The sequence below is a fragment of the Salvelinus alpinus genome, chromosome 5 (assembly GCF_045679555.1).
Source record: "Salvelinus alpinus chromosome 5, SLU_Salpinus.1, whole genome shotgun sequence".
Classification (NCBI taxonomy): Eukaryota; Metazoa; Chordata; class Actinopteri; order Salmoniformes; family Salmonidae; genus Salvelinus; species Salvelinus alpinus.
The window spans coordinates 94,689,405-94,833,583 of NC_092090.1; the positions used below are offsets into that span (position 1 = coordinate 94,689,405).

At 43.1% G+C, this 144,179-nt stretch overlaps 4 protein-coding genes across 6 annotated transcripts in view; 3 read left to right on the forward strand and 1 right to left on the reverse strand.

The window, feature by feature from the left end:
* Positions 1-17,069, reverse strand: part of lifra (LIF receptor subunit alpha a) — a 26,759-nt gene extending 9,690 nt beyond the window's left edge. Inside the window, exons 1-13 of one of the 2 annotated variants that reach the window (XM_071404258.1) lie at positions 16,905-17,069; positions 9,037-9,189; positions 8,694-8,830; positions 8,309-8,462; positions 4,455-4,730; positions 4,113-4,242; positions 3,413-3,543; positions 3,115-3,260; positions 2,343-2,496; positions 1,668-1,732; positions 1,218-1,440; positions 761-946; positions 524-625 (exon numbers count right to left, since the gene is read on the reverse strand). In XM_071404258.1, coding sequence (XP_071260359.1) covers positions 524-625; positions 761-946; positions 1,218-1,440; positions 1,668-1,732; positions 2,343-2,496; positions 3,115-3,260; positions 3,413-3,543; positions 4,113-4,242; positions 4,455-4,730; positions 8,309-8,462; positions 8,694-8,830; positions 9,037-9,100 — 1,768 coding nt within the window. In that variant the 5' untranslated portion in view covers positions 9,101-9,189; positions 16,905-17,069. Of the gene's footprint in view, positions 1-523; positions 626-760; positions 947-1,172; positions 1,441-1,667; positions 1,733-2,342; positions 2,497-3,114; positions 3,261-3,412; positions 3,544-4,112; positions 4,243-4,454; positions 4,731-8,308; positions 8,463-8,693; positions 8,831-9,036; positions 9,190-16,904 lie in introns of both variants that reach the window. The other variant, XM_071404257.1, reaches the window with a different exon arrangement.
* A 10,878-nt stretch (positions 17,070-27,947) lies between these two features.
* Positions 27,948-30,686, forward strand: LOC139577264 (zinc finger protein 501-like). 2 transcript variants are annotated; one of them, XM_071404260.1, is made up of 2 exons: positions 27,948-28,059; positions 29,313-30,686. In XM_071404260.1, the coding sequence occupies exons 1-2, from the start codon at positions 28,044-28,046 to the stop codon at positions 30,620-30,622; spliced, it is 1,326 nt and encodes a 441-aa protein (XP_071260361.1). In that variant the 5' UTR covers positions 27,948-28,043; the 3' UTR covers positions 30,623-30,686. The 2 variants fall into 2 exon arrangements, with proteins under 2 accessions (XP_071260361.1, XP_071260360.1); XM_071404259.1 differs by lacking the exon at positions 27,948-28,059 and adding an exon at positions 28,202-29,039.
* Positions 30,687-42,730: 12,044 nt separating this feature from the next.
* On the forward strand, positions 42,731-54,050 carry bri3bp (bri3 binding protein). Its single transcript, XM_071404261.1, has 3 exons — positions 42,731-43,097; positions 50,208-50,310; positions 50,452-54,050. Exons 1-3 carry the CDS (start codon positions 42,918-42,920, stop codon positions 50,871-50,873), a joined length of 705 nt encoding a protein of 234 aa, XP_071260362.1. The 5' UTR covers positions 42,731-42,917; the 3' UTR covers positions 50,874-54,050.
* Positions 54,051-57,553: 3,503 nt separating this feature from the next.
* aacs (acetoacetyl-CoA synthetase) lies at positions 57,554-114,262 on the forward strand. The gene is made up of 18 exons (XM_071404262.1): positions 57,554-57,864; positions 59,086-59,189; positions 59,706-59,826; positions 61,744-61,857; positions 74,554-74,651; positions 77,608-77,722; positions 77,812-77,893; positions 78,303-78,453; positions 83,170-83,250; positions 83,864-83,988; positions 95,077-95,141; positions 96,467-96,589; positions 109,097-109,210; positions 109,612-109,737; positions 110,659-110,728; positions 110,999-111,057; positions 111,469-111,671; positions 112,125-114,262. The coding sequence occupies exons 1-18, from the start codon at positions 57,732-57,734 to the stop codon at positions 112,260-112,262; spliced, it is 2,022 nt and encodes a 673-aa protein (XP_071260363.1). The 5' UTR covers positions 57,554-57,731; the 3' UTR covers positions 112,263-114,262.
* The last annotated feature ends 29,917 nt before the right edge of the window (positions 114,263-144,179 follow it).

Consider the following 144,179-nt stretch of genomic DNA (forward strand, 5'->3'; position numbering starts at 1 on the left):
TGGGATATAAAAGAAGGACTTTATCGAACAAAAGGACCATTTGTTATGTAACAGGGACCCTTGTGAATGCAACCAGATGAAGATCTTTAAAGGTAAGGGATTTATTTTATCGCTATTTCTGACTTTCGCGATGCATCTGCTTGGTTGGAAAATGTTTTTAATGCTTTTGTATGCGGGGCGCTGTTCTCAGATAATCGCATGGTGTGCTTTCGCCGTAAAGCCTTTTTGAAATCTGACAATGCGGCTGGGTTAACAAGAAGTGTATCTTTTAAATGATGTATGACACTTGTATTTTCATGAAAGTTTAATATTACGATTTCTGTCATTTGAATTTGGAGCTCTGCAATTTCACCGGATGTTGTCGAGGTGGGTCGCTTGAGACACGCCTAGCCCAAAGAGGTTTTAAGACAAGCGTAGTGTATTAACGAACAAAATACTCAAATGTGTTTTTTGGAGTAAAATATCCCAGAAAAGACGAATACAATATGCTCAATTGCAGTCCTTCAATTGTCAGCCAACCTACCCAGTTCCTGCATGTACCCATGCCACCTCTCTAGCAACACAGTGGACTCCGATGAACAGGCATACAAAGAGAACGTGTATCTCACTCCTGCAAAAAAGTTACCTGCGAAGGAGAAAAAAGCATTTATTGAGACACACTCCGTGATACACTGGCTTTCTGACAAATGCAGATGGGCCAGTCACACACTAAATCGATTATGTAAACTTGAAAAAAAAAAAGTTCTCATCCCAGACTTACCGGATTGAACCATGGTGTTGGTGTTGTCCGCTGCCACCCTGGTCCACTCCACATTGCAGTCCTGTGTGCAGCTAGTGTTGTACCAGTCCACCACGTAGCCATAGCTAGCGTTAGCATGGGCCACCCAGGACAGGGGAAACCCACTGCCATTGAATGCGACCTTGGAGATGGTGGTGTCCTCTGCATCTAAAAGATAGTCAGAGTTCAGTCTCAGTCCAAGAGCCCTATTTTTCCCAACATGCATCACTTTTAAAGTTACATGTGTAAAGGAGAGAGTGCCATGGCAAGTATTCATAAAGCGGCTCAGAGCAGGAGTGCCCTATCATTGATGATTTCAAAAGCCAAACTGATCTTAGATCCGGAGTCCTATTCTGAGATGCTGAATTCGGACCCCTTTCCCCCCCATTCTTACCTGGCAAGTGTCTGGGGATGACGACCCTTATCCCCCCATTCTTACCTGGCAAGTGTCTGGGGATGACAACGTTCGCAGGGAGGGAGACTCCTGCAGGATTCCGAGCGGTGACCATGACCGTGACTTTACTCCCGCGGTCAGTCACGTTGATGGGGAGACTATACACGCTCTGGTGGAGGGTGAGAGTCTGTTGGCTGTTCTCCTCTGGGCTCCACAGGATCACCTCATAACCGCTGATCTGGCCGTGGCTCTCGCTCTTTGTTAGAGGCTTGAGGAGAAATGGATAGCCGGTGAGGAGTACATTTAGGAACAGTTTGGCAGACACAGATTAAGGCTCGTGCTGGACAAAAGAAAATATGCTTAATGGAGTATTTCTATTGAAAGTGCTTTTAAATCCAGGACTAGTCTGGAAAAGGCCCTTAGTATTGTAGCTACTTTCTCACATGACCACTCACACACTCAGAATATTATGATAAGCAGCTAGGTAGTACTCACTTTCCACAAAACACGGCCTAGGTTGTCGCTGTCCATCCACAGCCATATGTCAGGAGCAACAGGGCCTGGCACAGGCACAGGAGAAAAAACAGAGCTTTAAAGCTGGGAATCCTTAATGGTGAAACTGCCACGGCCGTTGGTGACATTACAACAAAGAAGTTACTGCAAACAATGAACACTGTTTTCCCCCCTGACACGTGTGACAGAACAGCAGCATATGTACTGCAACATGTTTTACCATGATGCACCATGCTCCCCAGCTCTGCTTCCTCAACAAAACAAAAACAATAACAACGGCAGTGGAGCCGCTAGTGGCGCCGTTTCCCCTACTGCAGAATTCCATCTTTTAAAATAGTGTTTAGTTCTGCATTTCAGTGTTTTCCTTATTGTCTAATGAAAGCAGTATGTGTGGAAACAGCAATGCCATGTAACCAAACATATCAATGCGTCATGACCAGGGCAAAGGCAGCTCCTAGTCAATGGAATGTCAAGTCTCATTTCAGAGTTAAATGTTACTGTGATTGTTTTCATTTCTTTTAGATGTTTTGTATGATATATATATATAATCTCTGTCAGTGTATACCTCTGTATAGCATTTCATCTCAATACCACTATTTATATTTAAATAAAATAATGTTCACAAAAATATCTCCAATGACAGGGGTGTGTGCTTACGGTCCATTTTGGTTTGGAAACTCAGCGGCAAACTCCACTCTCCCCATTTCCAGAAGTTCTTCTGGGATCCACAGCGAACCTTAACGCTGTACTTTTCATCGGGCTGCAGGTCCTTCAGTACCACTGTGTTCAGTCCGTAACCAGTGTAGGTTTGCTAGATTCGTTTATTTTTTAAAGACAACACAAAGCCATAAGCATACAATATATTATTTCAATGTCATATACCTATTCACATGATCCTTTCCTACATGTTTTCATGGTCACCGCCTCGTTGAAATAGAATTGAATAAAGGTGGTAGTGGTCGAATGTTTTGAGATGTTCCAATTTCCCCCTTAAATATCTAACTCCTTACTTCCTTACTCCCTTATAATTTAAATAACATTCCAAAAATGTATCACAAAACATTTGTGAGGACGTTTGGTAACATCAGGGATATTGGATTACATCCATTTTTGAGGATGATGCTATATCATGTTAGCTACTGCCTGTAGCAAAGGTAAACAACATGTTATTGTGGATGCTGTCACTACTGGCTTACTCAAGGTAAGATTAAAATGACCCGTTTGCTTTTTTTCAACCAAATCTCCATTTGATGTAAATGGCATGTTATAAAAGTGTCCAGACGGACACCTGTTTTGCGATTTCACTTAACTGATAGGGTAAGTTTCTCAAAACCAAGTGAAAATCGCAAAAAAAGAAACAAACAAACTTGTCCTTTAATGTAACCCAAACATGTATATTGGATAAATAATCCCCTTTAAGTCCACTCACCGTGCTGCTGTTCAAGTGGCTGGTCCGTTGCACCTGGCAGATAAGGGACAGCCTCTCGTAACCATTATACTTCCAGAGCCAACCCACACTGGCATTCCAGCTATAGACCTCTGGGGTGGTCAAATTCACAGGGGCCACTGGGCGGACTGGCAAAAACATTACATTCAAAAGAGTGTTTAAAGACTTTGCTCTGCAGCACTGCTGATGCTGTGGACTTGTTGTATTGAGGTTTACATACAGTCCTCTAATATTAATAATATTTAATAATAATGAGACTGTATCGAACAGCAGCACTTACCTCTGTGACCCAGCTCGGCTGCGTCTGTTAGCCTGAACTCGCCCAGCAGGTTGCGTGCGATTAGGGTCCAGTTCCCATCCCACTGCTCCAAACCACAACGCATGTTGCTGTTCCTGGCTTTGGGGCAGTTCCTGAACATTCCAAATGGCAAAGAAAATGGATGAAAGTATACATTATTGGAAGCTTTTTTCCCCCTCCAATAGCCAAGTTATGCAATAGGGACGAGTCCTAAATTACATCCTATTTCCTATACAGTGCACTACTTTTGACAAGAGGCCATTTGCAACACAGACATATCTAAAGCTGCAATATGTTACTTTTTTGGGCGACCCAACCAAATTCACATAGAAATGTGAGTTATAGATCTGTCATTCACATTGAAAACAAGTCTAAGAAGCGGTAGATCTATGTGCACTATTTCTCTGCTTCCCATGCTTAAGTTTAGTTTTTGCTCATTTACTTTCAGTTTTGTACACCAGTTTCAAACAGCTGAAAATAAAATATTTTGGTAATTGAAAATTTATTTCACAGCGGTTTAGATGGTAAAATGATTCTCTACACTCCAAGTGCTTGTTTTCTCACAAACTGAAATTAGGAGAATTATTCAAATTTTATCAACCAGGAAATGGCAGAGTGATTTCTGCATATTGCACCTTCAGGAAACATAAAGGATGAAATGTGAATGTTTGTAAGACTGTACCTTCCATTCAGGGTGTAGTACGTCTGACGGGTCATTCCAAACAGGTAGGTATCTCGGCCCTTTGACCACTGACAGTCCACAGAGATCAGGTCATGGGTTTCACACACCAAGTCCCTGGGCAGAGGGGGGTCTAGAGATGGTGGGGGGGGGGGGGGGATATGGTCAAGGAAAATCTCAACATGTTTAGCCAGTAGACATTCACATACAATAGATAAGACATACAATGCAGCTTAGCCGCGATTGATTCACTACTAGTGAAAGTTTGAGGGTTTGCATGTAGGGAATTCTGCATTGAACACGACAGTACGAGAGAGTAGAAGCAACACTACAAAGTGGACTTACACCCCACAAACACAACAGCGCCGGCGATAATCATTTTCTTCTCGTTGCTGCAGACCACATTGGTCCCGGAGGGGTTGGACGGGCCCTGATTGGTCATTGTGGTAGCGTAGGTCCGCCTACTCAGCATGTTCTCTTTCACAAGTGTGTCTTTGTACCACAGGCTTCCAAACTGTTGACCCTCTTCCACGATGCAGCAGAACGTCATGTTGCTGCCCACGGGAACCGTTTTCCCCTCTGGGTACATTTGTGAGTCTGTGTTGTCCGGGAGGTCCAACCCTGGGAGAAAAAAAAATGGAGATCAAAATGGAGTGGTGGGCATCACCAATGGTACGGTCGCTGACTGAACACTGAAGAGGCCCTCTTATTTAGCTGTTTTAATGCACATTTCCTGCAATTCTACACATTTTGCCTTGTGGCGGAAATAAAATATACCTGTTTTAAAGCTAATTAGGCCTACCTGCAATTCTACACCTTTTGCCATGGTATCTAAATGACTTGAACATAACAAAATCAATATGGGCACCATGCCATGACAAAATAATACTCCTGCCTGTCGAGCTTTTATCTTTTCCACACTCACACACACACACACTCACACTCACACTCACACTCACACTCACACACGCACACACTCACACTCACACACACAGTTATATATATACTTAGGTTGAAGTCATGAAAACTAACAAACTATAGTTTTGGCAAGTCGGTTAGGACATCTACTTGGTGCATGACAAGTCATTTCAACAATTGTTTACAGACAGATTATTTCACTTCTAATTCACTGTATCACAATTCCAGTGGGTCAGAAGTTTACATACACTAAGTTGACTGTGCCATTAAACAGCGTGGAAAATTCCAGAAAATGATGTCATGGCTTTAGAAGCTTCTGATAGGCTAATTGACATCATTGGAGTCATTTGGAGGTTTGCCTGTGGATGTATTTCAAGGCCTACCTTCAAACTCAGTGCCTCTTTGCTTGACATCATGGGAAAATCAAAATAAATCAGCCAAGACCTCAGAAAAAAAAATGGAGACCTCCACAAGTCTGGTTCATCCTTGGGAGAAATTTCCAAATGCCTGAAGGTACCACGTTCATCTGTATAAACACCATGGGACCACACAGCCATCATTCTGTCTCCTAGAGATTAACATACTTTGGTGCGAAAAGTGCAAATCAATCCAAGAACAGCGGCAAAGGACCTTGTGAAGACACTGGAGGAAACAGGTACAAAAGTATCTATATCCACAGTGAAATGAGTCATATATCGACATAACCTGAAAGGCCGCTCAGCAAGGAAGAAGCCACTGCTCCAAAACCGCCAAAAAAAGTGAGACTACTGTTTGCAACTGCACATGGGGACAAAATATCATATTTTTTGGGAGAAATGTCCTCTGGTCTGATGAAACAAAAATAGAACTGTTTGGCCATAATGACCATCGTTATGTTTGGAGAAAAAAGGGGGATGCTTGCAAGCCGAAGAGCACCATCCCAACCGTGAAGCACAGGGGTGGCAGCATCATGTTGTGGGGGTGCTTTGCTGCAGGAGGGACTGGTGCACTTCACAAAATAGATGGCATCATGAGGATGGAAAATGATGTGAATATATTGAAGCAACATCTCAAGTCATCAGTCAGGAAGTTAAAGCTTGGTCGCCAATGGGTCTACGAATTGGACAATGACCCCAAGCATACTTCCAAAGTTGTGACAAAATGGCTTAAGGACAACAAAGTCAAGGTATTGGAGTGGCCATCAGAAAGCCCTGACCTCAATCCCATTGTCATGAGCAGCCAGAGCCGTCAGCCAGCCATGAGCAGCCAGAGCCGTCAGCCAGCCATGAGCAGCCAGAGCCGTCAGCCAGCCATGAGCAGCCAGAGCCGTCAGCCAGCCATGAGCAGCCAGAGCCGTCAGCCAGCCATCAGCAGCCAGAGCCGTCAGCCAGTCCGGAGCTGCCCCTCCGTCCGGAGCTGCCCCTCCGTCCGGAACTGCCCCTTAATCCAGTGGGGTTAATATGGAGGGCGGCCGTTAGGAGGAGGCCACGGAAGCGGGGATTGACTATGGTGGGGTGGGGACCACGTCCTGAGCCAGAGCCGCCACCGTGGACAGATGCCCACCCAGACCCTCCCCTAGATTTTAGGTGGTGCGCCCGGAGTTCGTACCTTGAGGGGGGGGGTTCTGTCACGTTCCTGACCTGTTTTCCTTGTTTTTGTATTTGTTTAGTATGGTCAGGGCGTGAGTTGGGGTGGGCATTCTATGCTATGTGTTTCTATGTTTAGGTTCATTGTCAATTAGCCTGATATGGTTCTCAATCAGGGGCAGGTGTTTTACGTTTCCTCTGATTGAGAACCATATTACGGTAGGTTGTTCACACTGTTTGTTTGTGGGTGATTGTTGCTGTGTCTGTGTATGTCGCACCACACGGTACTGTTTCGTTTCGTTCTTTCATTTATTTTCGTGTGTTCCTTCCTGTTCGTGCGTTCATGTTATATGTTCTCTAGTTCAGGTTTGGTCACGTCGTTTATTGTTTTGTAGTTATCAAGTGTTCTTCGTGTTCGTCTTCGTCTTGATTTAATAAATTCATTATGTATTCAACCAACGCTGCATATTGGTCCGATCCTTCTCGCCTCTCCTCGTCCGATGAGGAGGACGACATAGACGAGCGTTACACCCATAGAAAATTTGTGGGCAGAACTGAAAAAGCTTGTGCGAGCAAGGAGGCCTACAAACCCGACTCAGTTACACCAGCTCTATCAGGAGGAATGGGCCAAAATTCACCCAACTTATTGTGGGAAGCTTGTGGAAGGCTATCTGAAACGTTTGACCCAAGTTAAACAATTGAAAGGTAATGCTACCAAATACTAATTGAGTGCATGTAAACTTCTGACCCACTGGGAATGTGATGAAAGAAATAAAAGCTGAAATAAATCATTCTAAACTTCCGACTTCAACTGTACATACACATTATATATATATATATATACACATACACACACACATTCAACTGTACATACATACATACATGTAACAATATAGCTTCCGTCCCTCTCCTCACCCCTACCTGGGCTCGAACCAGGGACCCTCTGCACACATCAACAACTGACACCCACGAAGCATCATTACCCATCGCTCCACAAAAGCCACTGCCCTTGCAGAGCAAGGGGAACAACTACTTCAAGGTCTCAGAGCGAGTGACATCACCGATTGAAACGCTATTAGCGTGAACCCCACTAACTAGCTAGCCATTTCACATCGGTTACATACACACATACCTGTGTATATACATACATAAACACATATATACACACACGGTATTATTACTTTAAGTTTACACTGAATGTTTATTTTTTTTACTGTTTGGACATAGCCGGCCACAAAAAAACACTTAGGCGACCCGCTCAATACTTTTCTATGCAGAAGAAACGCTGATTATGGCGGCATAGGCCTGCCCCACTGTAAAAACACTTAATTTATTCCAGATGAGCAATTAGTTTGAGTAGGTCTGCAACAACCACGACACCATACCACACCCATCCACTCACATCGTCATCAAATCCTCCTAAACCACCAGATATTACTGGCATCAAAACAATTCTGTCCATAAAAAGGACATGTACAGCTCACCACACCTATTGTTTTCTGAGTACATAATGCTATTGGTGAAAATGTGATATTCCTGTTTTTTTTGCAAAATTCCAGGAACTTTCCCCAAAATCCCCAGTTTTTCCAGAAATTCTGTTTGGAGGATTCCGGATATGTGCTCATTCCCATCTGATGGCGTGAATCTTACCCTCCTCTAGGAAAAACAACATATAGGGAGTGTTGCAAGCCCCCCCGTGTGCAGAGAGAGACCAACCTGGAAGTATCTGTTGAGAACTCCATTCGCTGACATCTTGGCCGTCTCTGGAGCGCACTTTGACCGACAGAGAGGTACACTCCAGGGGTACTGGAGAGGTCCAGTTCCATTGGTGCTTCCCTGTGCTCTGGTCTTCTGTTACACCCACTGTCTCCTACCAAAAACAAATAGTCGAATTGTTAAGACGTTGGTTTCCTGAGCGGGAGACCAGGGTTCAGATCCCACCCGTGACAATAGCACGTGCTCCAGTCAAGAGACACGACTGAAGAGCAAGACACTACAAGTGAACATGTAGCCTACCGACGCTAAGAAAGCGTAAGGATCTGTTACAATATACTTTTTAAATTTAAAACACAGTCTTGATCAAACATAATACTTCACTTACATTCAACACAATCTCCATGAGTTCAGTGCGAAGAATCTCCACGTCAAAGGTAGAGGCGTGGCTGTCCTCCCATGTGACCGACAGCTTTTGTGTTTCCTTGTCTGCATCCAGCCTCACTTGCTGTGGAGGTGCGAGTCCTGCAGACCCATCGAACAGTTTGAAAACCCAAATACAGAACGCTTCAGTTAGTGACTCTATCAAGTCCTGAGCATCAATATTATCTGATAATAAAACGTTATGATGCTTTATTACTTGTTATGAGCATGTAACCTTTCTAAAGTCGTATTAGAAGGCTTATATAATATGCTATAAACACTAATTCCATCTCACTGGATAGACTTACCACTGGCCTGGCTCTCTGTGACCCTCAGGCCCAGGAGCAGAATGCAGAAGAACAGACTTGGCATGGTGGTTAGTTAGATCCTTCCAGGTGATGTAGTCTGTGGTTCACTGCAACGGCAGTTGAGACATGGCAACGGGAGACAACAGCACTTCCCTGTCGACACACACAATAAGATAATATTAGACTAAATTAAAATATGAATAAAAGAGCCTTAGTCTCTCCATCACGTAATTTATCATGTGATTTACCTGAAACCCCAAAATTACAATGCCAGTTACAGACACCCTATAATGACGTGGCACAAGTCGGCGTGGTTGTTCCGACTTGAATTCAGCAGAGCCACTTCAATTTCGAGAAAGAGTAGCAACAAATACTAGACTACTACGTACAAGAGAAAGTCATGTTTTCTTTAAAGTCTACAAAAAAAATGCTGTGACCGGCATAAATATACAACTAGCAGGTGCACTAGTAAAAAAATGTCACGGACAAATTGTTCCCATTTCCCCTACAGTAGATTTGCCTGCAGTAGCCTAGCTCTGGCACAAGGTCTTAGTGCACATCCCTTTACAAAGAGAGCAGAGGGAACTCGTAAGCGCTTGCTATAGCCTAATAATTAACAAGATACAAGCTGTTATGACTAGCCTAGCCCTACATGGAGCCACAACATTTTGGATGACTTGACTTGCCTCTGCTTAAAATGTCATTATATTGCTAGATTTGTTTTGAGAAACGTAGGACTGTAAATACATGCATGTGAATAAGTTGAAGTGAGCTTTTAGTAGACAGTGATAGGCCTATGAAGATCAAATTCTTCATTATTCCATTACACATGAACATAGCCAGATGTGTTTACTGCAGTGGTACATATGTAGGATCTTAACATGATCAGACTTGTGTTGCTGAGAATGTTCCTACACAACAGGAAATGCAAACTTGTAGTGTATTCGAGGGTTAAAACAACTTTAAAAACGCTTCTAAAGTTTGCAATTTCAACTTTAAAATGTCAAGACTTGATTTGCCCTAAGGATTGTTCCATGTCACATCAGCAATCTCATATTGTTCTGAAATCGTTTCTGTAGTTAGAAACAGAAAAGATTAGTATTCCTGCAACATGTTGTAATCTCTGAGAAAGCAATCAATTATGCTAATTGTTGCACCCAAAATTGGCCATTTTAATTTATAGGATTCATGTAATATTCAATAAATAGAGTACCTAATATCTGACACGGGGAAAACAAAAATGGTCAAAAGCCAATGAGTATATAGTATCAGTTCTCTATGTCTGACATGTAATATGGTTTCTTCATACTATTATTCGGTTCTAAATAAACAGAGAAAAAACCTCACGGACGATTAATCATGCTCAAACCATGTTCATTTACCCACTGGGTCATACAGCTGCATAAGACAAAGACCAAATTCACACAAGCACTGATATTTAACAATTTCTCCTATGCTGAGCCCCTCCTTACACATCTGAACAGCCAATACACCTCTGTTGCTATCTAGAAGATTAGTGATACATGTTCTTCCTCACTTCATCTAACCTGACCTCTGCCCAAATGCCTCACTCCTCCCCAACTCACAGCTGTGGTGACTTGTACCAGACTGTTTTCTCTCCTCCCAGAGGATCCCTGATGGGTAACAATAACATATCCTGACATAATGTAAACATTATACATTCCCCTTTCTCCCTCAGTGACATGAATAACTATATTTCATGATTTCAAAAGTTAAGAAAACAGAACCCATCACTATGTAATGTATTCTCAGGGAATGTTATGTTTTTGTCCTCTCCCCTTTTTAGGGAAATTAGTCATTTAATAGGGGGCAGTATCCTGAATTTCCGCCTGACTGACGTGCCCAAAGTAAACTGCGTGTTACTCAGGCCCAGAAGCCTCACACCAACATCTAGTTGTCAGAACCTGGTATTATCAGGATGTTGAATGGGACATACAGTGTCTTCAAAGTGTGTGCCTGAGCACCACTCTCCATATTTTCAAGCATAGAGGTGTTCCCACCACTATTCTTGAAAATAGGGAGAATGGTACTCAGTAATGTGTCGTATTAGATTTGCCCCAAACATAACACTTTGTATTCAGGACATAAAGTTAATTGCTTTGTCACATTTTTTTGTTGTATTACTTTAGTGCCTTGTTGCAAACAGGATGCATGTTTTGGGATATTTTTTATTCTGTACAAGTTTCCTTCTTTTCACTCCCAATTAGGTTAGTATTGTGGAGTAACTACAACGTTGTTGATCCATCCTCAGTTCTCCTATCACAGCCATTAAACTATGTACCGTAATTTCCGGACTATAAGCCGCTACTTTTTTCCCACGCTATGAACCTCGCGGTTTATACAATGACGCGGCTAATTTATGTTTTTTTATTTTTTTCCACAAGATTCATGCCGCCAAAAAACTGAGCACCGTGTGACGTAAATCGAGCGCGCTCAAACTTCCCATCATTCTGATTACGGTAGTCATTTTGTCACCCTCATCATGGCAAAGACACGGAGAAATGCATATGATGCAGCTTTCAAGTTGAAGGCGACGGATCTGGCTGTTGGAAAAGGAAATAGAGCTGCTGCACGGGAGCTTGGCCTTAATGAGTCGATGATAAGACTTTGGAACTGTGCAGATCCGACTGAAAGCCAAAACAATCGCCACCGCAATGAAGTTTGACTTTCTTGGTAGGCTACTGTTTACTGCTATTTATTTTTTATTTTTGTTACAAGCCGTGTTTCGTTTAAAGGCTGTGTAAAGTTCATTTGTTTCAATGTACCGGTAGGCACTTGCGGCTTATAGACATGTGCGGTTTATTTATGTACAAAATATATATTTGTAAAAAATTCGGTGGGTACGGCTTATATTCAGGTGCGCTTAATAGTCCAGCAATTACGGTAACTGTTTTAAAGTCACCATTGGCCTCATGGTGAAATCCCCGAGCGGTTTCTTTCCTCTCCGGCAACGGAGTTAGGAAGGACGCCTGTATCTTTGTAGTGACTGGGTGTATTGATACACCATCCAAAGTGTAATTAATAACTTCACCATGCTCAAAGTAATAACCAATGTCTGCTTTAAAAAATATATACAGTGGGGAGAACAAGTATTTGATACACTGCCGATTTTGCAGGTTTTCCTACTTACAAAGCATGTAGAGGTCTGTAGTTTTTATCATAGGTACACTTCAACTGTGAGAGACGGAATCTAAAACAAACATCCAGAAAATCACATTGTATGATTTTTAAGTAATTAATTTGCATTTTATTGCATGACGTAAGTATTTGATCACCTACCAACCAGTAAGAATTCCGGCTCTCACAGACCTGTTAGTTTTTCTTTAAGAAGCCCTCCTGTTCTCCACTCATTACCTGTATTAACTGCACCTGTTTGAACTCGTTACCTGTATAAAAGACACCTGTCCACACACTCAATCAAACAGACTCCAACCTCTCCACAATGGCCAAGACCAGAGAGCTGTGTAAGGACATCAGGGATAAAATGGTAGACCTGCACAAGGCTGGGATGGGCTACAGGACAATAGGCAAGCAGCTTGGTGAGAAGGCAACAACTGTTGGCGCAATTATTAGAAAATGGAAGAAGTTCAAGATGACGGTCAATCACCCTCGGTCTGGGGCTCCATGCAAGATCTCACCTCGTGGGGCATCAATGATCATGAGGAAGGTGAGGGATCAGCCCAGAACTACACGGCAGGACCTGGTCAATGACCTGAAGAGAGCTGGGACCACAGTCTCAAAGAAAACCATTAGTAACACACTACGCCGTCATGGATTAAAATCCTGCAGCGCACGCAAGGTCCCCCCTGCTCAAGCTAGCGCATGTCCAGGCCCGTCTGAAGTTTGCCAATGACCATCTGGATGATCCAGAGGAGGAATGGGAGAAGGTCATGTGGTCTGATGAGACAAAAATAGAGCTTTTTGGTCTAAACTCCACTCGCCGTGTTTGGAGGAAGAAGAAGGATGAGTACAACCCCAAGAATACCATCCCAACCGTGAAGCATGGAGGTGGAAACATCATTCTTTGGGGATGCTTTTCTGCAAAGGGGACAGGACGACTGCACCGTATTGAGGGGAGGATGGATGGGGCCATGTATCGCGAGATCTTGGCCAACAACCTCCTTCCCTCAGTAAGAGCATTGAAGATGGGTCGTGGCTGGGTCTTCCAGCATGACAACGACCCGAAACACACAGCCAGGGCAACTAAGGAGTGGCTCCGTAAGAAGCATCTCAAGGTCCTGGAGTGGCCTAGCCAGTCTCCAGACCTGAACCCAATAGAAAATCTTTGGAGGGAGCTGAAAGTCCGTATTGCCCAGCGACAGCCCCGAAACCTGAAGGATCTGGAGAAGGTCTGTATGGAGGATTGGGCCAAAATCCCTGCTGCAGTGTGTGCAAACCTGGTCAAGAACTACAGGAAACGTATGATCTCTTTAATTGCAAACAAAGGTTTCTGTAGCAAATATTAAGTTCTGGTTTTCTGATGTATCAAATACTTATGTCATGCAATAAAATGCTAATTAATTACTTAAAAATCATACAATGTGATTTTCTGGATTTTTGTTTTAGATTCCGTCTCTCACAGTTGAAGTGTACCTATGATAAAAATTACAGACCTCTACATGCTTTGTAAGTAGGAAAACCTGCAAAATCGGCAGTGTATCAAATACTTGTTCTCCCCACTGTATACCCATCTACCAATAGGTGCACTTCCCTTTATGGTTGAATCTGTGTTTGAAATTCATTGCTCAACTGAGGGGCCTTACAATTATCTGTATGTATGTGTGGGGTACTGAGATGAGGTAGTCATTCAAAAAAATCACATTAAAGACTATTATTGGACACAGAGAGTCCATGCAACTTATTATGTGACTTGTTAAACACATTTTTACTCCTGAATTTATGTAGCCTTGTCGTAACAAAGGGATTGAATAGGGATCAAGACCTTTCAGCCTTTCGTTTTTAATTAATTTGTAGAAATTTCTAAAAACATAATTCCACTTAGACATTATGGGGTATTTTGTTTAGGCCAGTGACATCACAATCTAAATGTAATACATATTAAATTCAAGGTGTAACACAACAAAATGTATCAGAAGTAAACGGGTATGAATACTTTCTGAAAGCATTGTAAACCCACCAGTTTTTTGGATTCCTCATGTCGAACTCATTGTTATAAAAAGGTTTGGTCCAAATCGGATGTTAGGTACTTTATTTATTGAATATTATATGAATCCTATAAATAAAAAAAAAGGCCAATTTGGGTGCAATCAATTAGCTTAATTTCTCAGAGATCAAATTATATTTCCACAAATAATGCTGCAGGAATGCTAAATCTTATCTGTTTCTAAGAAGAGAAACAATTTCAGAACAATCTCAGATGGCGGGTGTCAGAATCATCGTTCTTGTACTTTTTGAGGTGGAATGACCCCAAATAAATAAAACAAATGTATCAACCCCTCCAAAACAAATGGCCATTAATTATAATCCACATATTAATTCACATTTCTTGTTGCTCCAGGATTATTTTCATGCTGTAGCAAACTGGCTCAAATTAAGATCCGACAGCTGTTAAATGTAGCCTGGTCCCAGATCTGTTGGTCCCATCATGTCAATTCACTGTCATACCAAACATACAAGGAGTTGACATGATAGCAGAAACAGTTCTGGAAGCAGGCTATAAAATGCCCTTAGGTGCGACGCATCTATGTGCTCGAGACAGAGATTTGGGGTTAAATCAAATTAGATGTAACATTGTGTTGTGATGTTGTCATGACTCCACTCCAGTTGGTCCAGTTCCCTGGGACAAGCTTGAGCAGGCCTATCATCCTGCATTACAAAGATAACACAACCGTAACTTAAAGGAGTGTCCATCTCTACCAAACCCATTAAAGGAACATTGTAGGCAGTTAACTGGGTTTGCTATTATTAGAAAATAAGACTCTACAGGTGAGGAAAAGTAGAGCCCAGCCCTAAAGCAGATCTCCCTTCAGAACAATGAAAAAGACATGGGGCAGCAGGTAGCCTAGTGGTTAGAGTGTTGGACTAGTAACCAAAAGGTTTCAAAATCAAATCCCCGAGCTGATAAGGTAAAAATCTGTTGTTCTGCCCCTGAACAAGGCAGTTAACATTGACAATAAGAATCTGTTCTTAACTGACTTGCCTAGTTAAATAAAAGGTCAAAAAAGACAGTTTTGCATTGCATGGTTTGGCTCCACACACCCCCCCAGATGTGGATAATAAAGTGACCCTTCACATCCAAACAACCTCAGAATTCTGTGGAAAATGACACGCTGAAGACAGAAGTGATAAAACACACAAGTGCAAAGTCCCATTAGGAGAAGGAAGTACAAATGCAGAGTAGAGGAACCAACGTTGGCTGCTATGTCTACTCCTCTTACAGCATCAAATGCCTAGAGACCACAAACACCACAACTGATTGCTTTTGATGAGAACCATGTTCAGTAATGCATTTCTGTAGAGCCATGGAACCAAGGATGTGAAACAGTATGCTTCTGTCCTTGGCAGTCTTAGGAACATGACCAACTAATTAGAGTTCCCTTCCTTCCTTCCTTCCTTCCTTCCTTCCTTCCTTCCAGTGAAAGATGAGCACTGTCTTTCTATCTGCTCTCTTTCTGGGGAAAATACAACTCACTACAATGAGAGACAGACAGAATAATAAGGCTAGCACGTATCCTAAATGAAAAGGGGTATAACTTCAAAAGCTTGCAGCAGCACCTCACTTGAACACAGCACCAATTCTTCCACTTGTGTAAATAATCAGCCGAGTGAGAAAAGGAACATGGTCATTGCATTTTTAAATACACAAGTCGAACAATTCACACCGCATCCTTTTTATGCATTTTAAGTCATGTTGAGTCAGAGCTGGGATGCTAGAGGAAAACCTTACGGTCACAGTTTAAGCTCTGTTCTGAAAGTACTCCATCTTGAAAACAGTGCTAAAATGCTAAATTGGCCATTGAACAAGATACCAAAAGATTGTTTTTGAGTAAAGTGATCCGTTCCTCCCATTCTAGATCCACTTAATAATATTATCTAGCCTACATGCACTAGCTTGTTAGTTGACACTATTCAGTGATAAATAACTATTGTAAATCAACACATTGAGGTAGCTAGCATGTGTTCAAGTACAGAGAGGTAGTAACGGGCCATTCCATTTAGCAATCCAAAACACCAGTGAGTACTGTTAACAATGTATTTCGTAACTTAGTTTAGTTTAAATAAATGTAATTTCTGGAGATTTATAAAATGTAAATAATGGTTGAATATTAGGTATTAAGGACATTAATGCAATTGTAGGGGGGGAGGCGGCTACCTAGCCATCTAACGTTACCTGCCTATATAAAATAGCTAAATCTGTTTTTGATACCTGGTTTACTAAACTAACGTTAGTTAACGTTAACTATGTTCATATTCAAATAGCTAACCATAAATTAATAGAAGTAAATGGTTATCAAACTCATGATAGCCAGTAAGGTTAGTTATGATTATAATAACACATTGTATTTCAAAACATGCCATGGCCTTTACTTTAGCTAACGTTAACGTTTTATAATTTGGCTAATTTTAGATAAGTAGCTGACGTTAGGCCTTGATGCTACCTACACACCAATGATTCTGTACAAAATGTATCTAGACCAATACCATAATAATAACAACCTCACTATAACGTTAGCTAACTAGTTTAGAGTTTAACCAAATTCTACTAGGCTACTTGCCAGCAAGCTATATTTGGCTTTCTAGCTAACTCCGTTACACGCAGACATGATGTTGTTTCATATTATGGAGAGCGCGTCAGTTAACCCAATAATAAAAATATCCGAAATTACCTTACGCCGACCTGGGATCACGTAGTAGATCCTATTTTATAACAATTCGCCTTTTAATTATCAACAACCGGTGGATATAAGATATAAAACAAATCTAAAGAGAGTTGAAATGTGAGTTTCAACAAGCTAGCTGTCTGGTCAAGCTTCGCCGTGAGTATAGAGAATTCAGAATTCCAGAATGTCGGATTTACTGGAAAAGGCGTACGATACACGTCCGATTCCATTTCGGTAACGAGCCTCCCTTCCCTACTGCTTTATTCCTTAGCTGTTTGCAAACCTGAAGTTACTTGAAAGGTAAGATCAAAATTGTGATTGATACATACATTATCATGATAGGCCATCGAATTAATGTGATATATTAAGAGCTTTCAAGTCCAGTGCATCAAAGGGATTGAAGAATAAGAGACTAGAGACTGAAATGGAACTGGGCCTGAAAACGTCAAATTGGCGACAACTGGACAGCATTTCCGGTCTCGCCTATATTGAATAATTTTTTTGACCATCCACTTTGTTGACTGACGTTAGATCATTTTCCTTTGCCGTAGTATTTCACAGTGGCCAATAAATATATTTGCAAATAAGTACAAATATATATTTATATGTTTGAAAGAATTCAGAGAGCTTTATGTAAGGTAGTGTAAAAAGAAACACAGCTCCCTCTCAAGAACCCCTGCTGTGCCATGCAGGTCAAGGAAAGCACGAGTCGCACGGGATTGGTTATTACTGGGGGATATAGGTTACGAGCACAAATCAACACATCTGTAATTTAAATTTCGTCCTAATCTGTAATTCGGTCATTTTTTACATAGCAGGAGAGAAATAATTGCAGCCGGAAAAAACAACAGTTTATCGACTAACTCCACCGAGGTCCTCTGATAATACTAGTCCCGTGCAAATCGACATCCATGTGCTTTGAGAGAAATGTCTGAGCTTTACATTTCTCTCAAGTGTTTCTCGCGGTTTCAGCAAGAAAACAGTAACTGATTCGATCATTTGATGCTTAAAACGAAGTGCTGCGCATAGCCAATATATGAAAAGCCTATGTATCAACTTTCAGTGAATGCTTATAGGTGTGCCAATGAATTGGACATCGCGAAATGCGTCAGTTGTAAAAAACATTGCGCCTATGTAATGCAACCCTTGCTGTTAATACATCGCAAATCAGCATTACAACTGAGCTAAACGTTTGGAAATGACAAGTGCACTTTCTCATTCATAGACTAAAAATGCATCTCAAGTGCGCCGTTCAGCTCACATCTGCAGGATGGGGCCATTTAAGGACGTCTTCTACTGCGGATCGCGAAACTATCCTAATGATTATAATTACACTTCCTCAATCCAGATATTATGGCGACACTATACCGAGGATGCTTTGGTGTGGTTTAGAAACTTTGGAGCCAAACTGGAGTTATCAGTGTTTCCTGTTATCACCTAGACATGTTGAAATATCTTCACTCCTAGATAAAAAAAAAAACGTCCAGGCTTCAGTCATAACTATACTTACAAGCCCATAATAAATAAGTAATTTATTTTTAAAAATGACTTATTACAGGAGGCGGTTAGATTTTTTAAAAACGAATCGTCGACTGGAATAATGGGCATTCTGTGGTAATAATTACATAACCAACGTTCTCTAGTAATACTAGTCCTGCGCGAATAGGGTTTTCACTGCTTTATCAGACCAAATTTCATAGATCATTTTCGTTAAGTGAATACAGTGCAAGTGATTTTTTACACAGGCAGTCCAATGCCATGTTTACTTGCTATCGGAACCTCGGAACCTCCGAGTAAAAATGAACATAAGTTATTTGCTTAGAGCTTCATACTGGTTGATTCTGATACTTTCCAAGTGATAAACTCGGGATCATCTTTATAAAACGAGTTAGCAAGTCGAAATGTCAGAGTTTCATAGTTCCCGACTAGCATTTGAACGCGGCACAATTCTGTTTATTTGCTACTAATTGGTCTTTTGACTATAATTGGGCAAAATATCAGAATTACGCTTCCTGTGTACACAAACTAAACGCCTCACTTGCTTGTCAGAGCGTTCTATTTCCTAGTTGTGATGTCGGAAATACAACTTTTTTTCATTTGTTGGGCCCCCGAGTGGTGCAGTGGTCTAAGGCTCTGCATCTCAGTGCAAGAGGCATCACTGCAGTCCTTGGTTCAAATCCAGACTGCATCACATCCGGTCGTGATTGGGAGTTGCATAGGGCGGAGCACAATTGGCCCAGCGTCATCCGGGTTTGGCCAGGGTAAGCCGTCATGGTAAATAAGAATTTGTTCTTAACTGACTTGCCTGGTTAAATGTTATTTTTGGGCAGAACTATTGTTCAACCAATAAGATTTTAGCTAGCTTGATAAGCTAACATTTTTTTAATTTAATAACAAACAAACAAAAAATACCTTTATTTAAACTAGGCAAGTCAGTTGAGAAATCATGTGACTAAACTGAATAAAATGAAGAAGAAACTACAGTACACTATGAAACAAAGATAAATGACATAAAGAATGATAGTAAAAAGCTTTGGAGCACCTTAAATTAAATTGTGAAAAAAGGCAAACTCAGCTCCATCTTTCATTGAATCAGTTGGCTCATTCATCACAAAACCGACTGATATTGCCAACTACTTTAATGATTTTTTCATTGCCAAGATTAGCAAATTTAGGCATGACATGCCAGCAAATAATGCTGACACTACACATCCAAGTAAATCTGACCAAATTATGAAAGACAAGCATTGTAATTTTGAATTCTGTAAAGTGAGTATGGAAGAGGTGAAAAAAGTATTGTTGTATATCAACAATGACAGGCCACCGGGGTCTGACAAATTGGATGGAAAGTTACTGAGGATAATATCGGATGATATTGACACTCCTATTTGCCATATTTTCAAATTAAGCCTACTAGAAAGTGTGTGGCCCCAGGCCTGGAGGGAAGCAAAAGTGATTCCGCTACCAAAGAATAGTAAAGCCCCCTTTACTGGCTCAAATAGCCGACCAACCAGCCTGTTACCAACCCTAACATTTTATTTTACCAGATACAATGCTATTTTACAGTAAACAAAAAAGCTTACAATATATTCTATCATTTCTACCGTTCTGTGAGCCAGCTATGATTTTCCCTGTTGCCTTGGCAGCAGCTAATGGGGATCTCTAATAAATAAATACAAATATAAATGTGGTACAAATATTGCACTACAGGAAAATATATTGATTGTGGGTCTATAAATCCAAGGTTCAGTCTACTCCTTAGAGTCCACAGTATCCAGTTTTGAACAAATATTTAGGTCCCTCAAATTCAACTCTGCATCTCGAAGACAGTTCCACTGCATTTTTTCATTGTTCCCCTCTAATTTAGACCTGGGACACCAGGTGAGTGCAATAAATTACCGGTTAGAACAGAAAATCAGCATGCTCTGGACCTCGTACGGTAAAAGTTGAATACCCCCTGATCTAGATCATAGACCCCGGTACACACAAAAAAAAACATGGGACAGGACTCTTATTCTGAAGGATTCCAAATATCTGTGACTCGGAAGTCTCTAATTATTTTGATGGCTTTGCAGCAATAGTGCCAATCTGACCTCCATTATGCCAGCAAGACCGAGCAAGAATAGAGCTCGCCAGTTTCTAAAACCTGGAAATGAGTTACCTATGGTTCGTTCAGCCATTCCTATGTGGAAAATTCATGGGGAACGAATAGGGTTTTGGGATAAACGCCAAAAATAAGGTCTGAAGTTAACACAGGCTTAGGAGATCTGATACATTCTACTCAGGAGCACCTCTAACTTCCAAATCCATGGATAGAGTATAACATTTAAAGCAACGTGTATTTTATCTTCACAATGTGCTTATAATATTTACAAAAAGATAAAACTACCTGTTGTGATATCACGATAACAATGACATTGACAATTAAGCTTCCACCCATTCTGAAGCTGCAGTGACAGCATATATTCCATGAATGAATTGTAGGCATACTGTATCCCATATGAACATATGGTAGAGCACATTGAGAAATGGTTGGAGCTTAAGTAAATGAATGTAAAGAACATCATATTCAACAGACCCTATTGATCTAGCACTAGAATATATATATGGTGTTATATCATGGGGAACTGTGGTCTAAATACCCAGCAACCCTTTCTACTCCACCCATTCCATTGGTCCCAATGGAACACCACTGTATTGTAGGCATTACACCACTGTAATGTCATATTGGTTTATAGAGAAAAACATATATTCTATGTGCCGATGTAACAGTGGGGAGTTACTCAGTAGGGTCTGTAGAATCTATATATCTAATCACATTCTATTTGTCACATGCGCCGAATACAATAGGTGTAGGACCTTACCGTGAAACGCTTACTTACAAGCCCTTAACCAACAATGCAGTTCAAGAAATAGAGTTAAGAATGTGGGTCAATATGCGGGGTCAATAGAGTCAATATGTGGGGGTACAGGTTCGTCGAGGTAATTTGTACATGTAGGTAGGGGTAAAATGACTAGGCATAGATAATAAACAGCGAGTAGCAGCAGTTTAAAAACAAAAAAACGTGTGTGTGTGTGGGTGGGGGAGGGGGTCAATGTAAATAGTCCGGTGGCCATTTGATTAATTGTTCAGCAGTCTTATAGCTTGGGGGTAGAAGTACACTTCCTCATCCACCCACTCCATTCACTGCAATGCAATACACCGTAGGCCTATGAATTACATATTGGCTTGCTCACACGCTCTATATAGGTCATGTATATTATAATTATGTATTCATACTATGATTCTCCCATTCCATGGAATGTTCACCGTCCTCATATGACGACATGTCTGCTAAAATGTTTTATCTGGTTCTTCAATGATTGACAAAACAGACAAGGTTGACTTTGATTCTATACAAGTAAAGACCAACAAAATCACTTCAAGAGAAGTGTTCAAGAAACTTCTCTTCAACCCCACCAATGACGTTCTGGGCCATAACAGACAAAAGGAAAGCTTTATAGCCTCCCAGACTTGGAATTGTATCGACTCGCCACCCAAGGCTTTTACTTGAGACATATTGTTTAATGCACTAAAGAGGAACAATGGGTAATTATTGAAGATGTACATGCTCACCCCCAAAAATCTTTTCACATGTTTATTTGAAAGGATAAAGCTAAGAACATAGTTAAGAACACTATAACAATATGGAATAAAATGAAACGGATTCTACAAGAACCAATATCACTCCCTAAAACACAACCCTATGGAACAATCCTTTGAATGCACTTCAGAATGCACCAATAAATTCGCCCACATGGAAAACTAAAGGCATAGAAACCGTAAATGAATTGTTAATAGGAAATAGATTAATTTTGACAGAATGACAGAATTAAAAAGCAATTTTTGACAAACCAATGCAGGTATTTTCAAATACATGCAACTAAAAATGTTCATATCACGATTTAAAATATAAAAAAATATTAAAAATATTGATTTAAAATATTTTGGACACCAGAGCAATCTTGAGGGAATCCTATTTGAGTCATAAAAGGAAATTCATATGATTGTTAAGATACACAAAACCTTGCCTATCCAACTGACAATCTCTTAGAAAAAATATAAACTATTGGAACCAAGACTTAAAAATGACTGATATTCGCACACAGGGTCGCAACTTTCACTGGGTGCGGGCGGGACATGACTCCCTCACATTCTGAAATTGTATTTTTGTCCCCCTCAATTTTATAATTGCACTGTGATACAAAACGCTATGTGCTATAGGACCATGTGGACGCCTCAGAGCAGTTGGGTAGGCTGTTTTCCAGTTTCAGCTGGCTGGATTAAGGACTGCAACTACACGGACACCACAGAGCATGCAGACAGGCTGTGGGAAGGCAAAGCTTCTGAAAGGCTGGAGTTTAGGACCAGCACAGCAGAGGTTAACAGAGGCAGCTGCTGTCTGTGTTGCGCATTTACTCTGAGTTGTAAAAGCAAGCAGAGCAGAAACTGGCTACTCTTTAGTTGACTGATCTAGCTGGCAAGGTAACTGCTGTTTGACAGAAGAAGAAAAAAATACTCACAGTGCTGAGCTAGTAGTGTAACTGACATGTTACGTTAGTTAATGTTTCATCCCCTCTCAACTGAAGTGAATTAACTAGTAGCAGCTAGTTAGCTAGCTAGTAGCTACCACACCCAGTTCAGCTCTAGCTAGCTATCTGTCAGGTAGTAGTATAAAACAGATTTTGTGTATATGAAAATGTTTTGTAGCCTTTGTTTTGTCCCATTTCAACAGAAGTACATTTGATGATGTACCACTGTACCATTGTCACGTTCTGACCTTAGTTCCTTTTTTATGTCTTTGTGTTAGGTTGGTCAGGGCGTGAATTGGGGTGGGTAGCCTATGTTCTTTTTTCTATGTTGTTATATTTCTGTGTTTGGCCTGGTATGGTTCTCAATCAGAGGCAGCTGTCGATCGTTTGTCTCTGATTGAGAATCATACTTAGGTAGCCTGTTTTCCCCATTTTGGTTGTGGGTGTTTATTTTCTGTGTAGTGTCTGTACACCTTGCAGAACTGTTTTGTTTTCTCCTCGTTGTTATTTTGTGTAGTGTTCAGTTTTCATTTAAATTATGACGAACACTTACCACGCTGCATTTTGGTCCTCTTCTCCTTCACCAGACGAGAATCGTTACAACCATTAGCAAGAGCTAGTCAAAAGTTGGTTTAAGTTAGCTATCTAGCTAGCGCACCAACGTTTGCAACTATTTTAAGGCAGTCTGACAAACCTCCAAAGTTGATTTCCAAACTGTATCAAACCAATATCTGAAGAAGACCTGGGAGATGATGAAGAATGGATACAGATATGTTAGAATGTCCAGTCATGTTCAAATAATCTCACACATAAATTACTGCAGTTTAAGACCACCCATAGAATGTACTATATGCCAGTTAAACTGAATATCATGTAATTCTGCTGCTGGAGGTGTAAAACACAAAAGGGGACATATTGCCTACAGTATGTTATGATCTTGTGAAGTTCTGGCTGAATTCTGGCAAAGAGTATGTTCTTTTATCTCAGCATGTCCACAGATTCTCCCTGTTTTTGTTTGCTTGGAAATGTTGATACTGGAGACTGTTATGAAGTTAAAAGAGCTTTACAGTACTATTAGGCTTATGCTATTAAATACAGTGTGTTCGGAAAGTATTCACACCCCTTCACTTTTTTCATGTTTCCATGTACTTTGTTGAAGCACCTTTAGCAGCGATTACAGCCTCGAGTCTTCTTGGGTATGACGCTACAAGCTTGGCACACCTGCATCTGGGGAGTTTCTCCCATTCTTCTCTGCAGATCCTCTCAAGCTCTATCAGTTTGGATGGGGGGCGTGGCTGCACAGCTATTTTCAGGTCTTTCCAGAGATGTTTGATCAGGTTCAAGTCCGGCCTTTGGCTGGGCCACTCAAGGACATTTAGAGACTTGTTTCCGAAGCCACTCCTGCCTTGTCTTAGCTGTGTGCTTAGGGTTATTGTCCTGTTGGAAGGTAAACCATTGCCCCAATCTGAGGTCCTGAGCGCTCTGGAGCAGGTTTTCATCAAGGATCTCTATGTACTTTGCTCCGTTTATCTTTCTCTCAATCCTGACTAGTCTCCCAGTCCCTGCCGCTGAAAAACATCCTCACAGCATGATGCTGCCACCACCGTGCTTCACCGTAGGGATGGTATTGGCCAGGCAATGAGCGGTGACTGGTTTCCTCCAGACGTGACGCTTGGCATTCAGGCCAAGTTCAATGAATCCAAGTTCAATCTTGGATTCATTAGACCAGATAATCTTGTTTCTCATGGTCTGAGAGTCCTTTCCGTGCCTTTTGGCAAACCCCAAGCGGGCTGTCATGTAACTTTTACTGAGGAGTGGCTTCCATCTCGCCACTCTACCATAAAGGCCTGATTGGTGGAGTGCTGCAGAGATGGTTGCCCTTCTGGAAGATTCTCCCATCTTCACAGAGGAACTCTGGAGCTCTGTCAAAGTGACCATCAGGTCCTTGGTCACCTCCCTCACCAAGGCCCTTCTCGACCGATTGCTCAGTTTGGCCAGGATTATTGAATTATCAATCACTTAAACATATTTAATAATGATCTCTTACCTAGTTTGCTGACTGTGGGCCTTTTTTCTTACTTTTTTCTTGTTCTAAATAGAGACTGCTAAATGGGTCATATTAGAAATAATATATTAGTATTACATATATATTACATATATATTATTATTATATATATTATTATTATTAGTGTAGAAATGCAGGATATTAGCTTTAGATGCCCCCCCCCCCAAAATTGGAGGACCCACTGTAAAGTTATGCCCCACCACTGTAAAGTTATGCCCCACCACTGTAAAGTTATGCCCCACCACTGTAAAGTTATGCCCCACCACTGTAAAGTTATGCCCCACCACTGTAAAGTTATGCCCCACCACTGTAAAGTTATGCCCCACCACACTTCTAAAACCAAAGTTTTAGAACCCTGTTGCAGTGGCCATTTTAGCATGTAAATCTTTGTGGGGCAAAACGTTTATGTTTGTTTTAGATGCATGCCAGCAAACCCACTACACAACACTAAACAATACATTAATTGCACTATAACAGTGACAAACGGTGACCACACAGTAGGGCCTACATAAAGCTGTCCCAACAGCAGTCCCAACATCTTACCACTGGTACACCTGGCTGTCAGCGGAGCCTTATCTGGCAGCGAAACAGTTCATTCAGCCTCATTTACTGCCTTTAAAAAAAACAAAGCTAATATGGCTGACTTGCTTAAACAAATGTTATTTCTACTGACAATTGAGATGTACAAACTATGGCATTCGAGGACGATGAGCGGATAAGAGGCAATCTGTAATTTCAATTAAGACATTAATGAGCGAGCTAGGATAGAAGTAGTCAGTCAATATAACAATTTGTTCAGGACTTTTGAAATGTTTTGATTTTTTATTTAACCTTTATTTAACTAGGCAAGTCAGTTAAGAACAAATTCTTATTTACAATGACGGCCTACCCCGGCCAAACCCCGGACGACGATGGGCCAATTGTGCGCCGCCCTATGGGACTCCCAATCACGGCCGGTTGTGATACAGCCTGGAATCGAACCAGGGTCTGTAGTGACACCTGTAGCACTGAGATGCAGTGCCTTAGGCCACTGTGCCACTCGGGAGCCCCTGAAATGTACAGCGACAGAATTCAAAAGATTCTTACAGTATTCTCCCTGTACACCAAGTCAGAACCGTAGGATAAATAAAGGGGGCATTTAAGCAGACAATGAAAGCTCTTACAATATTAAATTGTTACATTTCTCTAAAACAGGCTAAAGGCTACATGTGCACCACCAAGCCAGAACTGTAGGCAACATTAGGAGGGGAAACGGGACCAAACTATTATGGTGAGGCACATGGGTTACGTACAGCTTACTGCACAACACAACACTTTGTATTACTTTCTTAGCTACAGTATAAATATCTCCCTGGCATATTATATTATTCATGAAGCAGCATACAATACATTTTTGGACTCACCTTGTTGTGCTATGATCACTTGAACAAGAAGGTGGCGCGGTGGTCCTTCGTGATCAAATTTTGTCATCAAACTTTGTCATCAAAGTCTGGCATTCTCTGGATTGATGATGCTTCAAGACAACTGGGAACCCGGAAAAAAAAGGTAGAATCATGATGATGTCAGTAATCTTCAGGTCAGAGCTCTAGAAAGAGGCCCGAGTTCCCGACTTGCAATTCCGAGTTGGATGACCGTTCAAAACGTATTTTCCCAGTCGAAGCAATTTTTTTTCAGAGTTCCCAGTTGTCTTGAACTCACTGAAATCAGATTTCCTAGTTCTGAGTTTCCAGTTGTTTTGAGCGTGGCAGAAGTCGTGCTGGATTGACACCATAGCCAATGTTGAATGTTTATTATTTTAAGCTTGGAAAAGAGACCCTTAAACCCAGACGTGGGACCAAACACCCACTTCACTGAACACCAATTCCTTCCAAACCACTCATTGTTGAATTTGCGATTTCCAACTTGTTATGTAATGTTTATGTCCAATGGCCGATGAGCACCGATACGTTTTATTTGGTACGGCAACTGCACCGCCCTCAACCTCAACCGCAAGGCTCTCCAGAGGGTGGTGCGGTCTGCACAACCCATCACCGGGGGCAAACTACCTGCCCTCCATGACACCTACAGCACTTGATGTCACAGAAAGCCAAAAAGATCAAGGGCAACCACCCGAGCCACTGCCTTTTCACACCGCTATCTACCAGAAGGCGAGGTCAGTACAGGTGCATCAAAGCTGAGACCGAGAGATTGAAAAACAGCTTCCATCTCAAGGCCATCAGACTGCTAAACAGCAATCACTAACCCAGAGTGGCTGCTGTCTACATTGAGACCCAATCACTGGACACTTTAATAAATGGATCACTAGTCACTTTAAACAATGCCACTTTCAATAATTCCACTTTAATGTTTACATATTTTACATTACTCATATCACATGTATATACCGTATTTTATACCATCTACTGCACCTTGTCTACGCCGCTCGGCGATCGCTCATCCATGTACATATATGTACATATTCTCATTCACCGCTTTAGATTTGTGTGTATTAGGTAGTTGTTGAGGAATTGTTAGATTACTTGTTAGATATTACTGCACTGTTGGAACTAGAAGCACAAGCATTTCGCTACACTCGCATTAACATCTGCTAACCATGTGTATGTGACTAATAAAATTTTATTTTATTTTCAAGCTCTAACCTTAGATTTGGTGGTGACGTAGTGTCCCCACGCAACTAGAGAACATGACCAACCCTTACACTCCGTATTTCCACTGGCTGCCCCACCACCACAGAAAGCACTGAGCTAGGCTGAAACACCTGCATTTTGGAGCTGCCTTACTCAAGAAAGCAAAAACAGAGACCTTCGTTTGTATGCGGCTTTATCAACTAAATTGTTGTATATATATTTTTTTACATTCTTTGCAAACTGATATGTGACACGTATTAATGCCAAAATAACATGCAAAACAGGCATGTTTTTGTTTTTATAGCTAGCTAGAAGGCTGCTCTGATTGGTCGCCACTGCCCTGTTGGCACAAGTTGGAGGGAGTTGGAATTTAACTAACAAATGAGTTTACGAAAAGGTACGCTTAATCCATTATAAACCGATCTATATAATTTATTATACAAGAGACAAAATTCAAAAAATCTACAGCACAACGACAGAGTCATGTCTTCAGTACACTGGAAATGAATATGAATACGACCTTTAGATCGCGAAAACGTCTATCAAACATGTCAGATTTCAATACTGGTCGATGTCATAACGCGGGAGGTTGTCTTCTCTCGAATGAGACATCGGTCATATTTTTGCGATATTCCTACCTCTAGAAGTGTGTAATTTAACAGAGGGTCTAACACATATATTTGTGCATTGCATAGTGCCGTCGCGAATGTCAGACTCCACTCTTAGAGCCACATCGACCTGCAAATTGAACGTGATGAGATTGTAGACTCCTAAAAAGCTAGCCAACCAGCCCATAGAGAGAACATTGCATTATGGGTTTTGTTGTCGTCTTCAGCTGCAATATATTTCAGCAACGATTTTCACATGTTGCTACCAACCTTACTATAACGACAAAAATAAACAATTGTTCACAAAAAATATTGTTCTCACATATTAGTGTTATGTAACACTGTAAAGTATATGAATGAGTGGATTTTTCCTTTAATGTTTAGACAATTATTGTTCATATCATGAATAAATACAGGTTATTGATACTTCTCTACTATTCGAAATTCCGTTACCCGGAAGTGCTTTTTATGTGTTACTGAGGAGACGCTGATCCAATCTGGATTCATCAGTCTTCAAAACGGTATCGCCAGTATTTATAACTTCTTCCACCTTCAATCCATTTCACCCTCAAAATGTCTAAACTACAGCTGCTTAATGTGCTTCTCAAAGAAAAATTAACCTCAGTTCCGTTGGAGATATCCGTGGCAGTCCAAAAAACGATGGCAGAGTACCTAGAAGAAATCTCCCGTTTGAAACGGGCGAATGCACGTCTAAGAAAATTGCTGGATTTGGTTTTTAAACCAGAGATAAAGTTGCATAGATTAGCAGGTTTGTGTCTATTTGTCATTCATTATACATTGAAGCCTACTTGTCGTCATTTACATTTTAGATATATATCTTAAATGACCGCGTTATTCGCGTTATTCATGAATTTCATGAAGCAAAACATTTTGAAGCAAAACAGTGTGGTACTGGATACCGGAAGTAAAGCAGAAATGGAAGTCACTGTCCCTATTTTTAGTGGAAGTCACTAGACCTATTTCTTGTCTCTTTTCAGTGTTTACGGTTTAATCAAACTTCATCCTTTCTCGTTCCCTCCAGTCCTCCAGCAGCTCAGTCTCACCGAAGAGGAGATTAACCCAGAGCAGCAGGAATGGAGCCCTGGTCTGGGTCCAGTGGAGTCTGATGCAGAAGAGTCTATATGGGACTCTTTCAACATCATAACTGAAGAGAACCAAACAGAATCTGATGGCGAGAGCTACGGTGAGTCCGAATCAACCAGTGATTATGAGCCCCCCTCTGAAGTAAATGCAGACAGTGACAACAGTAGAAGTCATAAAGGAAAAATGGATGGAGTGGAGAAGAGAATATCACTGTCAGGGTTAAAGCCTCTTAAATCAAAGCGAGGAAGAGGACGGCCAAGAAAAGAAACCAGTGAGTTGCCTGATCTGATATGTGACGTGTGCGGGAAATGCTTGGCGAATGAACGTAGTCTGAAAAGGCATCGGCAAAGCCGGCACAATAAAGACAGACCCTACATGTGCGACACATGTGGACACTGTTTTGCCATGAACTGCTCCCTGAGGAGGCACATGAAGATTCACATGGAGGAGAGACAACATGGCTGCAACGAATGTGGCAAGCGTTTTTTTCACAAGAAAAGCCTGAAAAATCACATGGATACTCATAAAGGGCTAGTTTTCAAATGTGATTTTTGTGGAAAATGTGTGACGACAAAAGCAAGTCTGAAACTACATCGGCGAATTCACACTGGGGAGAAATCGCATCCGTGCAAAGAATGTGACAAAGCCTTCTACCGTGAGTCAGACTTGATAAAGCACACGAGAACTCACACTGGGGAGAAACCATTTCGGTGCAAAGAATGTGGCAGATGCTTCGTTGAGAAGGGAACCCTGACAAAGCATATGATGACTCACACAGAGGAGAAACCCCATCGCTGCAATAAATGTGGCAGATGCTTCGGTCTGAAGGGAAACCTGACCGTGCATATGAGGACTCACACAGGGGAGGGAGTTCAATGTCATCTGTGTGGAACTCACTTGAAATTAGCATCAAGTCTGAAAAGACATCTACAAACTCACAGAAGGAATATTCACAATAACGCACACTCCCCTGGTTCCCACTCGAAGCGTACATCCTCTTCAAGACCCTGGTGCTTGCCTACGGAGCAGCAAGGGGAACTGCCCCTCCCTACCTTCAGGCTCTGCTCAAACCCCACACCCCAATCCGAGCACTCCATTCTGCCACCTCTGGTCTCTTGGCCCCCCCATCCCTATGAGGGGCTGGCTCCCGCTCATACCAGTCAAAGCTCTTCTCTTCCCTGGCACCCAAATGGTGGAACAAGCTACCCCCAAATGAAAATGACTGAAAACCAGGAGCCCCCTCACTAAGTATCTTAATTAATCTTGATTCCCACAGCCCCCCCCTCAAAAAATAAAAACAATAACAAACAAACATTTGCACGTGTCTTTTCTAGCACTGACCTTGCTGACTACTTTGAGGTCAAATGTACTTTACTAAGACTGATATGTGGTTGTCTCACCGAGCTGTCTTAAAGCTTTAATCAGTAGTCAAATCAATAACAAAGCGTCACCCTACCACTGTTTTGGTAAACAACTGAGGGAAGGGCCTGGAGAAATGTAACCAGTCAGATTCATAGACCGAGCTATGGATGCAAGTTTTAACCATGTTTTGAGTCTATGCAGTGTTCATGTTTAAGTTGTTTACAAACATTTGAGTAAAACAAGCTTATATTTTGGGTTCTGAAGTGGTACGACAGTTGAACTAAGCTAATTTTTTATAATTTTTAATTTAACCTTTAGAACTAGGCAAGTCAGTTAAGAAAAATTATTATTTTACAATGACGGCCAAACCCTCTATTAACCCGGACGATGCTGGGCCAATTGTGCGCCACCCTATGGGACTCCCGATCACGTCCGGTTGTGATACAGGCCGGGATCGAACCAGGGTCTGTACTGACGCCTCTAGCACTGAGATGCAGTGCCTTAGACCGCTGTGATGCCTCTAGCACTGAGATGCAGTGCCTTAGACCGCTGCGCCACTCGGGAGCCTTATAATGAGGCATTTATAGTTATATTCTTCAAGAATCAATGGGTATTTCTAAATAATTTATAAATCCAAAAATGGATGTAGCAACTAAGGACTTTAGCTTTAAGTCGAATGCATTAACTGTAAGTCACTCTGGATAAGACCGTCTGCTAATGTTAATGTCTGAGAACACGTAACAATGCCCTTTGTGTAAAATGTGTTTGTTCGAAGAAGAGACAACTATCAAGAGGACATACCCATCAGGTCGGTCACTGCTCTTGGTTAAAAGAACAGCCTGCAATCTTGGAATCTGTTCAATGGTAATTTGAATTAATACAGCCTACCCATTGATTTCTGACAAATATATAACTTTAATGCACAACTGAAACTCAGAATATAATATTATATTACTGTGTTGTTTACTAACAACAATAATGTAAACAAACAATATCTTCAAAATGTTAAACTATCATGTGGATGTTAGGGCTGTCAGTCTTTGTATCTAGAGTGCTGTCTATGAAATGTAAGAGGGTTACATTTCCCTATCCCCATTTTCGTTGGAAAAATAATTGGTGGGGGCAATTATAGCCTTGCAGACCTTTGGCATTCTAGTTGTCAATTTGTTGAGGTAATCTGAAGAGATTTCACCCCATGCTTCCTGAAGCACCTCACACAAGTTGGATTGGCTTGATGGGCACTTCTTACGTACCATATGGTCAAGCTGCTCCAACAACAGCTCAATCGGGTTGAGATCCGGTGACTGTGCTGGCCACTCCATTATAGATAGAATACCAGCTGACTGCTTCTTCCTTAAATAGTTAATGCCTAGTTTGGAGCTGTGCTTTGGATCATTGTCCTGTTGTAGGAGGACATTGGCTCCAATTAAGCACCGTCCACAGGGTATGGCATGGCGTTGCAAAATGGAGTGATAGCCTTCCTTCTTCAAGATCCCTTTTACCCTACACAAATCTCCCACTTTACCAGCACCAAAGCACCCCAGACCATCACATTGCCTCCACCATGTTTGACAGTTGGCATCAAGCACTCCTCCAGCATCTTTTCATTTTTTCTGCATCTCACGAATGTTCTTTGTGATCCAAACACCTCAAACTTAGATTCGTCTGCCCATAACACTTTTTTCCAATCTTCCTCTGTTCAGTGTCTGTGTTCTTTTGCCCATCTTAATCTTTTATTTTTATTGGCCAGTATGAGATATGGCTTTTTCTTTGCAACTCTGCCTAGAAGTCCAGCTACCTTTTGCCTCTTCACTGTTGACGTTGAGACTGGTGTTTTGCGGGTACAATTTAATGAAGCTGCCAGTTGAGGACTGGCAGCTTTTCTCAAAGCGTTTCTCAAACTAGATTCTAATGTACTTGTACTCTTGCTCAGTTGTGCACCAAGGCCTCCTACTCCTCTTTCTATTCTGGTTAGAGGCAGTTTGCGCTGTTCTGTGAAGGGAGTAGTACACAGCGTTGTACAAGATCTTCAGTTTCTTGGCAATTTCTCGCATGGAATAGCCTTCATTTCTCAGAACAAGAATAGACTTGACGAGTTTCAGAAGAAAGGTCTTTGTTTCTGGCCATTTTGAGCCTATAATGGAACCATTAAATGCTGATGCTCCAGATACTCAACTAGTCTAAAGAAGGCCAGTTTTATTGCTTCTCTAATCAGAATAACAGTTTTTAGCTGTGCTAACATAATTGCAAAAGGGTTTTCCAATGATCAATTAGCCTTTTAAAATGATAAACTTGGATTAGCTAACACAACGTGACATTGGAACACAGGAGTGATGGTTGCTGAAAATGGGCCTCTGTACGCCTATGTAGATATTCCATTAAAAATCACCCGTTTCCAGCTACAATAGGCATTTACAACATTAACAATGTCTACGCTGTATTTCTGATCAATTTGTTATTTTAATGGACAAAAAATTAGATTTTCTTTCAAAAACAAGGACATTTCTAAGTGACCCCAAACTTTTGAACGGTAGTGTATATTCATAAACATGCTGAACATTGTAAAGCTTTTTTATTTGAAAGAATCTAGTGGGTAAAAGGGATGTTACACTTGCAAGTCAAAGTTTGTTAGACATTTTGAAAAAAAAATGGTGTGTGTACTCCTGTCATCTATTGGACTGTACATTATGTCACAGTAAAAGGGGGTTCAATCTACTTTGAAGCACCTCTAGTATCCGCATCCAGAGTTCACACACCCAGGGTCGTCATCGCTATTATTGTGGCCCTTTATCTGTGGACAGTCAGCTTATATTTAGGTTTTGCATTTTGAACATACATACAGTGGGGAGAACAAGTATTTGATACACTGCCGATTTTGCAGGTTTTCCTACTTACAAAGTATGTAGAGGTCTGTAATTTTTATCATAGGTACACTTCAACTATGAGAGACGGAATCTAAAACAAAAATCCAGAAAATCACATTGTATGATTTTTAAGTAATTAATTTGCATTTTATTGCATGACATAAGTATTTGATACATCAGAAAAGCAGAACTTAATATTTGGTACAGAAACCTTTGTTTGCAATTACAGAGATCATACGTTTCCTGTAGTTCTTGACTAGGTTTGCACACACTGCAGCAGGGATTTTGGCCCACTCCTCCCTACAGATCTTCTCCAGATCCTTCAGGTTTCGGGGCTGTCGCTGGGCAATACGGACTTTCGGCCCCCTCCAATGATTTTCTATTGGGTTCAGGTCTGGAGACTGGCTAGGCCACTCCAGGACCTTGAGATGCTTCTTACGGAGCCACTCCTTAGTTGCCCTGGCTGTGTGTTTCGGGTCGTTGTCATGCTGGAAGACCCAGCCACGACCCATCTTCAATGCTCTTACTGAGGGAAGGAGGTTGTTGGTCAAGATCTCGCGATACATGGCCCCATCCATCCTCCCTTCAATACGGTGCAGTCGTCCTGTCCCCTTTGCAGAAAAGCATCCCCAAAGAATGATGTTTCCACCTCCATGCTTCACGGTTGGGATGGTGTTCTTGGGGTTGTACTCATCCTTCTATTCCTCCAAACACGGCGAGTGGAGTTTAGAGCAAAAAGCTCTATTTTTGTCTCATCAGACCACATGACCTTCTCCCATTCCTCCTCTGGATCATCCAGATGGTCATTGGCAAACTTCAGACGGGCCTGGACATGCGCTGGCTTGAGCAGGGGGACCTTGCGTGCGCTGCAGGATTTTAATCCATGACGGCGTAGTGTGTTACTAATGGTTTTCTTTGAGACTGTGGTCCCAGCTCTCTTCAGGTCATTGACCAGGTCCTGCCGTGTAGTTCTGGGCTGATCCCTCACCTTCCTCATGATCATTGATGCCCCACGAGGTGAAATCTTGCATGGAGCCCCAGACCGAGGGTGATTGACCGTCATCTTGAACTTCTTCCATTTTCTAATAATTGCGCCAACAGTTGTTTCCTTCTCACCAAGCTGCTTGCCTATTGTCCTGTAGCCCATCCCAGCCTTGTGCAGGTCTACAATTTTATCCCTGATGTCCTTACACAGCTCTCTGGTCTTGGCCATTGTGGAGAGGTTGGAATCTGTTTGATTGAGTGTGTGGACAGGTGTCTTTTATACAGGTAACGAGTTCAAACAGGTGCAGTTAATACAGGTAATGAGTGGAGAACAGGAGGGCTTCTTAAAGAAAAACTAACAGGTCTGTGAGAGCCGGAATTCTTACTGGTTGGTAGGTGATCAAATACTTATGTCATGCAATAAAATGCAAATTAATTATTTAAAAATCATACAATGTGATTTTCTGGATTTTTGTTTTAGATTCCGTCTCTCACAGTTGAAGTGTACCTATGATAAAAATTACAGACCTCTACATGCTTTGTAAGTAGGAAAGCCTGCAAAATCGGCAGTGTATCAAATACTTGTTCTCCCCACTGTACATATTACACTGTGCATTGTTTCAGTAAAAAGGGGGTTCGTTCCACTCAAATAAATCGCATAATATATTTTAGTAATATTTTTTTAAATAATTTGTTTGATAACTAGTTTAAAATATCAATAATTTAAAAAAAATATAGATATATTCTATGAGGTTGGCATCCAATACATGTTGCATTACCCCCACCTACTAGACTGGAATATAACTCCCTTATACTTTGCTTGAACCAAAATGTATAAATAGATAAATACCCTAGCATCTAACACTACACTCACTAAATAAAAAATCTAAAACACCACCCTACCCCACTATTTAAATCTATTTAGTCCTACTTCAGGCCAAGAACCTGAAAGGATGGAACACCACCACTTAACACACCCAGTAACTATTATTCCGACGTCAAGTCTCACACACACATACCTCTGCATCTGCCACTACAACCTCAGTTTTCTGCCACTTACGTTCCATCCTTGCAGTACAGTTGATAATCAAATGCTAAAAATTATATCTTACTGAAACATATCACTTGTTGGTTTATCCAAATGTACTGGTACAGATCTACTACTCACACCACTCCTCTCAGGATCACTCCCCTTGACCCATCTTCCTCTACTTTCTTCACTGCCTCAGCATATGACAACTTCTGCACTACTCTAACACCGGAAACCTCAACCTGACTCTTTTACATATGACATTTTTGATTCCCAGCCACATGGGCACCCCTACAATTAACACATACCACTACTTACCCCAGTGCTACACATTCCTTTGTCTCATACCTTTCTGCACACTTCTCACACCTAGGAACCTCCCTCCTACACACTGCTGCCACATGCTCATAAGCTTGACACCTGTAACAGCTAGGGATGCACGATATATTGGTGAGCATATCAGAATCGACCGATTTTAGCTAAAAATGCCAACATCGGCATCAGCCCAATGTCTAGTTTAACGCCGATGTGTAAAGCTGATGTCAAAGCTGACGTGCATATATAACGTAGGTAAATGGCGTAATGCCACGGCAAATACAGCGCTACACAAAACAAAAGCAGAAAAATACTAAGCGCACACTTCTAACTAAACAAGTTCAAGTCCAGCAGTCATTTGAAAGAGTAAGAACATTTCAGTGAGATAACTCAAAAGGTGAAATCCATTAACACCAAGATAATGGAATTCATTGCCCTTGACAATGAACCATTCTCTGTCGTGGATGATGTTGGCTTTCGCCGACTGTTTGAGCACCTCGAGCCCTGGCACACAATACCAAGTAGGCGCTATTTTTCAGATGTTGCCCTACCGGAGTTACACAGTACTGTTGAAACGTACATCTTTGAGCTACTTGCTATGGGCGTCACTGCTATTAGCTTCACGACTGACATTTGGACCAGCGATGTCAGCCCCATGAGCATGCTGAGTCTGACAGCACAGTGGGTTGACAAGGATTTCGTACTGAGGAAAGCCGTATTGCATGCTCAAGAATGTGCTGGTTGTCATACCGCTGCAGCCATTTCAATGGCATTTGAGAACATGTTTGAAATTTGGAAAGATGAACACACTCCTAGCTCCATTCGAACAACTGACTGGAGAAATAAGCTCATCAACTGCGTCTGCAGCAGACGTGATACCCTCTGTCATGGCATTGAAACGCCTGCTCAACAAAACTGCTGACACAGACCGTGGGGTTAAAACTTGCAAAAGTACTTGAGGCTGTGAACAAGCGATTCGGTGGCATTCTCTCTGAGCCTCTACTGTGTCGCCACCATGCTCGATGCTAGGTACAAGGACCGCTACTTCGATGCAGACAAGAAAACAGGGTTTACGTAAAATGTTAGACACAGTTGGACAACATGGAAATGGACACAGTGACAGTGCGCACAGAGGAAGAGAGGCCACGAACAGATAGAGCTGAAACTTCACTGCTTGACATGCATGATGAAATTCTGGTTGAGACTGAACAAATGAACAATGAAACAGCAGAGGAAGTAGGTGAAAGAAATGGGTTTTGATTATGTTTTACTGGTAATGGGGACATACGTAAATGCCAACAAAATTTCCTTGAGAGCAAAACAATTCACATCTCTTGCCCCAATTCGTTTAACGCGGAGCCTCTGCTCCTTCTGACCAGCAGAAACACAAACAATTATAACAGGACCACTTCTGGTTCCCTTCCGATTCCACAGCACCAGTGGTGAATTTAGCATGTAAATCTTGGTGGTGCAAAAGAAGCGTGGGATGCATGCCAGCAAAGCCACTACACAACACAACACTAAACAATACATGAATTGCACTATAACGGTGCAAAACTGTGCCCACAAACTGTTAGGGCCTACATAAAGCTGTCCCAACAGCAGAGTCCCAACATCTTACCGCTGCTACACCTGGCTATCAGCAGAGCCTTGTCTGGCAGCGAAACAGTTCATTCAGCCTCATTTACTGCCTTTAAAAAAACATAGCTGATTTGACTGACTTGCTTAAACAAATGTGGTTTCTAATGACAATTGAGATGTACAAACTATGGCATAAGGGGACGACAAGCGGATAAGAGGCAATCCGTAATTTCGATTAAGAAATGAATGAGCGAGCTAGGACGGACGTAGACATAGCTATTTGTTTAGCACTTTTGAAATATACAGCGACAGAATTCAGAACATGGGTCGTTCTTACAGTGTTCTAACCCTGTACACCAAGTCAGAACAGTAGGACAAATAAAGGGGGCATATAAGCAGACAATGAAAGCTCTTACAATATTTGATGATTACATTTCTCTAAAACAGGCTATAGTCTACATGTGCACCACCAAGTCAGAACAGCAGGTGAAATTAAGAGGGTTAAATAGACAAAATTATTAGGGTGAGGCACATGGGCTACTAACAGCTTACTACACACCCCTTAGTATTACTTTCTTAGCTACAGTATACATTTCTCCCTGGCAAATTACATAATTTATGCAGCAGCATACAATACATTTTTGATGTTACCTTGTCGTGCTGTGCTCACTTGAACAGGAAGGTGGCGAGGCGGTTCTTCGTGGGCAAATTTTGTCACTAAAGTCTGGCATTCTCTGGATTTAAGGTGCTTTCAAAACAACTGGGAACTCTGAGAAAAAGGTTGAATCGTGATGACGTCATTGCTTTTCAGGTCGTAGCTCTAGAAAGAGGCCGGATTTACAATTCCGAGTTGGATGACCGTTCAAAATGTCTTTTCCCAGTCGGAGCTCGTTTATTCCAGACTTCCCAGTTGTCTTGAACTAACTGATGTCAAGTTTTCGCAGTTCCGAATTAAGTTGTTTTGAGCGCGGCACAAATCATGCTTCATTGACAGCATGGCCAATGTTGAATTTTTATCATTTTAAACTTGGAAAAGAGCTCCTTAATCCCAGATATGGGACCACACAGCCACTCCACTGAATAGCAGGCTAGTGATGGCTTTGCAATGCTTGCAGTTAGCCACTGTCACTGATTCCTTCCAAACCACTCATTGTTGAATTTGCAATTTCCAACTTGTTGTGTAATGTTTATGTCCAATGGCCGATGAGCACTGATACATTTTATCTATAATTTCTCTTCATTATTTCTCTTCATATGACAAGGATTAAAAATAATTTGCCAGTAGATTGTCCACTTGATTCATGATGACTGACTGCTAGCTAAGATTTTGAAAGTATGATGTTGACATGATCAGTCCAATCAAAGCTACTGTACATATAATGTGATTTGACATCATTTTATCTGTGGCCAATGACCTTGAGCCTTCTTGGATGGGCACTTCTAATGTAACTCTACGGCAGCACCCAAGGGGCTAGAATTTTATAGCTCTTTATAGCTCGACCTCTTGCACCCTCTACAACCACTGTGATTATTATTATTTGACCCTGCTGGTCATCTATGAACATTTGAACATCTTGGCCATGTACTGTTGGCCACCCCTCAGAGCCTGGTTCCTCTCTCGGTTTCTTTCTAGGTTCCTGTCTTTCTAGGGAGTTTTTCCTAGCCACCGTGTTTCTATGTCTGCATTGCTTGCTGTTTGGGGTTTTAGGCTGGGTTTCTGTATAGCACTTTGTGACGTCGGCTGATGTAAAAAGGGCTTTATAAATACATTTGATTGATAGACTTGGCGGTGACGTAGTGTCCCCATGAGTGACAGAACACTGAGCCAATCTCTGTGCAACGCTCCATATTTTCTGCTGGCTTGCCCCACCACCACAGAAAGCACTGAGTGAGGCTGAAAATCCTTCATTTTGGAGCTGCCTTACTTCAGAAAACAGAAAAGTGACCATGTTTTTATATGCAGCTTTATTAACTCAATGATATATATATATATATACAACTGCTCAAAAAAATAAAGGGAACACTAAAATAACACATCCTAGATCTGAATGAATGAAATATTCTTATTAAATACTTTTTTCTTTACATAGTTGAATGTGCTGACAACAAAATAACACAAAAATGATCAATGTAAATCAAATTTATCAACCCATGGAGGTCTGGATTTGGAGTCACACTCAAAATTAAAGTGGAAAACCACACTACAGGCTGATCCAACGTTGATGTAATGTCCTTAAAACAAGTCAAAATGAGGCTCAGTAGTGTGTGTGGCCTCCACGTGCCTGTATGACCTCCCTACAACGCCTGGGCATGCTCCTGATGAGGTGGCGGATGGTCTCCTGAGGGATCTCCCAGACCTGGACTAAAGCATCCGCCAACTCCTGGACAGTCTGTGGTGCAACGTGGCGTTGGTGGATGGAGCGAGACATGATGTCCCAGATGTGCTCAATTGGATTCAGGTCTGGGGAACGGGCGGTCCATAGCATCAATGCCTTCCTCTGGCAGGAACTGCTGACACACTCCAGCCACATGAGGTCTAGCATTGTCTTGCATTAGGAGGAACCCAGGGCCAACCGCACCAGCATATGGTCTCACAAGGGGTCTGAGGATCGCATCTCGGTACCTAATGGCAGTCAGGCTACCTCTGGCGAGCACATGGAGGGCTGTGCGGCCCCCCAAAGAAATGCCACCCCACACCATGACTGACCCACCGCCAAACCGGTCATGCTGGAGGATGTTGCAGGCAGCAGAACGTTCTCCACGGCATCTCCAGACTCTGTCACGTCTGTCACGTGCTCAGTGTGAACCTGCTTTCATCTGTGAAGAGCACAGGGCGCCAGTGGCGAATTTGCCAATCTTGGTGTTCTCTGGCAAATGCCAAACGTCCTGCACGGTGTTGGGCTGTAAGCACAACCCCCACCTGTGGACGTCGGGCCCTCATAGAGTCTGTTTCTGACCGTTTGAGCAGACACATGCACATTTGTGGCCTGCTGGAGGTCATTTTGCAGGGCTCTGGCAGTGCTCCACCTGCTCCTCCTTGCACAAAGGCGGAGGTAGCGGTCCTGCTGCTGGGTTGTTGCCCTCCTACACGTCTCCTGATGTACTGGCCTGTCTCCTGGTAGCGCCTCCATGCTCTGGACACTACGCTGACAGACACAGCAAACCTTCTTGCCACAGCTCGCATTGATGTGCCATCCTGGATGAGCTGCACTACCTGAGCCACTTGTGTGGGTTGTAGACTCCGTCTCATGCTACCACTAGAGTGAAAGCACCGCCAGCATTCAAAAGTGACCAAAACATCAGCCAGGAAGCATAGGAACTGAGAAGTGGTCTGTGGTCACCACCTGCAGAATCACTCCTTTTTTGGGGGTGTCTTGCTAATTGCCTATAATTTCCACCTTTTGTCTATTCCATTTGCACAACAGCATGTGACATTTATTGTCAATCAGTGTTGCTTCCTAAGTGGACAGTTTGATTTCACAGAAGTGTGATTGACTTGGAGTTACATTGTGTTGTTTAAGTGTTCCCTTTATTTTTTTGAGCAGTGTATATAGTACGTTGTTTGTTTGCAAACTGATGTGACACATATTAATGCCAAAATAACATGCTAAACGGGCAACCCCCCCCCCCAAAAAAGAAGAATATATATACAGTTTAAGGCAGAAGTTTACATACACCTTAGCCAAATACATTTAAACTCAGTTTTTCACAATTCCTGACATTTAATCTTAGTAAAAATTCCCTGACTTAGGTCAGTTGGAATCACCACTTTATTTTAAAAATGTGAAATGTCAGAATAATAGTAGAGAGAATTATTTTTTTCAGCTTTTATTTCTTTCATCACATTCCCAGTGGGTCAGAAGTTTACATACTCAATTAGTATTTGGTAGCATTGCCTTTAAATTGTTTAACTTGGGTCAAACGTTTCAGGTAGCCTTCCACAAGCTTCCCACAATAAGTTGGGTGAATTTTGGCCCATTCCTCCTTACAGAGCTGGTGTAACTGAGTCAGGTTTGTAAGCCTCCTTGCTCACACACACTTTTTTGTTCTGCCCACAAATTTTCTATGGGATTGAGGTCAGGTATTGTGATGGCTACTCCAATACCTTGACTTAGTTGTCCTTAAGCCATTTTGCCACAACTTTGGAAGTATGCTTGGGGTCATTGTCCATTTGGAACACTGGAATTGTGATACAGTGAAATATAAGTGAAATAATCTGTCTGTTTACAATTGTTGGAAAAATGACTTGTGTCATGCACAAAGTAGATGTCCTAACCGACTTGCGAAAACTATAGTTTGTTAACAAGAAATTTGTGGAGTGGTTGAAAAACGAGTTTTAATGACTCCAAACTGAGTGTATGTAAACTTCCGACTTCAACTCTACATACATTGTACATTCATACTTGTATTGTACATACATTCAAAACTGACGGATCGCCACTGCACAGCACCCAACTCTGTTTTCACCCATCCTGAAACCACAAATGGATCTGCCAAAATGCAAGGGTCCACTTTTTCCTAAAACCTCATCCTACGGTCACAGGCTCGTCTTCATCCAGACCCTCAGTGCAAGCATCGTGTTTCGAGAACTTCACCACACCTACCATCTCCGATACCTCGCCCTCATTCACTTTATTTCTCCTCTTGTCTTCGATCCGGCATACGGCTCACTCTGCTTACATTTTCAACCATTCTTCTTTAACAAACCATCTCTCTTTTTTACGCCATTTTTAGGCGACTCAAGCTCACCCTCTTCCTCCCTCTCTCTCAGACCTCCTCTGCCTCTCTCCCCCCCCAATTCCTCCTCCTTATTCCAAGTATACCTCTCTCTCAGACCTCCTCTGCCTCTCTCCCCCCCAATTCCTCCTCCTTATTCCAAGTATACGTCTCCTTATTATGATAATACTGCACTTCTCCTGACAAACATCTTGTTCTTGTCCTCTCAAGGGACGCGATTTTACTGGCTGTCACAATCTCCGTACAATCAGCACGAACCCCTCGAGATGTAGCGCTCCACTGTGCATCCCACTCGTAAGCCATTGTGAATATTTTTCATCATTTTCGCCTTAATTACCGGTATTCGTTTAGTGACCCGGCAGGGCTTAACTATGCCGCGTTCATGTACTATTCGGAACTACTTAACTTGGAAATGTCAGACTTGCTAACTGGTTGTAGTTATACACGTGCTGCGTTCAAATCAGCAAGTCGGACATTTCCGAGTTTTCTAGTTGCGACTAGCACGTGAATGCGGCATTATTCTTGCTGACTTCATAACGGTGTTTCTTCCGGGATCACTGTCATCACTCCGCTACGGAGGTGTTCTTACTGGCAGCTAATTGTTAATCTCTATTTAAACGTACCTAATTTAATACAATTCACGACTGGAGTAGTATTGCACGTCTGAAATATGAAGGGAATGAAACCGCACCTCATTCTGTTGCTGCTCTTCGCGTCTTTGCTTTGTGCAGAGACGGCCAGAAGCCGGAAAGATTCCACCAACCAGAATAGTTTCAGAAGGGCGGCCAACGGATTCTATCAAATGTTAAGCAATATTTTTGGAGAGGACAACATCAGAGGTCTTTACAAGGTTAGTAATGGTTGATCAGCAAACCAAATGTTCCGTCCAATTAAGCCAATGTTATATGACAAGAGGTGTTCAAAGAAATGGTGGTAGTAGCTAACGGGCAGGTAGAGAGCTTGCTAACCAAGGGCGCCTAGACATTAGATGCATAAATGGTTGCCATTTTGAAAATAGTCTACCTAGCAAGATAAGATGGACAAGCCAATAAGTAATATATTTTGAGATATCATTTTTATGTGGCACGACACATTTTCATGACTATTTATAGGTAGAAGAAACTAACGCTTTGAATCCTGACCAGACGATGCAGACACAGACTTCATGCACCTGACCTAGCCTCAGAGAGGAAAGGGGGATACCTAGTCAGTTGTCCAACTGAATGCATCTTCCGCATTTAACCTAACCCCTCTGAATCCAGAGCGGTGAGGGGGGCTGCTTTAATCGACATCCACGTCATCGGGAAACGTGGGTTAACTTCCTTGTTCAGGGGCAGAACGACATTTTTACCTTGTCAGCTCGGGGATTCGATCCAACAACCTTTCGGTTACTGACCCAACGCTGTGTCTCGGTGGCGGCTACTCATTGACCTTGGCAACATTTCAGTGTTCTCTTGGAATTGCTTTTTTTTGGTAAAGCATATTTGAGTTGTCCCTGTTGAAGTTCGAGACTGTCTAACGTTATGCAATTTCACGAGTCTAGCATAGCGTCTCACTCTCCATTGAATACCGGTGGTTGACGTCAATTTATATATATATATATATATATATACAGTGGGGAGAACAAGTATTTGATACACTGCCGATTTTGCAGGTTTTCCTACTTACAAAGCATGTAGAGGTCTGTAATTTTTTATCATAGGTACACTTCAACTGTGAGAGACGGAATCTAAAACAAAAATCCAGAAAATCACATTGTATGATTTTTAAATAATTAATTTGCATTTTATTGCATGACATAAGTATTTGATCACCTACCAACCAGTAAGAATTCCGTCTCTCACAGACCTGTTAGTTTTTCTTTAAGAAGCCCTCCTGTTCTCCACTCATTACCTGTATTAACTGCACCTGTTTGAACTCGTTACCTGTATAAAAGACACCTGTCCACACACAATCAAACAGATTCCAACCTCTCCACAATGGCCAAGACCAGAGAGCTGTGTAAGGACATCAGGGATAAAATTGTAGACCTGCACAAGGCTGGGATGGGCTACAGGACAATAGGCAAGCAGCTTGGTGAGAAGGGAACAACTGTTGGCGCAATTATTAGAAAATGGAAGAAGTTCAAGATGACGGTCAATCACCCTCGGTCTGGGGCTCCATGCAAGATCTCACCTCGTGGGGCATCAATGATCATGAGGAAGGTGAGGGATCAGCCCAGAACTACACGGCAGGACCTGGTCAATGACCTGAAGAGAGCTGGGACCACAGTCTCAAAGAAAACCATTAGTAACACACTACGCCGTCATGGATTAAAATCCTGCAGCGCACGCAAGGTCCCCCTGCTTAAGCCAGTGCATGTCCAGGCCTGTCTGAAGTTTGCCAATGACCATCTGGATGATCCAGAGGAGGAATGGGAGAAGGTCATGTGGTCTGATGAGACAAAAATAGAGCTTTTTGGTCTAACTCCACTCGCCGTGTTTGGAGGAAGAAGAAGTATGAGTACAACCCCAAGAACACCATCCCAACCGTGAAGCATGGAGGTGGAAACATCATTCTTTGGGGATGCTTTTCTGCAAAGGGGACAGGACGACTGCACCGTATTGAGGGGAGGATGGATGGGGCCATGTATCGCGAGATCTTGGCCAACAACCTCCTTCCCTCAGTAAGAGCATTGAAGATGGGTCGTGGCTGGGTCTTCCAGCATGACAACGACACGAAGCACACAGCCATGGCAACTAAGGAGTGGCTCCGTAAGAAGCATCTCAAGGTCCTGGAGTGGCCTAGCCAGTCTCCAGACCTGAACCCAATAGAAAATCTTTGGAGGGAGCTGAAAGTCCGTATTGCCCAGCGACAGCCCCGAAACCTGAAGGATCTGGAGAAGATCTGTAGGGAGGAGTGGGCCAAAATCCCTGCTGCAGTGTGTGCAAACCTAGTCAAGAACTACAGGAAACGTATGATCTCTGTAATTGCAAACAAAGGTTTCTGTACCAAATATTAAGTTCTGCTTTTCTGATGTATCAAATACTTATGTCATGCAATAAAATGCTAATTAATTACTGAAAAATCATACAATGTGATTTTCTGGATTTTTGTTTTAGATTCCGTCTCTCATGGTTGTAGTGTACCTATGATAAAAATTACAGACCTCTACATGCTTTGTAAGTAGGAAAACCTGCAAAATCGGCAGTGTATCAAATACTTGTTCTCCCCACTGTATATATATATATAAAATCACACACACACTCCTCCACTTTTATTTTGGAATCTATAGAAATGCATTTGTTTATGTCTACATTCGTTTTTGCCTCATGTATTCTATTACAGACACCTTAATACATACTTTAAAATGACATTATGTTAGCTAAACATAAAAATGAACATTTTTGTAAACAATTTCCTTAAAGTATATATATTTTGAGATTAGTAATGTTACTGTCCCCACTCCACCAAAAAACAAAACAATTTAATATAATTTTATCCTTGAAACATTTAATTGAAATACTGTAGAATTCATTGGAGTGCCAACTGGTAGCTTGAAAGCCTCTCAATGGCCAATACATAGCATCAGCAATTCAGTGTTTATATACATCATTGGTTGAGACACAACATGCTCTTGAATACAGGGTGGGTGTCATTTCAATCCATAGAAATATAATTAATAGAATGGATCTCTCCATTTAGACCACTGCAGTTTAACTGGTACACCATTTTAAATTGAATATACATTTTAACTTCTAATTACTACTACAAAGATGAATGCCGGTCCACCCACCGTGGAATGTCAACTTAAATGTTCATGTCTTTAATGCTATCTATATTTCAATGGATTTGACTTTATAATTTAAAACACATATGCCCATTTAGGTCAACATTCTCTGATGTGTGGACCAACCATTTTTGTGGTATCATTTGAAAGTTTACATTTTTTATTTATATTCTCATTTTAGTTCGGGCTGTGAAGATACCAGTATCACAATATTTTTTTCCATGGCTAAAATGAAACCACAAAGCAAACTCTTTGGTCCTTTATAAACCTGCTGTATGTAAAATGTGTGCTATATCTTGGAATAAATACATGTGAATCTAGATGAAAACATAATGATGTTTGTTTCCAACATTAGGGCTGTTTGCCTAAAGAAGTAAAATGATTTGTGTTTAATTGCCACGACACTAACAAGTATCGATTAGAGGTCGCCCGAATAATCGGCATGGCCGATTTGATCAGGGACGATTTCAAGTTTTCATAATAATCAGCAATTTTGGACGCCGATTACATTGCACTCCATGAGGAGACTGCGTGGCAGGCTGACCACCTGTTACGCGAGTGCAGCAAGGAGACAAGGTAAGTTGCTAGCTAGCATTAAACTTATCTTATAAAAAAACAATCAATCTTAACATAATCACTAGTTAACTACACATGGTTGATGATATTACGAGTTTAACTAGCTTGTCCTGCGTTGCAAATAATCAATGCGGTGCCTTTTAATTTATCGTCGAATCACAGCCTACTTCGCCAAACGGGTGATGATTTAACAAGCGCATTCGTGAAAAAAGCACTGTCGTTGCACCAATGTACCTAACCATGAACATCAATACCTTTCTTAAAATCAATACACAAGTATATATTTTTTAAACCTGCATATTTAGTTAAAAGAAATTAATGTTAGCAGGCAATATTAACTAGGGAAATTGTGTCACTTCTCTTGCGTTCTGAGCAAGCAGAGTCAGGGTATATGCAGCAGTTTGGGCCGCTGGCTCGTTGCCAACTGTGTGAAGACAGTTCTTCCTAACAAAGACCGTAATTATGTAACAGCAATATTTAGACTTATGGATGCCACCCGTTCGATAAAATACGGAACGGTCCTGTATTTCACTGAAAGAATAAACATTTTGTTTTTGAAATGGTAGTTTCCGGATTTGACCATATTAATGACCTAAGGCTCGTATTTCTGTGTTTATTATAATTGAGTCTGATTTGATATTTGATAGAGCAGTCTGACTGAGCGGTGGTAGGCAGCAGCAGGCTCGTAAGCATTCATTCAAACAGCACTTTCCTGCGTTTGCCAGCAGCTCTTCGCAATGCTTGAAGCACAGCGCTGTTTATGACTTCAAGCCTATCAACTCCCCAGAGATTAGGCTGGCAATACTATAGTGCCTATAAGGTCAAGAAGATTACCTTTCAGCTATTGTGTGAGGCCGACAGTCGTTAAAAGAGAAGTTAAGTGTGAAGACAACACAGAAATTACATGATGCACAACAACATTGGTACCTGGAAAATTAACACATCTCTATTTATTAATTAAATAACAAAATAAAAACATCCAATAGTCAAAGGTATATGAAATACAAATGGTAGAGAGAGAAATAGTCCTATAATAACTACAACCTAAAACGTCTTAACTGGTAATACTGAAGACTCATGTTGAAAGGAACCACCAGCTTTCATATGTTCTCATGATCTGAGCAAGGAACTTAAACGTTAGCTTTCTTACATGGCACATATTGCACTTTTACTTTCTTCTCCAACACTGTGTTTTTGCATTATTTGAACCAAATTGAACATGTTTCATTATTTATTTGAGACTAAATGTATTTTTATTTATGTGTTATATTAAGTTAAAATAAGTGTTCATTCAGTATTGTTGTAATTGTCATGATTACATATATATAATCTATATATATTACATACAGTGGGGAGAACAAGTATTTGATACACTGCAGATTTTGCAGGTTTTCCTACTTACAAAGCATGTAGAGGTCTGTAATTTTTATCATATGTACACTTCAACTGTGAGAGACGGAATCTAAAACAAAAATCCAGAAAATCACATTGTATGATTTTTAAGTAATTAATTTGCATTTTATTGCATGACATAAGTATTTGATCACCTACCAACCAGTAAGAATTCCGTCTCTCACAGACCTGTTAGTTTTTCTTTAAGAAGCCCTCCTGTTCTCCACTCATTACCTATATTAACTGCACCTGTTTGAACTCGTTACCTGTATAAAAGACACCTGTCCACACACTCAATCAAACAGACTCCAACCTCTCCACAATGGCCAAGACCAGAGAGCTGTGTAAGGACATCAGGGATAAAATTGTAGACCTGCACAAGGCTGGGATGGGCTACAGGACAATAGGCAAGCAGCTTGGTGAGAAGGCAACAACTGTTGGCGCAATTATTAGAAAATGGAAGAAGTTCAAGATGACGGTCAATCACCCTCGGTCTGGGGCTCCATGCAAGATCTCACCTCGTGAGGCATCAATGATCATGAGGAAGGTGAGGGATCAGCCCAGAACTACACGGCAGGACCTGGTCAATGACCTGAAGAGAGCTGGGACCACAGTCTCAAAGAAAACCATTAGTAACACACTACGCCGTCATGGATTAAAATCCTGCAGCGCACGCAAGGTCCCCCTGCTCAAGCCAGCGCATGTCCAGGCCCGTCTGAAGTTTGCCAATGACCATCTGGATGATCCAGAGGAGGAATGGGAGAAGGTCATGTGGTCTGATGAGACAAAAATATAGCTTTTTGGTCTAAACTCCACTCGCCGTGTTTGGAGGAAGAAGAAGGATGAGTACAACCCCAAGAACACCATCCCAACCGTGAAGCATGGAGGTGGAAACATCATTCTTTGGGGATGCTTTTCTGCAAAGGGGACAGGACGACTGCACCGAATTGAGGGGAGGATGGATGGGGCCATGTATCGCGAGATCTTGGCCAACAACCTCCTTCCCTCAGTAAGAGCATTGAAGATGGGTTGTGGCTGGGTCTTCCAGCATGACAACGACCCGAAACACACAGCCAGGGCAACTAAGGAGTGGCTCCGTAAGAAGCATCTCAAGGTCCTGGAGTGGCCTAGCCAGTCTCTAGCCCTGAACCCAATAGAAAATCTTTGGAGGGAGCTGAAAGTCTGTATTGCCCAGCGACAGCCCCGAAACCTGAAGGATCTGGAGAAGGTCTGTATGGAGGAGTGGGCCAAAATCCCTGCTGCAGTGTGTGCAAACCTGGTCAAGAACTACAGGAAACGTATGATCTCTGTAATTGCAAACAAAGTTTTCTGTACCAAATATTAAGTTCTGCTTTTCTGATGTATCAAATACTTATGTCATGCAATAAAATGCAAATTTTGTGATTTTCTGGATTTTTGTTTTAGATTCCGTCGCTCACAGTTGAAGTGTACCTATGATAAAAAATTACAGACCTCTACATGCTTTGTAAGTAGGAAAACCTGCAAAATCGGCAGTGTAATCAAATACTTGTTCTCCCCACTGTATATACATAAAAATCGGCCGATTTTAATCGTATCTGCTTTTTTTGGCCCTCCAATAATTGGTATCGGCGTTGAAAAATCATAATCAGTCAACCTCTAATCGCGATACTGGTATCGACCTGGCCCTACTTTTAGTACATTTATCTGCAAAAACATAATATCTAAAGCGACTTACTGTCACGCGCTTAAACATTTTACATATGGGTGGTCCCGGGAATTGAACCCACTACCCTGACATTACAAGCGCCATGCTCTACCAACTGAGCAACAGAGGACCACGTGTCACACCCACCCTGTATTCAAGAGCATGTTGTGTCTCAAACGATGGGGCACAACACAAAGACCTTAGATGATATAAAATAGGGTCTAAACTACAAGGTGCTAAAGGTAAAAAAATATCTATAAAATTATCCAGAAAGAATATTTTTTGACAACCCTGTTTAAAATTTCAAACGATTTATATTTACCAGAGATGAAGACATGGATGTCTCATGGTATGGTGGGGTATGCAAAATGGGTCAACTTTAAGCATCTCTTCAGTGTTTTGGTATTCAATTCCAAAAAGTACATTTTTACAAAGGGCAAATATGTACGGAAGGTATTGTTCAAATCAAAATGGGTGCTGTCAAAAAGTGATTGAAATCAAATGGATTTCCCCTATATGTCACCTCTTGTTTACAGTTCTTCTCCAAGACGACAGAACGCTTTGTCCATGGTGTCGACTCCTTCCTGGACACTATTTGGAAGATCTGGACAGAGCTGTTGGATGTGATGGGCATTGATGGTAAGTTTATTTTTATTTAGTGGGTATGTTCAATGTCGGGACATGTCTGTGATATGTCGTAAATTATGACTGTGTCTGGGAAGTTTGTCTATTGTCCTCTGTTATCCATGTACTGTCACTCATTCTTTCCTCTCTCCCCAGCCTCCAACCTGAGCCACTACTTCAGCCCAACGTCTTTGACAAACTCCCCGGCTCGTGCCCTGCTCCTAGTGGCTGCTGTGTTGGTGGCTTACTGGTTCCTCTCCCTGTTTCTGGGGGGATTCTTCTACCTGCTGCACATCGTATTTGGCCGTTTCTTCTGGCTGGCCCGAGTTACACTCTTTGCCCTCTCTTGCCTGTATATCTTGCAGAAGTTTGAGGGGGACCCCGAGCGTGCTGTGCTCCCTCTCTGCTTCGTAATGGCTGTGTACTTCATGACGGGGCCTGTGGGGGCGTACTGGCGTAGAGGTGGGGGTACTGCCTCTCTGGAGGAGAAGATCAATCACCTGGACACCCAGATCCGCTTGCTCAACATCCGGCTGAGCAGGGTCATCGACAGCCTGGAGCGCGCCGGGGAGAAGTAGAGCTGACCCCACACACCCACCGCTGACAACGGCTGTATCCATCCGGTGGCTGGGGTTTGGGTGTATAAGGGCAGGAAAATCTAAGCAGATCGAGGCTTTCTGTTACGAGAAAGAGCTTGTTTTTAAATTTTATTTTTTATCCTGTCTTGTTGATATTTTGTTATATTGTGTAACATCTGCTGATGGTTGCTCTGTTTGGAAATTGTGTTCAATGAAAAAATGGGATGGATGTTTGTTTTGGGTATGTGATGGTGTCATAGCGGGACCAGACACAACTGTAAGTATTCCCATCCCAGTTAGCTCAGTAGTTAGTAGACCAATGGCAGATTTATTTATTGCATTTTCCGTCCTGACACTGAGATGTATAGTCAAAAATAATGTCACCATTCCATTGTAGCAGTAGGTCATTCCTAGCGTATTTCAGGACCTCTCTTTCTATATAATGGACATACTGTGTGCGTGTACACAGTATGTTTTATGCATGTGAATCATTGGAAAAGCACTGGAGAAAAAAAAGTTAAGACTGGCGAAACATGGGCAGGCACGAAAATCTCAGGGAGAAATTTTTAAAAAAGAATATCAAGAACAATTATGTAAATATACCCCACATCAATATCAACTTAACCCTTTACACTCGTGGGAATTGGCCTATATGAATAGGGCTAAATTGGTAGCAATTGAAAGGGAACAGTTTGAAGATTAGGGGGAAATTATTTGACAAGTTGACGACACAAGACTGAATCCAAACATTAGACTGTTGATTTTATGTGCATTTTACATTTACTGTACTTTTCACCGCATTTGTTTATAACGAAATCTGAAAATACTCTGGATACGTTCAGTAACATGATTCTTTAAAATTTTATTTGACCTTTATTTAACTAGGCAAGTCAGTTAAGAACAAATTCTTATTTACAATGACGGCCTAGGAACAGTGGGGTTAACTGCCTGTTCAGTGGCAGAACGACAGATTTGTACCTTGTCAGCTCGGTGATTTGATCTTGCAACCTTTCGGCTACTAGTCCAACGCTCTAACCACTAGGCTACCCTGCCGCCTCTGATGAGAATATTCCAGGAATGTTTTTCAATAAAAAAAATCAATCCTCAGATCATATTTTTGGTGCACATAAAAAAGAGTCATGAGTGTATTCAGGTGTGTTCTGCAGAGATAATTTTTTCTTTCTTCTTCACAATAGACAAACAGGCTCATTTTGTTCAAAACAACACAGGGTATGACGCCATGTCATCTTGTAACTATACAAACAAAGTGATCTTAAATGTTGACACTATATATTCGTTTTATGATATGGAAATGTGAAGTGCACATTTGGACTCACAGGTGTTTGGCTTGCTTGGATCACATCAAAGTGGTATTTATTCTAATCAATGTCTCATCGTTGAAAATACACAGAGTCCTTTTAATTTACAGCATTTCCCTCGGACAACAAAAAAGCTAAAGTTGCCAAATTAGTGGGAGGGATGGTGACCACTTCTTGTCGCGTGAGGTGCTCAAGTTCAGAACATCTGTCAGTCAAAACCCATACAGAGCTGTGAAGCACAGAGCCTGAGCTATGATGTCATTTATAGCATGTTACTCCACAGCCACTGCGTTCCAATTTAGACATTTATCAGTGCCCAAATCTGTCATTTTCAACCCGTATATAGGTGCGAGTGTAAAGGCCTACTATGTTACAGTGACACTGAATTCGTTGCACAACCATGTTTGAATCATGGCCAGCCATCTGCAGAAGGATGGAAGGTGTACCTTTATACTCGGCTTGTCATCCACATTGAGATATGGGTGTTAATGGTAGAAATACCATAATAAAGTATAGTTATAAAGGAAGCGTATTAGTAGTTCCCATAAAAACATAATTCTATTTGCCGTGTGACAAGTCCTCCCTGTTTCAGTGGATGGCACATTATGCATGCCTAGACTATATCTGTACTTGTTGTGAATTTGGATGCACTTTGCTCATTTCTGCTTTGCATAATTGTACATCGCAAAGTGTACGTTTTTATAGGGCCATAGTTTTAAACTTATGTGTGTAATTTCTTAAAAGGGAATTTGATCATTTAACTTTAATCTACTTTTGTGCTACATTTAATGTGTTTTCATTAGAATATATATATATATAATCCCATAGAAGTCCATTTTGTTGGGCGGGTGTTCATTAAGGGGTTTGGTTTAGTTGGTGCCAGTTCAAATGTTGTCATTGGCTACCATACCATCTCTCCAGCCCCACCCCTCCAGAAGTGAACTTGTCTACACAAATGTAGTTTTGATTATGTACTGTTACAATGTTGTATTTGTTAAAAAGTCAGTATTTTAACATTGTAAGTGTTGGAAATATTAAGAATTGAATTGAGTATTAAATGTGTATTGATTTGTAAAATAGGGGTCATCTTGGATCATTTTGTACTGATTCATGTACTGTAGAGACCAAACCATGTATTTTCCAGCCAACACATATCACGCTGTCATCCGTAGGTTCATTACAGCAGAGGGAAGACATGAGTATTCACGACACTAAGATGTAGTCTGCTGCTGAGTTGTCATACAAATCCTCAAAAAATAGAATTCTCAGCATTTCATCTTTATTTCAGTTTTGAGAATGTGGACTAGGCCTAATATTGTGAACCGTTAGGTGGAATGATGGTGTATGACGTCCCTACTCGTTATAAAGAATTCTCTCTCTCTTTCTCTCTAATGCCTCTTTGGCCTTGACACTGCAGCAGATTTAGTCAGATCTAAATCTGCTGCAGTGTCAAGTAAATGACAGCAGAATGTCTAGACTTGAAGTCTCAACCTCTCACGGAGTAGAGTAATAGCTATAAGGGTCAATAAGACCCATATTCATTCCAACTGAACATCCGTTCTTTTCTGTCTATGTAGTCCCCACATGTGCTGTGCCAAAATTAATGTTCTTTGTCTTTCTTTTAGAAGCACTTAATCTTGTGAAACTTGAGTATATTTCCCTGTAGTTCTTTAGCATTACCTTGTGTGTTCATATCCTGTTTTTCTATCTCTGTTTTCCTTTGTGGTGTGGGGATGTTCTTCTACCCTACTGCCTGGCTGTTAAACCGTGTCATGTATTGTGGAAATGAATCTTCCAGAGGAGTCATTTTGAAGTGAAATTGAGGTCCCAAGATTTGAATAAATCAACTTTATCTCCACATTAAGGCTTGACTGTTTGCTTTGCATGAAGTTAAAAACATAGGCAATTCAATATATCATTTGAGTGACGTGACCACTAAGTACATGTTCTCTTCACTCTCTTTTTTTGGCGTAACGAATGCTGAATAACTAGCAGGGTTGGTTTCCACACAAGTGTAGCTGATTTGAAAAGTACAGACAAAAAAAGAGCAAGTAAAGAGACCTCTTGCACATCATTGCTCAAAATTGGCAGTGGCTATCTTTCAAGTGATGTAATTGTGATGTGGACACACAGGAGTACACTCACTCACTCCTGGCAATTGGGGCCTTGACAATGACCTTAGGCCACTGTTACAGGAGCTTTTTCCAAACTTTTACTTTGGCTCTCCCTTCGTTCATATTTCAGCCAGCCCCACCAAACCTGGCATTTTGGCATGGTGGAACAAGTCTTTCACATCTTCCCAAGCCATGTACAAAGATCTTTCCCAATTGCTGTACTTCAAGCCAGCTTGTTTGTCTTATCACTGCATAGGCTGAGTGTACTCCAATGCTTCCCACAGTTGTGTCAAGTTGGCTGGATGTCCTTTGGGTGGTGGGCCATTCTTGATACACATGGGAAAACCCCAGCAGCGTTGCAGTTCTTGACACACTCAAAACGGTGCGCCAGGCACCTACTACCATACCCCATTCAAAGGCACTTAAATATTGTGTCTTGCCTATTCACCCTCTGAATGGCACACATACACAATACATGTCTCAAGGCTTAAAAATCCTTCTTTAACCTGTATTCCCCCCTTCATTTACATTGATTGAAGTGGATTTAACAAGTGACATCAATAAGGGATCATAGCTTTCACCTGGATTCACCTGGTCAGTCTATGTCATGGAAAGAGCAGGTGTTCCTAATGTTTTGTCTACTCAGTGTATAATAAGCATGTGTTGGTACAGATGGCATGGATGCCCTCAACCTATTTATTCAAATCTATAGGGTAATTAGGCTTGACTTACTTACTCATCAGTGAATCAAGGTCTATTCTTTCATTAGGCTGAGTTGTTCATTCTTGCTTTATTTATAATCTCTCATATCCAAGGAACGCTTCCATACACTAATGGTCATGCAAACAGATGGACTGTAGGCTTTCATTTTTCTGGCCTCACCAACACGAGTATTAGTAAGTCAAAAACATACCAATTTATGAATTGCTCTCTTAAAAAGGTGCAATCTGCAATATCTAGTGCTCTTGAATGGTCATTTCAGTTCATAATCTATACCCATTGCTGAAGAATATAATTTATAAATTCCCAATGAGCTTTACAACGGTCTCCAGTGTCATAAACAAGCAATGCCTTTAAAAACAAGTAATTTATAGGTTCAATGTATTGTATGTTTAGAACAGGGGTGTCAAACTCATTCCCCGTGGGGTCCTGAGTTTCTGCGGGTTTTCTTTCAATTAGGACCTAGACAACCAGGTGAGGGGAGTTCCTTACTAATTAGTGACCTTTATTCATCAATCAAGTACAAGGTAGGAGTGAAAACCCACAGACACTCGGCCCTCCGTGGAATGAGTTTGACACGTGGTTTGGAACTGTCATGTTGATTGAAGTCATGGACCGTCACTCCTTGTGTTCATAATTCTGTAAATTTGGCAGAATTCCCCTAAGATTTATTTCAAACCAAGTGGTGGGGTTGCTGTATGACTGGAAAACAAATTAAGGATTGTGCCTTTAACTGTAACAGATGAGTGATATCTACACATCCTGTTAGAGGAAGCTAGTGATGAGATAACCATGTATAACTAGTCCACTGTTAAAATGGAATACTATCAAACACTGTATGCTAATATTGACAATCAAGAAAATGAGCTATGTGTTAAATAAAAAGTTGACAGTGGTCAGTGCTACTTTTACTGTAGCCGATGAACAGGGCATGAGTACAGCATCTACTGTACACTGGGCTGGGATCTTTTATTGTGGGTTTCACAATCTGATATAAACAAAAGTTTGAACTATTTCACTGTTTTTTTTTTTTACTTGGGTAGAAGGTGGCAATGGATGTTATCTGACCTGCACTGGGCTTTATGTTGCTGGTCCATCAACTAGCTACACAGGTCTCAGTTCTAAGTCCAGGGCGTAGTGCGTTTACCTCCACTAGTAATCACACCATGACCTGGACCAGAGCTATAATATGGCATGTTGAGTTAGACACACTGATCTACAGCCTCCCTCTCATTGATCTTTCACAACACAAGATCCCGCTCTCTTTTCACTTGCATCATCGCTCCGATCCATTATCAGACTTTGATTTGGCATTCAAGAGTAATGAAAATCCATCCACTCAGCTCTTTTTTTTTTTTTGGTAGGTGGACTGATGCTTTAGAAATAATTATCTCTGTGTTTCAAAACTCTCTGGGTTTCAAAACGATTTCCTCTTTCACTGTGAAACAACAAAGCATATTTGTCTACCACATGCTGTAGCAGTCTGAGAGTATCAAGAAGAACAGTGAAATTATTTATTGAATGTAAGCATTTGATATAGTTTATTTTCTGAAAATAAACAACTGATCTTCTCTTTCAAGGTTCTGGACAGTGAAAGTGACTGAGGAGGGGCATGACATATAGCAATTTGATTGGGAACACCTCTAAAACGCTCTCTAGTTCTGCGAGTTTTATTTGTGAATCCCTTCATTCGAGAGCTGTCACTGATCAAGATTGTATATTTCATTGGACATCAGTGCCGCCAGTCAACACGGTCGACCCACTCTTTTGCATACGACGTGTCTCGGCTGATGTGGAGCCAGTTTTTATTCGACCAATCAGGTTGCAGACAAACTGGTGGCGTGCCCCCGCGTGATATTATTCCGCTTGAACGTTCTGACCCCCAAAGATCACTTATTTTACATGTATTTTGATCAAACATATTTTGTACCTTGAACATATTATGCAATTGGAACCATTCTACAAAGTTAACAGCGTATTGTCATGATTTTATAGAAACGTGTGCTTGTTTATATTTAAAAATACATTTACCCAAAAAATATTCATAAAAATGGACAAGACCCGTTTATGCCCCAAGTGCATGTTTTTGTGAAAGAGATGCGGCTGAGGTGGGACAGTTTAAGCAGGACTTGAACCAAACCCGATGGTCAGGGGTCCGCACAATACCATCTGTGCCAAAAAGGTCCAGACCTATTGGCAGAGGCCTCAGTGCACATGCCACGCATGCATTTAGCGCTCTCAAGAAACAACTTGCCATTAAAATCCCTTTGGAACAGTGGGTCAATAATTCTGATAAGAAACGACAGGTACACCGTCCCTTGCTACCAGTGATGGAGGGAAATTACTTTTGTCATGCAATTTACTCGTATTTTTTACAGTTTGTATGTAATAATCATGCACAATCCGAGGATATTGGTTAGATATCACACTGGTTTAACACGAAATTGATTTATTATGGAAGAAATAGATCTGCGTCTTTAAGCGGAAGGATACTGTGGGTTATTATGACAGCCGCGTCACCTCACGGTGGGAGGGATCTTTACTGGGTTTATCCTTGCAGCTTGTCCGCATGGAATGACAGTCCAATCTGGCCTTCTGTCTCATATTCATACCTGAAGTGTGCTGCCTGTTTAAGCTACAGTAGCTAGCTAGCTATAAAGGACGACAGACTCATTTTTAACGGAGGCGACAACAAGGCAACAACAATGTCCAAAGACACCGAACGTATGAGCGAGAAGATAATGGAGTCGAAGGTATTATGGTACCCAGACTCAAAGAAGAACACACAAATGGACAGATTCAGGACACAGGTGAACAGAGACTTTGGGCTTAATCTAGGTGAGTGACCCGGCGAGGGAGCAGCTTTTCAGACGGGGACAGTCATGCTAGTCACCTCTAATTTAACGTTATACATTCGTACCAATCGATTCATTTTGCTAGGGAGAATCAACACATTGCATCATTAGCTAATGTAGCTATGTGCATATTTATAATATTGCTACATGCTAGCCTAAGTACTGTAGTTGCCCCACGATGGAGCTGTCATAATTTCCAATCGTTTTTCCACCATTCATTTTTTCCCATAGGGAATTCTAGAAACACTGTTTCGTCTAGGCTTACTGTGGCGTGACGTTTTGATAACCATGCACATCTCTCTCGGAGAAGGTGACTTATCAATATATTCGGCTCTGCTGTATTTACTCTCAGATTCGAAAATACTAATTAGCGTCAAAGTAGACGTCATACAAAACAACAAATCCCTGCAAGCTATCTCTAGCTGACACCTTTGCTAACAGGTATTGTGTCAATTTAAAACTTGCACAAGACCGTTTTCAGAATTGTCCAGTTTTTACAAATGTTTTGGGGGGACAGTTTATTAATGACTAACATTAGTTAATCCAGAAATTCTTACCTTCGGCTCGATTCGGCAGTCTCGTCCAAATCATGGCATTTGTAGTTCTTTATGATTGCCACATTAGCAGTAAGTTAGCATTTCATTTTGCGGGGGTGGTGAATGCAGGTGAATATATTAATGTCACCTGGTCCTAGAGAGATTGACACAGTTATCAAAACATCACGCCAGGGTAAGCCTACACAAAACACATACCTTATTTTAATTGTTTTTAAAATCCCCTATGGGGAAAATTGAATAGTGGAAAATCGATTTGAACCATTTCCTTGTTTGACCGCTAAGTTTTATGGGTATTATGAGGCATACTGTGGTTCTCTATAGTTATTGAATCAAGCATGCCATGACAATGGTATATTCTGAATCAGGGGAGGATGGCGAACAATCAACACCTTTTTTTATTGTGTGACTTTTATATTTTTCAGAATATTTAAATCTGTATAAATTGTAAAATTTTGTTTTGCTTGGTTCAATAGCTATTGACGAGGGAACCAAATATCCAATATAAAACTAACTTTACCTAGGTGCAAAACCAAACCATATACAAAATTGGGTAAACAGTACGTTCCTGTGGTTATTTTTGTCTAAAATGTGGAGCAGCTGGAGGACAAACCTCATGATTGATCTCTCTCATGTCATTCCCCTTGCAGCCAACTACAATGACCTGTACCAGTGGTCTGTGGAGAGCTACCCTGAGTTCTGGGCTGAGGTGTGGCGTTTCTGTGGGGTAGTAAGCTCCAGGATGTATGAGGAGGTGTGTCTACCCACTGTTTCCTGGTGTCTATGTACATAACATTGAATAAGTGAATGTTTGCATCCTGAATGTCACCCTAATCTCTATAATAGTGCACTTCTTTTGACAAGGGTCCATAGGGCTCTGACAGCTGCTTGGGACACAGACATTGCCTTTTTATTGTGCTTTTTCATCCATCTAGTGCAGTAACACCTTCTACAATGTGATCTCTCACAATTTGTGTAATTATAGTCTTACAAAACACATACAGTAGGTGAAAATACAATGCTATGCAAACAATCAGATAATCTTGCATTCATCGTTGGACTGACTGACTACAATGCGTAGGGTATACTACATTATGATTGGTGGAGTTTATAAAGTTCTTTGATGAGGGGGCCAATCGATTATCTAGTCAATCAGTTACTTATCAGTACCCTTGTGCTTAGAGCAGAGCAGTATTACGTTGTAGTCGTTATTCCCTTAACCCGGTTTTGAATCATGTAGAACATTAGCCATTTCCCCCCTCTTCCTCAGGTGGTCGATATCTCCAAGAGGATATCGGACGTCCCAGAGTGGTTCAAAGGAAGCCGCATGAACTATGCTGAAAACCTGCTAAAGCACAAAGACCAGGACAAGGTGGCCCTCTATGCTGCTAGTAAGTACGGCTGAGGCAATTCAGTCAATTTATTAGGCTTTAAAAAATAAATAAAAATTGGTCAGTTTCCAAGGTCCCATTCATCTGCAGTCCTAAATCAACACCAGCACCCTGTGCTCCCAGCCATGTTTTTATACTACAATTATAGTACTTAAAACATTTATATATTTATAGCTAGTGCGCCAAGTATGAAATAAAGGGTCACAATGATATTCTAATGGCCATTATAATTCTAGCTTAATTCCCGCTGGGGCCACGCAGACATTTACATTTCTTTGGATAAAAATGTCTGCTAAATGGCATGTCTTATACATACAGATAATTACTGAAGCACTGAGAAGATTATTCCAAAGGTCACCTTGCATTTCTTGACAACACCGTCCAAAATAGTTTCGAGAATTGTGCGGTTTTATTTCACCCAATAAGCTCTCCTAATTCAAGATGTCTTTGGCCGACGTCGGGTCAATACGGAATGCAGGGCAGTGTGATTTGATTAGGAGCCACAGGGTTTTCAGGCTCCTGCTCGCTCCTTGGGTTTTTAATATCCTGATGGGTATCCTCTTGTTATCATTCGGTGCGGTCTCCACCCACCGCCGACCTCCTGTAAGTTAATTAGGAGAGGAGCGCTATTACTCAGGTGGCACTGCACTACTACTTAATGTGTCCTGTATCAGCCCTGTATGTCAGAGCAGGTTCCTGTATCAGCCCTGTATGTCAGAGCAGGTTCCTGTATCAGCCCTGTATGTCAGAGCAGGTTCCTGTATCAGCCCTGTATGTCAGAGCAGGTTCCTGTATCAGCCCTGTATGTCAGAGCAGGTTCCTGTATCAGCCCTGTACGTCAGAGCAGGTTCCTGTATCAGCCCTGTACGCCAGAGCAGGTTCCTGTATCAGCCCTGTACGCCAGAGCAGGTTCCTGTATCAGCCCTGTACGCCAGAGCAGGTTCCTCTATTAGCCCTGTACGCCAGAGCAGATTATTACTTGGATAGCTTTGCATACACTAACTATAGCCCTATTCTCTGTAATTTGGCCTGGTAAAGCATGGGACTAGTATTACAAGAGAACGTTGGTTATGTATTTATTACCCCGGGATGCCCATTATTCCAGAGGATGATTCGGACTGGATTCGTGTTTTTTCCAAACTGACCCCCTGTAATTCACATTTTTTATTTTTTAAATTGACAGTTATGACTGAAGCCTGGAGATTTGTAATCTAGACGTGAAGATATTTCAACATGTCTAGGTGATAACAGGAAACACTGATAACGCCAGTTTGGCTCCCAAGTTTCTAAACCCCACCGAAGCATCCTCGGTATAGTGTCGCCATAATATCTGGATTGAGGAAGTGTAATTATAATCATTAGGATAGTTTCGCGATCCGCAGTAGAAGACGTCCTTAAATGGCCCCAGCCAGCAGATGCAGTTTAGCTCTGTTGTAATGCTGCTTTGCGATGTATTAATAACAACAAGGGTTACGTTAAATAGGCGCAATGTTTTTTATATTGACGCATTTGGAGATGTTCAATTCATTGGCACCAAACCTATAAGCAAAAGCATTCACTGAAAGGCTCTTCATATATTGGCTATACGCACAGCACTTTGTTTTTAAGCTCCATTTATCAAATCAAGTTACTGTTTTTCTTGCTGAAACTGTGAGGAACACCTGTTAAACATTTCTCTCAAAACGCATGGATGTCGATTCGCACGGGACTAGTATTATCAGAGGACCTAGGAATTAGTCGATTCAGACGGGATTTAACTTACGGATGTGCTGATTTGTGCTCGTGCACCCTGGTTATGTAATTGTCTCCACCAGGTAAACTAATCCAGTACGAATAGGGCTTTCGTTTCTGTCTACCTCTCATTTTCTCTCACTATCCTCTCTCACGGTCTCTCTCTCCTCTCTCTTTCTCTCTAAGCCGAGGCAAATGACGAGATCACCAAGGTGACTTTCGGGGAGCTGAGGCGTGATGTGGCGCTGTTCGCCGCCGCCATGAGGAAGATGGGTGTCGGGACAGGCGACAGAGTCGTGGGTGAGTCACCGTGCAGCATTACCACCAAACCCCTACTCTGTCACAAAGGTCAGGAGGAGAGGCTCTCTGTCTGACAAAATGACAGTGTGACAGTCCAGCTAGAAACATGCACACCACACCACAAATCAGCCCGACTTTTCGTCAAGCACTAGGCCTTGCGTCTGAAATGGCACCCTACTCCCTACACCTAGTGCACTACTTTTGACCGACCAGGGTCCATAGGGAGAGTCCTACCATCATCTCCCCTTCTCCCTCAGTCTGGGCCCCCTGCACGGAGCTTGTCAGACCTTCTCTTCTGCAATTGGTCAAGGAACACCCGAGCCTGCTGTATCCTGACCTGTGATTGGTGCAGATTTTAACCCCCCCCCCACGGGCCTCTGTCTATATAGAGGCCTTTGTTGGCATGGGGTGACTGAAGCAAATTCTAAATGGCCCTATTCATCCATCCCTACTCCCCACTGCAGTAGAACGCTGTAATATAACGCAGACAGTCTAACATGTTTCACCCGACTAGTCTTACTTGAAGAGCTGGTTTACTTTGATTTGATCCAAAGCAGTATGTTTTGGTATGGGACTCAAACCCAGTATCCTGGCATTGCAGCAATATGTTTTGGTATGGTACTCAAACCCAGTATCCTGGCGTTGCAGCAATATGTTTTGGTATGGGACTCAAACCCAGTATCCTGGCGTTGCAGCAATATGTTTTGGTATGGGACTCAAACCCAGCATCCTGGCGTTGCAGCAATATGTTTTGGTATGGGACTCAAACCCAGCATCCTGGCATTGCAGCAATATGTTTTGGTATGGGACTCAAACCCAGCATCCTGGCGTTGCAGCAATATGTTTTGGTATGGGACTCAAACCCAGCATCCTGGCGTTCCAGCAATATGTTTTGGTATGGGACTCAAACCCAGCATCCTGGCGTTCCAGCAATATGTTTTGGTATGGGACTCAAACCCAGCATCTTGGTGTTCCATGCTATACCAACTGAGGCAGACCGGACCAGTAAGACCATCAGGGGAAACTGTTCAGAAGGGAGGTGTGCATCAAAATACAGCAGTTCTGCAACATCGTTAGTTGAGCCTCTCATTCTCCTTAACTGCCGGCCTCAACACGTTACGGAAAGAGATTATCCATATCAGAAGCTCTGAGACAGGCCATCTGGATACTGGACATTCAGTAAATTGGCAGATGCAAACAGATCATATTTAGCAGACAACAGTTCTTGAGGGCTCATACTTGTGAACCAGCATTTGATTTGTGTGGTTGCAACAGTCCCTTATCTCTGGTATATCTTGGCATGTATCATTCAAGATAAGTTTAAATTGTTTGCAGCGCAATGGACATAATGCACAATGTCTCAGGAAAGAATGTTTGGGTTGGCAATACTCAGTATAGAAAACAGTCAGGACCTACAACTTGGACCTACAGGCTGTGGTGAAAACATTTGCACGCAAAAATGTAAGGCGACGCAGTAGCATACTGTAGCTACTATCTGCCTTTACATAGACAAAAAGAGAGGGACAACCACAGACGGAGAGCTTTTTAAGAGAAAGAATTAGAAAAAGAGACACGCAGAGAAGCAGCCAGGAGGACTTCTCAAGTTTACCTTAATTGCAGCACATTTGTGTAGGCTATTAGCCAGACAACCTGCTGAGTTCAACTATAAATAGAAGCTACATTTATCCTCAAGTTGACTACTTTTTCCCCCTCATTGTTAGCCTATTTGATGTGTAATTTTTTTATTCAAGTTTATAAATAGAAGCTAAAGGCTGCATACATCTATAGATAGTATGCTACACCACATAATAAAACGATCCCGAGTAAGCTGGTGTTTTGAGGGTAGACTGACTGTATTATTTGGTGTTAATAGATGGATTTTACACAACTTTCTATTCAAGCTGGAAGAGAGCGTGAGGACAACTCAAATTATGCAGGGTCACGTAGGCTATATAGGACAGTTTATTATATATACAGTTGAAGTTGGAAGTTTACATACACCTTAGCCAAATACATTAAACTCAGTTTTTCACAATTCCTGACATTTAATCCGAGTAAAAATTCCCTGTCTTAGGTCAGTTAGGATCACCACTTTATTTTAAGAATGTGAGATGTCAGAATAATAGTAGAATTATTTATTTCAGCTTTTATTTCTTTCGTCACATTCCCAGTGGGTCAGAAGTTTACATACACGCTATTTGGTAGCTTTGTCTTTAAATTGTTTAACTTGGGTCAAATGTTTCGGGTAGCCTTCCACAAGCTTCCCACAATAAGTTGGGTGAATTTTGGCCCATTCCTCCTTACAGACCTGGTGTAACTGAGTCAGGTTTGTAGGCCTCCTTGCTCGCACACGCTTTTTCAGTTCTGCCCACAAATTTTCTATGGGATTGAGGTCAGGGCTTTGTGATGGCCACTACAATACCTTGACTTTGTTGTCCTTAAGCCATTTTGCCACAACTTTGGAAGTATGCTTGGGATCATTGTTCATTTGGAAGACCCATTTGCAACCAAGCTTTAACTTCCTGACTGATGTCTTGAGATGTTGCTTCAATATATCCACATAATTTTCCATCCTCATGATGCCATCTATTTTGTGAAGTGCACCAGTCCCTCCTGCAGCAATGCACACCGACAATATGATGCTGCCACCCCCGTGCTTCATGGTTGGGATGGTGTTCTTCGGCTTGCAAGCCTCCCCCTTTTCCTCCAAACATAATGATGGTCATTATGGCCAAACAGTTCTATTTTTGTTTCATCAAACCAGAGGACATTTCTCCAAAAAGTACGATCTTTGTCCCCATGTGCAGTTGCAAAACGTAGTCTGGCTTTTTATGGCGGTTTTGGAGCAGTGGCTTCTTCCTTGCTGAGTGGCCTTTTGGGTTATGTTGATATAGGACTCGTTTGACTGTGGATATAGATACTTTTGTACCTGTTTCCTCCAGCATCTTCACAAGGTCCTTTGCTGCTGTTCTGGGATTGATTTGCACTTTTCGCACCATAGTACCTTAATCTCTAGGAGACCAAACGGGTCTCCTTCCTGAGCGGTATGACGGCTGTGTGGTCCCATTGTGTTTATACTTGCGTACTATTGTTTGTACAGATGAATGTGGTACCTTCAGGCGTTTGGAAATTGCTCCCAAGGATGAACCAGACTTGTGGAGGTCTTACAATTTTTTTTTCTGAGGTCTTGGCTGATTTCTTTTGATTTTCCCATGATGTCAAGCAAAGAGGCACAGAGTTTGAAGTTAGGCCTTGAAATACATCCACAGGTACACCTCCAATTGACTAAAATGATGTCAATTAGCCTATCAGAAGCTTCTAAAGCTATGACATCCTTTTCTGGAATTTTCCAAGCTGTGTATAGGCACAGTCAACTTAGTGTATGTAAACTTCTGACCCACTGGAATTGCGATACAGTGAAATAATCATTCTGTAAACAATTGTTGGAAAAATGACTTGTGTCATGCACAAAGTAGATGTCCTAGCCGACTTACCAAAACTATAGTTTGTTAACAAGAAATTTGTGGAGTGGTTGAAAAATGAGTTTTGATGACTCTAACTTAAGTGTATGTAAACTTCCGACTTCAACTGTATATATAAAAATACACACACACAGTGCATTCGGAAACTATTCAGACCCCAGGACTTTTTCCACATTTTTTTTACGTTACAGCATTGTTCTAAAGTTGATTAAAGCATATTCTTTTCTCTATCTACACACAGTACCAATACTCCATAAAGACAAAGCAAAAACTGTTTTTTAGACATTTTTGCAAATGTATTAACTGAAATAACACATTTACATAAGTATTCAGACCCTTTTACTCTGTACTTTGTTGACGCACCTTTGGCAGTGATTACAGCCTTGAGTCTTGGGTATGTTGCTACAAGCTTGGTACACCTGTATTTGTGTGGCTTCTGGACAAGTCTCTGAAAATCCTTGAGTGGCCCAGTCAGAGCCTGGACTTAAACCCAATCTGACATCTCTGGCGAGACCTGAAAATAGCTGTACAGCAACTCTCCCCATCCAACCTGACAAGAGCTTGAGAGGATCTGCAGAGAAGAATGGGAGAAACTCCAAATACAGGTTTGCAAAGCTTTGTAGCGTCATACCCAAGAAGACTTGAGGCTGTAATCGCTGCCAAAGATGCTTCAACAAAGTCCTGAGTAAAGGGTCTGAATACAAATTTGCACGAATGTAGAAAAACCTGTTTTTGACTTGTCATTATGGGGTATTGTAGGTAGATTGGGGGAGTTCCCGAACATATTTTTGTTGGTGAAAATGACAACCAAATAGACCTATCAATAAACATTTATCCATTAACTGAAGCAAAGCTATAGGCTACATGCCCTGGCACCACGGAAAGCCATGGGATCCATTAGCTAAATGACTATTGTCTCTGCTACTTTATGTGATGGTTCATTTAAGGTGAGGTCAGTGGGACTGTGTTATGACCACGTCCTCTCCTTCCTGACTCTGTCCTCTTCACCCCACTCTACTTCGTGAGTCATGCTATTGTTATACTACGTGTACGTGTGTGTCACAGGAGGTTGGTGCACCTTAATTGAGGAGGATTGGTTGTGGTAATGGCTGGAGTGAAATGTTGGGATGGTATCATTCCATTCACTCAGTTCCAGACATTATTATGAGCCGTCCTCCCATCAGCTGTGTGTGTGTGTGTGTGTGTGTGTGTGTGTGTGTGTGTGTGTGTGTGTGTGTGTGTGTGTGTGTGTGTGTGTGTGTGTGTGTGTGTGTGTGTGTGTGTGTGTGTGTGTGTGTGTGTGTGTGTGTGTGATATGCTCAACAAAGTGACTGCTGCAGATGGAATTGAGATGTAGCTAAGTACGGTGCACTATTTTGGTTTGCACGGTCCCTGATTTTTAAATAAATAAACAAACTAACCTAGTAAACTTAAAAGTAGATGTGGAAGAAGCTAAGCTCCCATTATGCTGTCAATCCATTATGTAACAAGCTCTGAAGTTTCCCTTAGGTACAGATCTAGGATCAGCTTCCCCTCCCCCAATCCTGACTTTAACCATTTAGTTGGGGGAAATACAAAACTGACCCAAGATCAGTGTAGAGGCAGTTTCACCCTATACCACGTAACAAGCCAAGATGACTGACATGGGCTAGTCTGCTAGTTCTATGGTAGTTTCAGTAGGAGAGCTGAACAAACCTTTTGAATCACAGAAAAAAGATAAACGACTGATTTGTTTAGTTATTTTTAGAGATGGCCTCTCCCTGCTGTTCTGTGTTGTCATTGGGTTTTCAATTTGTGCATAATAGTCTTCAATCATCTGTCAAATTGTCCAGTGCAATCCTAAAGATAGCCGCAGCAGAATATCATAACATTACTCAACCTGTAGGTGTACTGTCTCTGCACAGTGTACGGTAAACTATAATTGGTGACGTGTGTGTGTGTGTGTGCGTGCTGTAATACTGGGTGTATCTGTGTGTGTGCGTGCTGTAATACTGGGTGTATCTGTGTGTGTGCGTGCTGTAATACTAGGTGTACCGCTGTGTGTGTGCGTGCTGTAATACTAGGTGTATCTCTGTGTGTGTGCGTGCTGTAATACTAGGTGTATCTGTGTGTGTGTGCGTGATGTAATACTAGGTGTATCTCTGTGTGTGTGCGTGCTGTAATACTGGGTGTATGTGTGTGTGTGTGCTGTAATACTTTGTGTATCTGTGTGTGTGCGTGCTGTAATACTAGGTGTATCTCTGTGTGTGTGCGTGCTGTAATACTTTGTGTATCTCTGTGTGTGTGCGTGCTGTAATACTACGTGTATCTCTGTGTGTGCGTGCTGTAATACTAGGTGTACCGCTGTGTGTGTGCGTGCTGTAATACTTTGTGTATCTCTGTGTGTGTGCGTGCTGTAATACTAGGTGTATCTCTGTGTGTGCGTGCTGTAATACTTTGTGTATCTGTGTGTGTTGTAATACTAGGTGTATCTCTGTGTGTGCTGTAATACTAGGTGTATTTCTGTGTGTGTGTGTGTGCTGTAATACTAGATGTATCTCTGTGTGTGTATGTGTTCTTGTCCCACTCTGTTTGATAAAGTGTGGACTTCCTTTTCAGTGTTGAGGTAGAAAGAACCACTCAGCAGATGAAACCAGTCAAGGTTTATGGCTGCCTTCAAAACACACCTCTCCAGCTATCCTTCTAGAAATTAACCCTTCAGCTGCAGACAGTGCTAGTTCTCACTGGTCTCTCCTTCATTTAACCGTGTGTGTGTTACATAGAAATACATAGAAATGTCATTCTACTTCTGCGGTGTGCTACTTGACCTATGTCCGTCTTAATATCATATGTAAACTGCAGAACAATTAATTTGGTAAGAGAAACATGAATACATTACTGGGTGTATTGCTGAGTAAGTTCCAGTTAAATGTGTTTCTATCAGAAGCTTTTGGAAGATGTATATGTAAACTCAGTAAAAAAAGAAACGTCCTCTCACTGTCAAGTGGGTTTATTTTCAGCAAACTTAACATGGGTAAATATTTGTATGAACATAACAAGATTCAACAACTGAGACATAAACTGAACAAGTTCCACAGACATGTGACTAACAGAAATGGAATAATGTGTCCCTGAACAAAGGGGGAGGTGGGGTCAAAAGTAACAGTCAGTATCTTGTGTGGCCACCAGCTGCAATGTACTGCAGTGCATCTCCTCCTCATGGACTGCACCAGATTTGCCAGTTCTTGCTGGGAGGTGTTACTCCACTCTTCCACCAAGGCACCTGCAAGTTCCCGGACATTTCTGGGGGGGAATGGCCCTAGCCTTCACCCTCTGATCCAACAGGTCCCAGACGTGCTCAATGGGATTGACGCGTCAACGGCTCTTTGCTGGACATGGCAGAACACTGACATTTCGGTCTTGCAGGATATCACGCACAGAACGAGCAGTATGGCTGGTGGCATTGTCATGTCAGGATGAGCCTGCAGGAAGGGTACCACATGAGGGAGGAGGATGTCTTCCCTGTAATGCACAGCATTGAGATTTCCAGCAATGATGACAAGTTCAGTCCGATGCTGCGACACACAGACCATGATGGACCCTCCCTCCAAATCGATCCCGCTCCAGAGTACAGGCCTCGGTGTAACGCTCATTCCTTCGACGATAAACGCGAATCCGACCATCACCCCTGGTGAGACAAAACCGTGACTCGTCAGTGAAGAGCACTTTTTGCCAGTCCTGTCTGGTCCAGCAACGGTGGGTTGGTGCCCATAGGCAACGTTGTTGCCGGTGATGTCTGGTGAAGACCTGCCTTACAACAGTCCTACAAGCCCTCAGGCCAGCCTCTCTTAGCCTATTGCGGACAGTCTGAGCACTGATGGAGGGATTGTGCGTTCCTAGTGTAACTCGGGCAGTTGTTGTTGCCATCCTGTACCTGTCCCGCAGGTGTGATGATCGGATGTACCGATCCTGTGCAGGTGTTGTTACACGTGGTCTGCCACGGCGAGGACGATCAGCTGTCCGTCCTGTCTCTCTGTAGCGCTGTCTTAGGCGTCTCACGGTACAGACATGGCAATTTATTGCCCTGGCCACATCTGCAGTCCTCATGCCTCCTTGCAGCATGCCTAAGGCACGTTCACGCAGATGAACAGGGACCCTGGGCATCTTTCTTTTGGTGTTTTTCAGAGTCAGTAGAAAGGCCTCTAGTGTCCTAAGTTTACATAACTGTGACCTTAATTGCCTACCGTCTGTAAGCTGTTAGTGTCTTAACGACCGTTCCACAGGTGCATGTTCATTAGTTGTTGATGGTTCATTGAACAAGCATGGGAAACAGTGTTTAAACCCTTTACAATGAAGATCTGTGAAGTTATTTGGATTTTTACGAATTATCTTTGAAAGACAGGGTCCTGAAAAAGGGACTGTTTTTGCTGAGTTGAGTTAGCCACTATTCCCTCAAATCTAGAGACACTAGTACTTTGACCAGGCCTATATCTTAACTGTATGATCAAAGCCCCAACCAAGCAACACCAACCAAGCAATCCCTTCAACATGCTTTTCTGTTGAAAACCAACCAATCACCGCTTTACTAACTCCCGGCCTTCCTCATTGTTCAGACTGATACTGTATTCTTAGCCTCAGGTAATAAGGAAGTGCTATCTCATTAACATGGTTGTACACTCATAACTTTATCATTGTCAGTTTCTCTCTACCACACTAGTTCCATCTAGTTTGTGGATGTAGGAAGTAGGTTACACGATATAATTGTGTTGTAGGTTACATATTGTAATTTTTATTTTTAGGAACACCATTAGCCAACGCCAGTAGCGACAGCTAGTCCTAATGGCGTCCAGTGTTGTAGACTACATTAATTGTCCCAGTGGTTCCTGGGGGACGTCCAGTGTTGTAGGCTACATTAATTGTCCCAGTGGTTCCTGGTTCTAATGGCGTCCTGTGTTGTAGGCTACATTAATTGTCCCAGTGGTTCCTGGTTCTAATGGCGTCCAGTGTTGTAGGCTACATTAATTGTCCCAGTGGTTCCTGGTCCTGGGGACCCAAAGGGGTGCACAGTTAAAAAAAAAAAACATGTTTTAAATTAAAAAACAACATTTTCACACCTGATTTTCAAATAATCAAAGGGTTGGTGATGAGTTGATTAGTGTGTTTAGTACGAGGACCAAAACAACAATGAGTTCTTGGCGACCCAGGAACAGGATTGGGAGAGTCTGACATAGCCTATAGGTGTGGCTCTTGCTATTGAAGTTTACCACCGAGTAAGTGCAAGGTGTTGTGTGTCACAACTCTACAGACAGTCATGTAGGCTTCTACATTTTTTTTTAAAGCTTGGATTGTGTCCTTTTTCCCCTACCCCCCTCTGTGTGCCTCTGAACCAGTTAGGGGATTACCTGATCACCGGGATATCAGGTCAGCCCGTTTGCCACACTGACCTACCTACCTGGATTAACCTACCTGAGACACACACGCATACTGGTTACCTCATTTATCAGACTCTCACTGTAAGTAGCTAGGTAAGACTACACATCACAGTTCATGTAAGTGAATAGTTTTTCAATAAGGCAGCTATCAGCTAAATCTGTGCTAGTATAAAACAGACAAGTGCAGAACACACAATAGCCAGCGTAAGTGTGATTTGTTGCAGGCCGATGCTTGACATTGCTGGCCTACTTGTTTTGCCACCAAACAGGCTGCTGTTCACCTAAAACTTAGCGTATGCTTCCCAGACAACAGTTTATTTTAGATTTTTTGGGGTGTTTGGCAGGTATTTTCTGTAGGGCTGTTTGAGCACACATTTTGTCTGGAGGCAAGCTGATGTTCGGCAGCCGATCGATCGTACTTGTACATTTGACACCTTTTTCTCCCCAGTTTCAGGATATCCAATTGGTAGTTACAGTCTTGTCCCATCGCTGCAAATCCGTACGGACACGGGAGAGGCAAGTCGAGAGCCATGTGTCCTCCGGAACATTACTGTTTCTTGACACACTGCTCGCTCAACCCAGATGCCAGCTGCACCAATGTGTCGGAGGAAACACCTTCCAGCTGGCAACCGAAGTCTGTTTGCATGCGCCCGGCGCGTCACAGGAGTCGCTAGAGCGTGATGGAACAAGGACATCCGCACCGGGTCTGTAGTGACGCCTCTAGCACAGCGACGCACTGCCTTAGACCACTGCGCCACTCGGGAGGCCCGTCGACGCCCCTTTGTTGGTGATTGGTCGACTGTAGGGAATCTTCAATGAAGTGTTTGTCTCTACAAAAACGTACATTTATGACAGATTTCTTGATTTATCTTAGATTGATTCTGACTTTTGAAGAAGTGTTGGTGGGTTTGCTGTTGATACGGTGTCTCAAGAGGGACAAACGAGTAATATTGCATTTTTTTCTTTCTTGTTTTTCAAGCAGAGGTCTTTTAGGGAGTGTGAGAGACACAGAGTTTCACTTCACCTAGCCCAGTTCTGCTAGGAGCAAACTGAACCTATGTACGTAGACACCTTCTTTAGGCAGCGTACATATCACTGCTGATATCAGACCCCTGACCTGAGGCAGCGCTCAAGCTGCTGGAGCCATGTAGGACTCAACTAGGCCTGCGTCCCAAATGGCACCCTATCCCTTACAGGGCTCTGGTCAAAAGTAGTGCACTATATAGGGGGACAGGGTGCCATTTGGGATGCACCCTAGTGCTCTGATATTCACTCTTATTGGTTTCTTCCGGGGATGACTACCTGTTCCTAGAATGAACACCCCACAGTGTTTTGTTTTATTATCCTGCTATCTGTAATAGACGTCGACCGATTAGGATTTTTCAACGCCGATACCGATTATTGGAGGACCAAAAAAGCCGATACCGATTAATCGGCCGATTTTAAAAGAAATATATATTTTGTTTTATTTGTAATAATGACAATTACAACAATACTGAATGAACACTTATTTTAACTTAATATAATACATCAATAACATCAATTTAGCCTCAAATAAATAATTAAACATGTTCAATTTGGTTTAAATAATGCAAAAACAAAGTGTTGGAGAAGAAAGTGAAAGTGCAGTATGTGCCATGTAAGAAAGCTAACGTTTAAGTTCCTTGCTCAGAACATGAGAACATATGAAAGCTGGTGGTTCCTTTTAACATGAGTCTTTAATATTCCCAGGTAAGAAGTTTTAGGTGTTAGTTATTATAGGAATTATAGGACTTTCTCTCTCTATACGATTTGTATTTCATATACCTTTGACTATTGGATGTTCTTATAGGCACTTTAGTATTGCCAGTGTAACAGTATAGCTTCCGTCCCTCTCCTCGCTCTAACCAGGAACACATCGACAACAGCCACCTTCGAAGCAGCGTTACCCATGCAGAGCAAGGGGAACAACTTCTCCAAGTCTCAGAGCGAGTGACGTTTGAAACGCTATTAGCGCGCACCCCGCTAACTAGCTAGCCATTTCACATCGGTTACACCAGCCTGATCTCGGGAGTTGATAGGCTTGAAGTCATAAACAGCGCAATGCTTGAAGCATTGCGAAGAGCTGCTGGCAAACGCAGTAAAGTGCTGTTTGAATGAACTCTTACGAGCCTGCTGCCCCTTACCACCGCTCAGTCAGACTGCTCTATCAAATCATAGACTTAATTATAACATAATAACACACAGAAATACGAGCCTTAGGTCATTAATATGGTCGAATCCAGAAACTATCATCTCAAAAACAAAACGTTTATTATTTCAGTGAAATACAGAACCGTTCTGTATTTTATCTAACGGGTGGCATCCATCAGTCTAAATATTCCTGTTACATTGCACAACCTTCAATGTTATAATTATGTACAATTCTGGCAAATGAGTTTGCAACGAGCCAGGCGGCCCAACCTGTTGCATATACTCTGACTCTGCGTGCAATGAACGCAAGAGAAGTGACACAATTTCACCTGGTTAATATTGCCTGCTAACCTGGATTTCTTTTAGCTAAATATGCAGGTTTAAAAATATATACTTCTGTGTATTGATTTTAAGAAAGGTATTGATGTTTATAGTTAGGTACTGTTGTGTAATGATTGTGCTTTTTTCGCAAATGCGCTTTTGTTAAATCATCCCCCGTTTGGCAAAGTTGGCTGTCTTTGTTAGGAAGAAATAGTCCTCACACAGTTCGCAACGAGCCAGGCGGCCCAAACTGCTGTGTATACCCTGACTCTGTTGCAAGAGAAGTGACACATTTTCCCTAGTTAAAAGGAATTCATGTTAGCAGGCAATATTAACTAAATATGCAGGTTTAAAAATATATACTTGTGTATTGATTTTAAGAAAGGCATTGATGTTTATGGTTAGGTACACGTTGGAGCAACGACAGTCCATTTTAAATAAAGGTGTACATAAAAATAAAAAAATTGGCTAAATTGCTGTCCAAAAATGCCGATTTCCGATTGTTATGAAAACTTAAAGTAGGCCCTAATTAATCGGCCATTTCGATTAATCGGTCGACCTCTAATCTGTACCACGACTTGTCCTTAATCCTGCTATCTGTACCACGACATGTCCTTAATCCTGCTATCTGTACCACGACATGTCCTTAATCCTGCTATCTGTACCACGACATGTCCTTAATCCTGCTATCTGTACCACGACATGTCCTTAATCCTGCTATCTGTACCACGACATGTCCTTAATCCTGCTATCTGTACCACGACATGTCCTTAATCCTGCTATCTGTACCACGACATGTCCTTAATCCTGCTATCTGTACCACGACATGTCCTTAATCCTGCTATCTGTACCACGACTTGTCCTTAATCCTGCTATCTGTACCACGACTTGTCCTTTATCCTGCTATCTGTACCACGACTTGTCCTTAATCCTGCTATCTGTACCACGACTTGTCCTTAATCCTGCTATCTGTACCACGACTTGTCCTTTATCCTGCTATCTGTACCACGACATGTCCTTTATCCTGCTATCTGTACCAAGACATGTCCTTTATCCTGCTATCTGTACCAAGACATGTCCTTAATCCTGCTATCTGTACCACGACATGTCCTTAATCCAGTTCCCGTAAACTGCTGTTTTCTCTCCTCCCTATGAAATTAGATTTGTGTTCTTGTGAGTAACAAGGGAGATGGCGTCCTGACGGAGAAAGGATTCATGAGTTATCGTAACATTGATCATTTGAATGCCCTCCACAATAAACCATCTCTTTTTTCTCTCTCCTTTCTTCCCTGTCTCTGTTGCTCTCTCAGGCTATCTACCCAATGGGATCCATGCGGTGGAGGCCATGCTGGCTGCGGCCAGCATCGGGGCCATCTGGTCGTCCACCTCTGTGGACTTTGGAGTCAACGTAAGGATGACCTCGACTGCATCTTATGACACCCTATTCCTCATGTAGTCCACCACTACACCCTATTCCCCATGTAGTCCACCACTACACCCTATTCCCCATGTAGTCCACCACTATACCCTATTCCTCATGTAGTCCACCACTACACCCTATTCCTCATGTAGTCCACCACTACACCCTATTCCTCATGTAGTCCACCACTACACCCTATTCCTCATGTAGTCCACCACTACACCCTATTCCTCATGTAGTCCACCACTACACCCTATTCCTCATGTAGTCCACCACTACACCCTATTCCCCATGTAGTCCACCACTACACCCTATTCCTCATGTAGTCTACCACTACACCCTATTCCCCATGTAGTCCACCACTACACCCTATTCCCCATGCAGTCCACCACTACACCCTATTCCCCATGCAGTCCACCACTGTTGACCAAGGGGAAGTGAGGGAGGGGGTATAGGAGGGCGTAGGGCAGCAGTCAGAGTTAATGGGTAGGTCAGAGTTTCCTCTAATTTAGGAATAGTACTTTGTTTGTCCTGCTAATGGCTCCTGGGGGGGTTGTTAGTTAGCTCTGTTATGGCCCTTTCTTAGTTGTCGTCACCCCCACCCCACCTGGCACGACATACAGGCTAAAGCAAATGCTAAAAGTATTTAAGACACACACATACACACACAACGAGCAGGGATTCTGTTGAGTGTGGTGACTCGTGCCCCCCCCCCCCCCCCCCAGCAGAATACTGCTGATGCTACGCTAGAAATGGAACACCCTGCATTGATACCAGTCTCTTGCATGAATGCATCTGTCAACATGAATAGCACCTGTCCTGTTACGTCCCAACAATACCTCCTTCCTCCTGAAGTGTGCACTCGTTCATTACTTCCCACAAATATAAAAGCGTCGGATTGGCGGAGGTATAGGCAAGTACGAGTTTCCACCATGTTTCTTATACAAGTCATTTCCTTTTCAAATCAGTTTGCAATCGCAGCCGCACACTTTGGGAGGAAGGAGAGGTAATTGGGACGAAAGCTATGATGTAGGAAATGTGGTGGGGAAATCCCACAGGCCCATGCCTCCATCAATCCAATACTTTTAGATTTATGAGAAGTAGTGAAGGAGTGCCTACTTTAGGAGGAAGGATATACAGTACTGTTGGGATTGTCTCTGTCTGATCTTTTACTGCCCCCTTGTGGCGAAAAGAGAGTATTTCAACACCAAGCATTGTAGCACATCGGCATTGTCAAATGCACGTTAGATATGGCTTGTAATAGTAAAGAGGAAGTCGGTCTATTTGTAGTGTTTCACTGCCGTTTCGGATGATTTGGATCAAATTTCCCTAGCTGACTTTGTGGAATAGGAATTTCCAGGTGAACAAGGAAGAGCAGTTGTTGATAATATCAAGAAGAAATTACCAGTTTGCAAATAGGGAGAACAATATCCCACACAGGAGCAGAGAATGTCTAGTTGGCCTTCTCTGAGGAGAACATTTTTAAATCTTATTTTAAAATAGTTGAAGCTAATTTACTTTTTTTTTTATACAATTTAAAAACTCTTAATGCTTTGTGGAGAACAGTAAAAATGGCCCCAGTCATTAGGACATTGGTTGCTGTAGTTTCATTCACCTCAGGCGATCTACAAACGCATAGCCTGTTAGCTATACAATTAACCGCTACACATTAACTCCGCACCAGGATTAAAAACTATAATTGAATACGTACACAGGGATCTGTTTGCAGAAAAAGTTTTTAAAAAGCATTTTCATTACCTAACTTTTTTTGTTTGTTTTACAGCTAATATTCCTGCATTTCTACACATTTTGCCGTAGCTTATGCCATGTTAATATATAATCTGAGTGAGAGTGACTAACAAAATCTGTGGGGGCGCCCTGGAGGACAGGGTGCCCTGCATGCCTGGTTTTGAATTTTTCCATGATAGCTGGCTAGACTAATCTACATTTTTATATATTTTTTATTTTTCACTAAGATGGTCTAATTGGGCTGCCTTTTCTTTGAGTGACAGATAACAAGTGGAAAAATGCTGATGCACCTTGTGTATTCTACTATTCTAACTGTCAACAGTAAGTTGAAAAGCAGACTTATTTCCTCATGTAGCTACGGCCCAGTTGGTATTGTATGTGTGCTCCGTGCACATTAGGAACCCTTTGTGACTGTAAAGTCCACACCGAGGACCACATTAGGAACCCTTTGTGACTGTAAAGTCCACACCGAGGACCACATGAAACTCAGTGTGACTGTAAAGTCCACACCGAGGACCACATGAAACTCAGTGTGACTGTAAAGTCCACACCGAGGACCACATGAAACTCAGTGTGACTGTAAAGTCCACACCGAGGACCACATGAAACTCAGTGTGACTGTAATGTCCACACCGAGGACCACATGAAACCCAGTGTGACTGTAATGTCCACACCGAGGACCACATTAGGAACCCTTTGTGACTGTAAAGTCCACACCGAGGACCACATGAAACTCAGTGTGACTGTAAAGTCCACACCGAGGACCACATGAAACTCAGTGTGACTGTAAAGTCCACACCGAGGACCACATGAAACTGTGTGACTGTAAAGTCCACATTAGAAACTAGTAGAAGCTAGTGTGACTGTAAAGTCCACATTAGAAACCAGTGTGACTGTAAAGTCCACAGTAGAAACTAGTAGAAACCAGTGTGACTGTAAAGTCCACATTAGAAACTAGTAGAAACCAGTGTGCTCAATGTCATCCTCTGGGGTTCTTTTGTACTTTTACGTAGTTTAACTGTACGAATTGTTTTCCCCAAAAATGTATCCATTGTCATTGTATCTGTTATCCATTGTCATTGTATTGTATCTCTTTTTTTCTCTTTCTTTCTCTCTCTCTTTTTCTCTCTTTTTCTCTCTTTCTCTCTCTCTCTCTCTCTTTCTCTCTCTCTTTCTCTCTCTCTTTCTCTCTCAGGGTGTGTTGGACAGGTTCTCTCAGATCCAGCCAAAACTCATCTTCTCCGTTGCGGCGGTGGTGTACAACGGCAAACGGCACGACCACATGGAGAAACTACACAGTGTGGTCAAAGGTAGTGCAATGCCTTGTTTGTGGGTCCTTTTGTGTGGTTAGTTAGTATTGGGGTGTGTGTATAATGTCACTACCACGGTCTGTTCTTAGGACTGCCCGATCTCCAGAAGGTGGTTGTCATTCCCTATGTACGAAGCAAACAAGACACTGATCTTTCCAGGATCCCCAATAGGTGTGTATTTCTGACTGAGTCAGGTTGACCCTTTATGGGTGCTGGTCAAACGTAGTGCTCTAATATAGGACATAGGGTGCAGTTTGGGACGTACTTTCTGTGTTTTATCATTTAACCTTGTTTACCTAATGTGAAGTGTGTGTGTGGTATGTTCATTTCCTTCAATATAACTAACACTCTTCCAGTCTCTCCCACTTGGGCTTTGGCTATACATTTATCTGAGCTGTCTCTTTTTTAACCCCCTCTTCCTGTTTTACTATTTTACCATGTCAACATCTCTTCTCTCTCCCTCCTTCCCCCTCTCTCTCTCTCTCCTTCCCCCTCTCTCTCTCTCTCCTTCCCCCTCTCTCTCTCTCTCCTTCCCCCTCTCTCTCTCTCTCTCTCTCTCTCTCTCTCTTTCCCTCCCCAGTATGTATCTGGATGACTTTTTGGCCACAGGGAAGGAGGGGGACCAGGCCCCTCAGCTGGAGTTTGAGCAGCTGCCCTTCTCTCACCCCCTGTTTATCATGTACTCCTCTGGGACCACCGGATCCCCCAAGTGTATGGTGCACTCGGCAGGGGTAAGATACAGCTGTCTCTCTGATACCCACGCACGCATATGGCTGCTGGGTCAGACCTCATCTGTACACAGTTCTGTCATCCACATCACACTGAACTCCAGCAGACATTGGAACACAAAGTAGGATTCCAAAAAGAAATAACACGCCAAACCAAAGCAACTATCCTGTGTTGTTGGGTGCATCACCGTGTGAGTTTTTAAAACGGTAGAATGACTTCACCTTTTATTATTTCTAAATTGAAACAACATCCTTGCTACAAATTCCATACAGGCCACAACACTACCCTTCGTTAATGGTTTCTCCCACCAGATGGCAGCAACAGTCCATCCGAAAAAGATGGGAAAAGTCTGTCTGTTTGTGTGTCACATAAAGGCCTGTTTTATACAGGTGTATTAATCTGAGCATAAGTGTGATCTATGTTTATTAGGGATCAGTTCTGTACACAGTGATATAAACTGTAGACGACACCATTTTAAATGGATGAAATAAGACTTGAGCAGATGAATGTGGATGGTGTTTTTAGTTATGGCAAGCTGTTTAAAAACACTGGAGTGTACTGTATGTCTAATTCACAATCACTTAGCCTTCAAGGGGCAAAACAATTGACATTTCCTGCCCCCCCCCCCCCCCCATAAAAGCCACTAAGTTGACTTGTTAGTTTAGACATCCGGGCGTGTTTGAGGGTTTCGACACAACTTTTAGCTTCTCTCGGTCTCCCTCCCTCTGCGTCCTCCTTCCTTCCATTGTACAATTTCCTCTTCGTTCTCTCTCGCTCTCTTTCTCTCCCTCCCCACCCCTTCTCCGGATAATTAGATAGTTATGTGGCTTTCGACTCTGGTGGTGCCCGCCAGCACAGGCAATTAAACTGGCACTAGAGGCACCTTGTTAGGCTTTGTTAGGAATGCTGTCAAACCCAAACAGTGCCCGCTATGGAAACAAGAGAAGAGGCATGGCATCTCTCTCACAAATCAGGCATCGGAGCACGCTCTCCGCATACACTTCTCATCCCGCTCTCCTCATCTCGTAATTACTTCCCCCCCCTCCGGCTCCCACGGCCCTGGCACTCACACAGTCACTTAAACGCCAAAAGTCCTTCTGCCAATGCACACTTAGATTAGAGACAGAGGGGTCCCGTTGTGTCAGGGATGTTCCCTCGGCTAGCATAAGGACAATGTAGGAACGCTGAGGGCTGCACTGACAAATGATTAGCTAGCCTTTTTTCCCAGACTGGGACATTTAGGCTACACACACTGAAACATATAATTAAAAAAATCTAAAGAAAGATGGTGTTTTATTTCCATAATTTGACTAAACGCTGTTTAAACAATGCCAACGATCTCTTCGTTTTAAGGAAAGGCTTTGAAGTGTTTGATATGTGTCAAAAAATATATTGGTATGTTCAGGAAAGAAAAATCAACATGTCGAGACACTCTCAGGCCGTCTTGGTTGGGATGCACATGTGGTACGTTTATGTAGTGGAAAAGTGAACTAGCAGTTTGGCTCGTGTAGATTTTGGAGAGAGGTACCTCTCAGTCCAGGGCCTGTAGAGAGCTGATCTACTGTAGGGTCAGTTTAGAGAGAGGTGCCTCTCAGTCCAGGGCCTGTAGAGAGCTGATCTACTGTAGGGTCAGTTTAGAGAGAGGTGCCTCAGTCCAGGGCCTGTAGAGAGCTGATCTACTGTAGGATCAGTTTAGCCTTTTAGATCATAATGAATCAGATGATATGGACAAGAGACACCTCATTCTAGATCAGCACTCCTACTGGACTAGGGGTTAGTGCAGTCTCGCATTCGGGGGACAGGGTAACCTCTGGTAACCGGTTCACCAGGATACGTCTCTGAGCTATGGAACAGCGTTTGGGTCTTCGCGTGTCAAAGATACATGTCAAATAACCTTGTTGACCAATCAGGACCTGATAAATGATTGCGCTCCACATGATTTAACATGTTAATCCCCCCCAAAAATCCGTACTTATTACACTTTAACTCGTGTTTCATATGTCACAGCGATTCAACGAGTACATATTCAGTATGATGCTGGTAAAGTTGTCTCACGCACATGCCTCTGCCGCACACACTTCCCCAAGTTCTGGGACAGTGCTGGTCAGAAAACAAAGCTAGCTAGCTTGTGGACGCAAACAATGTTCTCCCCCCAAATCGCAGCAAAATTACATCTGTTTCAGTAGCTATAGTTGGCTACAGTTGAAGTCGGAAGTTTACATACCCCTTAGCCAAATACATTTAATCTCAGTTTTTCACAATTCTTGACATTTAATCCCAGTAAATATTCCCTGTTTTAGGTCAGTTAGGATCACCACTTTATTTTAAGAATGTGAAATGTCAGAATAATAGTAGAGAGAATGATTTATTTCAGCTTTAATTTCTTTCATCACATTCCCAGTGGGTCAGAAGTTTGCATACACGCAATTAGTATTTGGTAGCATTATCTTTAAATTGTTTAACTTGGGTCAAATGTTTCGGTTAGCCTTCCACAAGCTTCCCACAATAAGTTGGGTAAATTTTGGCCCATTCCTCCTGACAGAGCTGGTGTAACTGAGTCAGGTTTGTAGGCCTCCTTGCTCGCACACACTTTTTCAGTTCTGCCCACAAATGTTCAATAGGATTTAGGTCAGGGCTTTGTTATGGCCACTCCAGTACCTTGACTTTGTTGTCCTTAAGCCATTTTGCCACAACTTTGGAAGTATGCTTGGGATCATTGTTCATTTGGAAGACCCATTGGCGATCAAGCTTTAACTTCCTGACTGATGTCTTGAGATGTTGCTTCAATATAGCCACATAATCTATTTTGTGAAGTCCACCAGTCCCTCCTGCAGCAAAGCACCCCCACAACATGTTGCTGCCACCCCCTTGCTTCACGGTTGGGATGGTGTTCTTCAGCTTGCAAGCCTCCCCCTTTTTCCTCCAAACATAATGATGGTCATTATGGCCAAACAGTTCTATTTTTGTTTCATCAAACCAGAGGACAATTCTCCAAAAAGTACAATCTTTGTCCCCATGTGCAGATGCAAACCGTAGTTTGGCTTTTTTATGGCGGTTTTGGAGCAGTGGCTTCTTCCTTGCTGAGCGGCCTTTCAGGTTATGTCAATATAGGACTCGTTTTACTGTGGATATAGATACTTTTGTACCTGTTTCCTCTAGCATCTTCAGAAGGTCCTTTGCTGTTGTTCTGGGATTGATTTGCACTTTTCGCACCATAGTACGTTCATCTCTAGGAGACAGAACGCGTCTCGTTCCTGAGCGGTATGACGGCTGCATGGTCCCATGGTGTTTATACTTGTGTACTATTGATTGTACAGATGAATGTGGTACCTTCAGGCATTTGGAAACTGCTCCCAAGGATGAACCAGACTTGTGGAGGACTATAAAAAATAAAATAAAAATGTGGTCTTGGCTGATTTCTTTTGATTTTCCCATGATGTCAAGCAAAGAGGCACTGAGTTTGAAGGTAGGCCTTGAAATACATCCACAGGTACACCTCCAATTGACTGAAATGATGTCAATTAGCCTATCAGAAGCTTCTAAAGCCATGACAATTTTCTGGAATTTTCCAAGCTGTTTAAAGGCACAGTCAACTTAGTGTATGCAAACTTCTGACCCACTGGATTTGTGATACAGTGAATTAGAAGTTAAATAATCTGTCTGTAAACAATTGTTGGAAACATTACTTGTGTCATGCACAAAGTAGATGTCCTAACCGACTTGCCAAAACTATAGTTTGTTAACAAGAAATTTGTGGAGTGGTTGAAAAACGAGTTTTAATGACTCCAACCTAAGTGTATGTAAACTTCCGACTTCAACTGTAGGTGTCATCATCTAAAATTGTGTTTGTATTTGGTTGATGATGGACGGACCTTTTCCGGTCAAGCCACACTAGTCAGATGAAGCTAGCCAGCTGCTTATAACATTAGCTTGGGGCAACAGGGTTAGGTAGCTGGCAAGCTTGTTTAGTTTGTTATTTAGCTTAGGGCCGTCCCTAACAAAAAATCTATATATTAGTCAACCGACAGTCGTCTGACCAATTGATTGGTTGAAAGAACAATTTTCAAATGTGTTTTTTTCCATACAGTGCATTCCTAAAATATTGACTCCTTTTTCCACATTTTGTTACATTACAGCTTTATTCTAAAATGGATAAAAAAAATAAAACTCCTCATCAATATACACACAATACCCCATAATGACATCACAATACCCCATAATGACATCACAAATTGAAATGTTTTTGAAATCATGAAATTGAGCTCAGTTGCATCCTGTTTACTTTAATCAGATCTTCAGATGTTTCTACAGCTTGATTTCAATCCACCTGTGTTAAATGTAATTTATTGGACATGATTTGGAAAGGCACACAACCATGAGGTCAAAGGAATTGTCCGTAGAGCTCCGAGACAGGATTGTGCCGAGGCACATCCCTACAGTGAAGCATTGTGGTGGCAGCATCATGCTGTGGGGATGTTTTTCAGCGGCAGGGACTGGGAGACTAGTCAGGATCGAGGGAAAGATAAACGGAGCAAAGTACAGAGAGATCCTTGATGAACACCTGCTCCAGAGCAATCAGGACCCCACTGTTTGATTTAAATAATTAAGACAAACAAATGACTCGAGGGAGCCAGAGATCAAGATAACCAGAAGGGGGGGGGGAAATATATCTGTATCTGTCGCTCGTCATGTTAACTATCTCTCTCTCTCATCTGTAGGGGACGCTTATCCAGCATCTAAAAGAGCACGTTCTCCATGGCAACGTGACTAGCAGTGATGTCGTCATCTACTACACCACGGTGAGTCATCTTGTCAGATCAAAACGTCTTCCTGTCGTCGCTAAAACCACAAGTTGACAAAACATCCCCTTACAACCTGATCAAGTTGTCAACACAACACGTCCCAATGACCCCCCCCCCCCCCCCCCACCGAAAAAAAAGAAGAGGTAATAGCAGCCAGTTTTGCCGGTCCGAGTACATGTTGACAAGTAACTAACCAATCAGACAGTGTTTTTTTATTATTCATTTCTTCAAAGACCACAAACAAACAGGATGAAAAAGTTAGAGAATCCTATTCATCAAGTGAAGTGGTTGAAAGCCTTTGGGGAAAGGTCAAGACTGATGAAAAGTGCAACCTCACCGCAATGTAATTGACAGCCACGTACTGACAGAGGTACCAGAGAAATCAGTGGAATTCATTCCTTACACATAGAAGGGTAGCAACACAGTACTTATCGTCTTTGATTTTTTTTTTTACAGAACAGACGCAATCACGTATGTCTCACACACACACACACACACACACACTCCACAAATATGCTCTCTTTGCATTCCTACCATGGGCCTATGAGGGTGGGATGCAGAGGGAAGCCTGGGTGTTTCCTGACGGTCCTTCCCCTCTTGTTTCCATCAGACGGGCTGGATGATGTGGAACTGGCTGGTGACGTCGCTGGCCATAGGGGCCTCTGTGGTTCTGTACGACGGCTCACCTCTCATGCCCACACCCAACGTCCTCTGGGACCTTGTGGACCAATTGGGGTAAGTCTAATCTCTCCCAACTTCCCTAACTAAATACGTCTGTTGGGAAAGTAGGGGATACGAGCGAACAATTCTTCCGATGCGCTGTTTTTTTCACGGGGAGGTCTGCATCTGGCATTTGTGGCATCTATCACATTATGGAACGGGTTCATCTGGCCCATAGGGCAGAGACGATGAAACATCCACATAGCAGGGCCTTGCCATTCGCATTATGTCAAACATCTCAACACTTCCCCCTGAACCAAATCCAGGAGCCGTTCTGAGATTGGGGGAGGAAGGATGACAGTTTTAAGGATGGCATTACCTATTACCTGTTTCCCAACACAGTCCTCAGGGCCTGTCCATTCAACAAGATTAAAATGATGTACAAATATTTGTTCTGTTAGGTCTATTCTGCCACAAGCTCACCTGATTCATGATTTAGTTGATTAGATAAATTGGGTGTGGTCGTGCTGAAAAGACCCATAGGGGGAAGGGTTCGGAGGGGGGAGGGTCCCGAGGATGACGTTGGTAAGCACTAACTAACCGTATGTAGCAGTCCACTCAGGTCCCCACAGTGTCTGCACCAGTGCCCCCTAGGTTTTAGCTTCCCCAATCCTAACTTTAACCATTAGTAGGGAAATGATCAACTGACCATGATCTGCAATCTAGGGCAAACTTCACCCTGGAGCGAAGAGGGAAGGTGGGCTGTTAGCTGGCAGTTACCGTGGAGACTGACAAGCCTGTAAACCAAATGGGAGGTGTGGTGGGTGACATTTATTTAAACGATGTGTGAGTGGGATGAAAACAACTTGGATTCCACAAGGCTGCAGGCAAGATTATTTTGGGTTTTATCGATTCATCCTCGTCTAGGTATATGTAATAGTAGTTGCCTGTTGAGACACTCCCCTCAGAACACAGAGGGGTGTGTGTGTGTGTGTGTGTGTGTGTGTGTGTGTGTGTGTGTGTGTGTGTGTGTGTGTACACACCTAATCCTGTCTCTTGGCTGGGATGAAACGGTCCCTTCTTGTTTTCTCATTGTGTTCCCACCGCTGTTCCCCCTCAAAGGGGGGGGGGGGGGAACGATTGTTATAAAAAGATAGTTATAGCAGCCACTGGTGTACTGCAGGATTTTCAGGCCTACGCACACCAATCCATCTGACGTGCATGCAGCCTGTAACAACCAGATATTCCTATATGTAGAGCTCATCAAAAGAAACGCAGCACATTGTATGAAACATCCGCACACTCGTAGTTTATACATCATTATTATACATATCAAATGAGCCCCTAATCGGCTGTATCTTTAGCGAGGGACCACTAGACTCTGGGGGATAATCCAGACCTCTTTAGCGAGGGACCACTAGACTCTGGGGGATAATCCAGACATTTTGGCTGCTCTTCATCCCACCTTCCTCTGTTCTTTCTCTTCTGCATACATCTATATTCCTCATGAGGGTGTCATGTTTTCCTGATTTATGGTTGTCCAAATTGTGTTGGTCTGAGTGTTGAACACCATCTTGAAATGCTGGAAAGCAGCAACAACAACAAAAATGGAAAAAAAAAAAAAACGTTTTATTTAGACAGGGTGATTCATTGAGACCAATGTCTATTTTTCGAGGGAACCCAGCATTACATTTTTATTTTAATTTTATTTAACTAGGCAAGTCAGTTAAGAAGACATTCTTATTTACAACGACAGCCTAGGAACAGTGGGTTAACTGCCTCGTTCAGGGGCGGAACGACAGATTTTTAACTTGCCAGTTCGGGGATTCGATCTACTAACCTTTCGGTTACTGGCCCAATGCTCTGACCACTAGGCTACCTGCCGCCCCATGCTGGTCTTGCGTGACAAGACCAGCAGCAATTAGGTCCTCTACCAACAATCTGTATTGGTGGCTGGCATGTGAGAGCCACGTTTTCCTTGCAAATGAAATCACAACATGTCATCTTTTTTACTAACATTCTACTAACCTTATCGTCGAGTTACCTTCGAGCAAAGTTCATCTCGAGTCGAATCCCAAATGTTAGCTCTGTAACTCCCCCATCCTCCCCATCCCGCTTTGTGACCTGCTGGTAGAAGGTTGTTTGGGGATTGTCTGAAGGTTGTCAATGGGTTCTCTGATACATGGTGCTTGTCTGAGGAAGCAGGAGGAGACCGCCAGGAGGAGCTCACACTACATAAATGGCTGATCATTGATTTCCCATGGAAGAAACATGGACAGAGATTGTTCAGCTGTGTAAATGAACCCAATGAAGCACTCATTCAGGCAGCCCACTGTAAAAAGAATCCCCTTTTTTAATATCTCTCCCATTGAATAGTGGAAGTAGATGGTAAAACAGGGTCGATACATGCGATTGTCTTCCTCTTGTATTCTACCTGAAGGAGAAAAAAGAGAGGGGAAAGAAGGGTGGGTGCGGGGGAGTGTAGTCGAGGATAAAGGAGAGTTGTTCCTCCTCTTTGTCCCTTTGTTTCTCAGTCAGATGGATTTCCTGGGCAAAATTAGCCTTGTTTCTTATTCAAAACGGGACAGTGCCCGTGTGGAGCGCACACACCGACCTACACAGAGGACTTGTTGGTTTACAATACGAGGCGCCGTTGGAATGACTGTTTCTGTAATCTTATGGAAACCTGTGCAGTGCTGTAAAAAAAAAAAAAATGCGATAACAGACTAGGCTCTAGTTTTGCAGTGGAGTGAATGCCATATGCCCAGTAAGTCTGCTGCATACAGTGGTTCCCTCTTTAAAAGTTGCGAGCTTACGCTGCCGGACTTAGAGGTAATTTGTGGTTTAGTACGGTACCCTGCGTCACCACTTCATTGCTCCAGACCACCACAAGGGGGAGTTAGAGCACTGATTATGCTTTTGGGTTCTACGTTGTCTCTAACTGACAATGAATGGGCGACATAAACCTAAATAGAAACTGATAATTGTGCACGACTTCAGTATTACTTACTAAAACTGTTACACTAAGGTTTTTATAATTTTATTTTGTTAGGATTATTTGGCTCTTACTGTAGTAGTATAGCCCACTCCCGACCAGTCATGTTGTACAGCGCCTGCGTGGCCCAACGGTCTAAGACACTGCATAACAGTGTTATGTGTTGCTACAGATGCTGGTTCAATACCTGTGCCGGCCTTGACCAGGAGACCCATGAGATGACTGTCGGTTTTTGGTTTCTCTCCCTCTAAAAACATAAATCATTCTAAATTACAAACTGGCTTTATTTACAAATTAGTAACAATGTCTCACCCCATGTTCAAGAATGGCCTTTTTCTCGCTCGTTAGTTGAAAACCAAATAATCTCCAAATATATATATATTTTTTAAACAAAGCAATTTATTATTAATTTAGAAATTATATAAAAGGCCGTTGGATATTCTCACAGATATATTATTAATCCTGTTATTAGCAGGACAATATATATTGGTCATATTGGTCATGGCTCCAGAGTGGCGCACAATGGGATTGCCTTGCAGTTCTCCAGCTGTATCCACTGAAAGCGCGCAAGGTTCAAGGCATGAGGGCATGGGATGGGCCTCAGAGCCGCGCACAGAAGACGGACCTAGCCCATGGGGAAGGACCACCACCCCGCCACAATGGCAACACTTTAAGGGGCATTGCATTAATAATGGCGCTGACTAGGGAAACGTTCCCGCTGTTCTGTTCTTAGTGCCAGGATGCACGTTCAAACTAAAACAATATAACTAATAATGGCATCTTTATGCTTTAATAAAATAATTATTAAAATACTCTTTCAAAATGCAAATATTTATTTAGTTATGGATCCATTACGAATTACTATGGGAATAAATATCACTGAATTACAGAAATATCCTCTATGTAATTATTGGCGGAGAGTCAAGTCATATTTCTCGATATACCGTAGGTGACATGAGTCTCTAGTGTTGAGTAACGCGCTGTTAAAAGTGGTGTAGGTCTTATTTATTTAAAGAACATATTGAAGTCAGAAGCAATATGATTTATTCAACTAGGCAAGTCGGTTAAGAACAAATTCTTATTTACAAGGACAGACTTCCTCCCTGTCGGGGAATTGAACCCCGGTCTCCCGCAACACACTGGATTCTTTAGCTAAATGGACCAGTACTGTACTCCCAACCTTCACGTTGTACAGTGCCATCTTTTCCGTTCCATCCTAACGGAAACCCAGAGGCTTTTTCGTTTTCTTTGGAATAGGACCACCATAATATTAATTAAGCGAGTACCAGTCAAAAGTTTGGACACACCTACTCATTCCAGGGTTTTTCTTTATTTTTACTATTTTCTACATTGTTGAATAATAGTGAAGACATCAAAAATATGACATACCACACATATGGAATCAGTTAAGAACAAATTCCTATTTTCAAGGACAGCCTACTCCTTCCTCCCCGTTGGGGAATTGAACCCCGGTCTCCCGCGTGCTCGCAATCTCTACTACAGCCATTATTGAAGGCTATCAAATGCTTTTCAAAGATGCCCTCTGGTGGTCAAACTAGCCCTCACTAGCATTAATGGTACCGGTGGTTCACACTTAAGCAATAGGACTCAATGGATTTTTACATTGTGTATTTAAATTTCACCATTACTAGCTTACACGTAGGAAGCGGCGCAGGTCCTAATCCAGGCACTTGTCATCTCCCGTCTGGATTACTGCAACTCGCTGTTGGCTGGGCTCCCTGCCTGTGCCATTAAACCCCTACAACTCATCCAGAATGCCGCAGCCCGTCTGGTGTTCAACTTTCCCAAGTTCTCTCACGTCACCCCGCTCCTCTGCTCTCTCCACTGGCTTCCAGTTGAAGCTCGCATCCGTTACAAGACCATGGTGCTTGCCTACGGAGCTGTGAGGGGAACGGCACCTCCGTACCTTCAGGCTCTGATCAGGCCCTACACCCAAACAAGGGCACTGCGTTCATCCACCTCTGGCCTGCTCGCCTCCCTACCTCTGAGGAAGTACAGTTCCCGCTCAGCCCAGTCAAAACTGTTCGCTGCTCTGGCACCCCAATGGTGGAACAAACTCCCTCACGACGCCAGGTCAGCGGAGTCAATCACCACCTTCCGGAGACACCTGAAACCCCACCTCTTTAAGGAATACCTAGGATAGGATAAAGTAATCCTTCTAACCCCCCCCCCCCCTTAAAAGAGTTAGATGCACTATTGTAAAGTGGTTGTTCCACTGGATATCATAAGGTGAATGCACCAATTTGTAAGTCGCTCTGGATAAGAGCGTCTGCTAAATGACTTAAATGTAAATGTACACTTGTCTTAAGACCATGTACTATATATGCCAACAATACACCTGTCACCTCATTAGGACATGATACGGTTGTTCCTCCTTTAAAAGTTGAGGCGTAGCTTGAATGGTGCCGCAGAATTCTATGGCACGTTATTTAAGGCAAGTATTTGGCCAATATTAAGGGCTCAATATAGTTTTTTCTACTGATGGTTTGTAAACTGTTCAAACATCATGGCTCATAGCTCTCCCAGGGGCATTGATGTGCAGTGAGTGTGCGAAATGCACTCTACAAATTTTAAATATTATTATTGATGTGTACAGCTGGGTGTTTAGTGAAGCGAACAGCGCCATCTAAAGGTTACAGGTGAAAGGTCAGGCCCAAACACAGCTGGCTTTGTATCGTTATTCTGCCATAAAAAATGTACTACCTTCTTCTGCCAATAAAATATCAAAATAAATGTTGGATAATGTATGGCTTCTTTTAGCTAATATTACTATATACAGTGCCTTCAGAAAGTATTCAGACCCCTTGACTTTTTCCACATTTTGTTGTTCCTGTCTGATTTAAAGTAAATTAAATTTGAGATTTGTTTTCATCTGGTCTACACACAATACCTCATAATGTCAAAGTGGAATTATGTTTCTAGATTAAACATTTTTTTTGCAACAAATTTAATAAAAAGCTGAAATGTCTTGAGTCAATAAGTATTCAACCCCTTTGTTATGGCAAGCCGAAATAAGTTCAGTAAACATTTGCTTAACAATTCACATAATAGTGATTTAACATGATTTTTATAATAACTACCCCATTTCTATACCCCACACATACAATTTTCTGTAAGGTCCGCTCTGACATGTATATACAGTGGGGAGAACAAGTATTTGATACACTGCCGATTTTGCAGGTTTTCCTACTTACAAAGCATGTAGAGGTCTGTAATTTTTATCATAGGTACACTTCAACTGTGAGAGACGGAATCTAAAACAAAAATCCAGAAAATCACATTGTATGATTTTTAAGTAATTAATTTGCATTTTATTGCATGACATAAGTATTTGATACATCAGAAAAGCAGAACTTAATATTTGGTACAGAAACCTTTGTTTGCAATTACAGAGATCATACGTTTCCTGTAGTTCTTGACCAGGTTTGCACACACTGCAGCAGGGATTTTGGCCCACTCCTCCATACAGACCTTCTCCAGATCCTTCAGGTTTCGGGGCTGTCGCTGGGCAATACGGACTTTCAGCTCCCTCCAAAGATTTTCTATTGGGTTCAGGTCTGGAGACTGGCTAGGCCACTCCAGGACCTTGAGATGCTTCTTATGGAGCCACTCCTTAGTTGCCCTGGCTGTGTGTTTCGGGTCGTTGTCATGCTGGAAGACCCAGCCACGACCCATCTTCAATGCTCTTACTGAGGGAAGGAGGTTGTTGGCCAAGATCTCGCGATACATGGCCCCATCCATCCTCCCCTCAATACGGTGCAGTCGTCCTGTCCCCTTTACAGAAAAGCATCCCCAAAGAATGATGTTTCCACCTCCATGCTTCACGGTTGGGATGGTGATCTTGGGGTTGTACTCATCCTTCTTCTTCCTCCAAACACGGCGAGTGGAGTTTAGACCAAAAAGCTCTATTTTTGTCTCAACAGACCACATGACCTTCTCCCATTCCTCCTCTGGATCATCCAGATGGTCATTGGCAAACTTCAGACGGGCCTGGACATGCGCTGGCTTGAGCAGGGGGACCTTGCGTGCGCTGCAGGATTTTAATCCATGACGGCGTAGTGTGTTACTAATGGTTTTCTTTGAGACTGTGGTCCCAGCTCTCTTCAGGTCATTGACCAGGTCCTGCCGTGTAGTTCTGGCTGATCCCTCACCTTCCTCATGATCATTGATGCCCCACGAGGTGAGATCTTGCATGGAGCCCCAGACCGAGGGTGATTGACCATCATCTTGAACTTCTTCCATTTTCTAATAATTGCGCCAACAGTTGTTGCCTTCTCACCAAGCTGCTTGCCTATTGTCCTGTAGCCCATCCCAGCCTTGTGCAGGTCTACAATTTAACCCTGATATCCTTACACAGCTCTCTGGTCTTGGCCATTGTGGAGAGGTTGGAGTCTGTTTGATTGAGGTTGTGGACAGGTGTCTTTTATACAGGTAACGAGTTCAAACAGGTGCAGTTAATACAGGTAATGAGTGGAGAACAGGAGGGCTTCTTAAAGAAAAACTAACAGGTCTGTGAGAGCCGGAATTCTTACTGGTTGTTGGTGATCAAATACTTATGTCATGCAATAAAATACAAATTAATTACTTAAAGATCATACAATGTGATTTTCTGGATTTTTGTTTTAGATTCCGTCTCTCACAGTTGAAGTGTACCTATGATAAAAATTACAGACCTCTACATGCTTTGTAAGTAGGAAAACCTGCAAAATCGGCAGTGTATCAAATACTTGTTCTCCCCACTGTATATATTCTTAATCCATTCCTTACGTATATGCTGTTGAAACTGTTAGATATTACTTGTTAGATATTACTGCACTGTCGGAGTTAGAAGCAAAAGCATATTGCTACACATCTGCTGAACACGTGTATGTGACCAACACATTTGATTTGTCTTTGTTTTGTAACATATTTTCACTTTGTCATTATGTGGTTTTGTCTGTAGATGGTTGAGAGGAAAAAAATATGTTTCATCCATTTTGAATTCAGGCTGTAACATAATAAATTGTGGAATAAGTCAAGGGGTACCTATACTTTTGATATCATGGATGGTCAGTCCTTGCATCCATAGCTCTGTCTATGAATTTGAGTGGTTAAATTTCTCCAGCCCCATTCCTCAGCTTTTTACCAGAATAGGGGCTGGGAGATCGTTTTTCTTTTTTCTACTGCTGATTGGCGCTTTAAGAGGCATTAGAAGACAAGGATCCATCAAACACATTTGGTGTGTCATCATAGTGGTCTCTGATTTGTGGTCAGACTCGCTCAGGGGGAACAAACTTGCACCTTTTTCAATGGTGAAAAACAGGAAGGTGTCAATGTATTTTTCCGGGAAATATCCTTTCTGAAATTAAAAGTAATAAGTACAGATATTTTTGGAAAACTAGATTAATATGATTACAATATTTTTGCTGGTAATGTAACTGTTTTTTTGTTATCAGATTACATGTAACTGATTACATGTAGTCCGTTACTCCCCAATCCTGTCTGTATGGAGGAACGATCTAAAATCCCTCACAATGTTTTCCAACTCATAAAACATTTTAGAAAAATGCTGTGCCATTATCCTCGCAAGGAGAGGAAATGAAAACAAATGTCAAATGTTTACCACAACCTTTTTTTGTTGTTGTTGAAAAAAAACGATTACTTGTTAAACCAAAAACATTGAACAATTATATTAGTACAAGTTTAAAATAATTTCCAAAGCTTTTTTTCATACAATATAGCTCAGTATTATTTTATTCATTTTATACAGTAATTTTTGCTCTTCTTTATCAAAGGTGTCAATCATTTCTGGCCCCTCAATGTGTGAGACTGGCTGGACTAATGATACAAATGAAAGAACAGTCACATGAGACATTGTTGGAAAAGCATTAAAGGTCCAATGCAGCCATTTTTATCTCAATATCAAATAATTTCTTGGTAACGATTTAAGTACCTTACTGTATTTGGTATTTCATTAGGATCCCCATTAGCTGTTGCAAACGCAGCAGCTACTCTTCCTGGGGTCCACACAAAACATGACCATAATACAGAACACTTAATAGACAACAGCTCAACAACAGAGCTACATACATTTTGGAAAATGACAAAAGGCACACGTAGCCTACATATCAATACATACACACAAACTATCTAGGTCAAATAGGGGAGAGGCGCTGTGCTGTGAGGTGTTGCTTTATCTGTTTTTTTTAAACCAGGTTCGCTGTTCACTTGAGCAATATGAGATGGAAGGGAGTTCCATACAATAATGGCTCTATATAATACTGTACACTTTCTTGAATTTGTTCTGGATTGGGGACTGTGAAAAGACCCCTGGTGCCATGTCTGGTGGGATAAGTGTGTGTGTATATATATCAGTGCTGTGTGTAAGTTGACAATGCAAACAATTTAGGATTTGCAACACAATGTTTCTTATATAAAGAAGTGATGCAGTCACTCTCCACTCTTAACCAAGAGAGACTGGCATTCATAGTGATTGTTTTCAATTATAATGGTCAAAAAGGACCAAAAAACTTCTTAGCAAAGAGCAATTTCTCAAGCATCAATTTAGCTAGGACCGTCTGAGGGGGGAGGGACAACTGAAATTGTGCTGTTATTGACAGAAAGGTTTGGAACTTCTTATTGGTCTATTGACTCATTTACTGTCTGGTGATGTCACCATGGAAGGCCAAAACTATCCCACCAAAACAGGCTGACAATTCAGACAGTGTTTTTCAAACAGCTCTTACACTAAAGGGGTATTTTCATAATTTTCACAGTATTGTTTCAACCTCCATATTGTGGAAATATAAATATATGTAAAACACAGGGAAAGATCACGTTTTTCACTGCACTGGGCCTTTTTTAAAGCACAGTTCTGATTTGACGATGTGTGGTTGAAATGAGTAACGAGCTGGCGCTTGTCTCAGGGCCATTCAACCTTTTCAATGCATGCGTCCCTATGGACCCTGGTCTAAAGTAGTGCACCATATAGGGAATAGGGTGCCATTTGGGACAAATCAGCTGCTCATTTATTTTATCAGGGCTGGGGTGGGTGGGCAGGGCTGTGGTGGGTGGGGCTGGGGTGGGCAGTGCGACAGGACAGGGGTGTGACCTCGTCACCTCATCCCTACTACGATATTGCTTTGTCATGAACAGGCTCCATCTGACCCCCCCCCCCCATCATGTGACCCTCTCACAGCCTTGGTTGGGGGCTTCCATTACGGGTTATCGATCGCCACCAAGACAGGACAATCACGGTCACAAATCAATGTCTGCTTATTGCTGCGGGTCGTTATGTGGTCCACCTGGACAGAACAAGGACCATTTTAGATTATTTTCTGTCCCGACTGTCACAATAGAAACAGTATACGTCAGGTGGTTGTCAGGTGGTTGTCAGGTGGTTGTCAGGTGGTTGTCGTCCCGGTTGAAGTCGTCTTTGTCGATCGATTCAGAGCATTTTGTTACGCATTCAGAAAGTATTCACGTCCCTTGACTTTTTCCACATTTTGTTGTAACAGCCTGAATTTAAAATGGATGACTTTTACATTTTGTCACTGTCCTGCACACAATATTCTATCATGTCAGTGGAATTGCCTTTTTTAAATTATTTTTTTACACATTTTTAAAATGTACTGTATACTATTCTACGGTATCTTAGTCACTTTAATTGTGTGTAAATATTGCATCACCCATCTCAAATGTATATAGTTTATTCTATACTATGCCACTGTCTTAGTCCAATGCCGCTCTGACATATGTATACATATTCTTAATCCATTCCTTACTTAGATGTACGTGTATGTTGGGTGTATGTTGTGAAACTGTTAGTTGTTAGATATTACTACACTGTCGGAGCTAGAAGAACAAGCATTTCGCTACACCCGCAATAACATCTGCTGAACACGTGTATGTGACCAATACATTTGATTTGATTTTGAGTGTCTTAGTAGCCTTTGAGTGTCTTAGCATTTGTCTTATTATCCTTTATGTTCTTATTATCCTCTCCTTTGTGTCTTATGCCCTCCTTTGTCTTATTATCCTTTATGTTCTTATTATCCTCTCCTTTGTGTCTTATGCCCTCCTTTGTCTTATTATCCTTTGTCTTGTCACCATGTCTTATCCTTTGTGTGTCTTATTTCACCCACCTTTTTTGTTTTTCTCTTCTTTAGCATCACTATTTTTGGGACCGGGGCAAAATGGCTGGCTGTTCTGGAGGAGAGAGATCTAAAGCCTGGTGAGTAGACAGACGGAGACCCGCAAGACTAGTGGACAGGTATATAGCAATGGTTTTGTGTGACTCCGTTGGTAAAGCACGGCGCTGACAACTGCAGGGTCATGAGTTCCAAACTGCTGCTAAATGACATCCAGTATAGCAGCGCGTCTGAACCCATACCGTCTACAGGTAACTGCCAGAATAAAGGAAATGCCAATAATAAAGAGTCTTAATAAGGCGTTGGGGTCACCACAAGCCAGAACATTGGACTGAGATCTGAGACTGAGAATTATGGCGTATGGCTGACATCATCTTCATGCTCATCAAACCATTCAGTGACCTCTCGTGCCCTGTGGATGGGGGCATTGTCATCCTATGGAGGCATAGCCATGGTAGCCAAACTAATGACCTGCCCAGCATTTTTAGACTTGAACCTAAGCATGATGGGATGTTAACTGCTTAATTAACTCAGGAACCACACATGTGTGGATGCACCTGCTTTCAATATACTGTACTTTGTATCCCTCGTTTACTTACAGGCTTCCATTATGTTTGACAGTTACCTGTAGCTCTTAGAGGCCTCAGCCTGAGTGTGGCCCAGTGGGATGCTTGTTAAAAGCACGATCTGCGTTCCTTGTCACCTCCCCAAGCTTTCATTCATTTAAAACTCCTCTCTGCTCTTCAGATGCTGGGTGAGTGCGTTGAAGAGGAATGATGATGAACTAAATTAGTGGAGAGGGCCATCTCTCCTCCTCGCTCATTTAAACATGCAGATGAGCTTTAATAGCGTAGATGTATTCTACAGTCGGCTCTAGGGGCTCCACAAGTCCCAACCCACTGTTATAATCACAACCCCATCTTTATTCATTGTGTGTGTGTGTGCGTGTGTGTGTGTGTGTGTGTGTGTGTGTGTGTGTGTGTGTGTGTGTGTGTGTGTGTGTCTATAGGCCTAGTGGCTATCTCAGTGGGGAGTTGGTGTGTTGGCATATGCTCCTGGTGAGTCGCTGATATTTTAGGGGATGGGGGATGCTTCCTGGCCCCTCCGGAGGTCCTGTGCCTGGGTTGACATTTTTGACTGACACCTGGTGGCCTGGTGGGGCGTGGCGACTCCTGTGGTGGACTCAGATCTGGGAGGTACACCCCTCCCAACCAGCCCAGCGGGGAACACTGGCACATCGCCCAACTTCTGTGTGGACGCCGTCCCCCTCTTGCCCTGTTCAGATCCCTCTAGATGTCTCTGAGAGATCTGGGCCCATATTCATGAAGTGTCCTAGAGATTAAAAGGCTTGACTCCCCTCTGAGTACTGGTCTGACGTCTCATGTCTCTCTCCTTTCTTTCGTTGCAGCGAACACACACGCGCTGCAGACCCTGCACACCATCCTGTCCACGGGCTCTCCCCTGAAGCCCCAGAGCTATGAGTACGTATACCGCTGCATCAAGAACAACGTGTTGCTGGGCTCCATCTCAGGTGAGACCCACACGGCATGACACAGTACAACACAAAGCAGCTGACCACTCACACTCATATGTTTTACATTTGACACGGTACGAAACAGAGGGGGAGGGAGAGAGAGGCAGGTGGGAGGAACGGTGGGACTGGTGGATTGAGGTTCTTGAACCCCCGGTCTCCGTTGGGGAGTATTATATATGGGATCATCCATACCACTAGCCTACCGTCTCTGAACAAATCACACAGGTGCGCTCGCGACTCAATACACTATAATGGCATTATGTTTGCCGGTAAAGGAACATGCAGCCTATTTATCTAGAAGATTCTCTTTTTAATTGGACGTTGCACCCTATAAAAGCGGCAGGTGTGTATCTGAGGTCAGGTGGAGTCCACGACTCAATCATTCACTCTTGAATGAAACGACACCTTGTGATGTCCCTGTATGCGTGCTGTCTGTGTCACTTTCCCATCGGGGGCGGCGGGCACAAAGGAAGGAGAATTAACACAGTAAGCTATGCCGTTGGGCACGTCTGATCCGCTCAACAGCACTCCTAAAATAACATTATCACTTGAAGCTGCTGCCACTCAAGTCCACCGTGTGCATCTGACAGTGGGAACAACTTCCTGCTAGATTAGTTCTGTCTTTAGAAAAAGTTTATTCTCAAGGCAGCCAGGACCCAAAGACTCCAGTCTTCAAGTGGCACATTTTGGCAATCCGGTTGCATTTAGTCCCGATGCAGATCTGTACAACCGACTGGCCTGTTATACACTGTCCGTTCGTCCCGATGCAGATCTGTACAACCGACTGGCCTGTTATACACTGTCCGTTCGTCCCGATGCAGATCTGTACAACCGACTGGCCTGTTATACACTGTCCGTTCGTCCCGATGCAGATCTGTACAACCGACTGGCCTGTTATACACTGCCATGTACCCTACCAGTGTGTTAGTGTATAGTTTTTCCTACCACACTTCCATCTAAGCCTTGACATTACTGTAAATTAGTGTGGGTGTGAGCCCTGTTCCAGGAACATTACTGTAAATGAGTGTGGGTGTGAGCCCTGTTCCAGGAACATTACTGTAAATGAGGGTGGGTGTGAGCCCTGTTCCAGGAACATTACTGTAAATGAGTGTGGGTGTGAACCCTGTTCCAGGATCATTACTGTAAATGAGTGTGGGTGTGAGCCCTGTTCCAGGAACATTACTGTAAATGAGGGTGGGTGTGAACCCTGTTCCAGTAACATTACTGTAAATGAGGGTGGGTGTGAACCCTGTTCCAGGAACATTACTGTAAATGAGTGTGGGTGTGAGCCCTGTTCCAGGAACATTACTGTAAATGAGTGTGGGTGTGAGCCCTGTTCCAGGAACATTACTGTAAATGAGTGTGGGTGTGAGCCCTGTTCCAGGAACATTACTGTAAATGAGTGTGGGTGTGAGCCCTGTTCCAGGAACATTACTGTAAATGAGTGTGGGTGTGAGCCCTGTTCCAGGAACATTACTGTAAATGAGTGTGGGTGTGAGCCCTGTTCCAGGAACATTACTGTAAATGAGTGTGGGTGTGAGCCCTGTTCCAGGAACATTACTGTAAATGAGGGTGGGTGTGAGCCCTGTTCCAGGAACATTACTGTAAATGAGTGTGGGTGTGAACCCTGTTCCAGGATCATTACTGTAAATGAGTGTGGGTGTGAGCCCTGTTCCAGGAACATTACTGTAAATGAGGGTGGGTGTGAGCCCTGTTCCAGGAACATTACTGTAAATGAGGGTGGGTGTGAGCCCTGTTCCAGGAACATTACTGTAAATGAGGGTGGGTGTGAACCCTGTTCCAGGAACATTACTGTAAATGAGTGTGGGTGTGAGCCCTGTTCCAGGAACATTACTGTAAATGAGTGTGGGTGTGAGCCCTGTTCCAGGAACATTACTGTAAATGAGTGTGGGTGTGAGCCCTGTTCCAGGAACATTACTGTAAATTAGTGTGGGTGTGAGCCCTGTTCCAGGAGTCTGGCTGCATCACAAATGACATGCTATTCCCTATATAGTGCACTACTTTAGACCAGGCCCCATAGGATCACATGGCCATAAGGTTCTGGTGGGAAAAGTAGCGCAATATGTAGGTAATAGTGCCATTTAGGATGCATCTGTCATTGGTGGTGGTGGGAGTATTTCTTCAGTAGAGAAAGGTTCAGCATTCTACAGTGCTTCGTGCTCGTTTGACAGACGGGCTTTCAGAGAAGTCTCTGACACCCTTAGCACCGCTCGGCACTTAACATTTACAAGATGGATTTGAGCGACGTTTCGTGGCAGTGGACGCCATGTGTCTCTCATTGAAATGTCAGCTGCCGCAGGCACAAGTGTCTGTTGCCTGAAAGGAACACACACAAGCAAAGCAGACGGAGGGATCTTGTGTGTGACTGAATGCATGGCTATGTGTGTGTTTTATAATGTGAACGTACAAAGCATTCGGGAAGTGTTCAGACCCCTTGACTTTTTCCGAATGCTGTTACGTTACATCCTTATTCTAAAATTGGATTAATTGTTTTTCCTCATCAGTCTACACACAATACTCCATAATGACAAAGCAAAAACCAGGATTGTAGAATTGTTTTGCTAATAACAAAATGAAATCACATTTGTAAGTATTCAGACCCTTTACTCAGAACTTTGTTGAAGCACCTTTGGCAGCGATTACAGCCTCAAGTCTTCTTGGGTATGATGCTACAAGCTTGGCACACCTGTGTTTGGGGAGTTTCTCCCATTTCTTCTCTGTAGATCCTCCCAAGCTCTGTCAGGTTGGATGGGGAGTGTTGCGGCACAGCTATTTTCAGGTCTCGAGATGTTCGATCGGGTTCAAGTCCAGGCTCTGGCTGGGCCGCTCAAGGAAATTCAGAAACTTGTCCCAAAGTCACTCCTGCGTTGTCTTGTTTTTGTGCTTAGCGTCGTTGTCCTGTTGGAAGGGGAGTCTTCGCCCCAGTCTGAGGTCCTGATTGCTCTGGAGCAGGTTTTCATCAGGGATCTCTGTACTTTGCTCCGTTCATCTTTCCCTCGATCCTGACTAGTCTCCCAGTCCCTGCCGCTGAGAAACATCCCCACAGCATGATGCTGCCACCACCATGCTTCACCGTAGGGATGATGCCAGGTTTCCTCCAGACATGTCGCTTGGCATTTAGACCAAAGAGTTCAATCTTGGTTTCATCAGACCAGAGAATCTTGTTTCTCATGGTCAGAGTCCTTTAGATGCCTTTACGCAAACTCTAAGTGGGCTGTCATGTTCCTTTTACTAAGGAGTGGGTTCCATCTGGCCACTCTACAATAAAGGCCTGATTGGTGGAGTGCTGCAGAGATGGTTGTCATTCTGGAAGGTTCTCCCATCGCCACAGAGGAACTCTGGTGCTCTGTCAAAGTGACCATGGGGTTCTTGAAAACAGGATGCACCTGAGCTAAATTTGAAGTCTCATAGCAAAGGGTCAGAATACTTATGTAAATAAGGTATTTCTGTTTTTTATTTTTAATACATTTGCAGAAATGGGGTATTGTGTGTAGATTGATGAGGGAAAAAATGAATTCAATCCATTGTAGAATAAGGCTGTAATGTAAGAAAATACAGAGGTCTGAATACTTTCCGAATGCACTGTGTTTTATATAGTGTGTTTATATAATGTGAACGTATGTTTTATATGGTGTGTTTATATAATGTGAACGTATGTTTTATATAGTGTGTTTATATAATGTGAACGTATGTTTTATATGGTGTGTGTGTGACCTTTTCCAGTGGATTCTTGCCCCAAGTCCTGGTTAAATACCTACTCTGGTGTCTGTCTCTATGTCTGCGTCTGTCTGTTTCTGTCTGTCTGCGCATGTAAACTCAGCAAAAAAAGAAACGTCCTTTTTTCAGGACCCTGTCTTTCAAAAATAATTTGTAAAAATCCAAATAACTTCACAGATCTTCATTGTAAAGGGTTTAAACACTGTTTCCCATGCTTGTTCAATGAACCATCAACAACTAATGAACATGCACCTGTGGAAAACTTAGGACACTAAAGAGGCCTTTCTACTGACTCTGAAAAACACCAAAAGAAAGATGCCCAGGGTCCCTGCTCATCTGCGTGAACGTGCCTTAGGCATGAGGACTGCAGATGTGGCCAGGGCAATAAATTGCAATGTCTGTACTGTGAGACGCCTAAGACAGCGCTACAGGGAGACAGGACGGACAGCTGATCGTCCTCGCAGTGGCAGACCACGTGTAACAACACCTGCACAGGATCGGTACATCCGAACATCACACTTGCGGGACAGGTACAGGATGGCAACAACAGCTGCCCGAGTTACACCAGGAACGCACAATCCCTCCATCAGTGTTCAGACTTTCCGCAGTAGGCTAAGAGAGGCTGGCCTGAGGGCTTGTAGGCCTGTTGTAAGGCAGGTCCTCACCAGACATCACCGGCAACAGCGTCGCATATGGGCACAAACCCACCGTCGCTGGACCAGACAGGACTGGCAAAAAGTGCTCTTCACTGACGAGTCGCAGTTTTGTCTCCCTAGGGGTGATGGTCAGATTCGCGTTTATCGTCGAAGGAATGAGCGTTACATCGAGGCCTGTACTCTGGAGCGGGATCGAGGTGGAGGGTCCGTCATGGTCTGGGGTGGTGTCACAGCATCATCGGACTGACCTTGTTGTCATTGCAGGAAATCTTAACGCTGTGCGTTACAGGAAAGACATCCTCCTCCCTCATGTGGTACCCTTCCTGCAGGCTCATCCTGACATGACCATCCAGCATGACAATGCCACCAGCCATACTGCTCGTTCTGTGCATGATTTCCTGCAAGACAGGAATGTCAGTGTTCTGCCATGGCCAGCGACGAGCCCGGATCTCCCAGAAACGGGAACTTGCAGGTGCCTTGGTGGAAGAGTGGGGTAACACCTCCCAGCAAGAACTGGCAAATCTGGTGTAGTCCATGAGGAGGAGATGCACTGCAGTACTTAATGCATCTGGTGGCCACCACAGATACTGACTGTTACTTTTGACCCCCCCCTTTGTTCATGAACACATTATTCAATTTCTGATAGTCACATGTCTTTGGAACTTGTTCAGTTTATGTCTCAGTTGTTGAATCTTGTTTGCTGAAAATAAACGCAGTTGACAGTGAGGACGTTTCTTTTTTTGTGAAAGTTTTGAGAATGACACAAATATACATTTTCACAAAGTCTGCTGCCTCAGTTTGTATGATGGCAATTTGCATATACTCCAGAATGTTATGAAGAGTGATCAGATGAACTGCAATTAATTGCAGAGTCCCTCCCATACAAATGAACTGAATCCCTAAAAAACATTTCCACTGCATTTCAGCCCTGCCACAAAAGGACCAGCTGACCTCATGTCAGTGATTCTCTCGATAACACAGGTGTGAGTGTTGATGAGGACAAGGCTGGAGATCACTCTGTCATGCTGATTTGAGTTTGAATAACAGACTGGAAGCTTCAAAAGGAGGGTGGTGCTTGGAATCATTGTTCTTCCTCTGTCAACCATGGTTACCTGCAAGGAGACACGTGCCGTTATCATTGCTTTGCACAAAAAGGGCTTCACAGGCAAGGATATTGCTGCCAGTAAGATTGCACCTAAATCAACCATTTATCGGATCATCAAGAACTTCAAGGAGACCGGTTCAATTGTTGTGAAGAAGGCTTCAGGGCGCCCAATAAAGTCCAGCAAGCGCCATCTCCTAAAGTTGATTCAGCTGTGGGATCGGGGCACCACCAGTACAGAGGTTGCTCAGGAATGGCAGCAGGCAGGTGTGAGTGAATCTGCACGCACAGTGAGGCGAAGACTTTTGGAGGATGGCCTGGTGTCAAGAAGGACATCAAAGAAGCCACTTCTCTCCAGGAAAAACATCAGGGACAGACTGATATTCTCCAAAAGGTACAGGGATTGGACTGCTGAGGACTGGGGTAAAGTCATTTTCTCTGAAATCCCCTTTCCGATTGTTTGGGGCATCTGAAAAAAGCTTGTCCGGAGAAGACAAGGTGAGCGCTACCATCAGTCCTGTGTCATGCCAACAGTAAAGCATCCTGAGACCATTCATGTGTGGGGATGCTTCTCAGCCAAGGGAGTGGGCTCACTCACAATTTTACCTAAGAACACAGCCATGAATAAAGAATGGTACAAACACATCCTCCGAGAGCAACTTCTCCTAACCATCCAGGAACAGTTTGGTGACGAACAATGCCTTTTCCAGCATGATGGCGCACCTTGCCATAAGGCAAAGTGATAACAAAGTGGCTCGGGGAACAAAACATCGATCCATCGCCAGGAAACTCCCCAGACCTTAATCCCATTGAGAACTTGTGGTCAATCCTCAAGAGGCGGGTGGACAAACAAAAACCCACAAATTCTGACAAACTCCAAGCATTGATTATGCAAGAATGGGCTGCCATCAGTCAGGATGGGAGGGCGGATTTCAGAGGTCTTGAAAAGGAAGGGTCAACACTGCAAATATTGACTCTGCATCAACTTCATGTAATTGTCAATAAAAGCTTCAGTATTCCATAGTAACATCTGACAAAAATATCTAAAGACACTGAAGCAGCAAACTTTGTGGAAATTAATATTTGTGTCATTCTCAAAACTTTTGGCCACGACTGTATGTGTGTGCATGGGTCTTAGCATAGGACAGCAGTGCCTGATTCAGTCAACCTTTTAGCAGCCAGGACCACGGGGAGGCCACCCCTACAGGCTGCTGACAGGGGTCTGCCTGAGCATATGTGTGCAGTGTTCACTTCCTCCTGTCCCCCTGCTAGCCGGACCCCTGTAGACTAACACATTCACGGCTAAGACTCCCAACTCTATCCTTCCACCTGACTGCCATATGACCCCTTCTCTCCTCTACTGCTCCCCCCATGTGTGTGTCTCACCCTCTCTCTCGTCTCTCTCTGTCTCTCTCTCTGTCTTTCTGTCTCTCTCTCTGTCTTTCTGTCTCTCGCTCTGTCTCGTTGTCTCTCTGTCTCGTTGTCTCTCTGTCTCGTTGTCGCTCGGTCTCTGTCTCGTTGTCTCGCTCGGTCTCTGTCTCGTTGTCTCTCGCTCGGTCTCTGTCTCGTTGTCTCTCGCTCGGTCTCTGTCTCGTTGTCTCTCATATTTATATATATAAATATGGGTTGTATTTACAATGGTGTTTGTTCTTCACTGGTTGCCCTTGTGGCAACAGGTCACAAATCTTGCTGCTGTGACGGCACACTGGTTTTTCACCCAATAGATATGGGAGTTAATCAAAATTGGATTTGTTTTCGAATTCTTTGTTGGACTGTGTAATCTGATGGAAATATGTGTCTCTAATATGGTCATACATTTGGTTAGGAAGGCATGAGGTTCGGAAGTGCAGCTCCGTTTCCACTTAATTTTGTGGACAGTGTGCACATATCAAAGTATCAAATCAAAGTTTATTTGTCACGTGCGCCAGATACAACAGGTATTACTTACAGGCTCTAACCAATGGTGCGGGGGGAAAAAAGGTGTGTGTGTGTGTAGGTAAGTAAAGAAATACAACAACAGTAAAAATAAATTTGAAAAAAGAGTAGCAAGGCTATATACAGACACCTGTTAGTCAGGCTTATTGAGGTAGTATGTACATGTAGGTATGGTTAAAGTGACTGCATATATGATGAACAGAGAGTAGGGGAAGCGTAAAAAGAGGGGTTGACGGGTGGTGGGACACAATGCAGTGTCTTAGCCTGTCTTCTCTTGAGAGCCAGGTATGCCTACAGCGGCCTTTCTCAATAGCAAGGCTATGCTCACTGAGTCTGTACATAGTCAAAGATTTCCTTAATTTTGGGTCAGTCACAGTGGTCAGGTATTCTGCCACTGTGTACTCTCTGTTTAGGGCCAAATAGCATTCTAGTTTGCTCTTCTTTTTTTGTAAATTCTTTCCAATGTGTCAAGTAATTCTCTTTTTGTTTTCTCATGATTTGGTTGTGTCTAATTGTGTTGGTGTCCTAGGGCTCTGTGGGGTTTGTTAACAGAGCACCAGCTTGCTTAGGGGACTCTTCTCCAGGTTCATTTCTCTATTTGTTATGGAAGGTTTGGGAATCGTTTCCTTTTTAGGTGGTTGTGTAGAATTTAACAGCTCTAATCAGGATTTTGATCATTAGCGGGTATTGCCCTTATTCTGCTCTGCATGCATTATTTGGTGTTTTACGTTGTACACAGAGGATCTTTTTTGTAGAATTCTGTATGCGGTCTCTCAATTTAGTGTTTGTCCCATTTTGTAAATTCTTGGTTGGTGAGCGGACCCCAGACCTCACAACCATAAAGGGCAATGGGTTCTATATCTGATTCAAGTATTTTTAGCCAGATCCTAATTGTTATGTTGAATTTTATGTTCCTTTTGATGGCGTAGAAGGCCCTTCTTGCCTTGTCTCAGATCGTTCACAGCTTTGTGGAAGTTACCTGCGGCGCTGATGTTTAGGCCGAGGTATGTATCGTTTTTTTGTGTGCTTTTTGTGGGCAACAGTGTCTAGATAGAATTTGTATTTGTGGGTCCTGGCAACTGGACCTTTTTTTGAACACCATTATTTTTGTCTTACTGAGATTTACAGTCAGGGCCCAGGTCTGTCAGGGCCCAGGTCTGTCAGGGCCCAGGTCTGGCAGAATCTGTGCAGAATATCCAGGTGCTGCTGTAGGCCCTCCTTGGTTGGTGACAGAAGCACCAGATCATCAGCAAACAGTAGACATTTTACAGCTGCAGCCCTGTCTTATCCCCGGCCCCGTCTTATCCCCAGCCCCGTGGAAAGAAATGTGTGTATCTTTTGCCAATTTTAACCGCATGAGGAGACTTTGCCTTTGTTTTGGTTTGTTTGTTTGTCAATTAGGGTGTGCAGGGTGAATACATGGTCTGTCGTACGGTAATTTGGTAAAAAGCCCATTTGACATTTGCTCAGTACATTTGTTTTTCGCTGAGGAAATGTACGAGTCTGCTGTTAATGATAATGCAGAGAATTATCCCAAGGTTTCTGTTGACATGTCGTTATTGGAGTCAAATTCGTCTCTAATTTTGTGGCTTGGGGTGATCAGTCCTTGGTTCCAAATATTGGGGAAGATGCCAGAGCGAGGATGATGTTAAAGTATAGAAAATTGGAATTTGTGTTCTCTCTTTCTCTGTGTGTTTTCCTAGTCTTCATCCCGTTCTCTTCTTTCTTTGTCTCCCACCTCTTGCTGCTGCTCTCCTGATCAGATCTGGTTTCTGGTGTCTGTTATTTCTCTGCCCTGGTTTCCTGTGTAGTTTGTGTGTGTATGTGCGCTCGCTGGGTGCCACTCCTCAACAGGGAGTTTATTTTTGGAACAGAACAAACCCCTCTCTGACTTTAAAGAGCACCAGAGGATGTTCAAAGTTTTCCTCTGCAAAAACTTGAATATTCATGAGAGTAAGAGGTAACCAATAAGGATGTCAGGAATGTGGGGGGAGGAGAACAAAACAATTGTGACTGGCTGCTGTAGTGATACTGAAGTGTGCCTAAACTGAGAGGCAGGCATGGCATTCTCCCCACGGACCCAATTAAGCTCGACTAAAGAGCCAGGCAGAATTTGGGGATGCGACGGAGTGACTGATAGGTGGAGGGGTGGTTGGATGGATGGATGAATGGATAGGTGGGAGGAGAGATGAATAGAACATCTGTCAGAAACAGCAGATTTAAGAGGTGGATAGAGAGAGGTATCACCCACAGATAAAAAGAGGGGGTGGGAATAGACTCGATGTACCGTAGATTGGCTCCATGTTGCGTAACTGTACTACTGTAGAATAACAAGCCTGCACCACAACACCATCCCACACCATATCACACTTTACAATACTATCACACTGCACATTACCTTACTGAATTCACGACACCTAACCATGACCGTATTAGCTACATTGATCACTACACCCCTCATCACTGTCAAATACTCCCTAAAACACTTCAGTGAGCAGGCCTTTCTAATCGACCTGGCCCGGGATTCTTGGAAGGATATTGACCTCATCCCGTCAGTAGAGGATGCCTGGTTATTCTTTAAAAGTGCCTTCCTCACCATCTTAAATAAGCATGCCCCATTCAAAAAAATGTAGAACCAGGAACAGATATAGCCCTTGGTTCTCTCCAGACCTGATTGCCCTTGACCAGCACAAAAACATCCTGTGGCGTTCTGCTTTAGCATCGAATAGCCCCCGTGATATGCAACTTTTCAGGGAAGTTATGAACCTATATACACAGGCAGTTAGGAAAGCTAAGGCTAGCTTTTTCAAGCAGAAACTTGCATCCTGTAGCACAAACTTTAAAAAGTTCTGGGACACTGTAAAGTCCATGGAGAATAAGAGCACCTCCTCCCAGCTGCCCACTGCACTGAGGCTAGGAAACACTGTCACCACCGATAAATCCACTATAATTGAGAATTTCAATAAGCATTTTTCTACAGCTGGCCATGCTTTCCACCTGGCTACCCCTACCCTGGTCAACAGCCCTGCACTCCCCACAGCAACTTGCCCAAGCCTCCCCCATTTCTCTTTCACCCAAATCCAGATAGCTGATGTTCTGAAAGAGCTGCAAAATCTGGACCCCAACAAATCAGCCGGGTTAGACAATCTGGACCCTCTCTTTCTAAAATAATCTGCCGAAATTGTTGCCACCCCCTATTACTAGCCTGTTCAACCTCTTTCGTATCGTCTGAGATTCCCAAAGATTGGAAAGCCTCCGCAGTCATCCCCCTCTTCAAAGGGGGAGACACTCTAGACCCAAACTGCTACAGACCTATATCCATCCTGCCCTGCCTTTCTAAGGTCTTAGAAAGCCAAGTTAACAAATAGATTACCGACCATTTCGAATCCCACTGTACCTTCTCCGCTATGCAATCTGGTTTCAGAGCTGGTCATGGATGCACCTCAGCCACGCTCAAGGTCCTAAACGATATCATAACCGCCATCGATAAGAGACATTACTGTGCAGCTGTATTCGTCGACCTGGCCAAGGCTTTCGACTCTGTCAATCACCACATTCTTATTGGCAGACTCAACAGCCTTGGTTTCTCTAAAGACTGCCCCGCCTGGTTCACCAACTACTTCTCTGATAGAGTTCAGTGTGTCAAATGGGATGGCCTGTTGTCCGGATCTCTTGCAGTCTCTATGGGGGTGCCACAGGGTTCAATTCTCGGGCCGACTCTCTTCTCTGTATACATCAATGATGTTGCTCTCGCTGCTGGTGATTCTCTGATCCACCTCTACGCAGACGACACCATTCTGTATACTTCTTGCCCTTCTTTGGACACTGTGTTTACTAACCTCCAGACGAGCTTCAATGCCATACAACTCTCCTTCCGTGGCCTCCAACTGCTCTTAAATGCAAGTAAAACTAAATGCATGCTCTTCAACCGATCGCTGCCCGCACCTGTCCGCCCGTCCAGCATCACTACTCTGTATGGTTCTGACTTAGAATATGTGGAAAACTACAAATACCTAGGTGTCTGGCTAGACTGTAAACTCTCCTTCCAGACTCACATTAAGCATCTCCAATCCAAAATTAAATCTAGAATCGGCTTCCTATTTCGCAAAACAAAGCCTCCTTCACTCACGCCGCCAAACATACCCTCGTAAAACTGACCATACTACCGATCCCCGACTTCGGCGATGTCGTCGATAAAATAGCCTCCAACACTCTACTCAACAAATTGGATGCAGTTTATCACAGTGCCATCCGTTTTGTCCCCAAGCCCCATATACTACCCACCACTGCGACCTGTACGCTCTTGTTGGCTGGCCCTTGCTTCATACTCATCGCCAAACTTACTGGCTCCAAGTCATCTACAGATCTCTGCTAGGTAAAGCCCCACCTTATCTCAGCTCACTGGTCACCATAGCAGTACCCACCTGTAGCACGCGCTCCAGCAGGTTTATCTCACTGGTCAACCCCAAAGCCAATTCTTCCTTTGGCCACCTTTGCTTCTAGTTCTCTGCTGCCAATGACTGGAATGAACTGCAAAAATCTCTGAAGCTGGAGACCCATATCTCCCTCACTAGCTTTAAGCACCAGCTGTCAGAGAAGCTCACAGATAAATGCACCTGTACATAGCCCATCTGTAAATAGCCCATCCAACTACCTCATCCCCATACTGTATTTATTTATATATCTTGCTCCTTTGCACCCCAGTATCTCTACTTGCACATTCATCTTCTGTACATCCTACCACTCCAGTGTTTAATTGCTACATTGTAATGGCCACCATGGCCTATTTATTGCCTTACCTCCCTTATCCTACCTCATTTGCACATACTGTATATAGACTTTTTCTACTGTATTATTGACTGTATGTTTGTTTATTCCATGTGTAACTCTGTGTTGTTGTATGTGTCGAACTGCTTTGCTTTATCTTGGCCAGGTCGCAGTTGCATATGAGAACTTGTTCTCAACTAACCTACCTGATTAAATAAAGGTGAAATAAATAAAAAACGTAACGTATTAGCTACGTTGATCATCCAACGTGAAAGAAATAAAAATGTATGTTTTTTTTGTGTAAAGGTGGAACAGACATTGTGTCCTGCTTTATGGGCCAGAACGTGACGGTCCCCGTGTACAGAGGAGAGATTCAGACCCGGAACCTGGGCATGGCTGTGGAGGCCTGGAGCTGTGACGGTGAGTGTTGTTGGTCAAATAAATTCAGTCACAGGCCTATTTATTTATTCATTGAGCAGATGGTCCAGGGGTCTGGAAAGTAATTACCACAAGAATCCCAAACGGATATAATATTTTATATAATAAAACATAATAGTTTCAAACCTTGCGTACATTTGTATGGATCACACACTGTACTGTATGTCTTTATTATGCATGGGAATACTTTGGAACAGATTTCCAAAGTTAAAATCACTTGTAGCTGGTGTTTGAAGGGTTCAATAAATCACCCGCGGGCCATATTTGGCGCACAAACCGCCAGTTGGGGATCGCTGCTCTATATGGTAATTCACCTTGTGTCATTGTAAATGATAGCCCCACTGTAGGACGTGCTTGATGACACGTGTGTTTCCCTTCCTCAGGAAAGCCAGTGTGGGGGGAGAGTGGAGAGCTGGTGTGTCTGAAGCCAATCCCCTGTCAGCCCACCCACTTCTGGAACGACGAGAATGGGAGCAAATACCACAAGGCTTACTTCTCTTCCTTCCCAGGTCAGTCCATTAGAGATGAAGCTTCACCTTCCCAGGTCAGTCCATTAGAGATGGAGCTTCTCCTTCCCAGGTCAGTCCATTAGAGATGAAGCTTCTCCTTCCCAGGTCAGTCCATTAGAGATGAAGCTTCTCCTTCCCAGGTCAGTCCATTAGAGATGAAGCTTCTCCTTCCCCGGTCAGTCCATTAGAGATGAAGCTTCTCCTTCCCAGGTCAGTCCATTAGAGATGAAGCTTCTCCTTCCCAGGTCAGTCCATTAGAGATGGAGCTTCTCCTTCCCCGGTCAGTCCATTAGAGATGGAGCTTCTCCTTCCCAGGTCAGTCCATTAGAGATGGAGCTTCTCCTTCCCCGGTCAGTCCATTAGAGATGAAGCTTCTCCTTCCCAGGTCAGTCCATTAGAGATGAAGCTTCTCCTTCCCAGGTCAGTCCATTAGAGATGAAGCTTCTCCTTCCCAGGTCAGTCCTGTCCATGTTTAATTGCTAAATTGTAATTATTTTGCCACTATGGCCTATTTATTTCCTTACCTCCCTAATCTTACTACATTTGCACACCCTGTATATAGATTGTTCTATTGTGTTATTGACTGTACGTGTGTTTATCCCATGTGTCACTCTGTGTTGTTTGTGTCGCTTTGCTTTATCTTGGCCAGGTCACAGTTGTAAATGAGAACTTGTTCCCAACTAACCTACCTGGTTAAATAAAGGTGAAATAAAAAATAAATAAATTAGAGATGGATAGACAGCTTTTCCTTTCCAGGGCAGTCCTGGCCATAGAGATGTACTAGAGAGCTCTTCTCCTATCTTTGCAATGGCTGCTTCTGTGATGGCATGTACAGCACCATTGAGGGCTATTTCCATTTTAAAGTAGTCTGAACATGATCAATATCCGTCTCAGTTTACTAACATGCATGCTCCTCTGCAGGTGTTTGGGCCCACGGTGACTACTGTAAAATCAACCCAAAGACAGGAGGAATTGTCATGCTTGGCAGAAGGTGAGTCATCGGGCTTGTTCCACACTACAGCCAACTGACTGATCTACAAATGCCCTTACACCATACATGGGCCTAACTACTCGTTGTTATTTGTCGATCAGACAGTCTGTCACAATTTACCCCACAATGCATCACACATTTTGATGCTCTTCGAATGCAGCCGTTGGCTCATTCCGACACTCTTACTAATTACCTCAGGAGACAATAAACGACTATGCCACCATAGTGTTTTGTTTGGTTACCTTCAACTCATTCTTGTCTCGATCACAGCGATGGAACTTTGAACCCCAATGGTGTGCGTTTTGGGAGCTCGGAGATCTACAACATTGGTGAGCTACGGGGTTTTCTTACCCCCCCCCCCCCCCCACCCCCCAATGGTTTGTGGTAACAGCTTTGTTTTGTCTCATTTAGCTGGTCATCATTGATATGACGGAATGTAACAGTCCTCTCTCTTCTTTCTCTGGTGTTGTTCTTGTTGTCCTTATGAATACTAACAGGCCTAGGCTACATCCCAAATAGCACCCTGTTTCCTGTGTAGTGCACTACTGTTGACCAGCGGCCTATGGGAATAGGGTGCCATTTTGGACGCAACCAATATCTGCTACTAATCCTGAAGTATCAGCCGATATCTGCTACTAATCCGGAAGTATCAGCCGATATCTGCTACTAATCCGGAAGTATCAGCCGATCTGTCAGATATTTTCTAAATGTGTACGCTTTTGTTCTCATCTTCTCTCCAGTGGAGGCCTTTGAGGAAGTGTCCGACAGCCTTTGCGTTCCACAGTACAATGGGGACGGTGAGGAGAGAGTGATCCTGTTCCTGAAGATGACGCCCAACCAGTCCTTCGGCCCGGAGCTGGTACACAAAATTCGCGGAGCCATCCGGAAAGCCCTCTCCGCACGCCACGTACCGGCGCTGTTCCTGGAGACCAGAGACATTCCAGTGAGAACATTCTTCTGTTGTCATTTTCAATGTGTTCATGTAGTCACACTGAGCAAAGAGTGCACCCAAAGACAGCTTTTAAATAAAAAAGAAGAACCCTAACATTGATGAGCAGAGAGTAATGCTAACACATTTCCATTATTGTACACGTGTGTACCAGGACAAATAGAAGCACCCCCCCCACACACACACAAAAAAAAGGCCCATAAGTGCTGTTATGCATCCCTGGGGCTGTATTCACAAACTGTCTCAGAGTAGTAGGGATGATTTACGATCAGTTTGGCCTTTTAGAACACAATGAATAAGATTACATGGAAAAGGGTGGGAACTGATCCCAGATCAACACTCCTACTCAGAGAAGCTTGGTACATGTATATGTCCCCTGACCCTGTGTGTTACGCTCTCTCTGTCTCTTTCTCTCTCTCTCATCTGTCTGTCTGTCTGTCTGTCCAGTACACCCTCAGTGGGAAGAAGGTGGAGGTGGCTGTGAAGCAGGTGATCGCTGGGAGGGAGGTGACCCAGAGAGGGGCCTTCTCCAACCCGGACTCCCTTGACCTCTACAAGAACCTGCCAGAGCTCCAGAACTTCTGAGAACTTCTACAGTACACATGAAAAACAAAAAACGAGACAAAAAAAAAGACAGTTTCCCCAGAAACTCTTGAACTCTTGTCCATTTGAAGAGGAGAGGAGCTGGGTCATTAGGTACAGACCGTTGAATGGTGGCCCTGGCTTCTCGTCCTCCTCTAACTCTTCAGTGACCTCCTGACCTCACATGGCCATCCCATTGGCTCCCTCTGGGTTCAGGACTGACCAAAAAAAAAAGAATAAAAAAGGAATCCAGCAAAATGCGACGTAGTAACATTGACATCCCCCATTGCCCTTTTGGGAATGCCTTTGCTTTGGCTTGTGTAAATTTCTAGATGTTCCTCTTTACGGGACTGGAGATTTGCTTCTCACTGCTTGTGGTGTGGTGTTAACGTCGTGGCCTAACTTATTATGATAAAACGAAGGTGAGTAAGTATGGACCTGCCAATGGGACCCAGGTGTTTTTAAAAGAACGTTGCCTTTTTGTTTTTATAGCTTTATTGCTATTAAGGGATGAGGGAGTAGTGGTGTTGAAAGATCATTTTGACATTCAACATTTTAAAAAAAATCACATTTTAACTTACTGTTACCTTTTTTAAAATTGTGAACACAGCCAGTCAATCTTCAAAACAGATTTAAATTTAAAAAAAATAGCATCCCTTCCCCCACTTCTTTAACACATTCTAGTCCCGCCCACCTGCTAGTCCCACCCACACAAACGTCATTAAGTTTGTTGCAAAGAAGAGCGTTGGTTATTATTACTCTGGTTATTCACCCGTATTCATGGCAGCTCCTCAGTGGGTGGAAGAGAGACACTTTCTGCCAAATGACCAATGAAATGGCTGTGATGAATACACAGCAGATTTTAGGCAATTAACGAGCCCCCTTGAGACTTCCTGGTTTTATGTTATTACGGCGGTCACAGCTGAGCTGGTGTTATACTGTATGGGGGTTACCCCCCCCATAGAGTAAGGCTTTGTTGTTTAACTCTAAAATAGATTTTTAGACACTACTGAACGCTAGTCATTGGCACTGAGATGTTCCTTGATTTGTTTTAGTTTTTTAGTTCGTTTAGAGTAAAACACGTGTGTAGATGCATGTCTCCAAACAGCTATACTTATCTCTTGTTGTGGTGAGCCATGAAATCACCTCAGTTAAACAAACACTATTGATGGTGTTGTTGTGCTGTAGTCGGTTGACCAATCACTACACTAATTCTGCATAAAATAGTCAAATCATCTGTTTTCCTTCGACCCATCAATGCAGTGCAAAAATAACGCTTTCCATTTCAACCAATCACCACACATTTAGCACATAATATGTTTCAATCAAGCCACACGTCAACAAACGTTTTTTCCCTCGTCAGCGTATTTTCACCACAAGTTAGACAACGTCATCGACAGTTACCGATATGGACATCGTTCCAAAGTGACCTCGACAGAGACTGGGTTTGGTTTAAGACCCACGTAACTTGTGTTTAGGGTGGGGGAGCTTCCATGGTTTTACTACAGGGTTTTACTCTCTGTTTAGGGAATCAACTAAGCACTTAGGTCACAAAACATTAATTCTCTTTGTCTACGTCCCAAATGCCATCCTATTTCCTATAAAAGTGCTCTGCATTTGACCAGGAGTTTAGAGTGCCATTTGGGACGGAACCCTCCGTCACATTCCTGAGAATATTCCATTTAGTCTTCCTTCATCTGGTTTCTCTCATTTTGTTCTACCTTCCTCCAAGAAACATATCATGTCTATTTGAATGCGTTCAATTCCTCTAGTCTGTTTTGATTCATATATTTTAATAAGCTACAGCCTTTTTTTTTTATTTAATGTTTTTTTTTTTTTTTGCGTAAACAATTGTATTGCTCCATGTATGATGAATGTGTCATTGACTGTGATACAGTATATGGAGATATATATATACGGATATGTAATGTGTTCTTGTACCGTGGACTACTTTGCATTGTCCCTGTAACCAATAAATGGACAACGATGCATATTCTATTCAATACGTGTTGGTGATCAAATAAAATGTAACAACTCTTAATTTTCATCACCACTGCATGGGTTACCGAGTGGCGCAGCGGACTAAGGCACTGCTGGAGGCGTCACTACAAACTTTCTGGTTCGAATCTAGGCTGTATCATAACCGCCATTGATTGGGAGTCCCGTAGGGCGGCGCACAATCAGCGGCATCCGGGTTTGGACGGTGTAGGCAGTCATTGTAAATAGGAATTTGTTCTTAACTGAAGGTTAAATAAAATGTCATGACTTTCATGTTGAAATACTGTTGTCAAACACCACTATTGGGAAGATAATATTGTCTTAGCACCAGAACTGTACAAACCGTATGATGGCATGCTTATGCATTCAGGCATCTCAAATGAAACACAGTATTTCAATATGGGGGATCCTTGAGAATGAGGGATCCTTTTAAAAAATAGTTTTCAATTTGGGAGAATTCATGTCATTCGCTATGAATTATGACATACAAATATTCACCGACTACCACAACGAACAGGCACTTAAAGCATACTTGAGTTGTAGACTAATGCTGGTTCGGTCCCCTTGACCTAGAAGGTTGAAGTAGGATGACATGGCACCAAGAATCCAAGTTGATGATTTTTTATTTATAGAGCTCCACAGAGCAAAAGGTGACATCTTGCAGGATTTCTTTTATTTTTTTTTACAAAGGAAATAATTGTTTATGCATCAAAAGCTAAGCTGACCACTGCTTTACATACTGATGACAGAGTCAGTGGAGGAGCGCTGTTACCCCACATCCCTGTTCCTGCTTCAGTCCTTCATCAGTGTCATATCGGGGGGGGGGGGGGGGGTGAAGCACAGGAAAAGGCCACGGGTACACAGAGGATCTATATAGTGTCCAACCCCGTGATTGATTGCTGCGACGCGTGATACATTCTTTGTGATGAAAAGATCCGTCAACAATACAACCCCCAGATGCACAACAACCCCACAGGTCAGGGATTTGCCTGACTGCAAATCACGATTCCTCCACCGTCCAAAGGATATACTAGAGCCATTCTATGTCAAATTAACACAGAAAAAAACAAGGATTTGGACTGGCTTGTTGATTTGACATGGAATGACACATTTTAAGAGGCTATACAGAACCGTTTTGCCTCAGCAAATAGTGTATCTTTAACTGATTATGAAGCGGTGTTTACTTTGATTTTGCTGGGATACTGTAGATGCAGCATGTGACTCCGTGTGCCAGCTCAACATGTAGAGGTTTTTGACAGGAGCAGCCAGGGCTGTGTTCAGTGGGGCACAATTCATAGAAACACACAATGTAAACCTACACCTACAGACTTGATTACAATACAAACACAGATGCACACACACAATCATGCACATTCATATATATTGACATTAGCAGTATATGCCATAGAATTAGATTATTTTAATAGTTCATTTTCATAGAATTTATTTGACATTTATTTTATTTAACCTTTATTTAACTAGGCAAGTCTTGGAATTGACCTAATTATGACATAGCCACTCAATTGTAATGAGGATTTTGGGTGACAGAAATGCAATTACATTTACACACACACACATGTTTGTTTTACTATCCTAGTGGGGACCAAACAATTGATTCCCATTGAAGATCCTATTTTCCCCAACACCTAAACCTTAACCCCAAACCTTAATTCTAACCCTAACCCTAAAAGAGCCTTTTTCTTTGTGGGGACCGGTGAAATGTTCCCACTTGAATTGTCTTAGTTTTACTATCTTTGAGAACTTTTGGTCCTCACAAGGATACTAAAACCAAACAAACAGACAACGGTTTACTTGAAGGGGGTATAGACAAGCATTGATAACACACCATCATTCACACATGTATTCAATACCAATGGAAGGAGGTTTTTCAAATAAAAATCCCCACAGAAAACATCTTTGTTTGGCCATTGTACAACTGGAATGTTTTGCTGTCACAGTACCCAATCCCCTGAAACACCCCACACACACACACACACATCAGACAATACATTATTGAAAGGTATTATGTTATCCTGTGCTATTAGTTTAGGCCTATTTATTCTTAGAAGCCTCTGACTCTCTTTACTAGCTACATTTCACATGAGTTCTTTTCACATGAGTATCCATGTTGTTTTTTGAAATGGCGTTTCGTGTGCACAGCGGGATCTGATATCTTCGCTATTTGTTTAAAATTCTAAATCGACAGATTGAGAAACGGGTAGATTCAGACTGCGGTTGGATAGCCGCCCACAAAGCTCCAACTGAACGGTGCAGGATGAGTCTCGACAAGGCGATGCCAGTGACAGCACAACCACATCCGGAAATAAATTGGAATGAATCGTGACGCTCAGCCCATCTTGTCTCTGCAATCTCAAATTTGATTCATCTACCCCTCTTTCCCTCTCGCTTGTGTGTTTTTTCCCGCTCCTGACAGACACGGTGATCAAAAAGGCAGGATGAACAGGATCGGCTTCAAAAGATCAGGGGATGCTCTCTCCATGTTAATGCTGTCATTTGTAGCAGTAGGACAGGCAAATACACACGTTCCATTTGGAGCTCGGTGCCCTATTGAGAAAGAGAGGAGGCGGGTGCGGGTCACCCACTGGCAGATACGGTGTGTCAAGCTTTCCTATCACCTCGCCAATATCCCAATCTGATTGAAATGTTAAACGCATACTCTTCTGTAAATTGCCTGTGCTTAACATGCAATCTCTGTTCTAGGCCTCTGCACGGTGGGAAGTTGTTCATTTTACATTGATGTCTTCTTCTCTGATATAATGTTTACATGATGTCTTCTCTGATATAATGTTTACATGATGTCTTCTCTGATATAATGTTTACATGTCTTCTTCTCTGATATAATGTTTACATGATGTCTTCTCTGATATAATGTTTACATGATGTCTTCTCTGATATAATGTTTACATGTCTTCTTCTCTGATATAATGTTTACATGATGTCTTCTTCTCTGATATAATGTTTACATGATGTCTTCTCTGATATAATGTTTACATGTCTTCTTCTCTGATATAATGTTTACATGTCTTCTTCTCTGATATAATGTTTACATGATGTCTTCTTCTCTGATATAATGTTTACATGATGTCTTCTCTGATATAATGTTTACATGTCTTCTTCTCTGATATAATGTTTACATGTCTTCTTCTCTGATATAATGTTTACATGATGTCTTCTCTGATATAATGTTTACATGTCTTCTTCTCTGATATAATGTTTACATGATGTCTTCTTCTCTGATATAATGTTTACATGATGTCTTCTCTGATATAATGTTTACATGTCTTCTTCTCTGATATAATGTTTACATGTCTTCTTCTCTGATATAATGTTTACATGATGTCTTCTCTGATATAATGTTTACATGTCTTCTTCTCTGATATAATGTTTACATGTCTTCTTCTCTGATATAATGTTTACATGTCTTCTTCTCTGATATAATGTTTACATGTCTTCTTCTCTGATATAATGTTTACATGATGTCTTCTCTGATATAATGTTTACATGATGTCTTCTCTGATATAATGTTTACATGATGTCTTCTCTGATATAATGTTTACATGATGTCTTCTCTGATATAATGTTTACATGATGTCTTCTCTGATATAATGTTTACATGATGTCTTCTCTGATATAATGTTTACATGATGTCTTCTTCTCTGATATAATGTTTACATGATGTCTTCTCTGATATAATGTTTACATGTCTTCTTCTCTGATATAATGTTTACATGATGTCTTCTCTGATATAATGTTTACATGATGTCTTCTCTGATATAATGTTTACATGATGTCTTCTCTGATATAATGTTTACATGATGTCTTCTCTGATATAATGTTTACATGTCTTCTTCTCTGATATAATGTTTACATGATGTCTTCTCTGATATAATGTTTACATGTCTTCTTCTCTGATATAATGTTTACATGATGTCTTCTTCTCTGATATAATGTTTACATGATGTCTTCTCTGATATAATGTTTACATGATGTCTTCTCTGATATAATGTTTACATGTCTTCTTCTCTGATATAATGTTTACATGATGTCTTCTCTGATATAATGTTTACATGTCTTCTTCTCTGATATAATGTTTACATGTCTTCTTCTCTGATATAATGTTTACATGTCTTCTTCTCTGATATAATGTTTACATGATGTCTTCTTCTCTGATATAATGTTTACATGTCTTCTTCTCTGATATAATGTTTACATGATGTCTTCTCTGATATAATGTTTACATGATGTCTTCTCTGATATAATGTTTACATGATGTCTTCTCTGATATAATGTTTACATGTCTTCTTCTCTGATATAATGTTTACATGATGTCTTCTCTGATATAATGTTTACATGTCTTCTTCTCTGATATAATGTTTACATGATGTCTTCTCTGATATAATGTTTACATGATGTCTTCTCTGATATAATGTTTACATGATGTCTTCTCTGATATAATGTTTACATGGATGTCTTCTCTGATATAATGTTTACATGATGTCTTCTCTGATATAATGTTTACATGATGTCTTCTCTGATATAATGTTTACATGTCTTCTTCTCTGATATAATGTTTACATGTCTTCTTCTCTGATATAATGTTTACATGTCTTCTTCTCTGATATAATGTTTACATGTCTTCTTCTCTGATATAATGTTTACATGATGTCTTCTTCTCTGATATAATGTTTACATGTCTTCTTCTCTGATATAATGTTTACATGTCTTCTTCTCTGATATAATGTTTACATGTCTTCTTCTCTGATATAATGTTTACATGATGTCTTCTCTGATATAATGTTTACATGATGTCTTCTCTGATATAATGTTTACATTGATGTCTTCTTCTCTGATATGTTTACATGGATGTCTTCTTCTTCTCTGATATGTTTACATGGATGTCTTCTTCTCTGGTATAATGTTTACATGGATGTCTTCTTCTTCTCTGATATGTTTACATGGATGTCTTCTTCCTCTCTGATATGTTTACATGGATGTCTTCTTCTCTGGTATAATGTTTACATGGATGTCTTCTTCTCTGGTATAATGTTTACATTGATGTCTTCTTCTTCTCTGGTATAATGTTTACATGGATGTCTTCTTCTCTGGTATAATGTTTACATTGATGTCTTCTTCTTCTCTGATATAATGTTTACATGGATGTCTTCTCTGGTATAATGTTTACATGGATGTCTTCTTCTCTGGTATAATGTTTACATTGATTTCTTCTCTGATATAATGTTTACATGGATGTCTTCTTCTTCTCTGATATAATGTTTACTTGGATGTCTTCTTCTCTGGTATAATGTTTACATGGATGTCTTATTTTCTGGTATAATGTTTACATGGATGTCTTCTTCTCTGGTATAATGTTTACATGGATGTCTTCTTCTTCTCTGGTATAATGTTTACTTGGATGTCTTCTTCTCTGGTATAATGTTTACATGGATGTCTTATTTTCTGGTATAATGTTTACATGATGTCTTCTCTGATATAATGTTTACATGGATGTCTTCTTCTTCTCTGGTATAATGTTTACATGGATGTCTTCTTCTTCTCTGGTATAATGTTTACATGGATGTCTTCTTCTTCTCTGGTATAATGTTTACATGGATGTCGAGCGGGAAAAGACTGTAGCAGGAAAGAGCAATGCAGATCAGAAGAGGTAGATTTATGTTGATGGTTATTGGCACTATACTATTACTAATGTGTCACCAGGGGCTTGTGTCGTTCTGAATGGAAATGATGGAAATACTCAGTATACTATGGAAATATTTATGCTGTTTATTACATTATTTCACATTAAACTTGTTGACTGATGCAGTATAACGGGGCAGCAGGTAGCCTATTCGTTAGAGCATTGGGTCAGTAACCGAAAGGGTGCTAGATCAAATCCCCAAGCTGACAAGGTAACAATCTGTCGTTCTGCCCCTGAACAAGGCACTTAACCCCACTGTTCCTAGGCCGCCATTGTAAATAAGAATGTGTTCTTAACTGACTTGCCTAGTTAAACAAAGGTTAAATAAATAAAATAGAAAAAAATTATGATAATTTCCTGTCTCTGGAAGGTGCAGGGAACAGCATGTAAGCCAGTCGGTGTGTGTGAATGCACTAGAAGAGGAAGTGGTTGAGAGGGAGGGAGAGAGAGGTCACAGCTGATTTAGATATGGAACATAAAATGTACCAAAAGTCAATTTTACACCCCATTAGTTTTATTACACAAAGGGCCATGACAGTCTCCCCAGCGAATCATCTGTCAGCCTTTTAGCTTATTAAATGAATAAGCAGCAGCGGCGGCGGATCTACTACTCTTAGGTTAACCACTGCTGCCTAGGACATAGCAGGGAAATAGCATAGTCGTGGGACAAGCCAAGAACACCATTGTGACAAGCTCCAAGAGTGATTGACAAGTTGGGGCTGCTGTGAAAGGTGTCACACTGTCTCCAACCATTACATGCAGCACCTGACATCACTGTTAGTGCCCAGCCAGCCAGCAGGGGCATCTCAGCAGTGAATGTACCCTTTACAAACGACACAAAAGAAATGTTGAAAGTGGTTTGCAGGCAGCTAACTAGAAATTACGTTTTACATGGGCTTTGATATGGCTGAGAGACTGCTGCAACCCTGTAAAAGAGAGACCTAGGGCCTCCGTCTGTATGACTGCAAATACCTAAAGTTGTATTCCAAAAGTAGTTTGACATTTTTGGACAAAGCTTACAGGTAACTTTTGAGATATTTTGTAGTCATGTTGTGCAAGTTGGAACCGGTGTTTTTCTGGATCAAACGCGCCAAATAAATGGACATTTTGTATATATATCGACGGAATTAATCGAACAAAAGGACCATTTGTGATGTTTATGGGACATATTGGAGTGCCAACAGAAGAAGCTCGTCAAAAATAAGGCATGAATTATATCTTTATTTCTGCGTTTTGTGTCGCGCCGGGAGGGTTGAAATATGATGGTCTGTGATTGTTAGCTGGGGTGCTATCCTCAGATAATAGCATTGTTTGCTTTCGCCGTAAAGCATTTTTGAAATCTGACACGTTGGCTGGATTCACAACAAGTGTAGCTTTAATTTGGTATATTGAATGTGTGATTTCATGAAAGTTACATTTTTATAGTAATTTATTTGAATTTGGCGCTCTGCATTTTCACTGGATGTTGGCCAGGTGGGACACTACCGTCCCACATATCCCAGAGAGGTTAACTAACAATGCAGTTTTAAGAAAAATTTAAGAAGCCTCCCATTAGCTCTGACAAATTGAAAACCCTAGTCATTGGCGACTCCATTACCCGCAGTATTAGACTTAAAACGAATCATCCAGCGATCATACACTTTACCAGGGGGCAGGGCTACGTTAAGGCTAATCTGAAGATGGTGCTGGCTAAAGCTAAAACTGGTGAGTGTAGAGAGTATAGGGATATTGTTATCCACGTTGGCACAAACGATGTTAGGATGAAACAGTCACAGGTCACCAAGCGCAACATAGTTTCAACGTGTAAATCAGCTAGAAAGATGTGTCGGCATTGAGTAATTGTCTCTGGCCCCCTCCCAGTTAGTGGGAGTGATGAGCTCTACAGCAGAGTCTCACAACTCAATCGCTGGTTGAAAACTCTTTTCTGCCCCTCCGAAAGATAGAATTTGTAGATAATTGGCCCTCTTTCTGGGACTCACCCACAAACAGGACCAAGCCTGGCCTGTTGAGGAGTGACGGACTCCATCCTAGCTGGAGGGGTGCTCTCATCTTATCTACGGACATAGACAGGGCTCTAACTACCCTAGCTCCACAATGAGATATGGTGCAGGCCATATCTGCCAGCCTGCCAGCTTAGTGGAGCCTGCCACTAGCACAGTCAGTGTAGTCAGCTCAGCTATCCCCATTGAGACTGTGTCTGTGCCTCAACCTAGGTTGGGCAAAACTAAACATGGCGGTGTTCGCCTTAGCAATCTCCCTAGAATAAAGACCTCCTCCATTCCTGCCATTATTGAAAGAGATTGTGATATCTCACATCTCAAAATAGGGCAAGTTAATGTTAGATCCCTCACTTCCAAGGCAGTTACAGTCAATGAACTAATCACTGATCATAATCTTGATGTGATTGGCCTGACTGAATCATGGCTTAAACCTGAAGAATTTACTGTGTTAAATGAGGCCTCACCTCCTGGTTACACTAGTGACCATATCCCCCGTGCATCCCACAAATGCGGAGGTGTTGCTAACATTTACGATAGCAAATTTCAATTTACAAAAAAAATACGACGTTTTCATCTTTTGAGCTTCTAGTCATGAAATCTATGCAGCCGACTCAATCACTTTTTATAGCTACTGTTTACAGGCCTCCTGGGCCATATACAGCGTTCCTCTCTGAGTTCCCTGACTTCCTATCGGACCTTGTAGTCATGGCAGATAATATTCAAATTTTTGGTGACTTTAATATCCACATGGAAAAGTACACAGACCCACTCCAAAAGGCTTTCAGAGCCATCATCGACTCAGTGGGTTTTGTCCAACATGTCTCCGGACCTACTCGCTGCCACAATCATACTCTGGACCTAGTTTTGTCCCGTGGAATAAATGTTGTGGATCTTAATGTTTTTCCTCATAATCCTGGACTATTGGACCACCATTTTATTACGTTTGCAATCGCAACAAATAATCTGCTCAGATCCCAACCAAGGATCATCAAAAGCCGTGCTATAAATTCTCAGACAACCCAAAGATTCCTAGATGCCCTTCCAGACTCCCTCCACTTACCCAAGGAAGTCAGAGTACAAAAATCAGATAACCACCTAACTGAGAAACTCAATTAAACCTTGCGCAATACCCTAGATGCAGTTGTACCCCTAAAAACAAAAAACATTTGTCATAAGAAACTAGGTCCCTGGTATACAGAAAATACCCGAGCTCTGAAGCAAGCTTCCAAAAAATTGGAACGGAAATTGCGCTACACCAAACTGGAAGTCTTCTGACTAGCTTGGAAAGACAGTACCGTGCAGTATTGAAGAGCCCTTACTGCTGCTAGAGCATCCTATTTAACTTAATTAATGAAAAGAAGAACAATCCAAAATGTATTTTTGATACTGTCACAAAGCTAACTAAAAAGCAGCATTCCCCAAGAGAGGGTGGCTTTCACTTCAGCAGTGATAAATTCATGAACTTCTTTGAGGAAAAGATCATGATAATTAGAAAGAAAATTACGGACTCCTCTTTAAATCTGCGTATTCCTCCAAAGCTCAGTTGTCCTGAGTCTACACAACTCTGCCAGGACCTAGGATAAATGGAGACACTAAAGTTTTTTTATAATATATCTCTTGACACATTGATGAAAATAATCATGGCCTCTAAACCTTCAAGCTGCATACTGGACCCTATTCCAACTAAAATACTGAAAGAGCTGCTTCCTGTGCTTGGCCCTCCTATGTTGAACATAATTAGCGTCTCTCTATCCACCGGATGTGTACCAAACTCACTAAAAGTGGCAGTAATAAAGCCTCTCTTGAAAAAGCCAAACCTTGACCCAGAAAATATAAAAAACTATCAGCCTATATCGAATCTCCCATTCCTCTCAAAAAAATTTGAAAAAGCTGTTGCGCAGCAACTCACTGCCTTCCTGAAGACAAACAATGTATACGAAACGCTTCAGTTTGGTTTTTAGACCCCATCATAGCACTGAGACTGCACTTGTGAAGGTGGTAAGTTACCTTTTAATGGCATCAGATCGAGGCTCTGCATCTGTCCTCGTGCTCCTAGACCCTAGTGCTGCTTTTGATACCATCAATCACCACATTCTTCTGGAGAGATTGGAAACCCAAATTGGTCTACACGGACAAGATCTGGCCTGGTTTTGATCTTATCTCTCAGAAAGATATCAGTTTGTCTCTGTGGATGGTTTGTCCTCTGACAAATCAACTGTAAATGTCGGTGTTCCTCAAGGCTCCATTTTAGGACCACTATTGTTTTCACTATATATTTTACCTCTTGGTGATGTCATTCAGGAAAATAATGTTAACTTTCACTGCTATGCGGACGACACACAGCTGGCACATTTGGATGAAACAGGGTGAAGCCCCAAAATTGCCCTACCTGGAAGCATGTGTTTCAGACACAAGGAAGTGGATGGCGGTACATTTTCTACTTTTAAACTCGGACAAAACAGAGATGCTTGTTCTAGGTCCCAAGAAACAAAGATCTTCTGTTGAATCTGACAATTAATCTTGATGGTTGTACAGTCGTCTCAAACTGTGAAGCACCTCGGCGTTACTCTGGACCCTGATCTCTCTTTTGACGAACATATCAAGACTGTTTCAAGGACATATTTTTTCCATCTACGTAACATTGCAAAAATCAAACTTTCTGTCCAAAAATGATGCAGAAAAATGAATCCATACTTTTGTCACTTCTAGGTTGGACTACTGCAATGCTCTACTTTCCGACTACCCGGATAAAGCAATAAATAAACTTCAGTTAGTGCTAAACACGGCTGCTAGAATCTAGACTAGAACCAAACAATTTGATCATATTACCCCAGTGCTAGCCTCTCTACAATGGCTTCCTGTTAAGGCAAGTGCTGATTTCAAGGTTTTACTGCTAACCTACAAAGCATCACATGGGCTTGCTCCTACCTATCTTTCCGATTTGGTCCTGCGTACATACCTACACATACACTACGGTCACAAGACGCAGGCCTCCTTATTGTCCCTAGAATTTCTAAGCAAACAGCTGGAGGCAGGGCTATCTCCTATAGAGCTCAATTTTTATGGAATGGTCTGCCTATCCATGTGAGAGACGCAGACTCGGTCTCAACCTTTAAGTCTTTATTGAAGACTCATCTCTTCAGTAGGTCCTATGATTGATTATAGTCTGTCCCAGGAGTGTGAAGGTGAACGGAAAGGCACTGGAGCAACGAACTGCCCTTGCTGTTTCTGCCTGGCCGGTTCCCCTCTCTCCACTGGGATTCTCTGCCTCAAACCCTATTAGAGGGGCTGAGTCACTGGCTTACTGGTGCTCTTCCATGCCATCCCTAGGAGTGTGCGTCACTTGAGTGGGTTGAGTCAATGACGTGATCTTCCTGTCCGAGTTGGCACCCCCCCTTGGGTTGTGCTGTGGGGGAGATCTTCATGGGCTATACTCGGCCTTGTCTCAGGATGGTAAGTTGGTGGTTGGAGATATCCCTCTAGTGGTGTGGGGGCTGTGCTTTGGCAAAGTGGGTGGGGTTATATCCTGCCTGTTTGGCCCTATCGTCGGACGGGGCCACAGTGTATCCTGACCCCTGTCTCAACCTCCAGTATTTATGCTGCAATAGTTTGTGTCGGGGTGCTAGGGTCAGTCTGTTATATCTGGAGTATTTCTCCTGTCTTATCCGGTGTCCTGTGTGAATTTAAGTATGCTCTCTCTAATTCTCTCTCTCTCTCCTTCTTTCTTTCTTTCGGAGGACCTGAGTCCTAGGACCATGCCTCAAGACTACCTGGCATGATGACTCCTTGCTGTCCCCAGTCCACCTGGTCATGCTGCTTCTCCAGTTTCAACTGTTCTGCCTGCGGCTATGGAAACACCTGACCTGTTCACCAGACATGCTACCTGTCCCGGACCTGCTGTTTTCAACTCTCTAGAGATAGCGGGAGCAGTAGAGATACTCTGAATGATCGGCTATGAAAAGCCAACTGACATTTACTCCTGAGGTGTTGACCTGTTGCACCCTCTACAACTACTGTGATTATTATTATTTGACCATGCTGGTCATCTATGAACATTTGAACATCTTGGCCATGTTCTGTTATAATCTCCACCCGGCACAGCCAGAAGAGGACCGGCCACCCCTCATAGCCTGGTTCCTCTCTAGGTTTCTTCCTAGGTTCTGGCCTTTCTAGGGAGTTTTTCCCAGCCACCGTGCTTCTACACCTGCATTGCTAGCTGTTTGGGGTTTTAGGCTGGGTTTTCTGTACAGCTCTTTGGCTTTATAAATAAATGTGATTGTTACTTACCCTTACCACCTGGGGGCTGCCCGTTAGGAAGTCCATGATGGGTCGCCACGAATTGGAAAGGGGATTTTTTTCTCATACGTTCCGGTACATAAGATCTCCCCAGGTCACACCCCTCTAGCACTCACTTTTTGTTCCGGCACTTCCCGATTTACAAATTAAGCACTGGCTATGACCAAACAACCAAAACAACGATGAACAATGCCACATGCAGGGCCATGCACAGACCTTTCAGGGGGCTCAAGCAGGTGCTTGGAAAAATACAATAAAATCTCAAAATTCATAACATACCAAATGCCTCTGTAGCGAAATGTATATATATATTTTTGTTGCGTAGGCCTATGTATTTGTCCACAAATTCTATTTCACAGTGTGTGCCCATTGGGAAACACACTCTCTCATCATCACATTGTAAGCAAGCTAGTTACAGTGCCTCATTAAGACATGATTGACATGGGGAAAGGAAATCTGCTAGTCAGCTAGCTAGCTCCATTTCTTTAACTGGTTGTGATTTATCTTTAATGCTCGTATCAAATAATTAATATAACATTCATAATCTTCTAACTCATATATGACTGGCTGGCTAGTGGCTTGTGTGGATATTTTAGTATATGGTGGTTGGCTAGCGTGTACCCTATTCATAGATGCTAACTACTTTAGCGCTTATTGACGATAGTGTCTTCTGACGTGGAGTTTAGTTAAGAGCCCCGATGCTTGCTCTAAACATTAACACGCATCGTTTGCGGTAAGCTAAATTACTGCACACCTTTTTAGGGTTAGGATTGGAGGAAGGGTTTTGGAGAGCGAGCTAGAGTGTAGATTACCTGTGTTGTCACTCCTCTCTGTCTTTCTCTCAGCCAACCAGACCGAATATTGATGCTGAATGATGTAGGCTAAATCAAGTGTGAAACAAATGTTATGCTGCTGTGGCAGTACTGTTGATATTTAAACTATGTAGCTAGTGTCGTGTCTTTGGCTATGCCGGATTAAGTGATATGACATTCTATAAAATCCTTTCTCTGTAATTAATATTACCTGATTAAGCTAATCATGTAATTAACTAGAAAGTCGGGGCACCACGAAATAATATTTATAGAGCAGTTATCTTCCGAAGAAACTCTTAAAGACCTAGTAATATTTTACATCAATAGCAGTCAATATTTATCGTCACCTTATTTCAGTCTCATCTGAAAGCTGTAAATTCTTGGTTATCTTCACGAACCCTGGCTAACAAGTTGAATCAGCAATACAAAATTGGGTTTAATAATTTATTTATTAAATACCCAACTAATCACACAGAATTACATATACACAGAATGAATCATACCTTGGTTACAAATTATGTCATGAAGGAAAACGTCCCTAGCGGACGGAACAGATATGACAGCTGGTTACACAAAGAAAAGGGGGTTGGGTTTGAGTGAAAGAGCGGGAAGACTGAAGAACAAAGGCAGAAGCGATGTCTCTATCGGGCCGTAGGCAGCTACTCTATCGTAAATACAGAATCTTATGCATTCTAAATTACCGCCCATTTGGAAAAGGAAAATGCAATAAATATTTACTCTGAGCTGCGCTTCAATAGGTTGGTGGTAGATGGAAGGCCGTGTTGCCCAACAGAGTCCTTTATCCTTTGAAGAGTGTCTCTGGTGGTGAACGGGAAACGTTGTAGTGTCGTCGTTGTGTGGTAGACGGGATACTCTGTCTGTCCTCTCCTAGCCCACGTTTACAGCGGCCGCTGCTAACGCAACGGCTAGGAGGTATCACTTCTGTAGCGAATAAGAGTTCAAAGTTCATACCATTCGCAACCAAAGCTCACGTTGAGGTTGGCTTCGTACTGTAGTTATTATCTGAATCCTTCTGACATCGGACCGTCATCCTAATGTACCCGGAACGGGAGGTTTCATTTTCGTCAAGGGCTTATGTAGTGGAGGGAGAGATGGGTGTGTTTTATAGTTTATAACCCATGTCTCTTCACAGGGGCGTGCCACTGATTGAGCAGAGCCCTAACCTTATGAAAACCCAAATCTCTCATTTGGAAGCTAAAATTACATTTAATCTTTTCACAAATAATTTTACATTTGAATTGTACAACAATTCCATGGGAATCTGATAACTATAATGTGTAGACTTTCCCAGATACAGTTTAGGTCGTCCTGTCATTTTTTTTGATTTTGATTTTGATTTTGATTTTTTATTTTTTTTACCTTTATTTTACTAGGCAAGTCAGTTAAGAACAAATTCTTATTTTCAATGACGGCCTAGGAACAGTGGGTTAACTGCCTGTTCAGGGGCAGAACGACAGATTTGTACCTTGTCAGCTCGGGGATTCGATCTCGCAACCTTTCGGTTACTAGTCCAACGCTCTAACCACTAGGCTACGCTGCCGCCCCTCATCAGTCATAATGTCTCAGATGACAACCGAACTGACATCATATTCATTAAGTACCAACGCATATTTTCAACTGGTTCTATTACTGAAATATGGTTCCTTTCCCTCCACTTGTTTGATGTTCCCAGACTCTCTATGTTTAACAAAGGCTATTCAAGAGTCCCTCTGTAGAGTCAAGAGATAGGGAAGGGAGAAAGGTATTTATGGCAGGGGTCATAAACCTTACCCACAGGCCAACATCATGACACTAGCAACACACATTCGACCGGTGACCGCATTTCTCAAGCCATGCATGTTTGGATACCAGGTGCTCGCAATCTCTGCACAGGGCAGAATGGGAAACAGGCGCAATTGGCCCGCGCGAGCACCCGTTCAAGGCAGATCAACAGGCACAACCAACGGATGAGGTGGGGGATGACGAACTTGACATCATGATGACTTGTGGGCAGTGGGTTCTGAACAACAATGACCAAAAATGTATTAAAAAAATAATTTTGTGGGAAATTATACCACCACCCAAAAGGGCACTTTGGAGTCTGGAAGAGCCCTAACTGTGCACGTGCCTGACTGCATGGCTTACCGGACTTTTACTGCGGCTACTGCTAATTGGACAGTAATATCAAGAGTTGATAAGGCTCCGGGCTCTGAGTATTTCAATGCAATAATGTTTTAACTTGATGATCGCCAAACAAACAAATCAATACCTCATGGCATTATAACCGGCATTAAGCTTCCAGGCTGTATCACAACCGGCCGAGATTGGGAGTCCCATAGGGCGGCGCACAATTGGCCCAGTGTCGTCCGGGTTAGGATTTAGCCAGGGTAGGCCACCATTGTAAATACGAATTTGTTCTTTACCGTCTTGCCTAGTTAAATAAATCAAAATAAATACAGCGGCTACCGTTAATTGGAACAATGGAATGTGTGAGCCTAATGTGAAATGGAGGAGCGCTGTATGCTTCACAGGCCCCTGGGTTCTTTTGAACCAGTGCTTAGTTAGACTGTTTGGAAATGTATTCACTTTGGACCTCTAAAGTAATACATTTGCCATCTGCCATACCTACTTTTGAGGACTGGGCAGACCAGGAAATACTGTATTTTCTTCTATCCATTTCTTCTACAGAACCTTACTGGTGTGACTGTGACCTGGAAAAACATGCCCCGAACCGAGTAAAATGGAGGACATTTATCAATGGCCTAAACTCCTTATAGGAAGTAAGTCACAACCCATCTTACACCTTGGCGTACATACCCATTGCTAAACAAGTGTCAAAACCCAGAGTAAAACATTATCCTCTGTAAAAGTATAGATCCTTCATAACTCTTCAGTGTAATCAAACTGAGCAGTGAGCATCAGATTTATTTTCCCAGGACTTTGCTTCATTAACAGATCTTGGTATTGACTGTGAGCGGGAGTGTATCCTTGACCGCGGACACACAATCTCCCTCTGTCACGGCTCTGGGATTATAGGGATAACTCTCATAACTCATATTGACTCAATGTACCTGCTCTGGCTCTCTCTCTCTCTCCTGCCCTCCACAGACAGCCACATAAAGACAGTCTCTCTCACATCAGTAATTAGAGTGTATTCGTGACATAGCCACTGGCCAGGCCTTGCTCTCCCATATTCCTTTGCCCATTAACAGAGCCCTGAGATCAGAGTTATCAAGGCAAAAAGGGGCAATTACCCCTCTCCCCCGCTCTATCCCTGGGCTGTTACCCCTCTCCCCCGCTCTATCCCTGGGCTGTTACCCCTCTCCCCCGCTCTATCCCTGGGCTGTTACCCCTCTCCTCCCCTCTATCCCTGGGCTGTTACCCCTCTCCTCCCCTCTACCTATTCTATTAGCTCCTAGCAGTAACCCACAGTGTCCTATTGGATCCTAGCAGTAACCCACAGTGTTCTATTGGCTCCTAGCAGTAACCCACAGTGTTCTATTGGCTCCTAGCAGTAACCCACAGTGTTCTATTGGCTCCTAGCAGTAACCCACAGTGTTCTATTGGCTCCTAGCAGTAACCCACAGTGTTCTATTGGCTCCTAGCAGTAGCCCACAGTGTTCTATTGGCTCCTAGCAGTAACCCACAGTGTGTTATTGGTTCCTAGCAGTAACCCACAGTGTTCTATTGGCTCCTAGCAGTAACCCACAGTGTTCTATTGGCTCCTAGCAGTAGCCCACAGTGTCCTATTGGCTCCTAGCAGTAACCCACAGTGTGTTATTGGTTCCTAGCAGTAACCCACAGTGTTCTATTGGCTCCTAGCAGTAGCCCACAGTGTTCTATTGGCTCCTAGCAGTAGCCCACAGTGTTCTATTGGCTCCTAGCAGTAGCCCACAGTGTTCTATTGGCTCCTAGCAGTAACCCACAGTGTTCTATTGGCTCCTAGCAGTAGCCCACAGTGTTCTATTGGCTCCTAGCAGTAGCCCACAGTGTTTTTTTGGCTCCTAGCAGTAGCCTACAGTGTTCTATTGGCTCCTAGCAGTAGCCCACAGTGTTCTATTGGCTCCTAGCAGTAACCCACAGTGTTCTATTGGCTCCCAGCAGTAGCCCACAGTGTTCTATTGGCTCCTAGCAGTAGCCCACAGTATTCTATTGGCTCCTAGCAGTAGCCCACAGTGTTCTATTGGCTCCTAGCAGTAGCCCACAGTGTTCTATTGGCTCATAGCGGTAACCCACAGTGTTCTATTGGCTCCTACCAGTAGCCCACAGTGTTCTATTGGCTCCTAGCGGTAACCCACTATGTTCTATTGGCTCCTAGCAGTAGCCCACAGTGTTCTATTGGCTCCTAGCAGTAGCCCACAGTGTTCTATTGGCTCCTAGCAGTAGCCCACAGTGTTCTATTGGCTCCTAGCAGTAACCCACAGTGTTCTATTGGCTCCTAGCAGTAGCCCACAGTGTTCTATTGGCTCCTAGCAGTAGCCCACAGTGTTCTATTGGCTCCTAGCAGTAGCCCACAGTGTTCTATTGGCTCCTAGCAGTAGCCCACAGTGTTCTATTGGCTCCTAGCAGTAACCCACAGTGTGTTATTGGTTCCTAGCAGTAGCCCACAGTGTTCTATTGGCTCCTAGCAGTAGCCCACAGTGTTCTATTGGCTCCTAGCAGTAGCCCACAGTGTTCTATTGGCTCCTAGCAGTAACCCACAGTGTTCTATTGGCTCCTAGCAGTAGCCCACAGTGTTCTATTGGCTCCTAGCAGTAACCCACAGTGTTCTATTGGCTCCTAGCAGTAACCCACAGTGTTCTATTGGCTCCTAGCAGTAACCCACAGTGTTCTATTGGCTCCTAGCAGTAACCCACAGTGTTCTATTGGCTCCTAGCAGTAGCCCACAGTGTTCTATTGGCTCCTAGCAGTAGCCCACAGTGTTATATTGGCTCCTAGCAGTGTTCTATTGGCTCCTAGCAGTAGCCCACAGTGTTCTATTGGCTCCTAGCAGTAGCCCACCACGTTCTATTGCCCCCTAGCAGTAGCCCACAGTGTTCTATTTAAGCAGTAAGGTCGAGGAGGTGTGGTATATGGCCAATATACCACAGCTAAGGGCTGTTCTTAGGCACGATGCAATGCGAAGTGCCTGGATACAGCACTTAGCCGTGGTATATTGGCCATATACCACATACTGCCGAGGTGCCTTATTGCTATTATAAACTGGTTACCAATGTAATTAGAGCATTAAAAATATACCTTTCGTCATTTCCGTGGTATACGGTCTAATATACCACGGCTGTCAGCAAATCAGCATTCAGGTCTCGAACCACCCAGTTTATAATTAAGTGATAATGCCCGAGAAGCCGGTGTTGAGGATATTCTACAACAGGTTGGTCAAAACAAGCATTGTGATTGGTTGAGACGCATACTAAGGCCGGATTACCAACAATGTCAAGACAGCCTACAGGGAGGAGGTAGGTACTCGGACAGTGTGGTGCCAGGTAAACAACCTCTCCCTCAATGCTAGCAAAACAAAGGAGCTGATTGTGGACTTCAGGAGGAACCAGGCTGGGCATGCCCCTATCCTCAACAGGGCTGCCATGGAGTAATCCTTCTAACCCCCCCCCCCCCCCCCTTAAAAGAGTTAGATGCACTATTGTAAAGTGGTTGTTCCACTGGATATCATAAGGTGAATGCACCAATTTGTAAGTCGCTCTGGATAAGAGCGTCTGCTAAATGACTTAAATGTAAATGTGAGAAGGTCAAAAACGTACATTTCCTTGGAATACACATTTCTGAGCAGCTGACATGTTCAAACCACCCGGACAACGTGGTGGAAAAGGCACGACAGCGACTCTTCAACAGGATGCTGAAGAAATTTGGCCCGTCCCAGAGGGCCCTCGCAGTGTTCTACAGGAGCACCATCGAGAGCATACTGTCGGGCTGCATCACAGCCTGGTACGGTAACTCCACCAGCGAGGACCGCAAGGTGCTACAGAGGATGGTACGCTCAGCCTTACACCCCATTGGGTGCACACCGACTGCTTCCCAGGACACCTACAACACCAGGTGTTGCAAGAAGGCCAAGAAGATAATCAGGGACCCCAGCCACGGCCTGTTCCCTGCCGCCACCCCAATTTACCCTGCCGCCACCCCAATTTACCCTGCCGCCACCCCAATTTACCTTGCCGCCACCCCAATTTACCCTGCCGCCACCCCAATTTACCCTGCCGCCACCCCAATTTACCTTGCCGCCACCCCAATTTACCCTGCCGCCACCCCAATTTACCCTGCCGCCACCCCAATTTACCCTGCCGCCACCCCAATTTACCCTGCCGCCACCCCAATTTACCTTGCCGCCACCCCAATTTACCCTGCCGCCACCCCAATTTACCCTGCCGCCACCCCAATTTACCTTGCCGCCACCCCAATTTACCTGCCGCCACCCCAATTTACCTGCCGCCACCCCAATTTACCCTGCCGCCACCCCAATTTACCCTGCCGCCACCCCAATTTACCCTGCCGCCACCCCAATTTACCCTGCCGCCACCCCAATTTACCTTGCCGCCACCCCAATTTACCCTGCCGCCACCCCAATTTACCCTGCCGCCACCCCAATTTACACTCTTGCCGCCACCCCAATTTACCTTGCCGCCACCCCAATTTACACTGCCGCCACCCCAATTTACCTTGCCGCCACCCCAATTTACCCTGCCGCCACCCCAATTTACCCTGCCGCCACCCCAATTTACCTTGCCGCCACCCCAATTTACACTGCCGCCACCCCAATTTACCTTGCCGCCACCTCAACGGACATTTACCCTGCCCCCCCTCCTCAACGGACATTTACCCTGCCCCCACCCCAACGGACATTTACCCTGCCCCCCCTCCTCAACGGACATTTACCCTGCCCCCACCCCAACGGACATTTACCCTGCCGCCCCCCCCAATGGACATTTACCCTGCCCCCTCCTCAACGGACATTTACCCTGCCCACTCCTCAACGGACATTTACCCTGCCCACCCCAACGGACATTTACCCTGCCCCCCCACCCCAATGGACATTTACCCTGCCCCCCCGATGGACATTTACCCTGCCCCCCCACCCCAATGGACATTTACCCTGCCCCCCAACCCCAATGGACATTTACTCCGCCCCCCCTCCTCAACGGACATTAACCCCCCCCCCCCCCCCTTAAAAGAGTTAGATGCACTATTGTAAAGTGGTTGTTCCACTGGATATCATAAGGTGAATGCACCAATTTGTAAGTCGCTCTGGATAAGAGCGTCTGCTAAATGACTTAAATGTAAATGTGAGAAGGTCAAAAACGTAAATTTCCTTGGAATACACATTTCTGAGCAGCTGACATGTTCAAACCACCCGGACAACGTGGTGGAAAAGGCACGACAGCGACTCTTCAACAGGATGCTGAAGAAATTTGGCCCGTCCCAGAGGGCCCTCGCAGTGTTCTACAGGAGCACCATCGAGAGCATACTGTCGGGCTGCATCACAGCCTGGTACGGTAACTCCACCAGCGAGGACCGCAAGGTGCTACAGAGGATGGTACGCTCAGCCTTACACCCCATTGGGTGCACACCGACTGCTTCCCAGGACACCTACAACACCAGGTGTTGCAAGAAGGCCAAGAAGATAATCAGGGACCCCAGCCACGGCCTGTTCCCTGCCGCCACCCCAATTTACCCTGCCGCCACCCCAATTTACCCTGCCGCCACCCCAATTTACCTTGCCGCCACCCCAATTTACCCTGCCGCCACCCCAATTTACCCTGCCGCCACCCCAATTTACCCTGCCGCCACCCCAATTTACCTTGCCGCCACCCCAATTTACCCTGCCGCCACCCCAATTTACCCTGCCGCCACCCCAATTTACCCTGCCGCCACCCCAATTTACCCTGCCGCCACCCCAATTTACCCTGCCGCCACCCCAATTTACCCTGCCGCCACCCCAATTTACCCTGCCGCCACCCCAATTTACACTGCCGCCACCCCAATTTACCTTGCCGCCACCCCAATTTACACTGCCGCCACCCCAATTTACCTTGCCGCCACCCCAATTTACCCTGCCGCCACCCCAATTTACCCTGCCGCCACCCCAATTTACCCTGCCGCCACCCCAATTTACCCTGCCGCCACCCCAATTTACCTTGCCGCCACCCCAATTTACCCTGCCGCCACCCCAATTTACCCTGCCGCCACCCCAATTTACACTGCCGCCACCCCAATTTACCTTGCCGCCACCCCAATTTACACTGCCGCCACCCCAATTTACCTTGCCGCCACCCCAATTTACCCTGCCGCCACCCCAATTTACCTTGCCGCCACCCCAATTTACACTGCCGCCACCCCAATTTACCTTGCCGCCACCTCAACGGACATTTACCCTGCCCCCCCTCCTCAACGGACATTTACCCTGCCCCCACCCCAACGGACATTTACCCTGCCCCCCCTCCTCAACGGACATTTACCCTGCCCCCACCCCAACGGACATTTACCCTGCCGCCCCCCCCAATGGACATTTACCCTGCCCCCTCCTCAACGGACATTTACCCTGCCCACTCCTCAACGGACATTTACCCTGCCCACCCCAACGGACATTTACCCTGCCCCCCCACCCCAATGGACATTTACCCTGCCCCCCCGATGGACATTTACCCTGCCCCCCCACCCCAATGGACATTTACTCTGCCCCCCCACCCCAATGGACATTTACTCTGCCCCCCCTCCTCAACGGACATTTACCCTGCCCCCCCATGGACATTTACCCTGCCCCCCAACCCCAATGGACATTTACTCTGCCCCCCCTCCTCAACGGACATTTACCCTGCCCCCCCCACCCCAACGAACATTTACTCTGCCCCCCCACCCCAATGGACATTTACTCTGCCCCCCCACCTCAACGGACATTTACCCTGCCCCCCCACCCCAATGGACCATTGTTACAGAGTTAAAATATATAGATATTATTTCTATTTATTTGCTGTTTATTATTACAGTTATTGTTTTTATTTCACTTTGACCTGCGTTGTTGGAGCTCGGCGCTTAAGATTTTTTCCGTACCTTAAAACTTCTAATATAATCTAAATGGCGTTGTAATTTTACAATTATTGTCCAAAAAGTGTTTAGTGCTTGTGTTGTTTAATTAGAGAAAAAAAAAACTATTAAAATCTGTAACGCAAATCTCCAAACTTTTTTGTTTGTTTTATAGTTTGAAACTGGACATGGTGCCACACTGACAAAAACTCCCCATAATTGTGAACAGAACAAAATGTTGGATTTGTGTGTGTGTCTCCTGATCACTCCTACTCGGTACCAGTTTACAGGATGATAGAGCTGAAAGGGTCTGGAACCGCCTCAATTGCACACTGGTTCAATTTGTGTGCCTAGATTTCAATGTATACCAGAGTTTTAAAGAGCCTTTGTTCTCGGGCAAATCCAAAAACCTGCTCTGGATCAAGCGTTCCTTTAATCCTGCCTGGATTACAATGATAAAATGCTCTTTGCGAGTGAATACGTTGACCGTTTGATAATTATTTTATTCCCTCAGGATGATACAAAAAGGGCTGTCTAACATGAGGAAATACAAAACAAATATAGCCTGCATTTTCAGAGGCACCGATTTCTGAAGAAGTTTAGGATGAAACAGGAGACGCAATGACATTCAGGAAGTCTCACATTCCAACTCCATAAATCTTGATTCCTTACTGAAGGAAAAATGAAAAATAAATGGAGATAGTCTCCTAAAACGGACAGGGACAAAAAGCAAGAACACAGGACAGTAGCTGACGTATGAAAGAATATGAAAAGGTATGTGCGAGAGTCCATTCTCACTTTAAGGCCTAGTTCACCCAAATCACAATATTCCATATTGTTCTTCCTTGTCTATAAGCCATATTTAGACACAGACGGACAGCAATCCATGCTTTTGGGGGTTTACCTGGCTACTGTTGCTGTCAATGCACATTTTTTTTGCGTATTTTTTCCAAAAGCCAATGCAAGTCAATATCCCCTAAATTAGCATGTTTTGAATGAGAATGTACTTCCTATGCGTCATCTGTAAGACTGTGGGAAGGGTGTGAATTCCTCACCTCTCAGTTAGCTAGAGATCGATAGCCAGCATCTAAAATAATAAAGGCGACTATGGAGCAGGGATCATTTTCCACGTAAAGACCTCGGGGAACATTCCAGTAACTCATCTTCACTAATAAGTATATTTACACTTTCTCTCACATTTTAATGCCGATTTATGTTCCCATCGCCACAACCTAAGGTGTATCAATCAGGCCTCCTCCACCAGGATTATTCTGAAAGCCTTCTGTCCGTCCAAAACGTGCAAGAAACATTTAATTGGCCTGAAAATAGCAGCAGAGAAGAGAATCCAAGGCCTAGCCTCCCTCCTTCCCTCCCTCCACTCACTAATGGGATTAATAAGAGGGTGTGTTGAGATGGTTGTTGAAGGTTCGTAGTTTGCATTCTCCCAGAGCTGCACAAACAAACTGCAAATGGTTAATACAAAGAACTGACTGCGTGTCTTTCTTACAGCCCAATCGGTTATACTAACGCCTCGATCACACCTACAGCCTCATTACGCAAAGCCAGGCTGCAGCTTTTGTGGAGCGATGGGTAACGAAGCTTCGTGGGTGACTGTTGTTGATGTGTGCAGAGGGTCCCTGGTTCGCGCCCGAGGTCGGGGCGAGGGGACGGTCTAAAGTTATACTGTTACATACGCAGCATCATCTGGATATGTGTGCAACAAAAGTTCCACAATCATCTTCTGCTACCATTTCTGTCAAGCCGTCTACACATACAATTAGTGGCGTACGTTTGATAAATCCAATGTATTCGCCACACAGAATGCACTGCAATTGCCTCGGCAAATGCCATCGTGCAAGGCAAGCACAGCGTTCCATTGGAAATGAATGTACTTCCGGTGTTCCATAACACAATGACGCAGTCTGTGTGATCGAGGCGTAACAGTAGTTATTACCCCAAATGTTCATGATGCACAGCCTGATAAGGATGCTATCCATGTGAAAGGGACATATTCTCTGAACGTGTCAAAAATGTTGATTGGGCCAAAGTACTGTCTAATCCCCTTTAGTCATTGTGAGTTGCATCAGCTAATTACAAAATGACTTTATTATCTATACCCATCCAATTAGCGCATGATGTTACGCTAGCAGAAACCACTTTGTCATGAATTACAACTATTAGTGCTCGTCTCTGAAATGTACAAACAGGACTTGTATGTAATCCATGTTTAATCACTGTTTTAGTCAGCGGGTCGCATTTAAAGCAGAGACTACGGCGACGCTTCCCATTCGTTTAAATCGGCCTGTTCTCCAGACAGATTTAGCCGGCTAAAGTACCTGGGTCAACTGGTGGCACTCGACTGGCGCCGTGCTTTCATACAGCCTCACAGACAAACCGTCCAAAATGGCTTCCCCTCAGGGTGCCTCTGTAGACCCGGATTATCAAATCCGGTGTCCATCACCGCAAACAAAGCTGACACTGGTACTGAATATTCATGAGAAGCTGTTGAATCTCTGGTCCGCATCCAAGAATCAGCCACCGTATGCAAGATAAATAAATAAACACATTATCCACTCACACACAAACAACCTGCCTAAGTGTGCATGGGCTGTAGGGGGTAGGTAGGGGTGGTGAGAATGGAGGCGGTGGTGGGGCGAAGCGGGGATTGGATAAAGATAAGAATGGGGGAGGGGATTGGGTGTTCGCTGCAAAACGTGCGTTCCAAGTGTGGTGGGCACATTTGGTGCTGGGCGGCGGTTTATGTCCCACAGACGCGCTGGTTTATTGGCTATTAGATGGATTAGCGCCACAATCTGTGAAGAATACCACTCCGCTGTGGACGTGTGCCGCCCACGTCACTAACATGAGCTCCTCAAAAACTTTGAAAGTTCACTTGCCAAACAGTCTTGCTGCTCATGATGCCATATGATTACATGGCCATGGCCTGCATCCCAAATGGCATGCTATTCAATATACAGTGCACTACTATTGACCAGATCCCTATTAGATCCCTATTTATACTGTAGTGTTCGGGATGCAGTCAAGGACTATGCGGTTGCGACTGCTTTGAGTGTAGTCAGAACCTCGGTGGTCACCTAAGACAGGGGCTCCCAAACTTTTTCATTCAGTCACCTCCCCCCTTCCAGCATTGGGGAACATCCCACGCCCCCCACGTTAACTTCTATGGGCACACGAGCACTGTTCATGACACAAACCGTTCAACTAGTTGATCTAAACATTTCAGACACGTTATAAATAACTTTCTAATGTATGCATTCTACTATTACACGTTTCAAGAGTAAGTTGAACGCCGGACTGAGTTACTTTAAAAATATTAATTCTTTATAAAAAATGTAAAAAAACATTGGCCACCCCTGCCGGGCTCAGACATTGTCCACCTTTATAGTAGCAGGCAGCAGTGGGCTCAGAGCTGGTCCACCTTTATAGTAGCAGGCAGCTGTGGGCTCAGAGCTGGTCCACCCTCATAGTAGCAGGGAGCAGTGGGCTCAGAGCTGGTCCACCCTCATTGTAGCAGGCAGCAGTGGGCTCAGACATTGTCCACCTTTATAGTAGCAGGCAGCAGTGGGCTCAGACATTGTCCACCTTTATAGTAGCAGGCAGCTGTGGGCTCAGAGCTGGTCCACCCTCATAGTAGCAGGCAGCTGTGGGCTCAGAGCTGGTCCACCCTCATAGTAGCAGGCAGCTGTGGGCTCAGAGCTGGTCCACCCTCATAGTAGCAGGCAGCAGTGGGCTCAGAGCTGGTCCACCCTCATAGTAGCAGGCAGCAGTGGGCTCAGACATTGTCCACCTTTATAGTAGCAGGCAGCAGTGGGCTCAGACATTGTCCACCTTTATAGTAGCAGGCAGCTGTGGGCTCAGAGCTGGTCCACCCTCATAGTAGCAGGCAGCAGTGGGCTCAGACATTGTCCACCTTTATAGTAGCAGGGAGCAGTGGGCTCAGAGCGGGTCCACCCTCATAGTAGCAGGCAGCTGTGGGCTCAGAGCTGGTCCACCCTCATAGTAGCAGGCAGCAGTGGGCTCAGACATTGTCCACCCTCATAGTAGCAGGCAGCAGTGGGCTCAGACATTGTCCACCTTTATAGTAGCAGGCAGCTGTGGGCTCAGAGCTGGTCCACCCTCATAGTAGCAGGCAGCTGTGGGCTCAGAGCTGGTCCACCCTCATAGTAGCAGGCAGCAGTGGGCTCAGAGCTGGTCCACCCTCATAGTAGCAGGCAGCAGTGGGCTCAGACATTGTCCACCTTTATAGTAGCAGGGAGCAGTGGGCTCAGAGCGGGTCCACCCTCATAGTAGCAGGCAGCTGTGGGCTCAGAGCTGGTCCACCCTCATAGTAGCAGGCAGCAGTGGGCTCAGACATTTTCCACCCTCATAGTAGCAGGCAGCAGTGGGCTCAGACATTGTCCACCTTTATAGTAGCAGGCAGCTGTGGGCTCAGAGCTGGTCCACCCTCATAGTAGCAGGCAGCTGTGGGCTCAGAGCTGGTCCACCCTCATAGTAGCAGGCAGCAGTGGGCTCAGAGCAGGTCCACCCTCATAGTAGCAGGCAGCAGTGGGCTCAGAGCTGGTCCACCCTCATAGTAGCAGGCAGCAGTGGGCTCAGAGCTGGTCCACCCTCATAGTAGCAGGCAGCAGTGGGCTCAGAGCTGGTCCACCCTCATAGTAGCAGGCAGCAGTGGGCTCAGAGCTGGTCCACCCTCATAGTAGCAGGCAGCAGTGGGCTCAGAGCTGGTCCACCCTCATAGTAGCAGGCAGCAGTGGGCTCAGACATTGTCCACCTTTATAGTAGCAGGGAGCAGTGGGCTCAGAGCGGGTCCACCCTCATAGTAGCAGGCAGCTGTGGGCTCAGAGCTGGTCCACCCTCATAGTAGCAGGCAGCAGTGGGCTCAGAGCTGGTCCACCCTCATAGTAGCAAGCAGCTGTGGGCTCAGAGCTGGTCCACCCTCATAGTAGCAGGCAGCAGTGGGCTCAGAGCTGGTCCACCCTCATAGTAGCAAGCAGCTGTGGGCTCAGAGCTGGTCCACCCTCATAGTAGCAAGCAGCTGTGGGCTCAGAGCTCGGCTAATGCTGGCTCACCCTCCCCCCCTTGCCTTGGCACCCCACACCTTAAAATTACTGCTCAAGCGGGGGGGGGGGGGGGGGACCAGATGGTGAGGAGACCACGTGGCACTAGGCACCGCCGTGTGTTTGATAAACACACGTTTCCTTTCCCTCTCTTCCCCCTCCTCCTCCCCGTCCTCCTCTAACAAGCCGCCTCTGTCAGCTGAACATCTGGAGCATGGCGTCTCGTTAGCTCTCCTCTTTGACTAGCCGTGACACGAGGCGACGCCCTAAAAAGTTCCGCTGATGCCTGACGCCTCGAGGAGTGACATACAGTTCTCTGTTCTAGTTTCAGGTCGTTAGCAATGTTTAAAAGGTGCCATTGTTGTCATTAGCATTAGCATAACATTATCATCAACAAACATTATTGTTTCATTTAATTTCACCTATACATTTAAATATTTCCAATTTCGTTACAATTTTTTGCTACATGTAATCTTTTGGTTCAACCATAATAAGCATCATCAACAGGGGGAACGTACACTGATAAGCTATAGAAAGAACATGTTAATTTATAAGACTTGTTCACAGAAAATATAATTGTTCATAAGAAGGGCCTGAGATCAAAGTCAAAATCCAGACCACTAGGGGTCAATGTTTTTAAATAGGATAGCCAGTAGGCCTAGGATCTCAATGTTACCGCCTCTCCTTGGTAGAGCAACATGCTCAATGCCTGTGTATTTGAGGGAGGAGATGGGATGGTTAGCTTCAACAAAGTGAGCTGCTATTGGATAGTCAGTGTTCTTACACCTGATTGAGCTGCGGTGTTCAGCTATGTGTTGTTTTAAATTGTATTTTCGTTTGTCCTACGTGGGCTTTTCCACATGAACAGGTGATGAGATAGATTACTACCTTGGTCTTGCATGAGATGATTCCCCTAACAGGGATTTTTCGACCTGTATGTGGGTGTCTGAAGAAGGATGTTTTTATAGTGCTATTGCACTGTGAGCATGATCCACATTTGTAGTTCCCATTTGGAATGGGTGTTAAGAGTGTCTGAGTGGGCTCAAGGGGCAGGTCAGATCTCACCAAAATATCTCCAATATTGTCACCACACTTGTAGACCACCATTGGGGGCTCCTTGAAGAGGTGTGCAATTTTTTTTTGTCTGATTGCAGAATATACCAGTGCTTTTTCAGGATTGCTTTCATTTTCTCTGAACACTTGGTGTACTTAGTGCAAAACACTTTTTTTTTTTCTTCATTGGTTTTGTTTTTAGCAATTCCTCTCCTGGTTTTTGAGATATTTTCATCATTGCAGCATTAAGAGTTTTGTTCTTGTTGCGTCTCATTTTTGAATTAATCTGTCATTTTCTTAGCATTGCTGTCAAAATCTGACTGGTGGCCACAGATTGGTTTAACCCTGCATACCTGGCTATACGGTAGACCATTCCTGAGGGGAAGGGGATGCATACTATTCGCACGTAGTATTGCGGTCTGTGGGCTTTGTGTATAAGTCTGTGTGTAATGCATGTCAAAACCTTCCTTGGCCAAAAGTCCTCAACAGAGTGAAAGTATTTTCTTTAGCTGACAGAACGGAGAGACATTTTTTTCTTTAATTCTCAGGTTTTCAGGGAGACAAATTGAGGTGGTTGTGTACCTTAATACACACACACACGCACACACACGCACACACGCACGCGCACACACGCGCACACACACACAAAGACTCTTTTCAGAGAATAGCCAAAGAAAGGAGTGACATTTGTTTTCCCTGTAGGTTTGCCAAACACGAAGCACCTTTCAGCTGTTATTTCTCGCATAAAGGAGGTAATGAGGGTGCGTATATGCATGAGCCACCTTATGAATATCAGATTGAAGGAGACTACAAGGTATCTCCAGCATCCTGATACCCACCTTTCACAAACAGAAGGTGGAAGAGTGTCAGGGTGAGAGAGAGAGAGAGAGAGAGAGAGAGAGAAAGTGTGTGTATGTATGGCTGTTTATGCAGCTATGTGTGTTTATGTAGGTGTGTGTGTGTGTGTGTGTGTGTGTGTGTGTGGCTGTGTTTATGTAGGTGTGTGTGTGGCTGTGTTTATGTAGGTGTGTGTGTGGCTGTGTTTATGTAGCTGTGTGTGTGTGTGTGTGTGTGTGTGTGTGTGTGTGTGTGTGTGTGTGTGTGTGTGTGTGTGTGGCTGTGTGTGTGTGTGGCTGTGTGTGTGTGGCTGTGTTTATATAGCTGTGTGTGTGTGTGTGTGTGGCTGTGTTTATGTAGGTGTGTGTGTGACTGTGTTTATGTGTGTGTGTGACTGTGTTTATGTGTGTGTGTGTGTGTGTGTGTGTGTGTGTGTGTGTGTGTGGCTGTGTGGCTGTGTTTATGTAGGTGTGTGTGTGACTGTGTTTATGTAGGTGTGTGTGTGTGTGTGTGTGTGTGTGTGTGTGTGTGTGTGTGTGTGTGTGTGTGTGTGTGTGTGTGTGTGTGTGTGTGTGTGTGTGTGTGTGTGTGTGTGTGTGTGTGTGTGTGTGTGTGTGTGTGTGTGTGTGTGTGTGTGTGTGTGTGTGTGTGTGTGTGTGTGTGTGTGTGTGTGTGTGTGTGTGTGTGTGTGTGTAGCTGGGTATAACTGTGCAAATACTGCTGTTTGTTCCATTATTGTGCACACAGTGTCATCTATTCAGCCAATAATTAGCACACATCAGAGCAATCTGTCTAAACATTTTGACATTTTCTGAAACACTCGTTTGAGCTCATTTCCACAACAATTTTCCCTCTCCATTTTGATTATCTACCTCTTGTTGGCCATCCAATACCAAGAAAAACACTTGGCTTACTGTCAATGCACTGCAGTTCAGATAGTGGTGAAAGGTTGGGGACCTTTCACCAGTGTTTTCATCATACCTGAGTCACTCACTGTTACATTTACAAGCCTCACGTAGGCTCCCCTGACTTTCCCACCTGCTTTGATTGGCTATGTGAACGGTTGCTATCCATGCTGCTGAAATATGCAGTGCTGA

Bases quoted from the DNA above. Each gene is read 5' to 3' on its own strand.
- LOC139577264 (XM_071404259.1), top strand. From the start codon at position 28,844: ATGTCTAAACTACAGCTGCTTAATGTGCTTCTCAAAGAAAAATTAACC. The intron at 29,040-29,312 runs GTTTGTGTCTAT...CGTTCCCTCCAG, and splicing joins AAAGTTGCATAGATTAGCAG to TCCTCCAGCAGCTCAGTCTC.
- bri3bp (XM_071404261.1), top strand. From the start codon at position 42,918: ATGAAGGGAATGAAACCGCACCTCATTCTGTTGCTGCTCTTCGCGTCT. The intron at 43,098-50,207 runs GTTAGTAATGGT...TCTTGTTTACAG, and splicing joins ACATCAGAGGTCTTTACAAG to TTCTTCTCCAAGACGACAGA. The intron at 50,311-50,451 runs GTAAGTTTATTT...CTCTCTCCCCAG, and splicing joins GGATGTGATGGGCATTGATG to CCTCCAACCTGAGCCACTAC.
- aacs (XM_071404262.1), top strand. From the start codon at position 57,732: ATGTCCAAAGACACCGAACGTATGAGCGAGAAGATAATGGAGTCGAAG. The intron at 110,729-110,998 runs GTGAGTCATCGG...TCTCGATCACAG, and splicing joins ATTGTCATGCTTGGCAGAAG to CGATGGAACTTTGAACCCCA. The intron at 111,672-112,124 runs GTGAGAACATTC...CTGTCTGTCCAG, and splicing joins TGGAGACCAGAGACATTCCA to TACACCCTCAGTGGGAAGAA.